Source organism: Haliotis rubra, unplaced genomic scaffold (assembly GCF_003918875.1).
Source record: "Haliotis rubra isolate DU_JTF1 unplaced genomic scaffold, ASM391887v1 Scf30, whole genome shotgun sequence".
In the NCBI taxonomy this organism is placed as follows: domain Eukaryota; kingdom Metazoa; phylum Mollusca; class Gastropoda; order Lepetellida; family Haliotidae; genus Haliotis; species Haliotis rubra.
Window position 1 is genome coordinate 3,176,879 of NW_025766969.1, and position 101,930 is coordinate 3,278,808.

Sequence of the window (101,930 nt, forward strand, 5' to 3'; positions counted from 1 at the left end):
GAAATATTGTCATCACGTTTTAAAAACATTGTGCACACATTTATGCCATATCATACAAATAATGTCTAAATCTCTTAAAAATACTGAAAATGTTTTTGAAATGTTTTCAAAATGTTGTTCAAAAACGTCATGCTATAACGTGTTTGAAACCGTTTCACAACATATTAGTGAGATGTTTTTAAAACGCTGCAGGAATGTTATGCAAGAACATGTTTAATGAAATATTGTCATCACGTTTTAAAAACATTGTGCACACATTTATGCCATATCATACGAATAATGTCTAAATCTCTTAAAAATACTGAAAATGTTTTTGAAATGTTTTCAAAATGCTATAATGTGTTTGAAACCATTTCACAACATATTAGTGAGATGTTTTTAAAACGCTGCAGAGATTATGTAAGAACATAGTCATACAAATAATGTGTGAATATCTCAAAAATACTGAAAATGTTTTTGAAATGTTTTCAAAATGTTGTTCAGAAACGTCATGCTGTAACATGGGTGAAACTATTTCATAACATATGATTGAAATGTTTTTAAAACATTGCAGAAATGATGTGCACGAACATGTTTAATTGTGATCACGTTTTAAAACACGGTTTCTGTTGTAACGTTGGTGTGACATAAACAGTACATACACTGCAATCACAAACAATTATCTCAGACAGCCACGTTCTAATGTATGACTTGTCATTAAAGTGCCTTAAAACGTTCCTGAAATGTTTTAGCCGGATCTGTCATCACATTTAAAATGTGTTTTTATTATGACTTGTTCTTAAAGGGTTTTGAAATGATATATCACACCTACGTTTTGATAACATTTTTAAAATGTTGCGACACAATGCCTTATTGTTACGCGGAAATGGCATCATAATGGCGTCACCCATCACGCGATCATAATTTTGCGACCGCCATCTTAGTTGAAGTTTATTCAGGACCCTACCACCTTGTCATTCGACTCATGGTGCAACAACTGGAACTGGATCATCGATGTGACCTCGGTTGCGGTGAGTTAATTTTACAGTCATTATTTTCATGTTTATGTACATTTTGATATTCACTCGATTAAAATACTGTGTTACTCAAAAGTAGCGGGGTTTTGAGAAACTTGATTCAGTGTTCCAACAGAGAATCCCGGTGACAGGGTTTTTTCGACGATGTAAGACAAAAACGTAATTTTATTTTGCTAACCTTGAGTGAAAAGGGATATATTTATCTATTTTACACCAAAAATATCAAGTGTTTCCTACAAAAATAGCGTTGATGATATCTTATCGGTAGAAACATCTCCACATCTAGGATTTGTATACATTTAAGCTCCGCCATGCGAGTGAGTGTTGTGATCACGTGGCTTCCTGTTTATATCTGGTATATTGCTTGTCACCAGCAGACGACAGATCTTACAGATTTTTTGCTATATTTGGTTATATAGGCAATTGATTTGCATCTGAAGTGGTATTAACGATCTCGGGTAAATAATATTGATATTTTTGCATCCGCCCTACCAGTGAAACTGTTTGTGCACTCCGATCGCGAACGTAATCCCCCGATATAGTGCGAGCAATGTAATCGTCGAAATCACCAGAACATCGAATTCAGCTCGCTTTGGATATATATTATATCGTTGTGAAGAATGTCTAAGAGAGTTTGTACCTAATTAATTTTATGATACATAAAAGGATAATTAGGCTATCAAGAGCGAGCAATATGTGTTCAAGCAGAGTTCAGTAAGGCGGTTAATGCCGCTATTACGTTCGGTTTTCGATCGTAAACGTATGCACAAGCCAGTGGCCCTTATCGTTAATTTTTTCCATGTTATTTCTGAAGGACATTTTATTAATTTAATATTGCAGCTAATTTTCAATTTTTTAAACTATGACAATTTTGCTCGTTTAAGTCGTTGGAAAGTTGCGTCGATTTTATACAACGAAAATGGGGAATCGAAATAATTTCGAAATTAGTTTCTGATCCACTTGACTGTGGGATAGTTACTGGCTGTCATAGTGTGTGCATGTTATAAAAAACCTATTTCTTAACAGAAATGACAGACGCATTCTTGTTAATTAACACTGACTAAACTAAATGTTAAATGACCATCTGCTGGGTTGTCGGATTGTTGTTTGTCCACTACTACCGCATGTTTTCAAGTGCTATACTAAAGCAGAGACAATATAATAAATAATATTTATTATATGGTCTCCTATTAAAGGTACTCTGTTTACACTGTGTATTCTTAAATTTTCCCCAGACAAATAAATTGATCGGTTTTGGATAGATGTATTTCCCTTCTAGACAAGAGCCAGAAATAAACGTGTGGCCTACACTATAACTGGGCGTTGGCGATGACTAGTCCTCGGCTATGAGTTGTCACTGTATGGCCACTTGCTATACCATAGTGTATGGCCACAGACTATCACAATATATTGTCAGTGAGGTGATCAATGTTTGGTGACGATTTACATAAAAATATTGATCTAATTGCTTTTGCAGGAAGGAGATATAAACAATGTCGAGGTTTGACACCAATATATAAGTGACATCGTTTGAAACCGTGTTGATTAGGGTTTTTCATGATTTTTCATGGTACAGTATTCCATTTAGACTAACAACTAGTCTCTGAAATGAACATATTTTACTGAAAAAAACGTTCATAGTAAAAAAATATATATATAATAAAAAGGAGCCCTCAGACTTTCTTCATTTCAGACCTGAAGCTGAGGAAATCTAGACTTGCCACATTTTCTAGACTTGCATGGGCTTTCTTGGATATATTTGCTTCTGGGTCTGTACGAGAGACTATATTCCATAGTGAAAATGGCGTGGTCTCAGTTTAGTAAATGTTGGACCAAATAAAGTTGTTACAATTCTTGGTGAAATGATGTTTCAGTGAAACCGAAAACATCGTGATCAAAAACTGAAGAATCTGGTTACAATGCTCGCAACGAAATCGTACTGCAGCTGCAACTGTTCCGCGTGTAAGCCTTGAATCATGTAGCTAGTTACAATAGATGTGTAATAAATCAATTCCAGTTTGGATTCTGGGTTAGAAACGCTCGCCAGTAATCCAAGTTTGTTGTAAATGGGCACCCACCAAAAACTTGAGGCAAATACATAGTATGTTTCAGCTTTAGACTAACTAGATCTATTTTATATGCTTTATGGAAAACGGTTCAATTTATAACTTGTGATAATGTGGAACATTGTTATTTTCATTGCAGCAAGGGCGAATATGAGACAAGCATTCCAGGATATACAAACACATGATGGATTTATGGAGGAATACATCAAATAATCCAGGAGCTGTGAATTATGTAAGTGCAGCTGTTAAATACCATTGTCTATGAACATGTTGATATATTTTGGGCTTTTTATTGCAAGATTTGTACTTGTACCCAGCCTCTGACCAGTAAGTGATATTCTGTGCTTGCTACATCTTTGGTATTCAGCATGATTCTGGATATTATCATATCAATCATTACATTCCAATAGTGTGTTCATGTCCACCAAACACGTGTCTGTACAAACGTGGTAGAAGACTTAGTCTCCTGGTTAGTGTCACTTGGTTTGAGTAAATATCACATTTCAAGTACCTGCTTAAGATTATTGAAAGTTTTCTATATTTCAGAAATATGGATGACTGCAAAAGCAAAGAAGAAGATAATGAAACAAACTGAAAAAGTGTACACGTTTCCAGAATTATTAATAAAATTGTTGATTACAAGTCTGCCATTCTTTTATCTGTTTTGGTGTCCTTGTAAAGATTAACTATATATGTCCATAGGGACATGTGTCGCTTAGAAACAGTGTTAGAAAGACATATAGAGGTATAGACCCAACCCTATTATATAGTAAAAGGGTTGAGTCTAGATATCTATATGTCTTTCTAACGCTGTTTCTAAGTGAGACACGCCCCTATATGTATATGTCTAACTATTTGCCACAGACATATTATGTACATTGTTAACTGTTAGTGTTCTACGTTTTGTTCCAGTGGTTTACGTTTTAAACAAAACACCACCTAATTGTTATCAGGGCTATTCTATATGCTTGAAAAGTTAAAACTATATGTTCAAAGGAAATGTTAATAAAACGTTTCCAGAACCATACAAAATCACATCTATAAAACGTTTTCAGAAAACCTTTATGGAATATATTCACTGAATGTTGGAGAAAACATTGCTGAAACGTTCTGGAACCATACAAAATCACGTGAATAAAAAAACATTTTTAAAACATTTCCAAAACATCTCGAAAAAACATTTCAGGAAAACATTTTAAAAACCTTATAGTTAAACGTTTTTGAAAATGTTTCTAAAACATTTCTGGAACCATACAAAATCACATGAATAAAACATTTTTTAAAACATTTCCAAAACATCTCGAAAAAACATTTCAGGAAAACATTTTAAAAACCTTATAGTTAAACGTTTTTGAAAATGTTTCTAAAACATTTCTGGAACCATACAAAATCACGTGAATAAAACATTATAAAAAATGTTTCTGGAACATTTCACGAAATGTTTTGGGGATATTTTAAAAACATTTTCGTGTTAGCTGGGTAGCCTGATCAGAAGGCTTCCACCCATTTATTCCTCAAACTGATGGAAGTCCTAATTGGCAATGGGTGCAACATGATACAAAAGGCTGTAGGTGAATTCGTAACCAAAACCGGTTCGTAGACGTGGAAATCCGGTGGATTCGTAGACGGATTGAGCGGTGAATTCGTAGACGTTATTAAAATGGGAAAAGTTCATCCTCAATGATGAAGAAAATCGACGAAAAGTGTTTGCATTTTGTGAAATAAATAAAATATATCAGGTAAGTATGATCGGCGGTGAAAATATCCTTAAATAATAAAATAACAAAATATGCTTTGCAGTGGTCCATGTCACAAATTCCGACAAATCATAGGGCGCTAATATATTAAATTCAGTTGTATCAAATTAAAATACACACAGTCACACAGTAACAATATTTTCGTATCACTGAAAATAAAAATACAACACAAACCCTATATATACAAATACATGTAAAACAAGTCTAGACTAGATCACGGAAAATATTCGTTCACTCTTCAATCACATTTTCTTGTGTCCTCAGCTGCCCTTAATTTCGTATCACTGAAAACAAAGCATACGGGAAAATATTCATTCACAATTTCCTTGAGTCTTTAGCTGCCCTTAGTTTCGTATCACTGAAAACAAAGCATAACAACTTCGTTATAAACATTCTAAGTAACATCTAAGTAAAAATCAAACTTAATATATACTATATATTCAATTATTTATACACGTCTACGAAATCACCGTCTACGAACCGGTTTTGGTTACGAATTCACCGCGTCTACGAACTGGTTTTGTCTACGAAATCACCGTCTCCCATACAAAACATGCAACTAACCATAATGGATGAGATAAATGAAAATAGATTATGCGTAACCCCTTTCTAGCACTACAAGTATATATTACATTCAAACTGAATATCAGCAATGAATTGACTTTTGACAAACGAACTTGTAATTGTTATCGTGGTATTATTTTCAGATAACGAAACTCAGCATTGTTAACTGTCAACACTGACAGATGTTTGACAAATCTCGGCCTCGTGTATCCTTTCATGGGATGTATGATACTCACGTTTGAGCAGAATGTCGAATTTGTCCAGTGATCTCATGTAAGTATTAGATGTCAATGACAAATGGGCCAGGACTTGTCATAAGTCAGTGGCGCTTTACACTGATAACATTTTCACTTCCGTCTCCGTGAAAATAAACCGAAAGTAGTAAGAACGTCAGCACTAAAAATATTGTTCTTTGTTCACACTGATAATGACAGTTTAATGTCTACAGACCTTGATCTTAGAGGCAGCTGGTAAATATTAAGTACTTAAAATCACCAACGTCGGAATGTCATGCTGAACGAAAACTTTCACTCATACCGGAATTCTCCATTTACGTTCCGCGCCATGTTGGAGGTTCCATGCAACGCCGTATGTTCAAAATGGTGGATTGTAAATTGGTTGGAATAGGAATATTAACTGACATTAAAAGACAGAACATGTTATTACAGTTTTTAACATAAATACATGACGTGAACGGCCTTGTCCTCGGGAATAAGAAAACGTTCCATCGAATACATTTGAAATGATATATATTAGAAGCTAATGATATTAATTTTAACATAGATCTACCTTGATCACGAACTTCAGTGCGGGTTTTCCGTAGTTTCTTCTCTTATATGTTCTGTTTGATTGGCAGTTTAGAAGGTGGTGAGTAATAAAAAAGGAAGTCACTTTTTGGTTTTGGATGGAAACTCCTTTATCATAATCATTATGATATCATTTCGGAACACTAATAATACCATACGACTTGTCCTGAACGCTCTATCGTGTTCCTGGTTCCCCAACGAAATGAAGCTATGTTACTAGACTTTTGGCACGGAAGAATTTCTTCATTTTTCTAGATCGGAACTGTCATATACTACATGAAAGGCAACAAAACAAAAACGAAACACCAATCTATTCAGTGAATTACGCATACGAAGTTCATATATTTCACGAAGCACAGCATTACCTAGCCTGTCATACAGACCCTGACATTTGTTCATTTCAGAGGCTAGATGTTAGTCTAAACATTATCCACCAGATACTCGTAGACGAACCTACACAACAACATGAACTAGTTTCGATTTCGGGTTAAGGAATATGAACTTACCGTTTAGTTTACTGGGTAGCCTACTGTATTTTGATTTGGGTTGAGGTTCTGAAACGTTCATTGCCAAGGCCCCGACAACGACACATTCAGCATTACTCAATACACACTCGCAGGTAAATGTCTTAAACATGCCATACTTGACGCTGAATTTATATTACAACCAGCGTTTAATACATAAATGATAAATTAACTATACGAAAACAACGTAACATGCACTCATTTTGTTTCGTTTTATTTCTCCCGTATGAGTTTTGTATGTCTTTGTTTAGTCTCGCGATATGTTACGAGAATAACGCTCATGGGGCGCTGAAAGAGGGTCTGAAAGAGAATGAGTTAGGATGACTTCGTCTACTGTGGCCTAAGTTAGCGGTCCCGACAGATATATGAAGTTGCCTCTTCATTGAGTTGATATTCTAGAAGGTATGGTTTATCATCTGTCCCAATGTGGAATTTATTTTCTGTGTACTTTTATCTTTAACTAGGATACCAAACGTCCATGTTGACGAATCTGAAAATTGAAATGAGAAACTTGCACATAACACAAATTCAGACCACATTTCTTCATAACAATAACTACGTAATGGCATGAAGTATAGCAATAAATTACAGTTTTATCCTTAATTTAGAGTCTGTGCTGATGAGTTTCTGTAGTGTCATTTTCTCAGTCAAATAGGCTAAGTGTTCAATGATGAAACATTCAGTGAGATAGGCCTTCCCAAGTTCCTTATTAGTTTTCAGTGCCAGAGTGTCGACACACTCCAGAGATGTATCATGTATTTTGTCCTCGTGGTCTACCTACAGTACCACAGATCAGTGGGATGTGATGACTTGTTACCTCACATACAGTCCTTTCAACAATTTTTTTTTCATTTATAAACGTGATGAATATGTCTGAACTATGTATCATGATAAGTACGCATTGATAAACTTGACATGAAATTGGTAAGTTTCATTGAGAACATTTACTTATAGTGATCAACATTTTCCAATTTTTGTATTTAGTGTTTGTACAATGTGGTTGTACAATTACACATGCAGTCATTGAAACCTTTTGAGAAAGTTAGCAGTACAGTCATTTTGATGTGTAAAGATGTATTGCCATACCCTTTGTCACACTTGAAGTAGTATATCTGTATAATCATGCAAAACACCTGAAAATAGCATTTCTAAGCTTTCATAAGACCAGACTGGCCTCATTTCAGAATTAGCTTCTTTTTTTTCTTTTTTTTTACAAACAAGGGTGAAATTTTACGTTATTTGCTATGTGGCAGTCGTGTAATGCTAAATCATCTCTGTACTAAGTGTCTGGTGCTGTTAACTCTGGTTGATGCTAAAGCAGCTATGCAATTATCTGTCTTTCGTGATTACTGTTTCTAAAGAAACAGGCATAACTTCTCTTAGGAAGAAAAGTTTCTCATTTACAGATTTTGATATGGGCCATTCACTTGACCCATATCATCTAGTGCTAGTATGGCATTTGTTTACACTGTCAATCCCCTTGGTAATGATTTCCTGGATAATGATAGGAACATGTAGTCACTTGCAGTATTTATGGGTTGGAAGGTGTGTATTCAACATGTTTAATGTGCTAGAATATTTACACTAATTTACAGTGTGTAAAGCTGGAGATAGCTGCATTACCCATATCTCTTTGCTGCATCATTCATATCAATATTTGATATGAATGAGCCATTGCGCTCGGCAGAAAAAATTACCTCCTTGGATAGTGTGCCCAACTTGGAATTAAAACTTCAAAGCATTTTATGAGCAATGGGAATATGTTTGATTGTGAGAATATTATCATGAATTTATTGTCTGTTATTCTATACTTTAAAAATATTTGTGCTCAACAGAATGTACCGGGCACTGGACCATATAGACTATGACCATCTTCAAATCAATGACAAAACATCAAAGGGAGACAACCCTACAAACCAGCCTCGCTCCCTACTGCAGATAAGCTGTAAGGTCCTGAATGAGTATCCTCCCCTGGCTGAGCTAACCATCACATCAGTTCCTGTTCATCTAGCACCAGTATTACTGAAAGCTGCTGTTGATAATGTACAACCACAAGCAGTCGGTAGCCTCATTGCTAGCTGGCCTCTTCCATGTCTTTGGTAAGTTTTGTAATTTCAACAGAATGTACATGCTGGATGGTCTTGATTCTCAGACATTCGATCATTAGGTTAATTCTTTCTTCATATTTTATTACAGTAGTGAGACAAAACAATTTATGATTATGAGAAACAGTAACAATAACTGCACTCCTAATTTCTCTTTAAGATCTTCAAAAGCATGAATTAATATACCATCAGGATTTGTTGGTAAACTGACATCAAGCTGATCCACTTAACTTGATGGACTGAAGTTTAATTATGAAAGTCCATGCATCAAATATAAATACTCGATTTTACTGAAAGAGATGCAAAGAGACAGTTTTTGGCAAGGAGACTCATTAAGAAGCCCTTAACTGATTGTTTTGAAAACATTTCTAAATTAAAACATTCTGGAAACATTTTTGTAATGATAGTAGAATACAGTATTCATGTAACATTTCAATGGTGGATATAACAAAAAGAAATCTGTTACCATGTCATTTTACTCAATCTTGGTTAAAGGCAGTACACAATACACTACCTTCCATATACAGAGGTAAACAGTAAACCTATATCAATTCAGTTTGAAAAACTCTTATCAGCTACCACTTGTCTTTCATTTGTGTCAGGATTGATTCTCAAGCATGAAAACATTTTGTATATTTCCAGTTTTCGTGAGATACTTTGCCACAAGACCTATGCAGATATATTCCAGGAAGAAATGGGATTTGACTTGGTTGTGTTCCGTGGCGTCTTAGGAAGGACAAAGGCTTGTAAAATGAAATGCCTGGATTTTAGAGGATTCAAACTCAGTAAGTTGTCAAAGATTTGTAACCACAGTTAGAAGTTCATAAACAGTCATCATTGTGCTGACCAAAGTCTTCTGAAAATGACATTTCTATTCCAAGGCCACAATCTGCATGATCACGATGATCTGGACATAAACTTTCTGAAGTACATGTGCTTCTCAGTAAATCCAGAAATGTGTATGATCAAAAACAAAATGTACAGCTGCTTGAGATGTGTATTGATTTGTAGACACGACCTTCAGCAAGCTGATCATCCAGATGTGGCCAGTCCTGTCTCTCAAGAAATCACAGCTCAACCTTAAACGCCTGGCCAAAGTCATTTCCAAGACAGCCGGTATGGGAACGATTCAATTTTCTCCAGGGTCTCTTATTTTAGAAAGATTGTTGATTATGGAAGCCTTCCATTTTATCCTGTGTGCTATTGAGCATCCTTGTTAAGCTGTTGTCTCTATCTTTGTCAGTATCTGTGTCAGTTTGCCCATTCAAGGATTGTTCCAGAGTTATTCACATGCTCAATATGCCATAGGTGTTGTGTCATCATGATCAAAGGTTTCTGATCAAATATTATCAAAACTTGTTTGACTTCATTCTGCAATTGCCATGGTAAAAGTGTAAATGACAACTTGCAGAATGGTGAACACTGACACTTTTCATGTTTATATATTTTTCCTTATCCTGACTCATGCTCTTTTGCTTGTCTTCTTCTTCTTGCGAACACAGTGGAACACTTGTATCTCCCTAATTGAAGCTCCCTTCAATGTAAAATCACTAATTAGTACTCACCAAGAGTTGCCTCCCTCTTCCAAATGCGCGGGAAAGGAGGCGCCACCTCTTCCCTCATGCTTCACTCTCTCCTTCTTCGCCCAGTGAGCAGGATGTGAGAGCGCCTGTGTCTCCCTTCACACTATATCCTTTGATTATTCTTAGTTAGTTACTTCTTGTAGTCATCTATAGAGGTTTAGCTAGTATCCTTCAACAATTATGTATTGATATTTATTCGTATTTCTGCTGTTTATTCACGGGACGCCGTGATTGTTCAGCAGTTTGCGTTGATGAAAAATCTGTACTGTTTGTAGGTTACGTTTTTCTGCTGCCGATCCGCATTTAATATGCCCTAGCTGTACTGCACCATGTGCATTTTCTTCATGTTGCAGTTACTGTAATAATTTGTCTAACTCTGCATTTAACAAATATTATCTTTGCGTCTTGAGACGTGCAGCAGATAGGTCACGTAAACAGAGCCTAGCCATGGCTGATGCTTCGGAACCCCTAGCCAGTCAACTGCTGTCGGACGACCCCCTCCCGTCTGGTGTTCCGCTAGAGTTACCCTCGGAGGAGAGGCGTGGGACGCAGTCCCCCATCTCCAAGAAGCGTCCTGCATCCCCAGACATCCCGTCGTCGCAGCCGAAGACTAAGAGGGCTTCCACTTCATCACAACGCAGACTCCGTACCCCCAGGGCAGCGTCTACCTCCAAGGGGAAACCAGCGAAGTCTACTAGGACTTTCTCAGCCGAGATTGTTCCCGCCGCAGAACTAGGCCTGTATGATGATCAGCCGATCATCATACCCGATGTACGCCACAAGAAACGACCGGTGTCGGCAACAGTGACGTCAGCGCAGATCTACACGCAGTCTGATGTACCAACGCTGATGTCTGACGATCTTCCTGAGTGTCCCGTCGCTACCAACGCAGAGAGGACACCATCTACATCTTCGCAGACCGTCCCAGACGACCTGGTTCTACACATTATGAAGATGATGGAAGACCGCTACAGCCTGAAGAGACAACCAGCCCAGAGGCCGAGCCGCCCGCGAAGGCTCCAACATAGACGACACCCCAGTCGGTCCGCTATCAAGTCATCGCTGGGGAAGCCACCTTCGCGAAGGATGTCACAGCCCACCTCTGCGAAGGTCCCAGATGTACAGCCTTCGGACTCTGACTCTGACCCCCAGCCTTCGAGAAGGTCAAGTCGTCACTCCCCAGGACCGGACTCAGATGAAGCGAAGGGACAGGCTCCAAGTCATCTTCGTCTAGAAGGTCATCGAGGGATTCCCCAAGAGCTTTGCGAAGCTATCAACGTTCACCACATAGATCTCCACGAAGGTCACCATATCGACGCAGTTCACCAGGCCGTTCTCCACGACGATCTCCTCGTCGTTCACCACGTCGATCTCCAAGCAGGTCATCACACCGTTCGCCTCACAAGTCTTCACGGAAGTCCCCAGACAGGTCTCCGTTGACGTCACCCTGCACAGCTGTAGAAGTATACAGGTCTCCACCTCAGTCACCATCGGATCAACCTCTTATTTGCGATCCCGTTACAGAAGATGATGGAGGCATCATATTCTCCGACGCAGAAATACGCTACTGGATGGTTAACAACCTGGACCTAGCTTCACCTTCCAAGAACGGTAACCCGGCCCACACTTATCTCATGAGGGAGGACGATGCAGACACCATCACCCTACCTCCGATCGACCCGATAGCAACAGTCTCTCAGAATCTGGACACAGCCTTCCATAAAGCCACTAAAGCCCAGGCGCCGCACTTACCACAGTTCAACGCCAAAAAAGTTCTCAACCCATAATATGGACCCATTTTTCAAGGCACAAGATATCGACGATAACTTCAAAGTAATCAACGATGCCAAGAATAAGACCTACAAGATAGACGACCACAAGCTGGTGCAGATCGAAACCATGACAAGGAGAATGTTCCTCGGCCTTAACAGATCAAGAGCGATTAATGAAACTCTCATCACCAGATTTCGTGATTCTACATCAGAAGATGACAGAATGATTTACTCGGCCCTCCTTATGCAGAAGAAGGACCAGCTTTTCTTAACGGATCATCTTACATCAGTCTCCGCAGCGCTAACTCTGGCTCGTCGTCAAGGTCTCCTCGCTTCCTGTAGTTGGGGTGTGCAGTTTACATCTCCACTCTACACAGCCCCGTGGTCTTCGCCATCTATCTTTGATGGAGGAATAGATAAAGTCTCTAAAGAAGTCACCAAGGATACCAAGTCGATGGACACGCTAGCCAGCGTCATCAGGCAGACATCACAGAGATATTCAGGAAGATCTAAGTTTACTGGCTTACAGAAAGTACGGGACAGGAAGATGGCAACCTCAAGAGGAAAAGATTCTTTTCGTCGCCCATACGGCAACTACAGAGGAGGATCTGGAAGAGGCAGGGCACCCAGAGGTTCCCGCAACTATAAACGATGAAAGACGTGTTCGGAACGACTGGAGCCTTCCACCCCCAGCCGTTCCAGTACAACCATCACAAGTGGGTGGACGCCTTCATCTGCACTGGGAGAACTGGGGAATTCTACAAGACCCTTATGTCTCCAACATCCTACATCACGGATATCGAATCCAACTACAGGCCACGCCTCCGCTTACAGTCAACCCTCACAATTTCGACTTTCAGGCGCAACAACTACTAAAGTTAAGAGAAGCTGTTGCATTGCTACTAACCAAGCAGGCCATAGAAGTACTGGATCAAGTAAACATCGAACCAGGCTTCTACTCCCCAGTTTTCCTAGTGCCCAAGAAAAACTCCAGGGAAAAGTTCAGACTCATCTACAACATGAGCACTTTCAACAGAGATTATCTACGCAAACCGCCAACGTTTCACATGATACATCTACCTCAACTTCGGCACCTAATTCGTCCCATGGACTACATGGCCAGTATAGACCTGCAGGATGCGTATCTACATATCCCCATACATCCCGAATCCAGGAAATACCTACGGTTTAGACTAGACGGGCTGCATTATCAATGGAGAGTACTCCCATTTGGAATATCATCGGCCCCCTGGCTATTCACGAGGATAACGAAACCCATCGTCACTTACATACATCGTCTAGGGCTACTCAGTGCGTTATACCTCGACGACGGGATTCAAGTAGATCAAGATCCACAGCGTCTCAAACTACAGTTAAACTACATCATCAAGCTACTAACACAGCTAAGATGGTTAGTAAATCTACTCAAGTCGGACCTAGAACCTACGCAAGATCTGCAATTTCTAGGCCGATGGCTCAAGATCCAACAGACCATCCCACAAGCCTTACTCTCTCCGCTACCACTACGACAATGGCAGAGTCTGTTGGGTCTCCTCACGTCAGCCCAAGACATGACAGTCAGAGGCAGACTACAGTTACGTCCGTTACAGGTCCTCATCAACGCTCATCTCGACGACCCACAACCATTCAGTCTACCGAAGCACATCAGACCTCATCTACTATGGTGGACCAGGAGGTCGAATGTCTGCGAAGGCATCTATTTAACAGAGCTGGAATTCAAAACCCATCCAAGGTTGGGGAGCTCATCTCGCCAACCGGACGGCATCAGGGTTATGGAACCAGCAAGAGAGCAAGCTGCACATAAACATGCTAGAAATGAAAGCAGTAATCAACGCCTACTACATTGGAGCACTATTCTACAGAATGCGCATCTGATGATTCACACTGACAACTCAACAGTGGCGTTTTATGTAAACAAACAAGGCTCAACGAGATCATTGAACCTATTGACTGTATGCTTTCAACTGTTCGATCTAATCGACGATCTCAACATACATGTCAGAGCATGCCACATTCCGGGAGCCAAGAATGTACTAGCAGACGCACTCTCTCAGCCACATCTACCGTCACCGACAGAATGGATGCTCCATACAGAAATCTTTGCACAGATTATCAAGGAAATAGGAGCTCCGCTAGTAGACCTATTTGCCACTCGCTTCAACAATCAGCTAACAACATTCGTATCACCAGTCCCGGATCCACAGGCATGGGCAACGGACGCACTAAGCATATCCTGGGAAGACCTCAACGCGTACGCGTTTCCGCCGCCAGCGCCTAATTCCACTGGTGTTACAGAAAATCAGTCAAACACAGAGCCTCCAATTGATATTGGTCACGCCCTACTGGCCAGCGAGAACGTGGTTTCCCATTCTAATTCAAGAAATCGGACAACCAACAGTAGAGCTACCAAAGCGCTCGAATCTACTAATACATCCTCACATCAAACAAGAGCACGGAAACCCAGAAGCATTCCAACTTTACGTATGGACTGTATTAAAGTGTGTCTAAACAAGAGAGGTTATTCAGCCAGAGCGGCGAAAGCAGTCACGCTTGCTTTACGCAATTCTATGCGCAACTTGTATGACGACAAGTGGCAAAGTTTTGAAACATACGCTGCTAAAAAGGGATTTACAGCGAGATTGCTACACATCCACAAGTGGCTGACTATCTGTGTTACCTACGACAAAATAAACATTTAAAAGGCTTGACATTGTCAACTTATCTCGCAGCTCTAAGTTCTGTGATAACTATTAGAACTGGTGTCAAGCTAACCAAGACGCCAGAGTTACTGGCCTTACTACGTGCATTCCGATTGGAGGATCAGAAACAGAGATTTCGCGCTCCAGCATGGGATCTAAATATAGTGCTCCAACACCTCACAAGTGAGGCCTATGAACCACTGGAATCAACAGAAAACTTTGTTCCTGTTATCCCTAGCAACAGCAGCCAGGATGTCAGAAATTCACGCACTAGATTATGAGAGAATACGTTTTGACGACAATCAAAACATAGTGCATATGGGACTGCGATGGGAAGAATCAATTGCCAGGTCAACCAGACAGATTATTCCATGTTCCTGCACACTCCTCAATTCTCGGACCTCAAGATACGCTTGACCTATCTCTGTGTCCAGTCAGAGCACCCAAAACCTATCTACAACGATCCAAAACGAGGCGACGACAACTCAAGCGGTTATTCATCCCTCTATCGACAGCGACTCAGACCGAGGTCTCTCGTACCACCATATCGATATGGATCAGAACTGTCATACTTCGTGCCTACAAGGCTGCAGGACTCGACCCTCCAAGAGCATCTAATCCCCATGAAATCAGAGCACTGGCTTCCACACTCGCTCTACATGGAAATTGCTCGTTGAATACCATTATGGAGGGCTGCTTTTGGAAATCCGACATGGTGGTTGCTAACCACTATCTGAGAGATATCACCACCGAGGACGTCTCAGGTATTCACCATTTTGGTCCCATGGTCCTCGCACAGCAGTTGACAGTCCCTCGTAGACGATGATTAGTCTCACGAGATTATTATGTATATATCATACCAGTTTCATCTAGCTTATAACTCTACGGAGTTTTGTGCTATTATATACATATCTTAAGTCTATAGTAGTCTTAAGCCCAGTACTGATGTTATATGTACATTGGGTGGCTTCTCCACTTTGGAGTCGCTTTATACCTGTATTACTATTATCATAGTATCTATATATTGTAGTACCCCCATCTATGGCAGCTGGTAGAACTTATGTTTTATAGCAGCAGGAATTAGCTTAATTACAGTGCCATTAGGAAGTTCCCGTAGGGGGTTATTACTTATACAGAAATCACTAATTATTTAAATCCAAAGTATTCTGTTTTCCCACCTCCGTTTCCGTAGGATTCTACAAGCAAAAGAGCATGAGTCAGGATATGGAAAAATATGTAATTTTCTGATTAAAATTGATATTTTATACTTATCCTGACTCATGAGGTAAGCCCTCCCATCTTCCCCACATAACACTTTGGATTTCCCAGTAAATTCAAGTGTTGGGCTCGCTATATCAGGAGAGAGTGAAGCATGAGGGAAGAGGTGGCGCCTCCTTTCCCGAGCATTTGGAAGAGGGAGGCAACTCTTGGTGAGTACTAATTAGTGATTTTACATTGAACGGAGCTTCAATTAGGGAGATACAAGTGTTCCACTGTGTTCACAAGAAGAAGAAGACAAGCAAAAGAGCATGAGTCAGGATAAGTATAAAATATCAATTTTAATCAGAAAATTACATATCTTTGCTTTGGTACATGCTTTTGTCATGTTATATATTTCACATGTTATCTGTCTAGGTGTTGAGGCCACTAGACTGACCGAAGAAGTCTTGCCAAAGTTGCTGAATGAAATCCTAGGCCACAAGATGATCAAGTATTCCAATGTCCGTTTTTCCTTATCCTGACTCATGCTCTTTTGCTTGTCTTCTTCTTCTTGCGAACATAGTGGAACACTTGTATCTCCTTATTTGAAGCTCCTTCAAAATAAAATCACTAATTGGTACTCACCACGAGTTGCTCCCCTTTGCTTCCCCTGGCGGAAAGGTGTAAGCCACCCTCTGGCCATGTGCTTCACTCTCTCCTTCTTAGCCCAGTGAGCAGGATGTGAGGCCTTGTGTCTCCTTACACACCATATCCTTTGATAATCTCTTAGTTTTACCTCTCATAGGTTACTATAGAGGTATAGCTAGTATCCTTTACTATTTGTATTGATTAATTATCATTATTTCTACTGTTTATTCCGTGTATTAAGTGATTGTTCAGCTAACTTCGTTGATGAAAATCTATGCGATTTGTAGATTACGTTTTCTGCCTCCGATCCACATGTAATATGCCCTAGTTGTTCTCGCCGTGTGCGTTTAATTCCGTTGCAGTTACTGCATTAATTTATCTCATTCTGCATTTAATAAATATCATCTTTGCGTCTTAAGGCGTGCTGCAGATAGATCACGCAAACAAAGGGCAAAACATGGCAGAGAGTCAGATATTCCATCCAGTCAGCTGCTAGCGTCGACCCTCTCCGTCTGGTGTTCTGCTAGAGACCCCTGCGGCAGAGGCGTGGGGCATGATCCGTTACCTCGAAGAAAGCGACCGGCCTCCCCAGACATCCCGTCATTGCAGACCAAGTCTAAGAGGGCCTCATCGTCGTCTCAGCGCAGATTGAGGACACCCAGGGCAGCGCCAGACTTCCAAGGGAAATCACGAAGACAGCAAGAACTTTCTCAGCGAGATCGTTCCAGCAGCAGAATTGGGCCTCTCGATGATCAGCCGATAATCATCCCGACTTACGGCAGAAGAAGCGACCCGGTGTCAGCGACTGTGACTTCTGCAGAGATCACCATGCAGCCTGATGCCTCTACACCGGCGTCAGGCGTCATTGATGTGAACCCCATCGCAGAAAAGGCGCCCGGCGACCGTCTAGATCATCCCAGAAGACATGATCGCGGCAGATTATGAACATCATGGAGGACCACTACAAACTGCGCCAAGCGAAGTCGAGCAACCAGCGAAGGCTCCAAGCGTGAACAACACCCAGAGGCACCCCCGTCAGCGTAGCAGCCAAGGCGATGTCACCCAGCGAAGGAAGTCCGCACCACCTTGGCGAAGGACCTAGATGTACAGCAGCGAAGGCCTTTGGCGGCGGAGAGATCATCACCATCTTCGATTTCATCTCTAGATATGGACTCAGACCATCAGACATCGCGGAGGCCAGCGAAGGTCATATCATCGATCCCCGGACGGGCGCAAATGAAGCCAGCGAAGGCATTAGCGAAGGACATATGATTCAGATCTTCATCATCTAGAAGAACATCGAGGGACTGCCGAAGAGCCAGCGAAGCTATCAACATTCACCTCACAAGTCTCGAGAAGATCATCCATAGGCGATCTCCCGCCGTTCATCACCAGATTCGATCACCCGTCAGATCTCCACATAGAAGCGGCGCACAAGTCAACTAGATCGCCACAAACCTCATCAGATATACAGACAGCTACGCGCGGTCGAAGAGCATCTACAATTTGTTAATGATGATGGTTTGAGGATGATGGAGGAATCATATTTTCTGATGCAGAATCACGGTATTGGATGGTCAATAACCTAGATCTCACATCACCATCTAAAAGTGGCAATACAAGCAGGCGTATTTGATGAAGGAAGATGATCAGATGCAATCACTCTACCCCGATCGACCCGATTGCGGCAGTGCCACAGAATCTAGATGCAGCTTTCCAGAAAGCTCACGAAAGTTCAGATACCACATCTGCCCAACTTTCAAGCCAAGAAGTTCTCCGCATAACATGGACTCCTTCTACAAGGCCCAGGACATCGATGAGAACTATAAGATCATCAGCGATGTAAAGAACAAGATTTACAAGATGGATGATGCATAAGTTGGCTCATATAGAAACCATGGCGAGGCGTATGTTCTTTGGGTTAAATAGATCTAGGGCGATCAATGAGACTCTTATTACTAGATTCGGGATTCCACGGCGGAAGATGATAGAATGATTTATTCTGCCTTACTTATGCAAAGAAAGATCAGCAGTTTTTAGCGGATCATCTTACATCTGTTTCAGCAGCACTGACCTTAGCTTCGTCGTCAAGGCCTCCTCGCCTCCTGTAATTGGGGAGAACTTTACAGCCCACTTTATACAGCCCGTGGTCGACAACATCCATCTTTGGCGGAGAAATCGACAAAGTAAGCCAAGGAAGTCTCTAAGGATTCCAGGGAAGTCCTTATGATTAGATCGATGGACACACTAGCCAGCGTCATTTCGTCAGACTTCACAAAGATACTCAGGCAGATCTAAGTTCACGGGCCTACAAAGAGCAAGAGACAGGAAGATAGCCAGCTCTAGAGGTAAAGATTCTTTTAAATTAAGCCCATATGGCAACTATAGAGGAGGATCAGGAAGAGGCAGGACACCCAGAGGTTCCGCAATTATAGGCAGCTGAAACACAGGTTGAGCGACTGGAGTCTTCCACCCCAGCCGTTCCAGTACAGCCAGCTCAAGTGGGTGGGCGCCTCCAACTACACTGGGAAAACTGGGGAATATTGCAAGACCCTTCGTCTCCAACATTCTTCAACGCAGTTTTCGTATCCCTCTACAGGCCAAGCCTCGCTGACAATCAAACCCCCAAGTTCGATTTACAAAGCAACAACTACCAAAGATAAAGAGGCTGTTTCATCACTCCTATCCAAACAGGCCATAGAAGTAATAGATCAAGCAAGCGTCGAACCAGGTTTCTACTCCCCAGTTTTCCTAGTTCCCAAGAAAAACTCCGCGGAGAAATACAGACTCATCTACAACATGAGCTTTTTCAACAAGAACTATCTCGCCAAACCACGAAGTTTAGCATGATACATTTACCTCAGTTTCGCCAGATGATTAGTCCTATGGACTACATGGGCAGCATAGATCTACAGGATGCCTACCTGCATCCCCATTCATCCCGATTCAGGAAATACCTACGATTTACTCTAGAAGGGCTACATTACCAGTGGAAAGTACTCCCATTGAATATCATCAGCCCCTGGCTATTCACGAGGATAGCGAAACCGATTATCAAATTTCTACATCGTCAAAGGGCTCGCAGTGCGTTTTACCTCGACTGACGGGATACAAGTAGATCAAGATCCACTGCGTCTCAAACTACAGTTAAATTACATCATAAAGCTACTAACACAACTAGGTTGGTTAGTAAACTACATAAGTCGGACCTAGTACCATCGCCAAGACCTGCAGTTCCTAGGTATTGATTCATCACAAATCGCAACCGTATTATGGTACCAGAAGACCGTTGGCTCAAGATACAGCAGACCATTCCACCAGCTCTACTCTCTCCGTTACCACTGCGACAATGGCAGAGCCTACTAGGTCTTCTCACATCAGCCCAAGACATGACTGTCACAGGCAGATTACAGATTCGTCCCCTACAGGTCCTCATCAGCAGCACATCTCAGCGATGTACAACCATTCAGTCTACGAAACATCTCAGACCGCATCTACTATGGTGGACCAAGAAATCGAATGTCTGCGAAGGGATTTGTTTAGCAGAGCAGGAATACAAAACCCATCTGTATGTAGGCAGCGTCACTCCAAGGTTGGGGAGCTCATCTCACCAACCACCGCGATATCAGGGTTATGGAATCAGCAAGAATGCAAACTCCATATAAACAGTCTAGAAATGAAAGCTGTAATCAGCGCCATTCTACATTGGAGCACATTTCTACAAAATGGCGCCTAATGATCCATACAGACAATTCGACAGTGGCGTTCTACATAAACAAGCAAGGCTCAGCGAGATCGATGAACCTTTTGAACCTAAGCTTTCAACTGTTCGATTTAATACAAGATCTAAATCTACATGTCAGAGCAGTGCACATTCCGGGCCAGAAATATACTAGCAGGCGGCTCTCTCTCTCGGCCTCATCTACCATCACCGACAGAGTGGATGATCAACAACAGGGAAATTTTGCACAGATAATCAAGCAATTAGGGGGCAGCTAATAGACCTATTAAGCCCGCAGCGATTCAACAATCAGCTACCGACATTACGTGTCACCAGTCCCAGACCCCCAAGCTTGGGCAGCGGGGGCTCTAAGTCTATCATGGGAAGGCCTCAATGCGTGCAGCGTTTCGCCGCCAGCAATAATACCTCAAGTATTACAGAAAATCAGACAAACACAGAGCCTACAACTCACTTTGGTGCAGCCCTACTGGCGGCCAGAGCGTGGTTTCCCATACTAATTCAAGAAATCGGTCAACCAACACTGGAGCTACCCAAGCGGCGCCAAACCTGTTAATTCATCCTCACACCAAACAAGTGCGGAAACCCAGCAATGTTCCAACTACTGCGTATGGACTGTATACAAATGTGTTTAAACAAGAGAGGATATTCTGCCAGGCGGCAAAAGCAGTCGCGCTTGCCTTACGTTACTCAACTTCGTGGCAATGCGGCGACAAGTGGCACAGTTTGAAAATTATGCAACAAAGAAAGGGTTTACAGCAGAGAGGCTTCACAACCTCAAGTGGCAGACTATTTGTGTTACCTACGCCAAAACAAACATTTAAAAGGTTCAGCGATATCAACATATCTTGCAGCTTAGTTCTGTAATCACCATGAGAGCGGGTGTCAAATTGACAAGATCTCCAGAGTTACTGGCCTTACTCACGAGCTTTCGATTGGAGGACCAAAGCGGAAGTTCCCGCCCAGCTTGGGATCTGAATGTAGTGTTACAACACCTCACGAGTGAGGTCTATGAACCTTTGGAATCGACAAACTTTGAATTTCTCTCACAGAAAACACTGTTTCTGCTATAAGCTAGCCACAGCAGCAAGAATGTCTGAAATTCAGCTCTGGATTACGAGAGGATACAGTTTGATGACAATCATAACACAGCGCACCTCGGATTAAGATGGGATTTCATCGCAAAAATCAACTGCCAGGTCAACCAGACAGATTATTCCACATCCGGCTATCCTCTATTCTCGGATCACAAGATACACAAGACCTATCACTGTGTCGGTAAAGGCTCAAAGTTTATTCTGACGATCCAAAACAAGGAGAAGATTTCTCAAGCGTTTATTCATCCCCTTATAAGCCTCTGAATCAAACAGAAGTGTCACGGACCACAATATCTATTTGGATAAGGACTGTCATTCTCCGTGCCTACAAGGCAGCAGGCTTGGACCCACCAACAGCATCAAATCCACATGAGATCAGGGCACTGGCCTCTACCCTCGCCCTACGGTAACTGTTCCTTGAACACGATTATGGAAGGATGCTATTGGAAATCTAACATGGTATTTGCTAATCACTACCTGAGAGACATCACTACAGAAGATGTCTCTGGCATTCACCATTTCGGACCACTGGTCCTCGGCTCAGCAACTGACAGTCCCTCGTAGGCGTTAAAATATTATCCTCACAAGATTAATATGTATTTTATACATACTCATCTAGCTTATAACTCACGGAGTTTTAGGGCTATGTATATATGTTCAGCTTAAGTATTCAACCTTAAGCATATACTTTGGTATAGTCAATTTCAGTGCCTCTATCAGAGTCACTATATATATATATATATAATTTATATGTATTGTTCAATATATTCATAATGTAATTCCCCTTTAATGGCTTTATATAACCTATGGTTTTCTTTATACAGGAAACATCCTAAATCTAAGCCTTCATGAAGTTCCGTAGGGAGATATTACAGTATATCTATACAAAATCACTAATTATAAATCCAAAGTATTCTGTTACCCACCTCCGTTCCGTAGGATGCTACAAACAAAAGAGCATGAGTCAGGATAAGGAAAAATATGTAATTTTTAGAGTAAAATTGATATTTTATACTTATCCTGACTCATGAGATGCTCCCTCCCATCCTCCCACATAACACTTTGGATTTCCCTGTAAATTCAAGTGTTGGGCTCGCTAAATCAGGAGAGAGTGGAGCACATGGCCAGAGGGTGGCGACACCTTTCCGCCAGGGGAGACAAAGGGGAGCAACTTCGTGGTGAGTACCAATTAGTGATTTTATTTTGAAGGGGGCTTCAAATAAGGAGATACAAGTGTTCCACTATGTTAGCAAGAAGAAGACAAGCAAAAGAGCATGAGTCAGGATAAGTATAAAATATCAATTTTACTCTAAAAATTACATTTTGTCATATGATCCTAAAATATGTTGAAATAAAGTGCTTGATTTTGCTCTGTCTGGTGCCATGCATTAAGAGAATAAAATGAGGACTGGATGGCTCGGAGTATACTGTGGGTGAGTAAGTCATGGTATCTCTGTCAGCTGGCTCTATTATGCAAGATTCATCAAGGCTGGGACAAGGAGCCTCATACACTCATCGCTGTATAAGTGCAAGGTTAAACCCCATTTAACCTGACCAAAACATCAGTGATTTTCAGTGTTGGATGGAAAACTGGCATAATATGCTTTAAGATCCATGGCAAACGGTGTATGTTGTGTTGCAGGTCAGAACTGATGGTTGGAGATGAGATCATGGACTCCTTGGCTCCATTCATTGTCCTCCGAGGCCAGGATGTAGAGGTACGCTAGTTGAACACAACTTCCTCCTTGGACATTAGGCTAAATTCATAGATTGACATTTGTCTGGATAGTTTTTTTCAGGGAGTTAATGCTTTTTGCCTCAGTCAGCAGTCAGCAGATAATCAAGACCATGTTCGGTGGGCATCATGTGCTGTTGGTTGGATGTCCACTGAAGAGCCTGAATTTGTACAAGCACTAAGGATACTTTTCACTATTAACCAGCTTTATAAACACTGGTTTTGACAAGCAGATTTGTGCCAATTTCATCCCTATTATTATCATTTATTGTTTTTATTTCCATTCTTTCTCTGGTAAAGAAATTTATCCTGACTTTTTAGCTTGTTACATGATTATATTGTTCAGTGATTTTGGGGAATGCTAATTCATAGTACCTGACCATGACAATTGCATTACTTTACAAGGATGACATTTCTACTTTTCAGACCCTGGAAGGAATATCTCTCCGACAACTTGAAGAAAATGTGTTCTTCATTATTGCACCAGATTTAAAAAAGTTTGCCAATTTGAGCTCACTTGATCTACAAGATTGTAATATATACCTTCATGAGGGGAAAACACGAAGCTGTACCACTGGCAGACAGCAAATTGTAAACACACTCCATTGCTTTGAACATCTGGTGAGATTAGACATTGGCTTCAACTACATTGTAGGTTGTTTAGGGGAGGTGTTGGATGCTCTCCAAAGACCCTTGGAATATCTCAGTATTAGGGGCTGTGACATTAATGAAGAAGATCTGGACTCTCTGGCCAAGTCCAAACACGCCCCTCATCTACGGGAACTAAATGTCAGCAAACTGTGTCAGTTCATGATCTTTGATACAAGGAGAATAGCTCCTTCCTATCTCCTGAAGATTCTCAAACAATTCCCACAACTAACAATCCTTAATTTGTCCCAGAACCACTTATCAGACTCCTCGGTGCCTGAGTTTTGCCACACTCTGACGAGGACTTTAAGAAAGTTGAAAATGTTGGACATCTCAGCAAATGTGCTTACATCAGAGAACCAGCTAGACATTACACGGGCTTGTGCTAACATTAGGAGTATGCAAAAACTGAAGTTAACTTGTGTGTCCGGGCTTCGTGGAAGAAGCTGAACAGCCCCTGAACATGGACAACAACTGTGAAATGAAACAGAAGCTGGTGAAACTGTTGGACGCCATGGGGCGTGGGGATGTAGTCATTGAGGTGGTGAAACTCTCACAGGCAATATTTGTGGACTTTGTAGACTTCATGGACATTCTCAGGTGAAATCTGCATCTAACTCAGGTGCTGTGTTCGTTCTCAGGTTATTCTCCATAGATGTGAAAGAAACATGTTCTAAATGTGTTCTAAACATGTTCTAAACATGTTCTAAATGACAAAGTGAAGATGATGTTAGGATGGCTAAGCTAGGATGTCAGTTGACCCTTGTTAGGCATGTCTAGTGGAACTGTTCCATCCACTGAACCATTGTGTGATGTCTATCATACTTGTTAGTCTTTTCCCAAAGAAACAAGCTTGTGCCATAACCATTCAGCGACATTCAAATGTCCATCTATACTACTCAAAAGAAGTTAGCTTACATCTGATTCTTGGTTATATGAAAGAACTGCGTGTTCTCTAACTGCGTTTGAGTGGTATACCTTGTATTTGCTCAATCAGGCTTTCATTGAAACATGTGCCGAACATGTGATAAGAATTCCGTTTATTCTGAATATACAAGTTTTAATCATGTGTGTTCTGCACTCTTAGTGAACATGTCATACATATCACTCTTGTTTACTGTTAGGTATACAGTTTAAAAATCCAATTTGTTCCCTAAAAGTGAGGGGGTTCTCTTTCATCTAAAATAACATACGTGTATTATCTAAAAGAGCTACAGCTATGGTATGCTTGTCAGACTGGCAACATTAAAAGGTAAAACTGAAAATAGTATGATTGTTTAATTGTTTAATATATTGTCACTGAAAACACAGCACATAGACTAGAACACCAAGACTCCATTCCTCAAAGTAATCTTAAAGTACAGTTGTCGTAATGAAACCTTAAATTATGGGACTTGTTATAACCTTATCAGTAAGACTGACCTGAAGATGATCTCTTTCAACCAAACTGGCTGCAGCAGTAGACTGTCATTAAGACATGCATTGGAATGATACAGTGGACATGTGAGTAGGTGAATGTTGAAGGATAAACCATTACCAGTATTTCAATGAATAGCAAACAAGCAGTTTTGCAATCTTAAGACTCACACTACTTAATCTATGCAGTGATGTGAGAGTATTTATAGGCATTAAGAAGTTGGATGTTAACATGACAGTATGGGTAACAAAATGTTTAACCATGTTTACCGGTACACAAAATTTCACAAGATATATGTATGATAAAGGTAAGTTTCCTGTATAGCTAATTATAGAGAAACATTATTGCTTGCAAACACAGTATTCAAACATCACCATTTCAAGCCCATGACTTATTTACAGTGTTCAAGCTGTTGGTGACCTTTGTTCTTTGAGGATGTTGGTTTGAAGACTCCAAACCATTTATCAAACATCTATTTCAAGTTTATGTAGCATGTTTGTAATGTTCAGTGCAATAAGAAATAGTTTGTTTGATGCCAAGTCTGGTTTATGATCCCAAAGAATGGTCATAGATCTGTACATTTTGCACATAATCATGTTAAGAGCTTTATGATAATATCAGAAAATGCATGATGGCTACTGCTGTACAGCATCTGCATCCCTAGTTTGTTATGGGATTTTCTTGTACAGAATATTGTTTGATCACTGCAAATTTACTGTTGAATACTGCGAGTGTTTTCATGTAGCTGACATACTACTCACACTTTGCTAAGGATCACAAAAATTTCCAACTTTGCTTAAACAGAGATTTATCATTTGAAATTGTATCCATTTTAAAACTGGATAAATAATGATATAGTAACCCCTCTTTAGGCAAACAGCCACTTTAATCTAACCTTATGCACTTGATACATGATACATGAGTAACCATAAAAATGGTTTTCATGGCACCAATCAACCATTTTGCAAATCATGGAACAAGTCATTGACAAGTACACACCTGTCAATAGCAGGTATGGGATCCACAAGATGCAGTGACATACTGAAACCTAGGATCCATGCTTAAAATAAGCTTAGATGTTTAAACCAAATTAGACCCCACATCATAGTTATCTGTTGAATCAATGATCTGATCCTTAGCAAAGTGTGAATAGTATATTTCTGGTATTACTTTGTCAGGGAGTCTCAGATTGACACATCGTGTCAGCATTGCAAAAAAAATCCCGCTCTTGTTGGATATGGCATATTTTGTCTGTCCCTGTATAAAAGATGTGAGAGACTTGCGGAGTTGCAACCTTTGGGCACAGAAGTATTTAAGTCCTGCATTTTTACATTTGTTTCTGGGCCTGTCGGTACCATATCTGTGCTGTTAAGTTTCTCAAAAGTGGAAACATCTTAGAGATTCATCACTCTGGGCCTTCCTCACACATTAGACTCACATGCCATGATATAATAATACTGTTCAAGCAACATTAATGCAGTCTCACTCGATGACATTCCTTTGAACTGCTTTCTCAGATGTAAGGATGTATACAAGAACCAAATCATTCATTGTTCGAATCATTATTTAAAGATATATATCTTTCAATATCATGCCCTGCTGTAAAGCCATTCCAGCTAGTTTTTATTTTGATGGTAAGAATTTTCATCCATTTGACAAGGTGGGAGTATTTCTTTCACCCAATGATGATTTCACAAGGGATGAGGACTTGCAAGCATTTCTAGACATGTAGTTTACAAAGTTGATCATCTGGACCTTGTTCTTCAAAGCAGTCGTGGTGCAGTGAGCATAGTTAGGGCAATGACTATAAACAACACCTTCATGATCAGTGCTGAGATAGTGTTTAGAACATGTGATGTCAGAACAGCCTAATGACTACATTAGAAGGATGAGAGGATGAGTGTATAAAGATACAGTACCACTTTTATTGAGGTGATTGGAAATAGTCATTTAGGAGAGGCATAATCTGCTTTCTGCATAATCACTGTCATCCGTGGAGATTTATTTATACTGTATGCTTACTGCTTGTGCATCATTACCACTGCTTAACAAACATAATGCCAACTTTATTATTAAGGACTAATAACTTTATTATCACAAGAAGTCTTAAGATACGGTATAAATGTCCTGTCAGTTAAGTTTTCCTTTCCTCCACTCCACCATGTTCCTTTCCTTAATATTTTCTCTGGAAGAATTGTTGCAAACTGTATAGGTTCAGCTGTTTTATGCTAAAGGGGTTGAAATTGACAAGAAACTGATTGGTACAGAGAATCATGAAAGCTTTAAGAAATTTGCCATTTTCTTTGGATGTTTATGAAACTGCTTGGTTTCAGAAAACTGGGACAAATTGTATGCTTCTGTAGAGGGAGATAACTCTAAAGATGGCCAAATGTGTTGTTGGGTTACTCAGCATGATCAACATTGATTTTCAGCTGAGGTGAAAGTGATAATTGTGTCCAACCTTCAAACAAGTGCTGTATGTTTTACTAGTATTTATATATATGAGATATTAGTTATCAGAGTTGGGGTATTTCATAATAATCTTAGTTTCTTCAATGATCAGCCACACTTTGGGGGCAAAATAATTCTTACGAATTAAAAAGCTTTGTGTGATATGTAGATTTCCAACTGTCCCATGATACAACTGCTAACAGTCGTGACAAGGTAAAAGGTGGACCTCATGTTCCAAACATATAGAACATGGTAGTCAAGTCTGCTGGACATTCCATCAAACCACTGTGAGTGTCCATCTGTCGGGTGTGCTCACATCATTTTCTTTATTTCATAAGAAAATATTCTACATATGTGGACATAAACCTGAATTCAGGCTGGAATAATTTGAGTTGATGATGGTCCATTTCAGTTGAGAACTGTCTTTACATGTTATGATAATTATGAAATGCCCCAATGTATCATTTTGTGTGATCACAGCCAATATCTTTGTTTACAGACTTACAAATACCCAAACACAATACCTGAATCAAGTAAACTGCATGTGTACATTTCCAGAAGGCTGACACTGAAGCGATGACATATTAAGAAAATGGTTCAGTGTGATAAATTTTTATTTTTTTAACCTGCAGGGGGGGTAAATGTTTTCAGGCAGCCAAAGGTGTTATGCCCTGATGCAGGTACATGTCATGTTAAATACAAACAGAAAAAAAGAATTGTTCAATGATCTGTAGTGAACCCATCTCTTGTGTCAAATGAACACTGTATCTGTATTTGGGGGGTGTTATGCAGTCAAATGGTTGAAGCATATGTATGTTACTGCAAAGGCCTGAGTTTGATACCCACATGGGTACAGTGTGTGAACACTACTTTTTCTGGTAACCTATGTCATGATGTTAATGGAATATTGCTAAAAGCAGAGTTAAACATTTATCTGTGTTTTATAAGGTTATTGGTAAGCATTGCATTAATATACATCAGTAAACATCAGTCGACTGACATGGATTCACAGAAACTTTCCAGGTCCACTTGCCAAGAATCCAGTCAATCTTTGAATTAATATTGTTTGGGTTTTTTTCAAATAACAGAAAGATTCCTGTCATTTGACGAATCCATGGGGTCATTGTGTTGGACGTTTGTATTGAGCCTGAGGAGCCAGATATTTGAGGTTGGTATTTTGTTTGGGTCATGTATATCCGAATGTGACAATGTTTATTGTGTGTGTATGTTGAAACACTAGGCTTGTGTTTGAACTTTCACTGAGCAGGTGGCTGTTTCATGTTTATGTTTGTCTTTTTTGAAAAGAAACATGGGGATATTCAGAACTTTTGATATAAAAAATGTTTATGAAAAATGCTTGTTATTATTTGTTGAACATTTCAATTCATACTCCAATAGAGTCTGTTATATTTCAGTCTGTCTAGTTCCATGGTGCAATGAACTGCATAATCAGTTTTGGGGGACCAAAGAAATGTTCATATCTGTGAAAGAGGGCCCTTGGGAGGTGTTGTTACAGTGATTCTGATGGGAGGTACCGTTTCCACCACCTATGTCTTAATTCATGGCCATCCTCGCATTTGGAGGATTATGTTATTGGTTGGAGGCGGAATTTGTCTCTCGAAATTTTTCCCTGCATTATACACTTGGATTATTCAAATGAACTTTCAACCAATGATACTTGTATTAGTCTCTTTGTAATTCGGCGATTCCAAATGACCAATGAACATAGCTGTAGATGTAGCAAATTAGGAGCCATGTGACCATATGGGTAATCATAAATAATTGTCCCGCTTTACTTCAGAGTTAATGTGGAAGTCGAGTTTTCCATAAATTTCTAAGTTCATACACATTCTGTGTTTTACTGTTCATAAACATTAATAAACTGAGACACTTTCAATACAAACGATTTTTACATGTAATAGAGCACACTTGTACTAGTTGAGTGCATAATTTCGAATTGCAGAATCGGAAAATCCATTTTAGTAGCACCCATTCGCTCTATCATGAATTTAGCGAAGGGCCGACTGGGTTCCTGGAATCGGTTCGAAAAGTGTGTTCAGTGACCGCGGGTGCTGAGTAAACCCAAGCGCGTTTATAGAAGTTGGCCCAGCAGTGGCACTATGATAGATCAATCTTTATTTCGTACTGAAGAGGCCACAGGCCAATAGTACATATACATATATATATACTATATAGGACCATGTTTCCTCCGTCCGTCATTAGTACTTCATTTCCAGACATGTTTAGACATGACGGAAACCTTTGAAATGAAATGTCATATACTGGAGATGAGAATACCGTATTTGCTATGCGAGTACCGATCTCTAATAGAAGCAAGTCTCTAACAGGCAGAGGTGTAGTCATCGTGATGCTCTTGAACTCAACTTCACCCCTCAAATCATCTCACGTCCTTCTCACTAAATGTCTTTATGTACTCAGTGCCTCCAACGTTGCCTTTTTAAAGGCTTTTCTTGTTTCTTGGTCAGATGAACCTGGACCATGCTCTTGCGCTAAATGGACAGTGACAGATCCTCTACCATATCTGTACCAGGTTTATAAGGCCTTCAGAGCATTTATCAGGATCGGTTGGAGCTTTGAGGCAGTTGCTGTCTCCATATTCCATAGGACAGGGGGCACACTTCCAACAGACCGTAAACTCAAGCTTTGTTTACACTTATGCCAGTCAGATTATGAGCCCTCATTCTGGGAAACTGTGTTGATGACAGCGTCGGTTACCCAGGGTATTGAATACCCCTTGTATGATAAATAGCCTTGACCCATTCGCCATCGCAGCTCCGGATTTGGATGACACGACGCTGAAAATATTCACATGAGCGACACCAAACCTGTGCTTCTGTAGACAGGGATAGAGAATATACCAATAACCAAATGATAGTTTTAGTGTTACATACATACATTAACACTTCACGCTGTCAGGTTACTCTTGAGCATTCGTTCACCTTCAGTTTGGCCCTGCCTTTCTCTCAAGGTACACATACACTTCAGTCGTGGGTCTACATACAGGTGGCAATGTGCAGACTAATGAGAATCAGTTCCGACATAACATGTACATTGTACCCGGCCCTAAATTCATGTAACCGCTTCTACGTGTCCTGCACAAATGCAGCTGTTCTTGGCAGGTGTGATCGTGATGACTCAAACTCACGCAATTGGATGACGACAGAAAAGAGAACTATACTGCACACTGCCGCAATGTCGATGGAGACGTAAATAAATCAGCTTTTCCTTGGCTTCAGACATGCGGTGAATCGTCAGATGCATTTTCACACGCAGTCTGAAGTCACAAATAGCATACGTCCATGCAAACCTGTCTTTAAATCTCAGTTCCATGTGTCTGTCAATTGTTGCTCAAAGCGACATAGGGCGGTGGGGTAGCCTAGTGGTTAAAACGTTGGCTCGTCACGCCGAAGACCCGGGTTCGAATCCCCACAAGGGTACAATGTGTGAAACCCATTTCTGGTGTCCGCCGCCGTGATGTTGCTGAATATTGCTAAAAGCGGCGTAAAACCAAACTCAGTCAGTCAAAGCGACATATATGCAATGCCAGACTGCAGACTGTTCATTGAAAAAGAGAGCCATTAGTCCACATTTGCCTTGGCAAATGGCGAGGCTCAAGTGTAGTACAAGACCTTGCACTGGAACCCGAATCGGTGCTAATGACCATGGGCAGTAGTGGCACAAGGGTCAGGAGTCTGCACAGCAGAGGGTGGCGATGCACTTCGAGAAAGGGCTGTGTTCGCTTCAGACAAACAGCTTGGGCTGTGTTCGCTTCAGAAAAGCATCGTTGAGCCTAAGTGACAGTTGGCCCACAAGGCAGGAGATATGCTATGTACAGCACTCCCTTCTATAATGGGAATAGGCTGTACCAATGTACTGGCTATCGCGTCCTTCTGGACGAAGGTCCATGATCGAGGTAGTGACCTTTCACTCTGTCAGGCTATTCCACCTGCTTAATTTGAGGTATCCATAGGTTTTAAGCCACCCATACAATTGTTCCGATGGTTCTGACTTTACGTCATCGTCAGACACCTTCAAGCAGCTTCCCTGTTACTCGATGTCCCACAAAACAATACAGTACAACCGGGACTTTCCGTATGTAGTCTCACGGAGTCTCGTACATGTACTCATGAGCCTACAGCAGAATATATTCGTGTATTTTGGCCAACGTGCTTAATTTCGGATATCACTTTTGTCACTTTTGAAGTGATCTCCCTTAAACTAATACTGTATCTCCCTCCAAAAGTCAATGCTATGTAATGTGAATTTAAAGTGATATTATTCTCCCGAGTCGGCGTATATAGAACATATTGAACACCACGTGTTGGGGTTATGGTCATTCGAGCTTTGAGGTATTGCTGAGCGGAGAAGCAAAGTTTCAGTGCAGTGAGTGAGTGAATGAGTATAGATTTACGCAGCACTCATCTATATTGCGGCCCTTTGTAAATAATCAAGTCTGGACCAGACAATCCAGTAATCAACAACATCGATCTACGCAATGGGGTACGATGGCTTATGTCATCCAAATCGGGGGAGCCTGAGCACCCGATCCCGTTAGTCGCCTCCTACGACAAGCATGGGTTACAATATTCTAACCCGGCAATCACGGGTAGGTTTCAGTACAGATCCCAAATGGAAGACTTTGCTACATTCTTGGCTTTTTACATGACATTGGGAAACTGAAAACATTAAAGACAGCAATGAGTGAGCGAGTTTAGTTTTACGCCGCACTCAGCAATATTCCAGCTATATGGCGGCGGTCTGTAAATAATCGAGTCTGGACCAGACAATCCAGTGATCAACAGCATGAGCATCGATCTGCGCAATTGGGAACCGATGACATGTGTCAACCAAGTCAGCGAGCCTGACCACCCGATCCCGTTAGTCGCCTTTTACGACAAGCATAGTCGCCTTTTATGACAAGAATGGGTTGCTGAAGACCTATTCTACCCCGGATCTTCACGGGTCAAGGACAGAAATGACGATGAAGACTCGAATGACCTGCAGACCTCTCCAACGTTTTGCCCTCTTTGAACTTATTTCCTGTTCAAAGTTCAAATTAATGCATTAAATTTTCTCAGCTAAACCGCCTGAAGAGTGTGTGAATATTTCCAGTCAAGGGCGTCGCCTTATGAAGTAAGAAAGCGTGAGATAAAGGAAAATCATACGACAAGGATTTACTAGTATTTACCACAAATAGGCCCAGATATTAAGTCCGGGAACTAGCGGTGTGAATGCGGAAGTTGCGAATCACGTTTTGTCAAAGCATTGTAAGGATATGAAAAACTATAGATGCATAACATAGATAATTATGTTCGCAGTCGTTCATATTGAATATACGGCAAAATTATTATATTGCCTGATGTTACAGCTTTGTACCTAGCAGCATAAGTCTAAGAACATCACATATTTTAGCGATAGAAATATGAACACTGCAGAATTTCATGTGTTTTGTTATGAGAGCATTCCTGCATGCAATGAAATTTTCAAGTGACGAATATTGCTTAACTGCTGGTATCACGAAAATCATTTGCATACCTCCTGCAGTCACATGACTGTATACTTCGGTGTCATTGGCTGGCGACAAACATATAACCGTTTCAACATACTGCCCCTTGTCGCTGTATAAAGTATGTTTTAGCCTGACAGAAGTATTTTGGAGCTGAGGGATCCCCGTGTAAAATGCTGCGTTTACTCTTTCCCGTTTCCATGGCATTGCTCGCCGTAGTTTTGATCCAAAGAGGTAATTTTTAATAATTTGTACCAGTATATTAACCTTAATGCTGAGTACCTGTGTAAATGATAAAATTTAGATTGACGGGGTAATCTGTGCCTGTAGATAACTATAATTTGGAGCCCTGACAATGATGTAGGCCAAGCGTCCATATAAATTATATGGAAATTCAACGTTAACTGTAGATGTCATTATTCATGTGATATATGGAGTTTCAGCTCACTGTATAACTAAGATACGTATGTTGACATATTGATTTTCACAGTAATGTCTTTGTCGAGTTATATTAATCTTTTCTCTTTAATAGTAGTTATATAAGCAAACCAAATTCATTTTATACCCCGCCGTGATATTGCTGGAATATTGCTAAAAGCGGCGTTAAACCCAACTCACTCATATTCACAACGACTTCGAGTAGCCACGGATCATGGGGTAGCCTTGTGGTTAAAGCGCTCGCTCGTCACGCCAAAGGCCCGGGTTCGATGGGTACATTTTCCAGCCCATTTCTGGTGTCCCCGATGTCGGTGGAATATTGCTAAAAGTGGCGTAAAACCATACTCACTGAGTCAGTCATTGGAGTCGCCACGAAAAAACGTTTGCAGTTAATGTTTATTCTTTTATTCCAACACCGCCATTCCTCAGTTTATATGCCTGTTTATTCCGAAACGCCGCCATATCCTCAGTGGTCGTTTTGACATCAGTCGCGAAACATGCCTGCAATTTTTCAAAAAACAATACGTTGTCAGAAACGTTACAAGGCTGAAATCAGTCGCGTACAAAGCAGATTTAATGCGTACACCAAAATGCAATTTGCGACTGGTATCAAATACATCGTTGTCGAATAACTTGACCCACTTGCAGTCTTTCTGCATGGTTTCATTTTAGTCAATATCATACGTGGGGGAAATAATTTATTTTGTCCATCAGTTTATAGCACTTAAGAATGAATGAATGAGTATGGTTTTAAGCCGCGCTTAGCAATATTTCGGTAGGGGACACCAGAAATGGGCTTCAAACATTGTACCCATGTGGGGAATCTAACTCGGGTCTTTGGCAGGACGAGCGAACGCTTTAACCACTAGGCTACCCCACCGCCCCTTTATATAACACTTTAGAGGAATCATTGGGTAATAATGTCTTTTCTATCCGAACTGCTCAATGTCCTTTATTGTCCCCATATCCACTACATTGTTTCCATATTGTAGGCTACAGTATTGCCCCTTATTTTAGAAATCATTGGGCGCTAAGATAGTCGTAAGTGCTATTCATTAACATTAACTTACGACTATCTTAGCACCAAGAGAGCTTCGAAAATCTAGGCCCTGGTGTATTATATTACAGTGCTTGAGACTTACGCATGTGCATGGGATTTACGGTCGGAGTACGTCCTATCACCTGTTTGTCTGGTCCTCGATTATTTACGGAGTGTATTTAAAGATGGTTTGTTGCTGAACAACAATCGCTAAGACAAACTGCATTTTAGATGTATCCATTTCATTGCGGAAATGATTTTGTGATACACCTGTCTGTTAACAAATAAGTCGACTAAAAAATTGACGAATATGAAGCTTAGGATTGCGTGTCGTCATTTTGGGACGTTTTGTGGACGAATACTCAACTTGGGAATATTCTAGATTAGATTATCAAATTTTGTTTCGTAAGTTGTAATCAGTGAACGCTATATAGTACGTTTAGGTATGACAAAAACCGCGCCACCTCGTAACACCACTTAACTTACAACCCCTCGTAACACCACTTAACTCACAATACCACTCCGCCTCGTAACACCACTTAACTCACAATACCACTCCGCCTCGTAACACCACTTAAATCACGACACCACTCCGCCTCGTAACACCACTTAACTCACAATACCACTCCGCCTCGTAACACCACTTAACTCACAATACCACTCCGCCTCGTAACACCACTTAACTCACAATACCACTCCGCCTCGTAACATCACTTAACTCACAATACCACTCCGCCTCGTAACACCACTTAACTCACAATACCACTCCGCCTCGTAACACCACTTAACTCACAACACCACTCCGCCTCGTAACACCACTTAACTCACAATACCACTCCGCCTCGTAACACCACTTAACTCACAATACCACTCCGCCTCGTAACACCACTTAACTCACAATACCACTCCGCCTCGTAACACCACTTAACTCACAATAACTCACCTCGTAACACCACTTAACTCACACCACTCCGCCTCGTAACACGACTTAACTCACAACACCACTCCGCCTCGTAACACCACTTAAATCACAATACCACACCGCCTCGAAACACCACTTAAATCACAACACCACATCACCTCAAAACACCACACACCACAACATCTCGAACACCACACCAACTTCTGAAGTACCTCACTCAAATATATTTCAGGGTAGTTCTTCATTAATTCTAAAATCACGATCTTTCTATTCACGGTGTTTAACTAGAAACATAAAAAGGTATATCTGCTTGATAAAAGTCTGATGAGGAACAGCTTCAGTGATTACCCACGATTTTAAAATCAGAAACGAAAATAAAACGTCTTGAAAGAAGTTTGAGCCAATACTGAAAACATGGATAGCAAAGATTGAAATCAGAGAACCAACCCTGAAGTACACGCCTGTAATTAATGTCAAAGCCCTGTAGAACTGCATTAGTAATGCTACCGCGGAATTATTCCCTTCCTGCTGGTCAAACAATCAACCTACTAGCACAGCTATACTATTGAAACCAGTGCTGTGGTCAGGGCGTTTAGTCAAAGCAAGCTTTATATCCCAGCAAAATATACCTCATGAACGGTAGAGTGCATACAGGACATACTTTTGTTATTGTTTAGTTTGTGTCCTGTTGACGTTTGCTATATAACCTTACACAAAGTAGGTGTACGTGTTGAGACCAATTAATACTAGAAATGAATACTCTCTTTCACACGGTCAACCTAAGCCATATAAGAAACTGCCATGGGTAAACACCTCCCTTGAAGGAGCACAAGGTTGTGATACTTATCAAGCGGGTATATGATTGGCATATGTGATGGTTATCGGATAAGCAGTATATAAACATACAGATATAATTATGTTTACCTTTACAAGGTATTTCCTTCTGCACTGGTGATGAATGGCTGTATTCAATAGTTACTAATGATCGTATAGGAACACCGTTGTGTGTCCCAGACGGGTTGCAGTATAATTTACCCCTTACAGAGACGTGAACTGGGAACCTTATTTGTCCAGAAGCTACCAAACCTTCCATTATCTTTACTGTTTGATAAAATCTAAGAATTCAAAAGGTCTATATGTACGCTATTTAACCTAAAGTGCGATTGACGATCTAATTTCTCCATTTCATAGATGTTTGTTGGTTTACTGTTAACATAATTTGATAATATAAAACATTAAATATAGGAATGCAATGGGTTTTTTTATCCCCATGGAGTTGAAATTGATAATACGATGTGGCGTTGAGATAGACATCCGATGATCGAGGGAAAAACCTGTCTTTGATTTTTATTACTGGCATTCGAAATGAGTGGGAAGTTTCTTTTGCACGTCGGTGGGTAAATGATTATGTACATTGGCCATATGACCGTATTTACGACTAAAATAAACTTCTTCTATAATAAACTATCTATCATAATCATTCATGTTAAACTGCAGCATACTATCTTCGTAGCATTGAGAAACCGGCACTAAAAGTCCAGACAAGCACAACAGCCACACATGCACGCGCCTGCACCTGCATCAAGTCGCTGTAACAGAACCCTAGTGACGATAAATACGACACGAACCCCCATTTCACCGCACCTGTATGATAAATCTGCACAAAACATAAACTAAATTTTTTAAATATTTAAAAAGCGAAGAAAACCAATAACAAAAAAATTGGGGAAGTGGCACAAAAAAACGTGTAGTTTCAGTCAAAACCTCTACTGTTTACAAGAAGACACCATGACTGGGAGTCCGGCATTAGGACATAAGCAAACCAAAGGAGTATGTAAGGATAAACTACAGCACAAACTCGCAATCAAACTTTTAGTCATCTCACGACACAGCGGCTTCTTTCAGCAACTAATAAACACACATCTGAACTACCCGTTGGACAACCAACTTTCTCAGTGGCATTAAAATGGTTTTGGTATGATCCCTTCCCCTTGAAACCCTGAACCCACGGAGCCGATGGAGTAACAGCCTTGCGGTTACAACGTTTACGAGTTCGATCCCCATTTGGGTACAATGTGTGAAGCCCACTTCTGGTGTCCCCGTTGTGATATTGCTGGAATATTGCTAAAAGCGGTGTAAACCCATACCCACTCACGTGTGCTGACATATTACTATAGTAAACTGATCTATCCTTGATCTTTGAAGGTGAAAGCGCTTGCAAGAAGTGCGCCAAGGGAACCGACAACCCAAGCTGCAACATGAACTTCACGTCAACGTTCCCTGAAGATGCCAGCTTGTGTGACAAAGTAAAGAATAGCACTACAAGTAGGTGTTATTCATACTATCAAATTGACCGGTGTTTTATTTGAGTGGTGGTGGTGGTGGAATTGGGTTTAACGTCGTGCTTGAGAATATTTCGCTCATCTGACGACGTGCATGCGTGTGTATGTGTATGTGCGGCTGCTTGTACTAGCCCAGACTGAAGCTGGTTTTATAGTGCTAACCCGCAGTGAAGCAGGAATACCCAACTCAGACACATTATACTGACTCCGAGCCGACCAGTCCTTGTTGTACCCATTAATGCCGAGCGCCAGGCAGGGACCAACAAGTACCATATTTTAACGTCTTTTGGTATGACGCGACTGGGGATCGAACCCACGGCCTTCCGCACTCCGGGCGGACGCTCTAACCACTACACCACGGGGGCGGTCTTGTTTTATTTGAAGGTAAAAGACATGATTAATGTTTCACAGTTGACGGGTATTCACGTGGTGCAGGACAGATTAGATATTAATCATTTGAGACACGAGGTATAGGAAAAGTAGATTGTACATGAAAGGGTCTTTACCTGGCGTTTGACAGAATAATCACGTGGTAAGTGACTGGGTATTCACATTATATAAGGCAAAATAATTATCAGGTATTGGACGTTGTGTTTACGTGGTTTAAGAGAGAATAGATATATCCATTTGATGTTGTCTTCACGGGGACAAGACAGAATAGATATTTGACATTTGATGTTGTCTTCACGGGGGACAAGACAGAATGGATAGATGTCATTTGATGGGGTCGTCACGGGGACAAGACAGAATAGATTGATGGCATTTGATGTGTGTGATCACGGGGACAAGACAGAATAGATATTTGACTTTGATGTTGTCTTCACGGGGACAAGACAGAATAGATTGATGGCATTTGATGTGTGTGATCACGGGGACAAGACAGAATAGATATTTGACATTTGATGTTGTCTTCACGGGGATCAAGGCAGAATGGATAGATGTCATTTGATGGGGTCGTCACGGGGACCAGACAGAATAGATATTTGACATTTGATGTTGTCTTCACAGGGGACAAGACAGAATAGATAGATGGCATTTGATGTGGTCTCCACGGGGGACAAGACAGAATAGATTGATGTCATTTGATGGGGTCTCCACGGGTGACAAGACAGAATAGATAGATGACATTTGATGTTGTCTTCACGGGGGACAAGACAGAATAGATAAATGTCATTTGATGTCTTCACGGGGACAAGACAGAATAGATAAATGTCATTTGATGTCTTCACGGGGACAAGACAGAATAGATTGATGACATTTGATGTGGTGTCCACGGGGAGAAGACAGAATAGATTGATTTCATTTGATGTCTTCAAGGGTACAAGACAGAATAGATAGATGTCATTTGATGTTGTCTTCACGGGGGACAAGACAGAATAGATAGATGTCATTTGATGGGGTCTTCACGGGGAGACAAGACAGAATAGATAGATGACATTTGATGTTGTCTTCACGGGGGACAAGACAGAATAGATTGATGTCATTTGATGTCTTCACGGGGACAAGACAGAATAGATTGATGGCATTTGATGTTGTCTTCAAGGGGACAAGACAGAATAGATAGATGGCATTTGATGTTGTCTTCACGGGGGACAAGACAGAATAGATAAATGTCATTTGATGTCTTCACGGGGACAAGACAGAATAGATTGATGGCATTTGATGGGGTCTCCACGGGTGACAAGACAGAATAGATAGATGACATTTGATGTTGTCTTCACGGGGGACAAGACAGAATAGATAAATGTCATTTGATGTCTTCACGGGGACAAGACAGAATAGATTGATGTCATTTGATGCTGTCTTCAAGGGTACAAGACAGAATAGATAGATGTCATTTGATGTTGTTTTCACGGGGACGGGGCAGAAGATATATATATCATTTGAATTCATCTTCACAGGGACAAGACAGAATATATAGTGTCATGTGATGGGGTCTTCACAGGGACAGGGCAGAATAGATAGATGGTATTTGATGTTGTCTTCGTGTGAGATAATATATAGGACATCTGAGAGCGTATTCCCCTGATATGTGAAGGGGTATTCACTTCATACTCGCAGTTTTTACCTGACATGCGACAGGATATTTTCCTGACAAGGTATCCACGGAACTTGAGAGTATCCTAACTGTAAAATGTACACTTAGATTGCAAAGAACTGATTCGTTTATTCAGTGTCGACGTGGTGTTTGTTGCAGATGGTGATTTGTGCAAGAGCTTTCCCTCGGGCTACAGGCTGGTCTGTGACAAAAACGTCACGTGTGATGGCACCTGCTCCGCTGCCATGGCAACAGGGATAAACATGTTCACTCCAGTTGTACTTGTGGCGCTTGTACTTCTCTATATAAGTCCATGAAGAAGTCGTATTTCCTTGAACAATGACATGTTGAACTTTCCTTTGCAATATTGCAGTTTAATGCATTTTGCAACGAAACGATTTTTTAATTTTGTTTTGATACTTTCTCTCTGCAATAAAGAATGTATATTAACATACCTGTACAATGCTCTCTTCCTCTCAAATTCCATGTAAAAGTGTATGTAAACATCAACAAACCTGTAAGGTATTCTAGAAGTACTTAGTGTTACACTCCTTTTGCAGTTTCAACATTCTGGTGACTTTTTTGTTATTTTAGGAGTATTTACAATACCTGTCCCCAAAGTCATTCATTCTTTTTTCACTCTCTCTCTGCTTCATTTTTTCTCTCTCTGATTACGTATGATGATAATTGTTGTGCTTGATGGAAGCTTGGTGGGAAAAATGTCTACGAGATCAAACTATTTGGTTTCCCTTTTTAAAGTTTGTTTGGTAATAGGCTTATGTTGATTAAGTTGTCAGTACAAAAAAATTCTAAAACATAGGTTAATTGATGGAAAATGTGGAAAACATGAAACAAAATTATCAGGCCAAAGGTGTACATTTTCATTTTTGTTTAATAGAAAAAACATCTCCCTGGGCAAAATGATATGCACAACATGGTTTGATGACCTACCCTTTTCTCTGTAATGAACTCATCCAGTGATAAGCGATACATTAGAGAAAGAGTGGGTTGTCACAAGGATTCATTGACTAACACCTTTCTGAATCAATAAAGAATATCATCAATACTCATGGATTTGTTATATGTGGTTACATAAACCAGCAGTAGATACAAGGTTAGGCGAGGTGAGATAGGGTTTAAGGTTGTACTTCAGAATATTTCGCTCATATGACAACATGCGAGTGCATGTATATGTGTGACTGTTTGTACTAGCCCAGACTTAAGCTGGTTTTATAGTGCTAGCTCACTGAAATACCATGCCGCAGTTAAGCATGAACACCCCACTCAGACACATTACACTGACTCCGAGCCGACCAGTCCTTGTTTTACCCATTAATACCAAGCGTCAGGCAGGGAACAACAAGTACCATATTGTAACATCTTTTGGTATGACGCAACTGGGGATCGAACCCACGACCTTCCGCTCTCTGTGCGGACAATCCAACCACTACACCACGCAGGCAGTTCAGAAGATACAACTTTGAGGGTGTAGTTTGAGATTTTAGAATATATCCTCAGCACTGGCAGATCAAAAATGTTTGTGTGTGCATGTGTGTGTTGGCTGGTCAGTTCACTGTTGTTGTTTCAGACACCCTCCATGTGCACACTTGCCTTTTACATGAGACCCTATCTACTGGATCGTTGCTTATGCTATCAGCCACTGGTTTGACTTGGCCAAGACTGGGTTATTTACAAGCTATCATGGAGTATGTACATAGTAACTAATTCACATACCCATCTGTTAACAGAATTACTCATTCTCAGCAAGGCAACATTGTGGTGTAAGTAATTTGCAAGAGAGAAAATCTATGTGGAAGGGGAATCAGAGTAGACAATGTAACATGCAATATTGGACACAAACAATCTGGAACACAATTAAATCAATATGATTGTATATTTTCATACATTACAAATATTACACAAAATGCATACATTCTTTCTCCCCCAGACAGTTACCCCTTTCCTGAAATATCCTCCACCTCACTGAGTTCATTCAGCACTTCACACTATTTCAGTTTTCAGTAACACCACTTCAAGTTGAAAGTATGAAACATTAAGTGACACATAGCATTGATATTTACCACTTTGTTAAAATCCAGGAGTATGTGGTGACAAAATGAGACAAGTCTGCAATTGTACGAACATGTCCGCAGATCCTGGAAGGGCAAAGGGATGTAACTCTGCTATGAAAAGTAGCACTGAAGACATTTCTCCATTTCCAAAGAAAAGTGAGATTCACATGTTCACAAAATCAGAGTTCAAGTGTCTTAAGGCAACAGTTTTTTCCTTATTGGAATACTGGAGCAAGTTGGTATCTTGGGCAACATGGCCACCCCACTACTGCCCAGCCTCCAATGCCCTGTGTACAGACATTGTGACCTTGACCTTGTATCACGTTTTCCTCATAGTAATCATAGTGTTGATCTCCCAGATGATGGAACGTATCTGGTCAATGATGTCTTTAATCTCCTGGTTCTTCATCCTCACTTGCTGTAACAATAGAAACAGACATTTCAAGACATATCTTTCTTAGTTTTTGTCCAAGAGACCTGCCCAAAGTATGCATATACTAGTATTCTTTAACTAAAAATTTACAAACATTGACTTTCATGTACATTAGAGCAAAACCGTAAAATCTAAACGTTTCCTTCATTTGGGGGCAGATTTAAGGTACAATTTGGTACAGTTTCATGACTACCCCTAACAAAATTATACATTGATATTCAATGCATCAAGCTCCACTCACCTCTACAATTTCTCTATGTTCCTCTGCAACATATCTGTAAACATCATTGTTCATTGATGTCTGATCCACTTCTGAACCAACTAGCGGAATCAGCAACTGAAGGAAACGAGGTTGGAATGTGAAATAAAAAAGGAAGACAAGATGATGCCTGAATAAGTTGTACAGCCCAACATTCGAAATTTAAGATAGCCACATAGTAATGGTATCAGCTCTGGTACTACTAGAGGTGTACAGAATTACTTGTAAGTCACAATTTGAAATACAAATGAATGCATCTTTTCAGACAAGTTGAATTGAAATTATGTAATTCACAAATTAACACCTTGATTCAATGACTGAAAAGGCAAAAGGATTCAGGACCGGTTTCCTGTGTATAATGTGTCTACAACTAATCCATTGCAATATCCAACAAAATGAACTTGTCAAAACTACTAATTCTTCAAAATATTGCAAAGGAGATCTGATGAATCGGTCCACTTTTATTCATTTTCATAACAAATTCAAAAGAAAGGAAACATGCATTATGTTGTGGTATGTGTCACAATTCATGAATACATATACATTAATATATATATAATTAATGTATTAATACATTGCAACATGAAAGTCAGGCCAATATCCATGTATGACAATCAACACACCTCTTCTGGTGGTTCCGGGAAGTGTATAGATATTTCATTTACTTTGTTGTAGATCACTCTTAGCTTCTGAAACATCTGAAGGATGACACGTAGCTGTTCATCAATCTTGATCCGCCTCTCCTGGTACAGCTGCGGACCAGCTGTAACTCCATTTGGAATCTAAACACACCATCACCAATGTATTTCCTCTAAACAAACAAACAAACACTGCTCAAAGTCTTGTCAAACTACCATTAACTTGAGCGCTCTTTATAACTTTGGCAAAATCCTTAAGCACGGGCATGGTGTAGACAAAGGTAGACACACTATTGAGTGAGTGAGTTTAGGTTTATGCCATACTCAGCAATATTCCAGCTATATGGCAGCGGTCAGTAAATAATCTGGACCAGACAATCCAGTGATCAACAGCATGAGCATCAATCTGCACAATTGGGAACTGATGACATGAGACACACTATTGGGGTGTTCGGAATTTGAACCCACAATCCCAGGTTTTGGGCATGCCCACAGGGCGCAACTCTTGACATGGCATGGAAACCGAATGAGTGAATGAGTTGTGTCTTCAGCCACTTTTAGCAATATTCCAGCAATATCATGGCAGACGATACCAGAAAGGGGGTTCACACATTGTACCCATGTGGGGAATCAAACCTAGGACTTAGATTTAAGAAGAAACACTTAATCACTAAACTACCCTACTAACCTGAATACTGAATGATGTGCACACAAGGTAAATATTTTGGATAGGAAATAAATATGCGTAATATATATGTGAGTAATTTGTCAGTAATAACATTAGTTCCAATGCTATCTACCAGATAGTACAGGATAATATGGACTGACGAAATACAGATTCAAACGGGCCATACCATCCCATACTACCTGGGAAATGGTCATGTAAAACAGATTTATTACCTGTAGATTCTAGTAAATGTTTTAATACAGTTATTCTTGAGATGATTTTTTCTGTTTTTGCTGTGGTATGGGACACAAACTTTTTGCCATGATTGTTGTCAATATTCAAAAGGCTGTAACTCTTACAGGTTTTTAAAACTATGTTTTAAGAGACTTGTAACATACTTTATATTTGGGATTACACTTTCTTAGTAAAGTACAGATTCTAGTACTTTTGTTGGGCTGAGTCCCATGCAGGATTTGAACCCACACCCTCAGATTCAGGCATCCTAATCGCCTGCACACAAAGTCTTAAAGAGACTTGCCATTTCAAATAATAGGATAGGTTTAGGATATATCTTTAGGTCCCATCTATTTCTGATTCATAGATAAAATACAGCATGTTCTAACAAAAGTTTGATGAAAAGTTGTCCAGTTGAAGCAGGGTAAGTTGGATTCACATTATCTGTGAAATTGTAGGGTGCCGGCTAATGAAAAGACTTCCAATTTATCTAAAGGCTAATAATAAGAGATATTTACATCAACCAGGGAAGTATTTCAGTGTTTTGCCAACCTGTAACCGGTACATCTGCTGAAATAATTCTGTAGCTTTGGAAACAAGGTCGTGAACAGCTTCCTGCCCAGCTCTACAAAACAAAGCAGCATTTATCTCTTTGGGTTGAACCATCATCTGTTGTTGCTGTGGTGACATCTGTGGAGGTGGTGGAGGAGGTGGTTGGTATGCCTGATAGGATGCAGGGGCAGACATCTGGGCTGTCAGGGGGTAATGTTGACCTGGGCCAGCCATCATTCACAACTTTTAGTAGTATAGTATCCCACAGATTTTCTGAAAATATTGGCAAAGATATGACAATTAAGATAATCTTTGTTAGGGCTGTGTCTTGGCAAATCATTTTTTCTGCAATATTTTGTGTTACAGGTATCTCTATTGAAATATAATGAGAGCTAAACTGTTTGTCATTAATTGACACTGATCCTGTGTTCTACATTCTCAAGCTCATACTCATCTGTATCAGTCGATGACGTTTTGTAGTCATGGATAAATGGCAGAGAATGTGAGAGAAAAATTAATTTCTGTTTCTTGACAATCACTTTAAAATGGAAACAGCATTTATAAATGAATTTTGGTGTAGATCTTAAGACTACACAATACAAATAATAATGAAACCTACCATATTATTTGTTTACCCAATACACCAGAACACAGAAAAAACTTTTGCACTTGAAAAGCATATATGTGCTACTTATCGCAATATATGATACTACTTATTGGCAATGTTGGCAAAACCATTGCCAATATATACTAGTTATGATGGTGGTGATCATGATGATAATGATACTCTACTGAGTATGATTGAGTTAACAAACATAAGCTATGTTAATAAATTATTTTAAAAAATATGTTCACATATTTATACATATTTCATAGAAACCTTACATTATTAATTAAAATCACATTACCCATTCTTTGTAACCATCACATGTTCATGAAATAATACTAGAAATAAAACAATAATAACAAATATGTGTGCTGTAGTGTAAACATGGTAAAGTGCACTGCTCCATATAACTGGGTGGGAAACGTCCACCGTTGTATAATGCCTCAATCGCAATGTATCCCACTTCAAATAGTATGTTATATCTAATATTTGATCATGTTTGTCATTGTCATGATTGTAGCAATTTGTGCTTGACGCCGATTCAGGTTTCTGACGAAAAGCTGGAAATCTTAACAGTACCTACTTCAAAAGCAAGATCTCGATAATCTTTGTAATGATCCAAAGACCATTCGTTGTTGCCAACAGCTTACAATTACTCCAAGTGTGGTAGTAAGTTATTTGCAAGAAAATAAACACTCAAATTGAAGACAAAACGATCAAGCAATTTGGAGCAATTTAGAGTTATTCGCCCTTGGTTAGATCTAAATAGGAAGTTACACATTTACGGACATTATGATATGTCACCAGAGCGCGTCAGTAATTGACTTGACTGCTTCAACATTTGGCCCGAATCACGTGTTCTTCCTATTTTATTTATGCTTGGTACAGAAGATTATTGACTAAACCTGGTTCCCGCGAATAACAAAATAAACCCATCAGATCCGTAAACTATTTTCCTAAACACACTTGCTATCGTGCATTTGTGACCTTCAAGCGAAGATAAAGGCATTTATGATCATAAGGGTTTATATATATGATATGTATTTATGTTTTAAACTTGTAGTCAATAACGTTTAAATATTTATAATTTAGGACATTTCTTCATATAGTATATTCACCCTGATCATAAAAAATTAATAATTAAAACAAAATGGATCCAAATCATCAGAAAGATTCACAAATGAATGTACTCCAAATCATCAGACGTTTCGATACAGATTTCCAAGATCAGATCTCATCGAAACGTCGCACTCCTCCATTAACTATATTGGAATCTTCTAAATGCCACTCAAAGAATTTGAACAAATTGGAACAAAATATCTTTTAGATATGATGTTACTATGTATGTCACTTACGCAAATATTTACTACTCGCCACCTGTCCGAATGTTTCACATGTCACGATGAACGCTAAATCTGGAAGTGTCTTTTGTTACACATGGTCAAGTGAAATGAATATCTATGACAATGGAAAAAAGAAAGATGATTACACAAAGCCGTATACATAAATTGATGAAAACAATTTTTATTTAAAGAAGTAAACATTATTCTCACATACGAGGTATTGTAAAACTCTTTGTGTGTGTGTGCATAATTGTTTTATGACTGGATACAGCTATCAGTCCTTTGTCTCACAAAACGACCTTGAGCGAGATCATAAAACATATCCATATACACAATGTATTGTATCAATGCCTCATGTAAACGCTGCAAGGCAGAACAGAGTGATATGGATTCGAGAAAGTGGGTCCGGATTAGTCTGTCGTACAGACCCTGAAGCAAATATATCCAAGAAAACCCACGCAAGTCTAGAAAATGTGACAAGTCTAGATTTCCTCAGCTTCTGAAAATGAAGAAAGTCTCAGGGCTCCTTTTCATTATATATATATTTTTAACTATGAACTTTTTTCAGTAAAATATGTTCATTTCAGAGACTAGTTGTTAGTCTAGGTCCGGATGTGTGTGCGTGTTTGTTGGGCTTCAACCAGAGACCATATAATAGATTATTATATGCGCACGCCACACTTCCACGTTTGGCACTGACACTGGAAAAATGTACGGTCTAAAAAATATTATTATTGAAAATAATGTCACGGTAAATAAGTAGTTCTAACCCAAAGACATGTATATGATAAATCTTTGTGATAAATTGAGATTATGTATTCCTGATTATATCGTGTCGACCTGAACATCAACAGTTGTATTCTATGTCTTGCCCAAACAAAGAAGATATACGAAAAGAATAACACGGTGTAAAGTCCTTAAGCTTTAACCTATCTAAGTTGAAACACTAAAACTATGATTGTTAACTTTGTGACACGTTTTATTTATGAGGTAACCGTCTCCTCCTAGTGGATGTTATTTGACATATTAACTATTCGAACCAGTGTGAGGAAAATAGTACATCGGTATTTCTCGCTGAACCCGCGTGATTTCATCGCACCTGCGAGACAGTTTTGGAGGGGTTTGTGTATTTGTCGAAGTCTGTGGGTTCTTGGTTCGAATCCCGAGAAGTATGCTATTTTACACTTCGACTTTAACTTTTTCTTGTGGAGTGTACCCTTTATTTGTCTTCTGACGTGACAGCCACAGTCAATGGCGAGTAGTTAACAAAATATTTGCTCTCGTCGAAGACATTATATCAGGATCTCCGGCTTTGTGTGGAATTTTGACATTTTTGCGAATATTTAATTTGATCTTTACACCAAAAATGTAAACAGACTTTTTTGAGAGTAACGCCAATTTTTTGTTCCAAATTAGGTTTATATTTTTGAAAGAGTTCTATTTTGCAATGAGATGTCATGATGTCATAATAGATGAATGTTTATGTGCTCGTGTTTTATTGAGGATACAGATAAAACACATTTGAAAAAAAATATCGGTTAATCTGAAATCATTTTAGTTAGTTAGTGATTAAGTGTTGTGGCTCTGATGATGTCAGACTAATTTGTTTTGAAAGGATGTGGTTTCACACACACTGACTTAAGAAATAATACATTTCACTGAACTTTATAAACTAGCTAGGGCACTTACATATTCTTTTCTATAATTTACAGTTGTTCAGAAACAAACTTTTTTGTTGTCAGAGTGTATCCATTATGATCATGACATAGTGATACCACTTGGTGTTACTTTTATGACAATGGAAAATTAAGTTGGTAATGATGATCATATTTAATTGCCACCTTTTACAGGGCAATCTACTTCTATGGTATTTATTTGAGTGAAGTTAATTAAACTATGATAAGAAATATAAGGCAGCTACGATTGTGTCTCTATTTTGCAGGATTAATTTTGTTCTAGATCTACCGGTACATTATTGTATTATAAAGTTAGGAATGTGTGCAGAATCAGATTGTATAGGTACAATCAGAGTGAGTGAGTATAGTTTTATGCTGCTTTCAGCAATATTCCAGCAATATCATGGCAGGGGACACCAGAAATTGGCTTCAGACATTGTACCCTTGTGGGGAATTGAACCTGGGTCTTCAGTGTGACAAGCGGACGCTTTTACCATTAGGCTACCCCACCGTCCGGCTACAATCAGAAGCACAATTAATATTTGTGTTTCCTTTGAATGTTGATTGAAATTGGAGATAATGTCACCTTTTGGTTCATTACCTGTGAAGATCCGGGTTAGAATTGGTCTTCAGCAACCCATTGCTTGTCATAAAAGGCGACTGATGGAATCGGGTGGTCAGGCTCGCTGACTTGGTTGACACATGTCATCATATCCCAATTGTCTAGATCGATGCTCATGCTGTTGATCACTGGATTGTCTGATCCAGACCTGATAATTTACAGATCGCCACCAAATACATGTAGCTGGAATATTGCAGAGTGAGGCATTAAACAACAAACCAACAACAACCACAAACATTTTGGGACATACTCACTGAAACATATTCTCATATTTCAGTTTCAACACAAAAGAGCAGGGAACATGTTCCTATAGAAGCATCACAATGGTTCGGAGGACCCCAAGATCAGGGAAAATTAAAAAGGACACATCAGCAGAAATAAATGATGGTAAAATACTGGCTGTTCAGTGAATCTGGCTGTGAGAATTGTCTGCACTCTGTGTCAAAATCCACGACTGAAATTGTCGGTTGGCATCGCTTTCTGTTGATTGTAACTTGTTAATACATGGACTGAACTTTCTCATTTTGGGGCTTCGGACTAATGGTTGAAATATAGACTGAATCATTTTGGCTTTAATTGTGGTGACAGTATTTCAAGACTCATGATCATGATGATGTGTCTATGATAATGACAGGGCATGAAACTCCCAAATATTTCAGCCAGACCACAGGACTGGTTAGATGTAAAACTTGCCAGCCCTGACCAAAACATATCTTCATATACATGTCTAAATGTTTAACCCGACCGTCGGGCAGATGAATTTGAGAATCTGGGAGTCCGCGGGCGGTCAGGCAGGCAGGTATTTCGAATGCTGATAATGACCCATACCTCATTCGGCATATTTGAAGAAATTATAAGTTATTATTTTAGTCTGTTTACTGAGCACTGCTTATGCTATCAGAGCACTCAGTATTACTGTGTTGTGATGCTGTCATTTTCAAACAATGGGTCTGGAGATTTGTGGAAGTCACTTTGATTTGTGACATTCAGAAGAATGAAAGAATTCTATATATTATTAAATATTGATTTGAATTATAACTTTGATAACATGAGTGTTGTACCAGGTTTTCTACACTTGTGTATATATATATATATATATGTCGTGCGTAATATACGGAATTGCCCAATCCGCGAATTACGCAAAGGTATTGGCCCATTCCCGTCAACCGCCACCTTGCTTGCTTAATCTGCGGACTGGGCATGCCTCACTGCGTAATCCTTGGAATGAGCAAAAACGGTTTTGATAATCAGATGTCAACCCCCCTGGAACCCATACTTTTTGTTCAATTTTTATCAGGGAAGGTGACTTTTAGAATGCCTTTACCCTATGAAAAGTTTTAGTATTCTCCTTTAATATAAAAACTCAGCTTGCTCAATCTATGGGATTACGCAGATTAGTTAATTGCTCAATTCACGGGAACGAGCACTACTAATTGCATAATGACAGGGTTTGGGCAGAGCTTCGCCCATTCTCGGGGATTACGCAAATATCATGCGTAATTTGCGGATTGGGCGGATTGGGCAATTCCGTAATATACATATATATATATATATATATATATATATATATATTGTGTGTGTACATATGATTAAAATGAAGTTTATCATTGTTAGTGATGTTTTAAGTGCCGGTCAAATATATTTTCAGACTCTTTTGAAAAAAATAAAAAGGGGAAAGAAAGACCCTCTAAAGTAGTGGACCAAAGCCAAGACGAAGTGCTGAAGTTTCCATATCACCAATTAAAATTCCTGCAGCTGAAAAAGATAAAGAGGTTGAGAGTGACCCTCCAGATGAAGAGGCGGCTGATTCGCCTCGAAGAGATGGTGGTCCTTCAAAAGAGGACCTTCTTTCGTCTCTCGCTCTCTCAGACAAGAAAAAGCTGAAAGCGAAAGAGGCGGAAGAAAATCAAGTCCCCAAAATACGTTCTTCCAAGAGAACGCGTGTGCCCAATGTCAGACTGGAAGACCAAGAAAGTGTTGATTCGAATACGAAGAAAAGAAATGTTAAAGATGGAAGCAGCACAGTTGGAAAAGACAAGAGTAATCCTAGTGTTAAAAAAGCTGAAGTATCCGACAGACAGAAACCTGCATATATTTGTGACTTTGATGATGGTGTGGGTGAAGAATCAGTGAAGGATAAATCTGAGAAACATCAATCAAGAGATGGATCCCCGAATGATAAGAACACTCATGACAGTGAGGATGTGACATCACAATTAAAGAAAGGGAAAGACTCTAAAACTGCATCAAAAACAAAGGGACATAACTCTGTTGAGGTGAAGGATAACAGTGTAAGTGATTCAAATACTTTGAATACATCAAGAGGAAAATTAAAAGGAAATGTTGACACAGACAAGGAAGAAGAATTATTGGATGAATCATTTGACGCAACAACGTTGCCCACATCAACTCCATTACCCAGTCGAGGTAGAGGTCGATCCCGGGGCCGAGGTCAGCCCAGGGGCAGTAGAGGAAGAGGTAGACATGCTTCACAGCAAGAGAGAAGTGATGATAAAAATAATTCCTCTCGACATAACAACTCACTAGAAGAGGACAGTAGTATACCCTTAAGAACAAGCTCAAGGAGAAGAAAAGCCAAGAAATATAGTGATGACATTGACTTAGGCTCGGACAATGAAGATGACAGTGATTGTAGTGATGATAGTAAGACAAAGGAAACTACAAGAAGAACAGTAAGTGTAAGTGATGAGGAGAGTATGATGAACGATTCCACCCAGGGACGTAAAGCTAAGGGCAGAGGGAAGAAACAAAGTTTAGAAGAATCTTCTGAAGTAGAAAATGCCCCTGTAGCAAAAAGAGGCCGACCAAAGAGAAGTTTGGAAGAATCTTCTGAAGTCGAGTATGCCCCTGTAGCTAAAAGAGGCCGACCAAAGCGAAGTTTGGATAAATCTTCAGAAGTGGACTATACCCCTGTAGCTAAAAGAGGCCGACCAAAGCGAAGTTTGGATGAATCATCTGACGTGGAATATACTCCTGTGGCTAAAAGAGGCCGACCAAAGCGAAGTTTGGATAAATCTTCTGAAGTCGAGTATACCCCTGCAGCTAAAAGAGGCAGACCAAAGCGAAGTTTGGATGAATCATCTGATGTGGAATATACTGCTGTGGCTAAAAGAGGCCGACCGAAGCGAAGTTTGGATGAATCTTCGGAAGTGGAATGTACCCCAGTGGCTAAAAAAGGGCGACCAAGAAAAACTCCTGTCGTTCGAATGAAGTCTCCTGAAATTGCGGTAAGCCAAGTAAATCATCTTATAGTTACACAATCAACAGTTATAGAAACAGCTGAATTGTCTCTAAGTATATCACATATATCACGTGTTTGAAAAAATAGGCAAGTGTCTGGCAATAGTTGCTCTTTGATGTCAGTGTATCAAGGATAATCATATACGAAAACAGCGGATTTTATTATGGACAAGTCACATGTGGATTGGGTGTATAGTGGAACATGTTGAGTAGTTTTGAACAGATATCTATTATAATTATGTCCTAGTCTTTCAACTGAATATGCTAACTATCGGAAGAATACATAAAGGGAAACAGGTCGAAAATGTCTACCACTTTGGTGAAACCTTGACTGGCTGCCACACAGTTATCGTCATATTTTAGCCGTATTTACAAAATTACTCCGCCATTCATTAACTTAATGAAACAGAATTAATTATGATACTTAATTAGCTATTCACCGATATGTCTAGCCTGTTTGTTGCCACCGATTATGTTTTCATATAACGCTGCAGAAGGGAATCATGGCAGTACAAATAGGTATTTCATCACAATTAGCTGTAACAGTTCTTGCCATTTCAGAATTCCTCTTGTCATTTGTGAAATAATATATATTTATATCATAAAGTACCTTCGAATAATTGATTGTGTGACTGGTTGTGTGTTGTTTACTGTAGATTGAATGGGAATGAAACAATTAATGACTTCTGTGAACTTGAAGTTGCTATTATAAAGATTGCTGTCCTCTATTGTTGTCAAATATCGTGGGGAAAAATGCCGAAAGTGTAACTGACCCGGAGCTGTGCACACGTGATACTGATCGTGGTAATAATGTTTATATAATATGTTTGTCACCAGGCATCAACTATGTGCATGAGATGTGACAAGGATCTGACAACTCTGGCCGGACTCAAGTTCCACCTCATGACAGTACACCAAGCACTGGTAGGGTCATAAGCCTAGTCGGAGAATTCTTGGACAATTTTCTCAAGAAATATTTATGTTGATCTGTTGACTACACTCAGTTTGGGTTCAAATGAAAACGATGAATGATTAAATAACTTGAAATAGGGATAAGTGCACAAAACATAAATGAGACACATAAATCTAACGCTTTATGATTAATCACAGAAAAAGTTGTTTGAGAAACTATCATGTAACATTGTTTTATTTTCACTCTTCATACCGAGGGGTGACTGATGGAACAGTGCCGGCACGCTCTTCAGGTGCAACTCAACACAGCCCCCCTACTAGTCATGAAACAGCTGGCAACGTTCCACCAGCAATTTGTCACCCCTCAGCGCGAACGTGAAATTAGAACAATGTTACCTGATACTTTCTTAAACAACTTTTTCTGTGATTGAACATAAAGCGTCAGATATCAGATCATGTTGGGTACAAAGGTTCCAGGACCATGTGTCTCATTTATGTTTTGTGCACTTATCCCTATTTCAAGTTATTTAATCATTCATCGTTCTCATTTGAACCCAAACTGACTGTAGTCTCTCAAAGGAATGTTGAGCACTGTGTGTTTGCTTGAGCATGTGTAATGATGTAAAGGATTTATAGTTTCACTCTTTTGTAGATGTTTAACTTAAACAAATCATACTACTGACAATTGCTTTGATGTATATATATTATTTGTTTTTGTTTATGTCTATAACTGTGCTGATGACTCTTGATATACAGCATGCAAACACTTAGAATTAATATGGATAAAATCTGTCTGTAAGAAAATATAGTTCTGAACTGTAAGAATAAGAATTACTTGATAGTATATGTTTTTGTGTTGATTTGCAAACGAAATTATTTACTCTTTAGAAATATGATGTTTAATGCTAACAACATTGTTTTGTTAATTATGAAAAAATATCAAATTAGAAAAAAAAATATACAACTTCAACAGCTCATGTAATCATGGTGATGATTTTAAACAATCTAGTTAGAATATGTCCCAAGCAACCTAAGAGATGATTAATAGATGGGGTTGGTCAGCTCAATGATTGGTTGAATGCATGTTAACATTCGCTGATCACTGGAATGTCTGGTCCAGACTTGGTTATTTACAGGCTAACATCCTATATCTGGAATATTAGTGGGTGTGGTATTATCACAACAAACAAAACAAATTTTTGGAGCAGTTGAGTTTTAACAGTGGTAACGATGGTAAAAGCACATGAGATGTTTTCCAAATACTGCTGCAGACTTTGCCGTGGAAGAAAATATTATTTCAGTCTTGTTCACATGGCACATATTGTGTATGTTTTAGTGGGCCAAGGATTGTCCTGAAGGAATGACGGATACAGCTGCTCTGAAGAGGATCATGAAGGCCCAGGGCAAGCTGGTGTGTCAGCAGTGTAAGAAGGAGCTGAGATACTACCACTACTACGTCCATCACATCAAGTGGTGTGGCAGAGAGGTGACTGATGGATTGTATTATATTTTATGTCGACTGCTTGTATTATATCTTATGTGTATTGCTTGTATTATATTTTATGTGTACTGATATTTTGTCACGTCGCACACATACAACTGTCTTGATATATCGTCCACTCTACTCTAACTCACTCACTCACTCACTTAGTCACAATATGGCTGAAATATTGCCAATGTGATTTTAAATCTTAACTCACTCACTCACTCACTCACTCACTCACTCACTCACTCACTCACTCACTCACTCACTCATGTTTTGTAATTATGGATATAGAAATTCACCCAAGTGTACAAACACAATATGCACATACCATCACTTGTCAGTAAACGTTGGAAACTCAGAGGCTTGTCATGGATTTTTGAACATTTTTGTCAGTTTTTGTATATTTGTTGTCCAAAGAGTCCAGTCTGATGCTGTTTAAAATCCAAAGTCTTTCCTCCAACTATTTTGTTCATAAACTGTAATAGTCTGTGTCTTGAGTATAAATGGTATGGTTAACCACCTTGGTGACAGCGATTAGGGATGTCATTATAAGTTGTTCACTGGTCTCTCAGGGGACATGGGCTGATGTACCCTCGATGTTTGTTTATGTTAAAGACATAAAGAAACATCGAGGGTACATCAACCCATGGGCCCCGAGGGACCAGTGAACAACATATTTATCTTACCGAACACCTCAATGGTAATTTTGAACTGTTTGAAGCATGGGTATCGGATCATAGCATGGAGTACCAGGACGACAAGAAAAACAGTTTAGAGTTATCTCTCTTCCATCGATTTGGATTCGCAAAACATTGATAATTTCCCTCCATCATATGTGATTCAATGTTATTCGAGGTAAAGAATTACTACTACGAAGTACCAAATGAGTTCGGCATTCCCAGCGGGGTACATATAAAATGTTACTCACTTGTAAGCAGGGTATATTGAAAATAATAGAAGAGCGCTCAGCCAATCAGAAAACGACATTTATGTGTGAGGCAAGATTATGGCATCATGGTAACCAGTGATGTCATAACGGTCTTCTTAGCATTGTGCTTAAGTTTAGTTAGCCTATTGTATCTTAGAATGGCATGTTTGTCCAGTAGAATGAGAGGAAAATGTTGAAGATTGTTTTTCCATTACTCAAAATTATTGACAAAACTAAAGTGACTTTTAAAAAGGCAAAGTCCCCTGTTGATGCAACATGATCTCTAAAGGCAGTGCGGGGCGGTGGGGTAGCCTAGTGGTTAAAGCGTTGGCTCGTCATGACGAAGACCCGGGTTCAAATCCCCACATGGGTACAATGTGTGAAGCCCATTTCTGGCGTCCCCCGCCGTGATGTTGCTGGAATATTGCTAAAAGCGGCGTAAACCATACTCAGTCAGTCAGTCTAAAGGCAGTGCATGATGTTGATGTACTTCCCAGGAGGAGCGCACGGTATGTGAGGTGTGTGGGCGGTCCCAGAAGTCCATGTGGTACCACGCCCACCTGGTGTATCACAAGAAGAGGGACAACGATGAGGAGAAATTCAAGCAGCTAGAACAGCAGGAAAAAGAAGAGATTGGAGACGAGGATCTCAACAAGATGGGAAAGACGAAACGTAAATCAGCCAAAAAGTAGGTTCACACTTAGAAGTAATGTTTTCTTACTTCTGGGTTAAAAAATTAAAGCAATTGGGAGTGCCAAGCAAAGTCTTAACAGATTGGTGAAAGGCAATAGATATCCTTTGGTTGGCATTCTCATTTGTGTGCATGGATATGACATAAGTCAGCATAATTCAGTTTGTCGAGATGAAAACCTTATGCGTCAAAACCAGGTTCAAGGTCATATCATGGTTGATAAAACTTGAACCTTTTAACAGTGAACTGTGATATCTTTGGCTGTTGCTGAAACCCACCCACCTACATTCACAGAGCCATGCAGACTCTTGCTGAGATCGGAGCAGATGAGAATAAGACATCGCGGTTTGGTAGGAGGAAAGGAGACTCAGAAGATGACTACAGTGGAACAGACGACAGTGATGTTGACCGAGATTTTCAAGGCAGCAGTGATGAGATGATGATGGTGATCATGAAATTGAAGATGTTGAAGGTCTTAATGTAAAAGATAAAGGTAAGCTGGTTACAGCAACCCTGGTAATGTTTTAATCAGTGAAAGCTACTAACATTTAAGGTTTCTTCAGTGACATGGTATGATAATGTCCCAGTATATCACGTCAGTATAAACAAGGGGACATGGGTGACCTAGTCACCTGCAACACCACATTTTGCTTTGCAGGCTAAACTTGTGAAGATACAGGTTAGAATTGGTCTTCAGCAACCCATGCTTGTCGTAAGAGGTGACTGACAGACTCACTGACTTGGTTGACACGTCATCATATCCCAATTGTGTAGATCGATGCTCATGATGTTGATCACTGGATCGTCTGGTCCAGGTTCAGTTATTTACAGACTGCTGCCATGTTGCATGAATATTGCTGAGTCATTAAACGACAATCTTTGCAGAGTTACCTCCCTTGGGTACACCAGAAACCAGTGATTGTGGGTTTGAATCCTGTTTCACTCTGATTGTGTTTTTAGCTTTGTCAGCTGCATACCAATGCTTGTAGTTTTCACCAAGGTGGTAGATATGTGAGACCTGCATCATTTCAGGTTTTCTTCCTAAATTGACACACCCTCACATACTTGGAATAATGTTGCAAGAGGCTTTAAACCCAATTTTTTCATTGACTGTCTGAGCAAAATGTTTGAAATTGATTAAAATGGACACCTGGCTGATCTCTGGTACACTGGTTCATGCAGCAGGGATCTTGTTCATAAAAAATCCTGTACTGAGCTCTGCACAAGTTATCGTTCATGAATATTTAGTTTTCCTTATCCTGACTCATACTTATTTGCTTTTCTCTCTTCTTATCAATTCTCAAGGGAATTATATTCATCAATATATACACATACTGATATAGTGACAGAAAATGTATACTTTTATCAGCTATGGCGGCACAAGAACGTGACCAAGAATTCATCTCAAATCACTTAGCATCGACCTCAACGGAATTCAATATACCAGTAATGCATTAACAAGATCTACTATGTTTGCACCAATGGCATTGACTACACTGTTACGCAGTCATGGCTGTTTCCTTCATACCATGCCTGAAGGACGTAGCATAGGCTTTTAAGGACCAGTATGCCAGTACAGACTATGAATTCTATGGATAAATAATCCTTCAAGAACTTTACACCTGGAGCATCCCTTATTCAAGTGATTTTGGGAGGATTATGTAAGCGGCATAATTCTTATGCACGCTTTTAGTCAACAAACTATTGCACCATATTTCATGGAGGCTAGCTTGTCACAGCCTTCCACTTTCCGATGCTATGCAGAGGCCAGTCTCGCTATAAATAGAGTAGACATTGATGTCATGCTCTGATCGAACACAGATTGATTGCGAACATACGGGGAAGAATGAATGGGCAGTGCACTTCAACTCAGAAGTAGCGACAGGAACCTGGTCTGCAGGGGGAAAAGTTTTACACATAAATTTACTACAATTCAAGGAACATCATTGCCATAGGGACAGTGGGGTAGCCTAGTGGTTAATGTGTTCCTCGTCACGCCGAAGGCCCGGGTTCGATTCCCCACATGGGTACAATTTGTGAAATCAATTTCTGGTGTCCCCCGCCATGATATTGCTGGAATATTGCTTAAAACGGCATAAAACCATACTCAGTCAGTCATCGCCATGGACCACTGATTACACAGACAAGCTGACGGTAGCCTTTTTACATAAATCTACAAGGCACGACGACATCAGCTTCATTGTTAAATTAGACTTTCAGTTTCTTCGACCTAGCAGACAGACTCAACCTGAGGATTAAAGCTTGTCATATCCCAGGAGCAACCTAAGTTATAGCATCCAACTAAAGGCTACGCCTGCTCTTACAATGTCTCCATTGGTCATAAATTACCTGCAGTCACAACAACTGGAACTGTTAGAAACCATCAACTCACAGCTAGTGAAATACGCTGTGGAGATTGGAGAACCAGATCAACTGAACCTGGGTATTCACCAATTTTCCTAGTACTGGAAAAGAACTCCAAGGAAAATTCTGACATACATACAACATGAAACAGTTCACCTCCTTTATCTGCTGAAACCGGAAAAGTTCAAGATGGTCCATGTACCAGAACTCAGATTTCTGATAAAACCAAACGATTATTTGGCCAGCATAGACCTGCACGACCCTTACCTACATATCCCTATAAATCCAGCCTCAAGAAAATATCTGTGGTTTCTGTACCAAGGAGTACATTACCAATGGAGGGTGCTCCCCTTTGGAATTTCTTCAATCCTGGCGCTATTTACACTTGTAACAAAGCCCTTAGTGACATATCTTCATTTATGAGGGATACACAGTACCTTCTACCCCGATGAAGGTATACAGTCTCATCAAATTGCAGATCTACTCAGACAACAGTTGAACTTTATGAACTGACACAGCTAGGCTGGCAAGTAAACCTCATGAAGTCAGAACTCAAACCCTTGCAGGACCTCAAATTCCTAAGAATCAGATTCCTCACAGCGGAACCCAAGAAGGTCCAGGTTAGAATGTTGATCTTCAGTAACCCATGCTTGTTGTAAGAGGCGACTAACGGGATTGGGTGGTCAGTCTCGCTGACTTGGTTGACACATGTCATCGTTTCCAATTTGCGCAGATCGATGTTCATGCTGTTGATCACTGGATTGTCTGGTCCAGACTTGATTATTTACAGACCACTGCCATATAGCTGGAATATTGCTGAGTGTGGCGTAAAACTAAACTCACTCACTCACTCACTCCTCACAGCAAAGAACTGTATAACAGTTCCAGAAGACTGATGGCTAAAAATTCATGCTTGTCTTCCACTCACTCTCATTGCGATCAAATCTTGGCAGGAATTATTAGACCTGATGACTTCACCTCAAGCGTTAATGCACAGAGGCAGATTACAGCTCCGACCCTTCCAGAGGTTCCTCAAACCTTATCTCAACAATCTGGATCTCAAGATCCCTCTACCATGCCACCTGAGAAAATATCTTTTATGGTAGACAGTCAAGTTGAAGGTTTGCGGAGGAACCTATTTACAAGAGCCAGCATACGATTTACATCTATATGTAGACGCCTCACTACAAGGATGGGGTGTACATCTAAACTCATAAGGCTTCTCAGAGAACCAACAATTCATCTACCAGACTGGTGAATCTCCTGATTCATCCGCACACCAAACAGCTACAAGGCAGTCCACAGGGATTCCAGTTACATGCATGGAGCGTCTTATGAACTGTCTTTGAGTTGTTCACTCAGAAGACTCTATTCCTTTCCTTGCACTAGCTACGGCTGCTCAAGTATCTGAGATGCACGCCTTAGACTTTGGTCGAACCAGATTCGACACGGGTGTTCATCCAGCAGTTCATCTAAAACTCAGATGAGACTTTATTGCAAAGAACCAACTACCAGGTCAACCGGATAGACAGTTCCACATTCCACCTTTATTATCCATATAAGGTGAGGTGAAATTGGGTTTAACGTTGTGCTTGAGAATATTTTGTTCATATCTAAGGACAGCTGATGAATCCACGAAGTGGCTTGACACACCACCAATCCGTCGGATTCTATAAGCAAAAGATCATGAGTCAGGATAAGAAAAGTATAATAATATCAATTTTACTTGAAAAATTACATTTTTATCATAAAAATTACAGTTTGAGAATATTTCTTTGTGGTGAAGACACACCTTCATAATTATATCCCCCAAAATATTCATGATGAATGACTTGTTTTGTTCAGTATATATGTTTCTGCCAGTTAAGTTCATGTCTAAAACTTCACTTGTAAACATAATGTGAGGAGAACAGTGGAAATATTTTCTGTCATTGTTTTAGTGAAACTGAAGAAATTCCACAGAGACTTTACAGCCTCAAAACCCTACTTCACCGATCACCCAGACTTCTTCCCTGAAATACTGGCAGCCAAGGAAGAAGAAAACAACAATGTCCTCTTCCCAAAGCTGATTCCGAGAAATAACAACTGGAAGGAGCTGCCAACAGAGTAGGTGATGAATGGAATAGCTCAGTGACCCTGTTGCTCAGATGTACCGCTTTTCCTCTATTAAACTCAAGACTTTGATAATACACTGGATCTTTATTAATGCCAGGTTATTTTTATGCACAAACTTTTCTCCATTAATATCTGTACAATTAAATGCTGTGGTGAAGAGTGAAGGAAATATACAGTGAAACCTGCCAACACCAGCACCTGTCTCATCTGGCACACTGTCAAAGCCGGCATAAAATTATGAAGCCGCCATTTTACAACAATATTATCATTATTACATTGTCTAATCCGGCACCAGTTTATCTGTACTGACTTTCCGGTCATAACAAGCAATTTAAACTGTAATTAACACTGTCTAACACTGCATGAGCAGTCCAATTAAGGACCCATAATCCAATACACTAATTAATCCTCTTGGCATGCTAGATAATCAGGAAGTAGAGATTGCGCGGTCCAATCAAGGTCCCTTAATCCAATACAAGTCATGGCACGCTAGAACAATGTTTAATGCTGAATGAAGAATAATTATCTGTCAGTGTCATCAATGTTTTAATTTGTTGCACAATTACAAAAGATCAAAGGCTTTTTGAGGTAAAGAAGTTGACGAGTATAAATGACAGCCATGTTGGAGAATGATCTTCTTTGTCTAATCTGGCACCCTGTCTAAACCGGCATTTTATTTCGGTCCCATGGGGTGCCGGTTCAGACAGGTTTCACTGTATCTGATCAGGTAAAGCTGACAAAGGACCTGACCATCCAAAATTCTCATCCAGAGGATACCATATTCAGAGATGCCAACCTCTACGATTTAGCCTCAAACTACGCTAATACGATTGCACTTGAAATTCTATGAAATTTGAAGAAAATTCATTAAAATTCGGATATATAGAGAAAAACATATATTTTCTTTGATTAAATACATTTTCGGACTTCACTTACCTTCCATTCATCAAATTTAATGACATTTTTTAACTGGAATCATTGCAAGTAACAAACATTATTTTAGCAAAATTGTCTATCAGAAAACTGAAGCTGATCTCAATACCTTGCAATTTGACCCACTTATTGTGTACCAGCGGAAAATGACGATCGTATCGGAATGATATAACCATGTCACCGTTCCCTCCATTCGATTATAAATACGAAACTGGTATGTGAAATTAAAGCTTCCCTCTTGATTAGTGTCATATTATATATCTTTCTCAGAATCTGTTATGATTTTAATTATTTAGTTGACTACTAATTTTATGGTCAAACTACTAATTTTGATCCTTGAAACTACTACTTATAACACTTTGGGTTGGTATCTCTGCATATTTCCTAAACACCCAGGACATCATTAACACTGAAATTGGTTTGGACCTACAAAGGTACCAATACCTAGACTGTTTAAAACTAGAAAAATAGTACTGACAGAACATTGATACATTGGAATGACAGGAAGTTAAAATCAAGTTTTGTTATTTATAAGTGGAATATATGAATATGTTCTTTGCAGGGGAAGCCAGAACTTATATAACAGAAAGGACAAGTCATCCATTTGTGTTAAAACGTGGCAATGACAAGAAAGATGCCACACAACTGAGGGTCTCTGAATGCATCACATCCACAGGTAAGTTGTCAGATGTTCACGACTCATTTTGAGTCACATCATCACTGCTTCACTGTCTTGTCTTGTACTGTCTAGATGGAGGCATGTACATGTATATATATCAGTGATGGCAAGACAAGTGTACACAGTGTGACCATGTTTAATCATGTTGGATATTCAATACTAGAATATAAGCTGAGACCACCTCCGTGGTGTAGTCGTTAGAGCATCCGCCCGGAGAGCGGAAGGTCGCGGGTTCGGTCCCCGACCGCGTCATACCAAAAGACGTAAAAATATGGTACTTGTTGGTCCCTGCCTCGCGCTCGGCATTAATGGGTACAACAAGGACTGGTCGGCTAGGAGTCAGTATAATGTGTCTGAGTGGGGTATTCATGCTTCACTGCGGCATGTTATCTCAGTGGGCTAGCACTATAAAACCAGCTTCAGTCTGGGCTAGTACAAGCAGCCGCACCTACACATACACACGCATGCACGTCGTCATATGAGCGAAATATTCTCAAACATGAAGTTAACCCCAATTTCACCTCACCTCACCTAGAATGTAAGCTGGAATATTTGGGTGATAAGCACTTGGTTGTGACCATTGATTTTAGCCCCTATTAACTCATGGAAATTTGGGGCGGTGGGGTAGCTCAGTGCTTAAGTGTTCACTTGTGTGATACAAAGTGTGATGCCCATTGCTGGTGTCACCCGCCATGATATTGCTGGACTATTGCTAGAAACAGCAGAAAACTCACCTCACCTCACCTCACCTCACCTCACCTCACCTCATCACATCACATCACATCACATCACATCACTCACCTCACCTCATCACTCACACTCACTCCACTCACTCACTCACTCACTCACTCACTCACTCACTCACACTCACTCACTCACTCACTCACTCTCACTCACTCACTCACTCACTCACACTCACTCACCTCACTCACTCACCTCACCTCACTCACCTCCTCACTCACTCACTCACCTCACTCACCTCACTCACCTCACCTCATCTCATCTCATCTCATCTCACCTCACCTCACCTCATCTCATCTCACCTCACCTCACCTCACCTCACCTACCTCACTCATCTCACCTCACCTCACCTCACCTCACTCATCTCACCTCACCTCACCTGCCTCATCTCACCTCACTCATCTCACCTCACCTACCTCACTCATCTCACCTCACCTCACCTACCTCACCTCATCTCACCTCACCTCACCTCACCTCACCTCCTCACCTCACCTCACCTCACTATAATTTATGGAACTGTTTTAATCTTGACTCAGCTGGAGATAAATATCACACCACCTTGTGCACTTGGTACTCTATGTAGAGAATCACAAAATGGACTTGTAGGGATATGATAGGGTAGAAAATGTTTGTGTATTATGAACTTTGATCTGTGAAATGCCTCTGTACCATGTGGACATTTCTGCTGTTCTTTATGCAGGTCACTCAACCTGTTACACGGGGTACTCTGTGTGGGGTATAGACTGGTGCCCTGTACCATACAAGAAAACAGCCAATCAAATTGCAGCTGTGTCTTGTAACTTAACACCTGACCACCCAACAAATAAGACATACAGTGAACCAGGAGTTGTACAAATGTGGGACTTCGGAGAGTTAACCTGCCACAAGTAAGTTCAGATTGGTTCAAAGTGACATGTGGCTGTGTTCTGAAATGTTGCAGTTTGCTGACTGCCTCTGATGGTCTTTGGTCTGCATAGGGTAAGATCACTTAATTCCTGTGATAATGGATATTACTGTGTTGAAAATGTCTTTGGGCCATGTAAGTATTGTAATTTTGTTCCTTCTTAGGCGGACAGACCCTGTACACTGTGATAGTACATAACATATCATATCCCAGGTAATTTCGAGTTATTTCTAAAATTCAGGTAAGAACTAGTCCCCAGAAAAATGCTTATTCACAACATTGTCTGGTCCAGAATAGATTATTTACCTTCTTGCATCATATAGCTGGGATATTGCTGTGTTTGGTGTTAAACAACAAAGCAGTCATATATTGTATGAACATAATAAAGTTTAAAGCAACAGTGAGCCAAATGAATTTGCTGATCTCACTCACTTATCATGTTATGATGGCCGTGACTGTAGTGTTCCTTGTTTGTTCCTGTATTTCAGTACGTCCACTCCTGATCCTAAGCTTGCATTCAGTATTGGCCATGACTACGGGAGTGTGTGGCAGGTGTGCTGGTGTCCTAGAGGGGTGTGGGAGGAACCCATCGTCACACTGGACAATACACAGGTGAGGGGTAGATAATGCTGGATAATACACAGGTGAGGGGTAGATAATGCTGGACAATACACAGGTGAGGGGTAGATAATGCTGGATAATACACAGGTGAGGGGTAGATAATGCTGGATAATACACAGGTGAGGGGTAGATAATGCTGGACAATACACAGGTGAGGGGTAGATAATGCTGGACAATACACAGGTGAGGGGTAGATAATGCTGGACAATACACAGGTGAGGGTAGATAATGCTGGACAATACACAGGTGAGGGGTAGATAATGCTGGATAATACACAGGTGAGGGGTAGATAATGCTGGACAATACACAGGTGAGGGGTAGATAATGCTGGACAATACACAGGTGAGGGTAGATAATGCTGGACAATACACATGCAGGTGAGGGGTAGATAATGCTGGACAATACACAGGTGAGGGTAGATAATGCTGGACAATACACAGGTGAGGGGTAGATAATGCTGGACAATACACAGGTGAGGGTAGATAATGCTGGACAATACACAGGTGAGGGTAGGACAATACACAGGTGAGGGGTAGATAATGCTGGACAATACACAGGTGAGGGTAGATAATGCTGGACAATACACAGGTGGGGGTAGATAATGCTGGACAATACACAGGTGAGGGTAGATAATGCTGGACAATACACAGGTGAGGGGTAGATAATGCTGGACAATACACAGGTGAGGGGTAGATAATGCTGGACAATACACAGGTGAGGGGTAGATAATGCTGGACAATACACAGGTGATGCTGGACAATACACAGGTAGATAATGCTGGACAATACACAGGTGAGGGTAGATAATGCTGGACAATACACAGGTGAGGGGTAGATAATGCTGGACAATACACAGGTGAGGGGTAGATAATGCTGGACAATACACAGGTGAGGGGTAGATAATGCTGGACAATACACAGGTGAGGGTAGATAATGCTGGACAATACACAGGTGAGGGTAGATAATGCTGGACAATACACACAGGTGGAGGGGTAGATAATGCTGGACAATACACAGGTGAGGGGTAGATAATGCTGGACAATACACAGGTGAGGGGCAGATAATGCTGGACAATACACAGGTGAGGGTAGATAATGCTGGACAATACACAGGTGAAGGGTAGATAATGCTGGACAATACACAGGTGAGGCGTGCAGGACAAAGAGTCTATGTCATTGAAAGAGCAGGTATGTCATTCAAAGGGCAGAATGAGCTATAGCTGTGCTGGACAATACACAGGTGTGGGGTTCCAATAGAAACTGGATCATTGGGTATCCAATTGCTGTAATGGGTGAATAAAGTATATTGAAAGATCAGTCTTGTTGACTTGGTTAATTGCTTGTTATCATAATAAACAGTGTGGGTCATTGCATGATTTTATACGCTTTGTACTTTCTGCAGCATTAAGAAACTACTGGTAAGTCGATCAGTTGCGTTTGCATTTTAGATTCTAATCTGTATGTATACAAATGAATATAATTCTGACAATCCGTTGTTCTGTTTTCAGGAGGATCTGCCCAGGTTGGGCCTGTTGGCGCTGGCCTGTTCTGATGGAACCGTCAGAGTCTTCAGGTATTCATTCTATTGCTGATAACACTGAGGAAAACATATCATATACAGCCTTAAACTTTACGATCAGTATACAGTTTATTGATAACTAATTTCTAAGAACAAAATAACTGTTAAATCTCCCTTTCCATATTCATTTTCAATTTTATGTGGTATTTTGTCATGAAAGAGACATAGCCAATTCTGGTGATTATGATCTTGTATAACCAGGAATTTGTTAACAGTGCTCAGTTTGGTTATTATCAGGTTTGATTTTTGTTAAAGGTCACATAAACCCTAGGGGGTAAAAATACATAAATCACTAACTGGAATCGTTATAAATGAAACCCCGTCATTAAAACTACTCATTTCGACCTTTAATTGACTTAAATCGACCTTTTTGACAACAGTGCACAATTCTCACCCGCGAACGAAATTTCAACCAATCAGAGCGACGACTCTGTGATAATGACTGATCCAAATTGATCCCATTTCTGTGTTTTTTTACCTCGATATTTAATCATGTCATGTAAAAATCTGTTTGTAATCTCAAAACAGTGTCGGCCCATAAGTTTTCACATGCAATACAGCAATTAATACTCCCTTGTTGTAACCCGTGTTAGGTGGTATAAACCTACACATGTTATTTGTCATCATTCACTTGATGGTCAGTTAATGAATTTATAACAGGTATAATTAGTGGTAACACACTTAGATTACCGACAAAGGTTCCCATTTGGCATTTCTTGTGTCTGGAGTAAATATTCAACATTATAAACATCGATCAAAGGATTAACCGATAACACGCTGATTGATTAATTACTTTTATCTTACACAGCGGATTTGTCAAAAGGTAGTGTTGATGTATGTAGATTTACTAATCTATACTGAATACACTCTGCCGCGGTCGGTGTCTGCGTAAAAACAACGTCCTTCTTTCAAAGGATTAACCGGCAATACATTGATTGATTGCCCATTATTGGCTAACTAAATTACGGTTTTTAATGAAAGGCGGACATTATGCAATTAGTTGCCAGGTGTGCTATCTTGGGTGACCAATGAGACTATACACCAATACCTGAAAAGATTTATCACTTTTTTCAGATATTAAACTGTTAAAAGACACATCATTTGGAACAGTTTTGTGGATATTGATGGATACATTCCTCAAACAAGGTAATGGCCTGATATTGTTCCTATAACTTTAATCTGTTTTAAATTTAATATTTGCATTTTGTTTTTATTCATTTGTCGTAGCATTCAACAGAATCATTGTTTTCGCCGTGAAGTGTAATGAGACAGACAACATACACTAGGTGTGTGTGCTTAATTATGATTCACATTGGCAAACTATAAAATGTCTAGATATTACAGTTCTGTTATAAATTCACTATAAGTATCAGCAGATCGTCAGCTTTTATTTAGTTTCAAAATGCATAAAAGTATGATAATAAACTAATTAGGATTATAAGACCAAATATAAAGACGCACATTGACTAGTATCTACATACTGGTGAGTGGACATTAACCATGTGAATGTAGCAAGAAATTTATCGCGCAGTATTGTGACTTGACCCCACCTCACCTCCGTGGAAGAAATCGTTATGTTATAAGTTGTGTCATGCAAAATCCTTTTGGTTATGATTCCATTACATATTTAACTTCTGAGTAGAAAGTAGTTTTGATTTTCTAACTTGATGAAAACAAACTATAATCTCATTAATTCTAACAGACTTTACGATTTTAAAAATGGCGAGCGCCCTGTCGGGAACATCCGCCAGTCTGTGGATAAATGCTATTTAGGTTTGTTTTCACCGAAGTTACAAAATCAAACTACTTTCTACTGGTAGTAAAATATGTATTTTATTGATGGCCAATAGGATTTTTGCATGACATAGCGTATATCATAACAATTTTCTCTCGTGGCAGCGAGGTGGGTGTCAATATAATACTACTTACAATATTATTGTTACTTGACCACAACCTCACTTCCGAGGAAGAAATCGTTATGTTACAAGTTGTGTCATAGAAAATCTTTATGGTCATCAATCATATGCATATTTTACTACAACTAGTAAGTAGTTTTGATTCTTTAACTTCCGTGAAGCGATCTGAACACAAGTAAGATATCGTTTCAGGCTTCCACAACGCTAAGCCGCACTCACAAACATAACCCATTTAGCACCTAACTGCGCGGGTCCTCTGGAAATCTGTGCATGGGGACACCATCGCCCGACCCCTAAGAGCAATTGGCGACAAAGCAACGATTCGGCATGTCGTCGTTGATGTCGAGAAATCATCAAAATGATGAGCGTGCTACACATTTTCTATACAACTAACTGAAAATCGTTCCTCATATGGACGTCACTGCAGTGCTCTGGCAACAGAGTTACGTAACCTGTCTGTGGTTTTAAGTTGGCGGGCGAGAGGGAAGCAGGCGAATTTTTGGCCACTTTTAATCGCGGGTATTTTTAAGATTTGATTTTACAGATAACATCTGTTTGTATTACAGTGTTCCCCATCCCCAGTTTTTAGAAGCAACAAGTGAGGTCTACTTCCCTCCAGAAGAGCACATGCAAAGGGAGAGAACTCCTCCCATCTACAAGGCTCTACCTTGCCTCACACTAACAAACAGATCTAACTCAGGTATTGACTCTCCTATTGTTATAGTTAATTGCAAACGTCAAATGTTGGAAATGTACAACAAAGGAAGTAATTGCAATTATACAAAACTTTAATTTCAAAGAATTCAAGGCAGACATTAACTCGTCATCCCAGAACTGACTAGTTGCAGATTATAGCTTTTCATCATTTCCATACCTGCTAACTGTCACACATTTGGCTTGAGACTTGCGTTTATATTTCTCATTTCCATCTCGCACGACAAAACCGATAAATCTCATGCGAAACTGGGTTCATATGAAAATTTAAGTAAAAATATGTTAATAATCACACAAAATAGGCCTGAATACATAGTTTTCAGTGACTTTTCTGACAAGGGAATTTTCAATTATGCATTGGCTTCAGGATCTGGCCCGGGGCCTACATCCCTTGGAGGCCAGCATCTCAAGCTCTTTCCTCTATTGGGGTTGTAAGCTCTGCTGTATAATGATTCATTGTTTCTCCTCTGTGTGTGGCAGACACTGGCAGCTGTTTGTGTATCGACTGGCAGAAGGCAGGAGGCAGTCAGTACATACTGGCAGGCTACTCACAAGGTAGGTCAGTTGTGGGAGGCACCAGGTCAGTCACATATATAGGGACTTACAATCTCTTCAGGGTAGCTGAGGCTGCACCAGACTGGAGATAAATAATGTACATAGGGGTACATTGTAGTTAGATCAGTGTATCGGGTAAAATATCCAGGTTAATTATTCTAAATTTGAAGGCATTTTTTGCTGTAAATACTGTAAACCGATTTTAGCAATTTATCTTCTGTTGGGAATGGAATGGTTTCTCATATGCTATAACTTGAGTGATTGCTTGACAACAGCCCAGACGCATTGCTCATTGTATCAACCACCAGTTTTCATGGCCCAAACAGGTTATCTTTTGCACTGTTCACTGCATGTAACTACATGTCCTCCATTGTATCATGACGTCATGAACACCACTCCAGAGTGATATGATATATGATGAGTACAGATGTCTGAGAGAATGTTTTATGTATTTAAAATTATTATCTCCATACTGTCTATATAGATTGGTGTTTCTGGCTGTTTCCTCAGGATGCGTCCAGGTCTATGACCTCCTCACAACATCGCCCCTACTGAGAGTGTTAGCCAACACAGGGGAAAGTATCCTCCCTTCACGTGCCTTCCCTGCTCATCTCCGAGCCGTCACTGGATGTGCATGGAGCGAAACCATACCATCGTGCTTTTCAACTGCTGGTCGAGACAAAGTGGTGATGTTCTGGGATATGAACAACCCCAATCGACCATACGACAAGTGGATGACTTCCGACATGGGCATGATGACGGGTATAAAATGGGCTGGCAGAGTGTACAACGGAGTAGTGACTGCTCAGGACGACTGCCTGCAGTGAGTAGGAGCTGGTTCAGTAGATCTGGAATAATATCCTGTAAATGTGGCCCTCTCAGTTTTGGGTCATCTGTCGTCACCATCTGCTTAAAAATGCGGATATAAAAGAGTAATGTTATGATTGAGGACAATATCATTTGTAGAAGCCCGAGGTCTGCCATTTACTGACCTTGGCTTGAGGTCTGCCATTTACTGACCTAGGCTCAAGGTCTGCCATTTACTGACCTTGGCTTGATGTCTGCCATTTACTGATCTAAATCCAAGGGTCTGCCATTTACTGATCTTGGCTTGAAGTCTGCCGTTTACTGACCTAGGCCTGAGGTAAAAAAGTCTGCTCAAATTCTGCCATTTACTGACCGAGGGTCCAGATTCAATAATTTACTGACTGCCGCCTTATACCTGGAATATTGTGCAGGGTTAAACAACAAACAAAAAACCCACTGAGATCCTGTTGGACTGATTGGTGGCCATTGTTGTCTTTATAGCAGCAGGTATGTTTTTTCCTTCTATTGTTCAGCATATATGGATACTCTCTTGCAGCTTGGCTCACAACTCGCTGTATTACCAGGAAACTGGCTTCAGTGGTCTCCAGACTGGATCCAACCCTTCTTAGACAAATGCGCTGTGTGTTCACAACTCAGTGGTGTGGGTGAGATAGCAAGGTTGTCATTTGTCTGGTCCAGATTCAATAATTTACCTGGGCTGGAATATTGTGTAGGGTTAAACAACAAACCTCAAAGCTGATTGGTGGCCATTGTTGCTAAGATGATCGTAACTCCCAATACTTTAACATACTGGCTTCAGTGGTCTCCACGGCTTCAGTCGACAAAGCTGTGTGACTCAGTGGCTTTGAGGAAGCAAGGGGCCCTGTTATTATCCAGCGTTACACCCTTACCTAGAAGTATCATAAGCTATAAACCCTGTGTAGTCACAAGTGAGTGTAGAGTTGTGGCCCTTAGCATTCCAGGATCTGCTGTACAATCCTACATTTTCCTGATCCTTGGTCTGTCTCCACCATGTGAGTTTGAAGGCAATGTCCTTGTATATACTCAGAGCAGAAGAACTAAGGAAGTCTATCTTTGCACTTGGTTTTGCAACACATCATAAGAGGGTGATCCTTAACTTGTTTTGATTAGTATAATGTAATCTGTGTGACCAGGCATACAAGGTGTTGTCTGACCAAGCAGCTTGCCTGACTGACAATTCAATCATTCATTTTTACATTAATCTCCCCACCTGCTGTAGATATAAAATAGTCTACAGTCCCTCTTACTCTTGCTTGTTAACCATAGCAACTGTGTATAATTTGCAGCTATTTCACATTTGTCTTCATAAAGTGTGATGATAGTGAATTGTTTCTCCTTGCAGGATGTGACATACTCCCCCCACTTCAACGTGCTGCTGTCGTGTGATGGCGCGGGTTGTGTCGTGGCTGTGAAGACTGTCGACCTACGGATCCCCTCATCCAGGTTCACCAAGGGAACACCTAGAAGTAAAGCGGTAATACACACAGCCATTGTTGACTCGGGGTATTGGGCTGGGGTAGCCTCGGGTTAAAGCAGTCATNACAGGGGCTGGGGTCGTCACACAACACATGAGTATGTACCTACACGAGGGCAGCATGGTGTTCCTACCTTAATAAGGAAGGGACATCACAGGGGCAGACACAGCTTTTAGAGAAAGGGGGGTGCACACTTCATTTTCACCCGATTTCACAAGACTTTCAATGGTCATAAAATAAACTTTCAGGAGTAGTGACTGTACTTACTTCAATATGAGTCGTCCATATTGTTTGGGGTGATGGTATCTACTGAGATAGTTTTAGGAGATTGCATCATTTCAGTTTCACCCGTTTTCACGAGAGTTTCAATAGTCATAACATAAACTTTCAGGAGGTGGGGCACCCTGCACCTCCCCTCTGGATCCGCCTATGCATCAGTTGCCATAAACCATTCACTTCGTGTATGTAGTTTCACACAAGCCGAGATATTAGTTAACAAACAGATTCTCCTTGGTCAATAATGTTACATTATAGATTGTGTGGGTGTTTTTCCTTCTTATTCATGGGTGGCAGTGAGGCAGCCTAGTGGTTAAAACGTTCGCTGGTCATGTCGATTCCCCACATGGGTTCAATGTGTGAAGCCCATTTCTGGTGTCCCCCGCTGTAATATTGCTGGAATATTGCTAAAAGTAGTGTAAAACTAAACTCACTCACTCTTATTCAAGAGATGTCACGATCCATGTTGTTGTGTGTATGTCAGTGTTTACTGTATTGTTGCATCCCACTGAGATAACAGTGTGTTTGGGCACATTTGTATGTCCTGAATATAATAAAGTGAAGTTGAAGGGATTCAAGAGTATACCACAAGTTATCCAAAGTTTGACACAATTGAATAACGAATAATAAACATATGAAGAGACCAATGTTTTACTTCAAGGCAACAAAGTTCATTACATCAAGGTTTGACACAACAGTGTTTGACTTCAGTAGACAACTGCAGTCATGAACATAGTTTTGCTGCTTTCTTTGTGTCTACTCTCATGTAGCCATTGCTGGTTTCCAACAGATTATCTACACTGCTCTAATTACAAGTCCATCGGCAGAAGAGAGGCCTGAATCAGAACCTCCATCCGAACCTCCATCCGAACCTCCATCCGAACCTCCATCAAAGGATTCCTTCCAGCCCTGCATTGAGTTCAGAGACAACGAACATGTAGGTTATAGTCTCGACCATGTGGTCTTATAAACTTACAGCCTTTGTTTATACACTCAACTACAGTATCCTTTACTGAACAATAACTTCTTAGCACGAAGGAGTAAACATTTTCTGTACACAATTATTGACATATCTGTTGTCATCATGGCATCCAAGAACCATTTTTCTGTCTTTTGATCTAACATTTAATCTTTCTTAGTATCATGCCTAGCTAGCTAAGTATCTGCTGATTTGTACCATAGACGAGCGAAAACACTTTAATGTGGCTTTAGGGACCATTCATAATTTGTGGTGTGCGTGCGTGCGTGCGTGCGTGCGCGCGTGCGCCTAAACACTATGGGAATAAAAATGTCCTAAATTTTTTTATCCTTCTCTTTCCTGTGCAGATGAATCACATCCGGACACTCAACTCCAAGGATGACACTGGCTATAAGATGCCAACCATTTCTGTTGATGACGTTGACTCCGCGCCCCTACAATCTGTGTATAGAGTAAGTGTTCGGTACTGTTGGGATCAAACACCATTGCCTTGGTGAGGGGAACTCTCATAGGGATTACTGGTTAGACTAGGTAACCAACAGCTATGTACCGATTTGTTTGGTCCAGACTAGACATCCAACATGCTCTAGATGCAGCAACTTCGCCCTTGTGGGGGTAGCACATGGATAGGTGGGTATGACATGGATGAGTGGATAGTACATGGATGGGTAGATTGTACATGGATGAGTGGATAGTACATGGATCGGTCGATAGTACATGGATGGGTGGATTGTACATGGAGGGAAGAATATTACATGGATCGGTGGATTGTACATGGTGGGAAGGATATTACATGGATCGGTGGATAGTACATTGATGGGTGGATAGTACATGGATGGGTGGATATTACATGGAGGGAAGAATAGTACATGGTGGGAAGGATATTACATGGATCGGTGGATAGTACATGGATGGGTGGATAGTACATGGATGGGTGGATATTAATTACATGGATCGGTGGATAGTACATGGATGGGTGGATTGTACATGGTGGGAAGGATATTACATGGATCGGTGGATAGTACATGGATGGGTGGATTGTACATGGATGGGTGGATATTACATGGATCGGTGGATAGTACATGGATGGGTGGATAGTACATGGATGGGTGGATATTACATGGAGGGAAAGAATATTACATGGATCGGTGGATAGTACATGGAGGGATATCGGTGGATAGTACATGGAGGGATAGATATTACATGGATATGTGGATAGTACATGGATGGGTGGATTGTACATGGATGGATAGCACATTAAAGCTGCATGAAACATCATTTGCTGTCTCCAAATAGGTTGCACTTGGAGCTAGACCGTCACTGTGGGCTATTATGATCTCATGCTTAGGTGTACAAATGAAGTTTGTACACCTAATGTAAGATTCACCAACAGGAAGAACCAATATGTGCTTATGGTGTGTCAGAGGAGCACAGTAATGTGGGTGAAACTAAACTACCTGTGTATCTGCAGATATCCGTGAATCCTAACCTGGAGAGTTGCACCTGGATACTGAGTGGAGGTGAGGCTGGGTTTCTGCGACTGCACAACCTGTGTGGAATGTTGACGAACTCAGCCAAGACAGTGCTGGGCATCTCGTTCCGTAGAAGTGAACACTCAAGAACTTAACATGTAAGTTGACCTTGAGTTGTTGTTTTTTACCCATCACTGAATTTGTTGCCAGTTACTTGTACAGAGTAGCAATGTTCTTCAAACAACTAAGTGAGCGTTGTATCCACGATCAACACAACGGTGTGATTGAACCTGGTGATGATTTATGGGTTGGAATTGGCTCCAGCAGATTACTTGTAAATGGCTTCAGTGGATCACATGGTCAGATTCATGACTTGGTTGATTTTGTGTCATTGTAGCCTGACTTCATGGAATATTCATGATAATATCAAATGCTATTAATCTGTTCAAGACTCTTTTATTTACTCATCAACCATCATATTTTCAGAACATTGTTGGACCCATGAAGGTCCGGGTTAGAATATTGATCTTCAGTAACCCATGCTTGTCGTAAGAGGCGACTAACGGGATCGGGTGGTCAGGCTCGTTGACTTGGTTGACACATGTCATCGGTTCCCAATTGCGTAGGTTGATGCTCATGCTGTTGATCACTGGTTTGTCTGGTCTAGACTCGATTATTTACAGACCACCGCCATATAGCGGAAATATTGCTGAGTGCGGCGTAAAACTAAACTCACTCACTCACTTGAATGTTCTTTTTGGCATTTATTTATTTCAAAGCTGCTATATTGTACTTCAAAATTCTAAACTTTCTTCAAATATGCAAGACATGGGTTGATGATACAGAATTATCAAACCAATTTTCATGAGAATAATGTAGAATTGATGTATTTTCTCATATTATTTCAGACAAGAAACAGATGCCCTTAGAGACACAAGAAAACACATGGCCATCTTGAGTTGGAAGTTATACCTACAATTATACAGGCATGGACCAGTTATGCCTGGTGGTACATGTAAATCCATATTTTCAGTGTATCCAGTATTCTCAGAACTGTTACATTGCAGGACATATCGGTTTGCGTATCCCTTCTAAAAATTAGGCCATTCCAGTATTTGTTGCTCACACATGTAAAAAGAAAAGTCGTAAGCAAGAGTTGACTTGATAGCATTTAGGGGAAAAATGGTGAATGTAGGAATGAATGGTAAACTTTCAAGGGTGTTCATTTGGAAATGACCTTCCAACAAAGCCATCTAAGCGCTATGTCAGTCATATGTACCATAGGGTAATTATAATACTCAATCAAGAAGAGCTAACAGTGTCAAAGGAAGTAAACAAAATGATGTGGCCTGAATAATGTTAAGATGTTGTGTCATGAGTAGAACATCTGAAGAACAATCATATACATGTCACTATGTACATTACAATTGTATATAAGTTGTATATATCTGTATATTGTCACCATGTTTACAGGGGAGACAACACATGTTCAATTTCCTGTGTTCAGTCTGGGTAAGATGGCAGCATGAAATACGATGTACAAACTATGACCTGACATTTATATTGTAAATCAATGAACTTTCCTTGCTGCTTGAGACTGATATTACTTCATTAACATCATGGCACAGTTCTTTTGATTCCTCACCAAGAGAAATCATACCTTTTTTATTGGTTGCAATAAGATGGGTTATTTTGTTATTGATATGTTCAATATTACCAGAAACAGAAATATGTGATGTTTCTTTTTTAATCCAACAATCATGGTCATTGGTAATATGCTGCTTAACATTTTGTAAGTGTACAGGTAGAGGATAAATACATCAGTTCAATGCCCAGATCACCTCCTAGTCCGGGTCCATCATCTCCATACATCCTCTCACCAACATCAAACCATTCAGATATGGTGAGCTCGCTGACTTGGTTGACACATGTCATTGTATCCCAATTGCGTAGAATGATGCTCATGTTGTTGATCACTGGATTGTCTGGTCCAGACTTGATTATTTACAGACTGCCACCATATAGCTGGAATATTGCTGAGTGCGGCGTAAAACTAAACTCACTCACTCACTCATTCAGATGCGGTGGTCCTTGTTCATACCATGATCCTGGTGGTTATTGATAGGCCACCTTACCAACACTGGTTTGCCTAGTCCAGACTTGATCCCATTGTTCAGCATCGTGACCCAGCTGTGCTGTTTCTGATCATGGTATCATGGTGTAGTACTGGTACCTCATCCTTTCACCATACACTGTCCGTCTCTGGAGGGATGTATGGAGAGGCTGTTTGACATTGATCATACAAGTTTTGTTCTTATTTTGGAATGATTCTTAACACTCATGTTTGTGCAGTTAAAATTGTACTTTTGTGATATGATTGGACTGACTGTTAATCAAGTTCTTTGGATATTTTTTGTGTTATTAAAATGAGATGTGCTAAAAAGTTCTGAATATGTTTAAAATTTGTCAATAATTTCAGTATGAAGTTGTGTTTATACAGATTCTGATGTTTGTTAAGTCCATTGAGGCAGGACTGATTTGCTCAAATAGATTGGGAAAGGAAAGAGATGAATATGATTGTGTTTGATCAATGAAAACCGTTCAATTTATGTCATACAAGGTGAACTTGTCTCTTTGCTGAAATATTACATGTCATTGTCAGCAATATTTAGGATAAGCTGAATCAACACTCTCTTATTATTGCACTTCGAACACATTATCTGAATGGATTATCACAATAATCATGGTTTATTGCTGACAAAATTCTTTAAATTTTACTTTTACCAGACCAATTATGATTTGGAATTTATTCATTTTCTAATGAAAACTCTGAAGAAAACTATCAAATTAAGGCTGTTGGCTTGTTGCCCAAAACAGGGTATTTATATCAGTTACAATAGAATTATTTACAAATAGCCCTCTGAAATTATTTCCATTTATTCATTTCACTTTTGATAAACTTTTTTAGGCCCTACTGCAAACAAGAACAAAAGAATTTATTCCAAATCTACACATTTTTGTAACTGATTCTCAGCAAGACTCTTGAACCAAATACACCGGTGATTTGTGACAGCATTAAGGGTTTCGTCATAGTGCTATGGGATGATGTTTGTTCAGAATTGAGATTGTGCAAATGCATAAGCAGCTTCTTTCTTCTTTTTATTTCTTTTTCTTTTTATTTCTTTTTCTTTTTAAAAAGGGATCTGAAGGTGCACTCAATTTTCTAAAATAGTTTCAATGAATGCAAACAATTCATTTAGAAATCAATTTGCATTTGTAAAACAAAATATTTTCAACAGGTTGTTTCGATAATGTGGGGTTTGTTTCACATGCACTAATATGATAAGTATTCTAGATGTTAGAGGGAAACAGGAGTTGCACGCCCCTGCATCTCAACTGACTCCACACACGATACATTGGTACTGTTTGTGGATATTACAGAGTTGCGAATCTTAAATATATAGCATACCTCTTTGTTTTTTATTCTTTTGATATCTGATTGAAAATACAACCATTAGTAGGGATCTTATGGGCTGCCATTCATTACCATTTGTGGGCATTCTGAAGACCTTCATTCTTTCCTTTGTTACTATATGTTAATTGTTTTACATTGTATCCGGTTTTATCATGTACTCATTTTAGCATTGTATATAACTGATGCTTTATTTTGGACTTCATATATTTTGTCTCATTTACTTTAAAATTGAACAGTCACATTTTACAAGGTACATTTATTAAATCATCCCAATGAATTTGAGTTTGTTCTGTTTTCAATTAAATGTTATGCAGGTTTATAACAGCAAACCAGTGTAACAAAAGTACTTGACTCTGTATTTTACAGGGGCGGTGGGGTAGCCTAGTGGTTAAAAGCGTTCGCTCGTCACGCCGAAGACCCGGGTTCGATTCCCCACATGGGCACAATGTGTGAAGCCCATTTGTGGTGTCCCCCATATATTGCTGGAATATTGCTGAGTGCAGCGTAAAACCTAAACTCACTCACTCACTCAGATGTGGTGGTCCTTGTTTATACCATGATCCTGGTGTTTATTGATAGGCCACCTTACCAACACTGGTTTGCCTAGTCCAGACTTGATCCCATTGTTCAGCATCGTGACCCAGCAGTGCTGTTTCTGATCATGGTATCATGGTGTAGTACTGGTACCTCATCCATTCACCATACACTGTCCGTCTCTGGAGGGATGTATGGAGAGGCTGTTTGACATTGATCATACAAGTTTTGTTCTTATTTTGGAATGATTCTTAACACTCATGTTTGTGCAGTTAAAATTGTACTTTTGTGATATGATGGGACTGACTGTTAATCAAGTTCTTTGGATATTTTTGTGTTTTTAAAATGAGATGTGCTAAAAAGTTCTGAATATGTTTAAAATTTGTCAATAATTTCAGTATGAAGTTGTGTTTATACAGATTCTGATGTTTGTTAAGTCCATTGAGGCAGGACTGATTTGCTCAAATAGATTGGGAAAGGAAAGAGATGAATGTGATTATGTTTGATCAATGAAAACCGTTCAATTTATGTCATACAAGGTGAACTTGTCTCTTTGCTGAAATATTACATGTCATTGTCAGCAATATTTAGGATAAAGCTGAATCAACACTCTCTTATTATTGCACTTCGAACACATTATCTGAATGGATTATCACAATAATCATAGTTTATTGCTGACAACATTCTTTAAACTTTTACTTTTACCAGACCAATTGTGATTTGGAATTTATTCATTTTCTAATGAAAACTCTGAAGAAAACTATCAAATTAAGGCTGTTGGCTTGTTGCCCAAAACAGGGTATTTATATCAGTTACAATAGAATTATTTACAAATAGCCCTCTGAAATTATTTCCATTTATTCATTTCATTTTTATAAACTTTTTTTAGGCCCAACTGCAAACAAGAACAAAAGAATTTTATTCCAAATCTACACATTTTTGTAACTGATTTTCAGCAAGACTCTTGAACCAAATACACCGTGATTTGTGACAGAATCAAGGGTTTTAGATCATAGTGCTATGGGATGATGTTTGTTCAGAATTGAGATTTGTGCAGCTTCTTTCTTCTTCTTTTTTTTATTTTTCTTTTTCTTTTTAAAAAGGATCTGAAGGTGAACTCAATTTTCTAAAATAGTTTCAATGAATGCAAACAATTCATTTAGAAATCAATTTGCATTTGTAAAACAAAATATTTTCAACAGGTTGTTTCGATAATGTGGGGTTTGTTTCACATGCACTAATATGATAAGTATTCTAGATGTTAGAGGGAAACAGGAGTTGCACGCCCCTGCATCTCAACTGACTCCACACACGATACATTGGTACTGTTTGTGGATATTACAGAGTTGCGAATCTTAAATATATAGCATACCTCTTTGTTTTTATTCTTTTGATATCTGATTGAAAATACAACCATTAGTAGGGATCTTATGGGCTGCCATTCATTACCATTTGTGGGCATTCTGAAGACCTTCATTCTTTCCTTTGTTACTATATGTTAATTGTTTTACATTGTATCCGGTTTTATCATGTACTCATTTTAGCATTGTATATAACTGATGCTTTATTTTGGACTTCATATATTTTGTCTCATTTACTTTAAAATTGAACAGTCACATTTTACAAGGTACATTTATTAAATCATCCCAATGAATTTGAGTTTGTTCTGTTTTCAATTAAATGTTATGCAGGTTTATAACAGCAAACCAGTGTAACAAAAGTACTTGACTCTGTATTTTACAGGGGCGGTGGGGTAGCCTAGTGGTTAAAAGCGTTCGCTCGTCACGCCGAAGACCCGGGTTCGATTCCCCACATGGGCACAATGTGTGAAGCCCATTTGTGGTGTCCCCCGCCATGATATTGCTGGAATATTGCAAAAAGCGGCGAAAAACCAAACTCACTCACTCACTCACTGTATTTTACAGAGACAGTGTAATCCCAAATATAACATATGTTACATCTGACCACTTTCCAAATGGCATTGTGGAATCATAGCTTTCAGCCGGCCGTGGGAGCCATGCCAATTTAGGGTACCGGTACACAGAGTCTGTGATCAAGACTATCAGTTGGCCGATGTCCATTTTTGTGGAATCTGTGGTTGTTGAGTGTGTTAAATTGCTGACTTTGTGTGCTGAGGATTAGGATCAGACTGACTCTGAGAGTGTGGGTTTGAATCCTGGATGGGACTCCACCCAACAAAAGTACTAGAATCTGTACTTCAATGAGAAAGTGTAATCCCAAATATGGCATGTGTTACATTTGACTACGTTCTAAATGGCATTGTGTAATGACAGCAAACCGCTTTTCAGTTTGATCACACAAGTAGTAGAGCTTGACTCAAACAATGGGGGTGTAGGAAAAGTGGAAAAACCTGTTTGCTCCACATGCTGAAGAGGCGGTTTCGATGCCATACATTGGTACAATGTGTGAAGGCCATTTTTGGTGTCCCCTGATATATAACTGGAATGCTAATAGCCGCATAAAACCAGCACTTGCTCAAACAATGCCTAGTTTACTCGTTTTTTTCATGTAACGGACCTCTTCAGAGGTCAAGGAGTTTAACCTGTCTGCTATTTAACAGGTATATTTCAAATCAAATACAGTTAATTTCAAAGCTAGTGGTAGCTGGACTAGCCTTTCGGGTTGTCAACACTGCACAGGTATGAAGCTAGCAGAAGTTGGGGAAGAGACCCTGGCCTCACCACAACCTGGCAGCAAGGGGACATAACTCTGCATAACATATTACACATGCTATGTTACTGAGATAGTAAATCTGGTAAATTATTAATTCAATCATGATTTAGATCAGTATATAAAACCAGCTCCCCAAGACTGATAAGAAATCAATGGGTCTTCCTTGCTGTGAGGTGCATATATTTCAAATGTTTCCCATTGAAATATTTTATACTTCTGAGGTTCTATTCACACCCAGTTAGAGATATTGTCTATAATGGGTATCTTCTCATTATGACTACTCCCAGTTTGACTACTCATCAAACATAAACATATAATGGAGCACCCTCCACTTTTAGTAATGTACTCTACCTGTATAGCTGATTACTCCCACTTTGCCTTCAATGAACCTTATAATGTATTCAAGACTACATCGAGTGAGTGAGTGAGTTTAGTTTTACACTGCTTTTAGCAATATCACGGCAGGGGACCAAGACTACATCGAGTGAGTGAGTGAGTTTAGTTTTACACTGCTTTTAGCAATATCACGGCAGGGGACCAAGACTACATCGAGTGAGTGAGTGAGTTTAGTTTTACACTGCTTTCAGCAATATCACGGCAGGGGACCAAGACTACATCGAGTGAGTGAGTTTAGTTTTACACTGCTTTTAGCAATATCACGGCAGGGGACCAAGACTACATTTAGTGAGTGAGTGAGTTTAGTTTTACACCACTTTCAGCAATATTCCAGCAATATCACGGCATGAGTGAGTGAGTTTGGTTTCAAGACTATTCCAGTCATGCCATGGCAGCTTAATGTGGGAAGAAACCCAAACTGATGCTGGTCATACACGTTTACCACTTGGCTGAAACCGAATAACATGGGCAATGTGCTGACAAACCCAGAAATCGGGATTCAAACTCACTGTCATAAGTTTTGGGTCTGCCCAAGGGATGCAACTCTTTTCCACTTGGGCACAAGTCTCGTGAAACTGTATAGTGCCCCACCCAGTTGATAAGGAATCTTTCAGTCGGATGGTTCTTTCGGTGAGCAGTTAGATGCTTGCTGTATATTCCAAGCATTATTGAATGGTCACTGAGCGTTATTGGTTGTCTCCATAGTATGGTTCATTAAAGGGGCACTTATCCAGAGCGACTTGTGTTTCGCCCCAACAATGTTATTACGTCGTCTAGCTGCCAGGGAATTGCTCTGGACCAGTGTCCCGTTAATAACCCATCAATATGCATACATTCTCATACAGATCCTGAAACAACAATACCAACAAAATTCCAGTGCTATTTATATCTGATATTTGTTTGTAATTAATATTTTATTCCTGAGTCACTGTTACAGACAAGAATTGATACCCAGAGTATAGTCTGAAAATATCCATTTGGTATAGAACGACGATGCATGCGTGTATGTGTATGTGTACGTGCGGCTGCTTGTACTAGCTTTGCTACAAGAAATAGGTATTTTCGTGATGAATACCCCACTCAGACACATTATACTGACTCCGAGCCAACCAGTCCTGTTGTGGATATAATGTCTAAAATGATTCAAATTTAGTGGTGCTTAAGTTTTACAATTATAGATAAAAATTTAACCTCAAATCTGATACTTAAGCAGGTCTACATTTCATCAGTCTCAAAACGGGGAGATAATTTTGAGGCCTTTCTATTCTATATATTACAACAAATGAAGAAAACAGACTTATATTATCAGACGGTAACTGCAATAATCCTGGACGCGACGACAAAACCCATTCCACCTCATGGTTATACCCGACCAGTATGCTTGTCGTAAGAGATCCGATGGCCAGGATCGTTGACTTGGTTGACACGTCATCGTATCCAAATTGCATAGATCGATGCTCGTACAGTTGATCACTGGATTGCCTGGTCCAGACTCGATTATTTGTAGACCGTCACCATAAAGCTGAAATATTGCTGTGTGAAACAACAAACAAAACAGTATAATTATGTAACAACTTTTCTTAACAGATGCCAACCTTAATGAAGATCAACGTATCTATAACACATTGTAATACATACTTAGACATAAAATCCCGTGTTATATGTGTTTTTTTTAACATATGAATGGAGTACAAGTCATGTGAACACGCATACAAAGTGCAACTTTAAAAATCGCAGAAAGACGCAAATGTTCCTCGTGTGTCTAAATCAGCCTAAGTACTTAGATTTGTAACACATACTATGTCATTTATTCACATGTGTTGACACTGTGCAACAAAGTCCACCCAGTTATTGACCAAGGCATATGGAGCAGTATTGTGACAGGTTTGTTCGACTGAAGACGCAAATCAGGACACTTGACATTTTCACACCTAATACTGTCGCCGAGTGCTCCGAGATACCGCACGTGCAGTACACGTGGGAGAAGCTTAGGGTAGGTATAGAAAGATGTCCAAAGACAGTGACATCAGTTCAGGAGGATAGGATAGGATGTTTATATAGCGCACGTACTTAGTACAAGCTCAAGGAGCTTTCAGGGTAAAACTTGATCTACTGACACAGCTATAGTTTTACAATGTTAACAATTGTATGGTGTGTACCACACTGAGCGAATACAGTTCGGCAGCTACGACAGGGTGTCGAAACATGAATTCATTAACACAGGTGTTTCTTTCTAAAATTGTAATGTAAATAATGTCTATCGATCAATCACATCAAGCATTTACGGCAACAATCGCAACAAGGTGTACGCAAGGCTTGAGGATAGACTTCGAAAATGTGAGTGAAGGTTGTTTTATGCACATGGGGCTTGTATTGCTGATAATAATAGGTCCTGGGTCCCGATCCACAAAGCGTTCGTAACGTTACGACCTGTCGTAACTCTATAGTTCATCATAGACTTAAAGGTCACATGCAACCAAAAAATCAAACATAATTAAAACACAATTATCACTTCTTCATGACATATAATATGCATTGCTGATTATGAAAAAACAAATAAACAAAATTATAAGCATATAATCGCAAGTCAAAAGTGCAATATTTTGTACTTGGGTTTACCTCCCTCGAAACGAAGCAGCCGGGATACCGAACCCAGTCAGAGCGGGTGGGTGTGGTCTCAAGTGTAACGGCTGGTTCATTAGCAGATGCTGCCTTCACGGCTCATTGTGTGTGTATATATAGAGATGTTGGGTTTTGTAAATACATGCTCATTTTTTGTGTATAACATTTTGCAATCAACAGACATCATAACATGTCATGTGTTCAAGTATCACACCTGCCTGTCTGTGTAATTACATAATGTGACAGAGACCGAACTCGGGCCATAAATCAATGCGTTTTGTTTATGGTGTATAGCCTGATTGGTGTTAAGTTCAAATTGCATGTGGTCAGTGATCGCAGCTGTGTATTGAATATTGTCATTAGCAGACAGGCAGGCAGACACACAGGTGTCAATAAAACAAGACATTGAGTTTTGTCTGTGACAGCGACATATCTATATCACAGTTAGAAATTCTGTCAACGCTAATTAATGACATTGCTTTTAAGTATCGAACTGAGAAAGTGACTGGTAAGAAGAACGTGTGGTGAAATAGACAAATGAAATTATATAAACAATTTATTTACTGTCATAACATATAAAAAGCTGGCGCCTGTGAGATATCAACAAAACATTATGAAAATAGCTCACACCAAAGCCTTCACCGAGTATTCACCAGACAGCCCGCTTCCAAGTTGCGCGAACCTATTTCACTGCGCACATGCTATGAGCGCAGCCCAGCTGTTGAAACCCGTATTCCCCAGAAAAGTCTGGGGAAAATTAGTGAAACTTTTGAACTCTGATTTCGCGTGTCTTTTTTCATCGCGTTATTTTTCAACTTTATAAGTTGAATTTGCATTTTTGACGCTTTGTTTCGGTAAGTCCATACCGAAAGGTATCAGAATCTGCAAAGTTGTGTTTTACGTTGCATGTGACCTTTAAGAATGTCGTAGCGCTACCAACGTTTTGTGGATCGGGACCCTGGGTCCTACTTTCGTTCACTGATATTCATATACATATAAAGAATAATATAAGGATTCTTAATATGTATATGGATATCAGTGAACGTAACAAAAATCAAGTATTTGTAGGCCCAGTTGACCTATTATTATTTCAGCATTATTTTCAGCAAATAAAAAGCCCCTGTGGTTTTAAGCCACAGTAACAAAAATCAGCTATGTATTTGTAGGTTGTATGTGGTTGAGTCCAAAGGGGCATCAGGGTGTATATTATCACTGACACTGATAAGGATAAAAGAATCCATTTATATAGTGCAAAGACCATATCAGTGACAGTATATACATTGATGTCAGTGATTAACAAGCCCCTGTGATTGAAGTTGTCAGACCTGTGGTCAATAGCAAGAGCAACAATCACAAATATGACGCTACACAATCTGTGAGATATGAGTGTTCCCATTATGGCCATTTCCTACTTCACCATTGTTTCAATGCATTACATTGCGTAGATTGATGCTCATGCTGTTGATCACTGGATTGTCTGGTCCAGACTCAAATATTTACAGGCTGCTGCCATATAGCTGGAATATTGCTGAGTTCAGTGTTAACCAACCAACCATCAAACCAATCAACCAACCAACCACTTTGATACGGCTTATTGCCATTAATATGATATCCACCCAGTCTGGAAGTCTATGCAAGCTGGTGTTCCAATGAATTGAAAGTGTTTGGGAGTGATAAATATACTCACCAGCATTGAAAGCGCACATTGCAGAGATTGATGCTCATGCTGTTGATCACTGGATTGTCTGGTCCAGACTCAGATATTTACAGGCTGCTGCCACATAGCTGGAATATTGCTGAGTTCAGTGTTAAATAACAATCAAACCTAACCAAACAGATGCATATGCATCATGGTTCAGTAGTTGCTGATTGGTTCACTACCATCCTGGATGCATGAAGATCTGGGTTAGAATTGATCTTCAGCAACCCATGCTTGTTATTTGAGGTGATTAATGGGATTGGGTGGACAGGCTTGCTGACTTGGTTGACACATGTCATCGTAACCCAACTGTGAAGATCGATGCTCATGATGTCAGTCATTGGATTGTCTGGTCCAGATTTGATTGCTTTCAGAATGCTGTCATATAGTTGGAATGTTGCTGAGGACAGCGTTAAACAACTAACCACCCCCATAATGACCAGAGGCCCAGATAAGCTGCATATCCGGGTAAAATACACATATAAAATTTCCAATTACGCATTGAAAAATAATTGTTGCGTACCAATTACGCATTTTAAATGTTAGATACTCAAAAAGTTTAAAACAAATGTGTACGTAATATATTTATAAAAATCGCTTGCGTAATGAAAAAGACATCGATTGCTATCAAGTTGTACTGTTAGTATAGGACAAGTGTTGTTCTGTCAGTATAGGATGAATGATTTTTTATGAAATCATTTCCATTATATTTAAGTTGGTTTTGATTAGGTATGACATAAGGCAGAACATACCTGCTTAGTAAACTTACTCAATGACATAATACTTAGGTGAGTAAAATGACTGAAATACGCACATATTTGAAAGCAGTGGGTAATGGAAAATGAAATACCCACTCAACATTCATAATACCCACTCCAAAAAAATACAGTGGGTACAGTACCCACATGAGCTAAATCGTATCTGGAGCTCTGCATAATGACTGTTAACATTATTACACAACTTCAAAAATGTAGTTTGAAAAAGGAGCCAACCTAGACAAAAACCCGGACTACTTCAGTCATCATGAGCTGAGAGCCCTCCTTCATAATAATCATCCAACCAAACTAAGACTTGTCTTGCACCATGAACAACTTGGCTCACTGCCGGAATGTTTGCATTTTCAATTTGTATTAGGAGTGTGTAAAAAACATTGTGTAAACACGACGTTTACCTCAAGTGGTGGCTTGATTACAATGTGTATTGTGGGCTTGTACACAGAGTACTTTATATTCCAGACATCTAAGCAGGAGTGGTGTATGTCAAGTCATTAACAAAACACTTCTTGCATCAACACTTAGGACTAGTCTTTACTCTTGGTTGTTTCCCAAGTTCACACCTGACAACTCCCCCACGTGGGTGAGTGAGTGAGTGAGTTTAGTTTTTTGCCTTTTAGCTGTATTCTAACAATATCAGGTGTGGGACACATTCAGTCTAGGGATTCCAAATTAGAATATGTCGAAGTGACCCGGCAGATTGGGTGGTCAGTCCGACTGAATTGATTGGTTGATAACATGTCACATGGACAGATAGCGTAAGTTGTTGTTCTCATAATCACTTGATTGTCTGGTTCTGAGTCAATTACATATAGACCTCCATCATATTGCTTGTGATCACAAATAATATATGTAGACATATAGTCAGACTGCAACAAATATGACTTTTAAAGAGTCAAAGTGTGGCATTTATGGTAAATGCGTCCATTCTCTCTCAACTAAAGTTTGTTACCAGGCATTAATAGCGGTAATGTGAACGTGGTTGCTGTAAATCATGCTGACTGGGTGCACTGCTTATAACTTCACCACACGAATTTCCTGAATTTATTGTAAACAATATTGAATGAAATTATAAAAAATAGAAAAAATATACAGTGAATACTTTTTACAAAATATCCAGTCAGTGTGATCACATGATTACATAATGTATATAATTTAAGATTTGTTGACATGGTATTTCCAGTGTTACTTGCTCATAGTATTGATTGTGCGCTGGGATCGTACTTGACAGTACATATACTGTTTTCGTTGTTACAGCTGTAATAGTTTACAATGACAAACACCTTAAGTAGGCCATGTATTCTATTACATGTTTATGCATGTAAATGTCAAAGGTGAGGAGTCAAAGGTCACAATACAGTTTTCAAAGGCTGGGTTAATGATTTTGGAGATCTACATGATCTGGCGAGATCAGATTCAGAGGGCTGTCTAGCTTGGAAGTTACCTCAGGTAGGAAGTTCTGTATAGAAGTAACATTTGCTTACAACAGACATTACCTTTATATTTCTTATATCTGTAAATATACTCCCTGAGGGACTGTTCCTAATTTATGGCTGCTGGGGGAAGGGGCTGCTGGTATGGGAGGATGGAAGTGGTGATGATGATTTTTATATAGAGAAGCATGTACAATGTGAATGACCAACCTAAAATTTATGTACAAAGTAAGTGAAGCCCTTAGTATGTCATGTACAAAATCAATGATGAGCCTCCCTAGTACATGTGTACCAAACTGATAACCCCCTCCCTCTCCTGAACAAAATGGGTGAACCCCCTTAAAGTCATCATCACCCACCCCCACCCACCCACCACCACCACCACCACCACCCCATAAAATTATGAACGGTCCCTAAGTCATTACGTATGGGAATTTATGTGTTAGATACTTTTATATGATGGATACTGTTAGATACTCCATCAAAATGAATCATTCACATGGATATTAGAATATTGAAACAATGGTCTTGTAAGTTCTAGGTTTATTCAGCTCACATGTTATTCATGATGGGGAATGGATGACATCAGTGGAAGATGTTGTAGCTCATATAGAGTTCCCTTGCCTCCATGATGGATGGTCTTGGGTTTGAATCCCTGGTTATGATCCTTGGTATCTTTTCACCATCCATACACCTGTCACTGAAGTGGTATGTATCTATCTGCATCATGTTCAGCTTCCCTTCCACATGACTTGAGGACATTATTGTATATTTGTAGGCTGACATTATTTTCTGAAAAACTCACATTTTGATGAAAGACAAGTAGAGTGATGTGCTGTGGGGGTTTTGGTAGGTTCTGATGGGATCTTGACTCACTGAAGCCTTGCTGAAAATGTCAGGTTGACTAAATGTAACCGGTCTTTAACTGGAATTTAAAAAAATAAATATAGAAAATAAATATAGAAAATGTCAGGTTAAATTGTCATATATCAGAGTGTTATTTTTGAACAACCCATATGCATTATTTCAGTATATATGGGATACATGTTGGAGGTAAGGTGCAATGAGGTATTGGGTGTAAGGGTTGAATGAAATATTTGTATATTTTCAAACATGATAAGTGTGCAGTCTTTTGGCATTGTGGAATAAATAAATAATGACTTGATTTAAGTGAAAAATACAACACATTCTGTTCTGGGAATAGTTAGACATATTTGTCATACTGTTTAGTCAATAGGGCTGCGCAATATAACCGGTTTACCGGTATTTACCGGTTCAGACATGAAAACGATACGAATTGCGATACGCTGATCGAAAACCGGTATTTTGACATGCTTTCGGAAAACTTCGTAACATTCAGAAATCTTCGGATATTTCCGTTTTTTTAATTGTTCTTTTCCCTGTTTCATTAGTGCCAAATGTTACTTACATTTTTATTTTGTTATGATTAAAAGCTTTTATCAAAGGTTAATCAATCATAGTGATTTTGTTGTGTTTTTGCTTTATAATCAAGCATTAACTCGATTATAAGTAGTTAAAAAAATAATCCTTGCAATATATTGCAATACATATCGCAATATATGCTTCCGCATCGCAATATATCGCAATATGAAAATTCTCTGCAATACCCGACCCTATAAGTCAATACAGGCTACAGGGTATTAGCATAATTCTATTATCTCCTAAACAAAGTTTATTAGTGTCTCAAGTTCTTAGCAACCCGAACCCCCCTATGTTGAGTCTATCAAACATTCTGTGTCAGACCTTGACACCATAAGAATTAAGGGATCGGTAATTCCTTGCACATGAGGTATTCCCACCATTAACTGTAGTGGTGATTAGACAGGGAGGGTCCAGGTATGCTTATATTTTACAGAGATTGTCCAATTAATCAATACAATTCAGTGTCATTACGGTTTGGGTATTGATTATTAATTCACTCGGGTGAAGATTATCTGGTTGTCAGCTTGTAGGAGGTACAAGTCACCTCAGGGATTCCGGGGTAGAATGGGACAGGCCCAGCTTAGTGGTGAAGTACTGACTGAAATGGTGATTCCAGTGTTACATTGCTGATTGTGTGTCATCTTGGTATATTGTCTACTGGCATGAAACAACATTCTCTCTCACTCACTCAGTAAAAGGTAGAGCTGAACCTTTGTTCCTCTTCTTTTTGTGAAAGGGTGATGGGGTAGCCTAGCAGTTAAAGTGTTAGCTCATTCCCTGAGTCAGGCCCACAAGTGGGGTAAAACTCATTCATTTCTCACTCACTCACTCATTTCTCACTCACTCACTCACTCATTTCTCACTCACTCACTCACTCACTCCTCACTCACTCACTCACTCACTCACACTCACTCACTCACTCACTCACTCACTCACTCACTCACTCACTCTGCTAAGTGATAAGTTGTTTTTACCACAAGACAATCCAGGTACTGCAACATGGCAGCATGTTCATTGATCTTTAAGAGGGATAAAGAACACTCTCACAAGGCATTTTGGTTTCATATATTCCCCACCTAGTGTTTTGTGCAATAAACTATGAACAAAGAACTGTCCAAAGTCAGTCTGTCTTAAAGCTATTAAAATACCTCTCTAGACAAATATGGCTACTATTTCATGTACATCTCGAAGGAAGAAATATTTAACTCATGAAATCAGTCCTGTCTGTAACTTCCATTGTCATGTGCCCTTTGAATACCTGTATGATCAAAAGGAAATATTGTAGTTAAATGTTTATTTGTGAAAAAACATATTGCTAATAATATGTACATAACAAAGTTTCCCCTAAAAAGCATTTAAGTACTGAAATGTTAAAAAATAAATATTGCTCCTGTACTCATATTCTCAGTTCTCAAGGAACAATGTTTAAAAAAGAAGTACACATAACAAACACAGACGTTTTAATGGTGCACATGGGGTGTAATTATAAAGATCCCTGCAGTGCAAGAATTTCATTATGCCACCTCATACAAACTTAATTTTCCGTTTTATGAGTTGTTAGAAATGTTTTGTGCCCACCTGAGTGTTTATAATTAGAATGTCTGTTGTTTATGATCACCAATTGCCATACCTTTTGTGTCATTTGACACCAGTGTAGTTGAGGCTGATCGTGTGAATACCTGTTTATGTTCAGAGATCACGTTTTCCACAAGTGGGTGTTGACAGTTTGAAATAGTTGCGGTATTGCATGTCCAGATAGTGTCTGTATTTTGTTACTGTTCACAAGGATATGCCGTTTTCTGTGGTAATCATTGGAGCTACAGTGGTCATGGCTGCTCTGACTTGGCAGGTGTGAATATGAAGACATGCAGATTATTTATGTTCAATGATGTAACATATTTACATTTTACTTAAATATGCATGTTTTTTAATTTAAGTGTAAAACATCTGTTGTCCAATTCAACCTGATAATGATTCTTGGACTGCATATTATATTTTGGCATCAATGGTATAACTAATTTTGGCACCTATGTCATCACAAACAATGAGTATTTGCATTATGAAGTGATGTTATAACTAAATACTAATAACCGCCTCCGTGGTGTAGTGGTTAGAGCGTCCGCCCGGATTGCGGAAGGTCGCGGGTTCAATCCCCGACCGCGTGATACCAAAAGACGTTAAAATATGGTACTTGTTGGTCCCTGCCTGGCGCTCGGCATTAATGGGTACAACAAGGACTGGTCGGCTCGGAGTCAGTATAATGTGTCTGAGTGGGGTATTCATGCTTCACTGCGGCATGGTATCTCAGTGGGCTAGCACTATAAAACCAGCTTAAGTCTGGGCTAGTACAAGCAGCCGCACATACACATACACATACACATGCATGCACGTCGTCATATGAGCGAAATATTCTCAATCACGACGTTAAACCCAATTCCACCACCACCACTAAATACTGATAGAGATCATGGGTTTATTAGCACCTAGTGCAGCTCGTTGGTTTGACTCAATTGATACACATAGAAGTTTTACATTACTTTGGGAGTTCCTCCTATATCAAGTGGACACTATCAGATAACTGAAATCCTTCTCTTCAGTTAGCTAACCAGAACCCTAAAGAGCAGGGGCTCCTTTCATGAAGTACCTTTACTAAGGTTAACCTTAACTCCCATTCTTTAACACTGCACTAAGGTTACCTTACTTACGACCACCTTAGTGTTTTGTGAAAGAGGCATTGTTGGATAACTGAAGTTCTGAACAGCCTTTGGATAGGTGACATTTAAATGGACATTAGATAAAGGAAATTCCAAACAGCCTTTAGATAACTGGAATTCTAAACAGCCTTTAGAGAACTGAAATTCTGAACAGTCCTGAGATAACTGAATTTATAAAGAGCCTTTAGATAAAAAATCTGAATGGCCATTAGATAATTCAAATTTGTAACAGCCATTAGGTAACTGAAATTCTGAACAGCCTTGAGATAAGTGAAATTCTGAACCGCCTTGAGATAAGTGAAATTCTGAACAGTTTTGAGATAATTGACGGCCTTGAGATAAGTGAAATTCTGAACAGTTTTGAGATAAGTGAAGGTCCCTCAAAGCAGCATCTTAGTTAGTCTGTCGTACAGACCCTGAAGCAAATATATCCAAGAAAACCCACTCAAGTCTAGAAAATGTGGCAAGTCTAGATTTCCTCAGCTTCTGAAAATGAAGAAAGTCTCAGGGCTCCTTTTCATTATATTATATTTTTTTTTACTATGGACTTTTTTCAGTAAAATATGTTCATTTCAGAGACTAGTTGTTAGTCTACATCTTAGTGTAAGCTGACATAAAGCTGTCCAGATATCGTATCTGCCACTAGCATGTAGTGTCAGTTACCTGATTCCATCAACACAAGAATGTGGAGGTTGTGGTTCCCACACATATACACCATAGTATCGGCAGTACAGATAATCTCAGTCAAATCCCTTGTAAACCTGACAACAACATGGCCAATTCAAATAATGGCTAAGTAAACAGATAGAGTTGCAGATAGATAAACATTTACTCAGATTTTGTGTAATAGTATTATTCTGTAAAACGCATACTTATCATTGATACCATATTCACTGTATTAAACACACTGCTACAATAATGGAGCCCCGACCTCCTTAATGCAGAAAACAGTAGCAGAAGAAGGGGTGTATAATTGTATAACTGACATCACCTTAAAGCCTATACTAAGCTTGTTTTCTACCAGTCCATCTCTAACATAGAAATAACTCATTGTGTGTGGTTTTGGTGAGCACCACCCTTGGTTATGGCTTTTTGCTGTAAATATGGTATTCACCTGGTCCTATATTTTTTTTAAGATAGTCGTAAGTACCATACATTAACATTAATGGTATTCACCTGATTTGGAAGTTCATGCAAGCTGGAGTTCCTTTGAACTGAAAGTCCTTGGGATTGACAAATATGACAAAACTTACTGTTCTTGTTATTAGAATTAACTAAATTGGGAGGCTCAGTGGCTGGGTTGATAGCGTGTCATAATGTGAGTGTGCATCATTGCTCATGATATCAGTCACTGGCTTTACGGAGCAGGATTTGATAACTTACTAGGCAGATGGCTGGATGTATCTTGTTGTTTGTCTGCCTGGTGCAAGTCATTTCTGGGAGTCGACTAGGGGGACTGTGTTAGGAAATCAATGTTAGCCTGTAATGTTTCAAACTGGCAAGGGGTGGTGGGGTAGCCTAATGGTTAAAGCGTTCGCTCGTCATGCCGAAGACCCGGGTTCAATTCCCGACATGGGTACAGTGTGCGAAGCCCAATTTCTGGTGTCCCACACCATGATATTGCTGGAATATTGCTAAAAGCAGCAAATCTTGAATATTGCTAATGGAGGCGTAACCAAACTCACTCACTGAAACTGGGAAACCCACACATGCACATTCTTCCGCGTATCCTAAATATTTCATAGCCATTTCTCATGTATAATGTAGCTGGAAAAGCATCACTCAAATCTTATGTTCCCCAGTCACATTCAAGTATAATATTTACTGAAAAATTTAAACTTTACAGTAATTAATTCTATTGCACTGGTCTATAATAAATTTGATTAACAGGAAAAATAACTTCTTTGATTGGCATTTTAAAAGTTGGGAAGTACAATATAGAACAAACTTTATGGTCAAGCATGCTTGACAACTGTACAAGAATCTGTATCGAAACGTCGCACTCACGAATAAAAAGAAGTCGTTATCCATAAAGTTTGTTCTATATTGTAGAAAAATAACTGACAGGTGGATTTGTCAGCATTGCACATCAGTTTTTGCCCAAGGTACAGGAGTTGACATTTGTACACTGGTTGTTCCTTGCTATTGTGTGGGAGGAGTTGACATTTGTACAGGGTTGTTCCTTGCTATTGTGTGGGAGCAGGTAAGCCCTGGTAATGATGTTTGACCTGCAGTCAGTGGGGAGCACTAACAATATGAGGTCCCCCCCCGCCCAGTGATTGGCTGAATATCAACTGACTGTGTGGGTGATCTATGTCGTATCAGATTATCTGTTGAACTGTGCACTGACCCACAGACGTCTTGCCTTGTAGACCTTGAGTAATTGACAAATAATGGTTGTGGAACCACTGTTTGTTATGTCTGATTCTATAAAACAGCATTGGTAAAATGTTAATTTTGGATAGTTCATTCTTGTTTAATTTGAGCTGGAATGATCAAATTTTTAATCGCATGATATCAATGTTTCTGAGTTTTACAGTATGGTGTAATAAATATTAGTAGGTCTTATCATATTTTGACTCTGAAAATGTATTGCATGATCAGTCAGAGAAAATTATAAAACAGAATACAGTTCTCATTCATGGCCAGATTCTAATAAGTGGTTTAAAAGTTCATAGTGTAACTGTTGTGAAATTTTGTCGAAGTGCGTTATGAAGGCTTTGTTTTGTATTAGGACATTAGTAGGTTGTAAACATTGTTATATACTTTAGTTTTACAAGCATTCAACCCACAAGAGTAAGTGAGTGAGTATGGTTTTACGCTGCTTTGTCTGGTCCATCTCAGGGAAGGTAATTTTTGTTGGTGACAGAATACTTCTAATGGTAACTACTTCAGGGACTTGCATTTATTTTCAGAAAAGGTGGAACTGAACCTTTGTTCCTTTTGTGAAAGGTCAGTGGGATAGCCTAGTGGTTACAGTGTTCGCTCATTCCCTGAGTGAGGGCCCACTCACTCATCACTCACTCTCACTCACTCACTCACTCACTCACTCACTCACACTCACTCACTCACTCACTCACTCACTCACTCACTCACTCACTCACTCACTCACTCACTCACTCACTTGTGTAGTGTCCAACCGCCACCATTCACACTTGGATCCATTGTATTAACATGAACCATATTGCATGTACCAGCCATTCAATACAGACAGGGGAGCTTCAGGTAACATAAGCATATGTCTGTGGGCACGTCCAGGTGGTGTTACCATTACTATGTTGAGTTTACCTTTCTGAGATAGACATGTCAACTGTGGAGATACGAAGGTGCCGAGGGTCTCTATAGAACTGGTCCAGTCATCGTCAGGGGCATGGATATCAATCACAGTCTGCTGTATGTGTCACTGCTCTCTGTGACTGTCGACACGACCACCTCGGAGTACAATGGCCTCAAGCCATTAGTAGTTAGAGTTACCTGTGGCCATGTCCTGCTATTGAACCTTATTGGTCGTGGCCGGGCACTTAATGGTGTCGGACATGGGTAATATAATGGAGGATGTTTATTGACTGATTAATGTACTACAGGGTGGCTCAGTGGGCATGGTAGGTTTGATTCCCTAGGGGGTACTATGCTGCTCAAAAGAAGTTGAGGATATCTGGATTCTTTGACATTACTATAGTTAATTTGTCAGGCATAACAGATTACCATAGTAATAAGAAGGAATCAGATGGTCCTTAACTTCTTGTGAGAAGGGTAAAATGTTTGCTTTCTATTATATTTTGGTAATGTGATGTGACTTAAAAATGTCTCATGAAACATTTGAAGTAATACCTGAAAACATTAGTTTTCAAAAGTATTTGTAAAATTTTAGTCTAGAAAGTGATTCATTAGAATATGCAACAGTCCAATAACATATTTCATTTCTTGTAAAATCCTGGCTGGTGAGTAGCAAAATATCTGAAAGACATGTTACATTATTTTCTTTCATTCATATGGTTAAAAATATTTCCATATATGCAATGGGAGTTGACCTGGCTATATTTGACTTAATTATGTTAAAGTAAAAAAGTATGTATATGACCACTTTTTGTTGGTAATTCGGTAATTGTTCATGTAGAGGAATGCAAACTAATACTTGCCCTTCAGACTTTTCATCTCTTTAGTGTTGGCTGATCTGTGAACCAAATGATGTAAAAAGCATCAGCTAATATAGCTAGACTCTTCTACTGTATCAGAACGAAGAGGTTGGATGTCAGATGTCATGTCAGTTATATGGGGCTTTTATGAGATGTCAATACCAATCTTAGCACCAGCAATCACTGCTAATCAATAACAATCACTGCTGGTCAAACACAATCAGCTGACTTGGGTGTTATAAACCAGCCTGTGTTACAATCTCCGCAACACAATAAGTTAACAGGATCTACCTGTCGTGTACACGCCTCTCTGTCGACCCCCCTCCGATACTGAGTGGCCACAAGGGGTTGCTAGGACTGATCTCTCCGTACGATCACCGTCCTATTGTAGTCAGTCAGACTCACGGAACTGGAAGGTCGGGACTAGTTCATTACAGAACTGTGTTTAACACTGGGAGGCAATATCAATGTGGAAATACGGCCGTAACGATTCAGTTGGAAGTAATGGACTGTTTATGTAAGTGGTATTTGCTGTTTAACCATGCTTAGGATTCATATTATATTTTGATTGTTATGTATGATTTTGGAGTCTATTTGATTAATTCAGCAAGCATATTATTTAATATATTTATTGAATATGTTGAGTGATTTTGTTATGTTATGTAAATAAATTTAATGATTTAGGATTAGATTGTTTTGCTGTAGTCCATTACTACATATCAGTAATGATCTCTGATGCATCTCTAATCCAGTGGTTCAGCTTGTGCATCTCCTTGTTTAATGGCTGTATATCATGTCAGTTTGGTTGCTATCCTGGATAAATTCCAGGCTGTTGCAGGTCTTCCATGTCTTTTACTGGTGGGAAGGGACCTCTGTTTAATGGCTCTTGTCACCTTAGGGTCTCTTTATGTCCTGCTTAAAGGGCCGCCTGTTTAACAGCTCTACTAGTTGCTCATCTCAGGGCCTATCATTTGCCTACTTGAAAGGGACCCCTGTTTAACAGCTTTACTGGTTGATCACGTCAGGGCCTCTCTAATGCCTGCTTAAAAGGGACCCCTGTTTAATGGTTTTACTGGTTGATCTCGTCAGGGCCTCTCTATTGCCTGCTTAAAAGGGACCCTGTTTAATGGCTTTACTGGTTGATCATGTCAGGGCCTCTCTATTGCCTGCTTAAAAGGGACCCTGTTTAATGGCTTTACTGGTTGATCTCGTCAGGGCCTCTCTATTGCCTGCTTAAAAGGGACCCCTGTTTAATGGCTTTACTGGTTGATCATGTCAGGGCCTCTATCTGCTTAAAAGGGACCCTGTTTAATGGCTTTACTGGTTGATCTCGTCAGGGCCTCTATTGCCTGCTTAAAAGGAACCCTGTTAAACGGCTTTACTGGTTGATCACGTCAGGGCCTCTCTATTGCCTGCTTAAAAGGGACCCTGTTTAATGGCTTTACTGGTTGATCTCGTCAGGGCCTCTCTATTGCCTGCTTAAAAGGAACCCTGTTAAACGGCTTTACTGGTTGATCACGTCAGGGCCTCTCTATTGCCTGCTTAAAAGGGACCCTGTTAAACGGCTTTACTGGTTGATCATGTCAGGGCCTCTCTATTGCCTGCTTAAAAGGGACCCTGTTTAATGGCTTTACTGGTTGATCTCGTCAGGGCCTCTCTATTGCCTGCTTAAAAGGAACCCTGTTAAACGGCTTTACTGGTTGATCCACAGGGCCTCTCTATTGCCTGCTTAAAAGGAACCCTGTTAAACGGCTTTACTGGTTGATCACGTCAGGGCCTCTCTAAGAAGGGACCCCTGCTTAATGGCTCTACCAATTGAGGCCTCTCTTTTGCCAGCTCTACTGGTTGATCATCTAAGGGTGTCTCTATTGCCTGATTAAAAGGAACCCCTGTTTAACAGTTCTGTATCATCTAAGAGCCCCCTTATAATGTCCTGCTTAAAAAGGAAAACTCCTATGTAACAGCTCAGTGCCCCTGTATCTCCTGCTTAGGTGGATCCCTGTCATGTCAGAAATAGGCTCGGTTTCATTCCCTAATTAGGTAAAATGTATAAAGTTCATTAGATTCCACTTTTTCCATCACAGATCACATACATATAAATCCCTAATGCTACACCTGGCACATTGTTTCCTTGCAGGCATGCTTACTCATTAACTGCATCACAGCAAGAAAACCATTGCACCAAAAACCAACAAATGTACCGAAAACATGTTCAATGGACTGTCGTGTTGTATTTTATGTATGCTGTAAACATGGTGTTGACGTGTGTGTCACTGGGTTAAACCTACATGTGTCTGTATCTATGTTACTGGTAGGAGATTACGGAGATTATACACCGGATCTTAACCATAAGTGTCTAGGTAAATATAGCATGATAAATATACTGCTGGGAAACAGAATAATGACACATTAGTATGTTTCTTAATCGCCAAGTCTAGGCAGCAGGTCTGATATGAAATGATAGTATTCTATACATTCTGTAGATTGAAATTGATTTGACTGGTATATTGGCTGTGAAGATAAATAAGGTTCATGATATTTTGTTGTACCATTGGTATGCCAATTTAGTTTTCTTTGCAGGTGATATGACAATAAGGTGTTAGTGCATGTTTATAAATTATCCATATCTGAAGTGTTAGCAATGAAATATTCTTGGTCTCCATGCACTTGGAGACCACCTCTGTGTTCTAGATAGAACATGTACCTGGACAATGATAAGTCAGTGGTCTAATACCCAGACATGTCATTCCAAAAGACATTAAAGGATGGTACTATTTATTACAGTGCCTGGTACACATGACACATGTGCTTTCACCTTAGGCAAGTGAGTTTGTTCAAAACTGCCTCAGTTCTCCCAGCAGCAAATGGGTACCCAGTGGGATAAGTCCTATGACTATTAACCTTCTAGTGCCTCACAGGCAGCTTGGGTTATCCGGGGTAATAATGACCATCATGTTGTAGAGTATGTACTTAGAGCTTGTCCCAACGGCGTCGAGTTCAGTGCTACATAAGTGTCCTTATTATTATTACTTGATATAAGGAAATAAAACAAGGAGTGGTCTTCTCAGTCAGTTTACTGTGTCTTGCTGCTCAGCACTAAGAAATTGGCGTTAATTAGTAAATCTGACATGAGCCTAATGTATGCATGCTGCTATGTAAGTGAAATACTCTTGTGCCAAGTTTAACTCCATTTCATCTCACCTGATTCAGGGAATGGTTATTGATGGTGCCAGTACAGGTTTTAGACATCATTTTTCTGTGGAACATCAACCTTAGGTATCAGCAATATCTTTAGAACTCAGTTCACCTCACCTTCCACTTGGTTGCATGTGCAAAAACATCCTTCAATAAAATCATGAAATGTCTACTTTAGGACCGCTCAATTTCTTTTTTCACATATTTCTTTGTACAAAAGTTATGTGATATAATAGTCTAATGGCATGGAACACGATGTGATATAACATAATACTGTAATGGCATGGACCACGATGTGATATAATGAAACATGATGTGATATAACATAATACTGTAATGGCATGAAACACGATGTGATATAACATAATACTGTAATGGCATGGAACATGATGTGATATAACATAATACTGTAATGGCATGGAACACGATGTGATATAACATAATACTGTAATGGCATGGAACACGATGTGATATAACATAATACTGTAATGGCATGGACCACGATGGAACACGATGTGATATAACATAATACTGTAATGGCATGGAACACGATGTGATATAACATAATACTGTAATGGCATGGAACGATGATATAACATATAATAATACGATGTGATATAACATAATACTGTAATGGCATGGAACACGATGTGATATAACATAATACTGTAATGGCATGATATGTGATATAACATAATACTGTAATGGCATGGAACACGATGTGATATAACATAATACTGTAATGGCATGGAACATGATGTGATATAACATAATACTGTAATGGCATGGAACACGATGTGATATAACATAATACTGTAATGGCATGGAACACGATGTGATATAACATAATACTGTAATGGCATGGAACACGATGTGATATAACATAATACTGAACACGATGTGATATAACATAATACTGTAATGGCATGGAACACGATGTGATATAACATAATACTGTAATGGCATGTGATATAACATAATACTGTAATGGCATGAAACACTATTAACTTGCATAATCATGGCATGGAACTGATGTGATTTCTGTAATGGCATGATGTGGTATGGATCAGTCTCCTATAGTCTTCATCAAGTCAAATAACAATTTCTTTCATAGCCATATTAAATCTCATTAAACAACCTATAAATTTGTATAGAGAATCTCCCCAAGTGTCTACCGATATCAGTTATGTCAGCATGAGTTGATAAAGTTACAAATATCCGAGGCTTGCCGAGAATATTTTGACTTTTATCAACGAGTGTTGATATATTTGATATCAGAAGACACGATGGTGAGATTCTATTTATCATCAAAAATCACTCTTCATTAGTTTCAATGAGAAATGTACATCTCTGAATACAGTACTGCCATTAGGCTTGCAATGCAGCAATGTCATACCATTGTGACATCATCATGTTTGTGACAGCATAGCATTGTGATGTTATCAGGTTTTTGATATCATAACATTGTGAGTCATGTAATTGATGATGCCAAAGCATTGTGATCTCATGGGGCATTGTACAAAATCTACTGTCAATACGATATCTCTTAGGAGATATTGTTTGATCTCACACAAGCAATCTCTCCAGTGGAACATAGTTTCGGATGACAAATCAAGATTCCAGATGATGTAGGTGAGCTACAGAGACTCTGATTGAAATCTGTTATTTTGGGCCTCATGAAGTGGCATCAGTAGTTGCTTTAACAAAAGATGATAGGGAAGTAAATTAGATTTGGTATTGTGTACTGTATTAATGTTTTGATACCTTTGACATCTTCCAGTGAAAGGTTTTACTTACACACACTTACCTATTTACAACTACTGAGATATATTGGACTCTTACCGTGTCTAAGCTTATCTGTACTGTTAGGTTGTTACAATTTAAACATTGCCATGTACTTATCTTGTAATGAGGCATGAGTGTTGTAAATCCCTTCACACCAGGAACTAGGGACATCAAGGGCAGGTGCGCCCTCGTCGTCTGTAGGGGTTGATGATATAACAATTACCACTGGCTTCTTACCGATGTTGGAAATGGGTTCCTAGAAGTTACCATGGTTACAAAAATACAATTCATTAGAGAGATCCAAATGTTTTAATATTCTTGTTTTA

At 39.7% G+C, this 101,930-nt stretch overlaps 5 protein-coding genes and 1 long non-coding RNA gene across 9 annotated transcripts; 5 read left to right on the top strand and 1 right to left on the bottom strand.

Moving 5' to 3' along the window:
• Positions 1-911: 911 nt before the first annotated feature.
• On the top strand, positions 912-3,724 carry LOC124282609. The gene is made up of 3 exons (XR_006900202.1): positions 912-1,010; positions 3,222-3,314; positions 3,629-3,724. It is a non-coding gene; the product is annotated as an uncharacterized LOC124282609 (long non-coding RNA).
• Positions 3,725-6,999: 3,275 nt separating this feature from the next.
• On the top strand, positions 7,000-25,240 carry LOC124282635 (leucine-rich repeat-containing protein 14-like). The gene is given in 8 exon segments (XM_046718664.1): positions 7,000-7,135; positions 8,569-8,832; positions 9,481-9,623; positions 9,850-9,954; positions 16,549-16,638; positions 23,164-23,315; positions 23,759-24,415; positions 24,417-25,240. Coding segments are annotated over 7 exon segments (1,578 nt in total). The 5' UTR covers positions 7,000-7,135; position 8,569; the 3' UTR covers positions 24,585-25,240.
• Positions 25,241-33,535: 8,295 nt separating this feature from the next.
• LOC124282644 lies at positions 33,536-41,220 on the top strand. Its single transcript, XM_046718670.1, has 3 exons — positions 33,536-33,609; positions 37,980-38,099; positions 40,314-41,220. Exons 1-3 carry the CDS (start codon positions 33,549-33,551, stop codon positions 40,469-40,471), a joined length of 339 nt encoding a protein of 112 aa, XP_046574626.1. The 5' UTR covers positions 33,536-33,548; the 3' UTR covers positions 40,472-41,220.
• An 809-nt stretch (positions 41,221-42,029) lies between these two features.
• LOC124282610 (mediator of RNA polymerase II transcription subunit 30-like) lies at positions 42,030-46,381 on the bottom strand. Of its 4 annotated transcripts, none has more exons than XM_046718632.1 (5): positions 46,295-46,381; positions 45,010-45,282; positions 43,542-43,700; positions 42,901-42,996; positions 42,030-42,644 (listed from the first exon to the last, which is right to left on the bottom strand). In XM_046718632.1, exons 2-5 carry the CDS (start codon positions 45,244-45,246, stop codon positions 42,546-42,548), a joined length of 591 nt encoding a protein of 196 aa, XP_046574588.1. In that variant the 5' UTR covers positions 45,247-45,282; positions 46,295-46,381; the 3' UTR covers positions 42,030-42,545. The 4 variants fall into 4 exon arrangements, with proteins under 4 accessions (XP_046574588.1, XP_046574590.1, XP_046574587.1 ...); XM_046718634.1 differs by having other exon boundaries at positions 46,196-46,370; XM_046718631.1 differs by having other exon boundaries at positions 46,200-46,369.
• A 1,659-nt stretch (positions 46,382-48,040) lies between these two features.
• LOC124282611 (zinc finger protein 512-like) lies at positions 48,041-60,926 on the top strand. Its single transcript, XM_046718636.1, has 8 exons — positions 48,041-48,128; positions 49,535-49,644; positions 50,906-52,505; positions 53,356-53,442; positions 54,767-54,916; positions 56,342-56,532; positions 56,830-57,028; positions 60,840-60,926. The coding sequence occupies exons 3-7, from the start codon at positions 51,975-51,977 to the stop codon at positions 57,017-57,019; spliced, it is 1,149 nt and encodes a 382-aa protein (XP_046574592.1). The 5' UTR covers positions 48,041-48,128; positions 49,535-49,644; positions 50,906-51,974; the 3' UTR covers positions 57,020-57,028; positions 60,840-60,926.
• LOC124282636 (general transcription factor 3C polypeptide 2-like) lies at positions 58,861-75,852 on the top strand. The gene is made up of 16 exons (XM_046718665.1): positions 58,861-58,978; positions 59,466-59,519; positions 60,840-61,005; positions 62,511-62,623; positions 64,068-64,254; positions 64,760-64,883; positions 66,399-66,463; positions 68,952-69,085; positions 69,580-69,654; positions 70,165-70,477; positions 71,018-71,126; positions 71,846-71,977; positions 73,045-73,191; positions 73,581-73,685; positions 74,705-74,863; positions 75,614-75,852. The coding sequence occupies exons 1-11, from the start codon at positions 58,861-58,863 to the stop codon at positions 71,088-71,090; spliced, it is 1,422 nt and encodes a 473-aa protein (XP_046574621.1). The 3' UTR covers positions 71,091-71,126; positions 71,846-71,977; positions 73,045-73,191; positions 73,581-73,685; positions 74,705-74,863; positions 75,614-75,852.
• The last annotated feature ends 26,078 nt before the right edge of the window (positions 75,853-101,930 follow it).

Bases quoted from the DNA above. Each gene is read 5' to 3' on its own strand.
- LOC124282611 (XM_046718636.1), top strand. From the start codon at position 51,975: ATGATGAACGATTCCACCCAGGGACGTAAAGCTAAGGGCAGAGGGAAG. The intron at 54,917-56,341 runs GTGACTGATGGA...TGTACTTCCCAG, and splicing joins TCAAGTGGTGTGGCAGAGAG to GAGGAGCGCACGGTATGTGA. The intron at 56,533-56,829 runs GTAGGTTCACAC...CTACATTCACAG, and splicing joins AAACGTAAATCAGCCAAAAA to AGCCATGCAGACTCTTGCTG.
- LOC124282636 (XM_046718665.1), top strand. From the start codon at position 58,861: ATGTCTCCATTGGTCATAAATTACCTGCAGTCACAACAACTGGAACTG. The intron at 58,979-59,465 runs GTATTCACCAAT...AAACCCTTGCAG, and splicing joins ACCAGATCAACTGAACCTGG to GACCTCAAATTCCTAAGAAT. The intron at 69,655-70,164 runs GTAGGTCAGTTG...CTGTTTCCTCAG, and splicing joins ACTGGCAGGCTACTCACAAG to GATGCGTCCAGGTCTATGAC.
- LOC124282644 (XM_046718670.1), top strand. From the start codon at position 33,549: ATGCTGCGTTTACTCTTTCCCGTTTCCATGGCATTGCTCGCCGTAGTT. The intron at 33,610-37,979 runs GTAATTTTTAAT...TGATCTTTGAAG, and splicing joins CGTAGTTTTGATCCAAAGAG to GTGAAAGCGCTTGCAAGAAG. The intron at 38,100-40,313 runs GTAGGTGTTATT...TGTTTGTTGCAG, and splicing joins AGTAAAGAATAGCACTACAA to ATGGTGATTTGTGCAAGAGC.
- LOC124282610 (XM_046718632.1), bottom strand. From the start codon at position 45,246: ATGATGGCTGGCCCAGGTCAACATTACCCCCTGACAGCCCAGATGTCT. The intron at 42,997-43,541 runs GTGTGTTGATTG...CGTTTCCTTCAG, and splicing joins TCCCGGAACCACCAGAAGAG to TTGCTGATTCCGCTAGTTGG. The intron at 42,645-42,900 runs GTGAGTGGAGCT...CTATTGTTACAG, and splicing joins AACATAGAGAAATTGTAGAG to CAAGTGAGGATGAAGAACCA.